This window comes from Sinohyriopsis cumingii, chromosome 6 (genome assembly GCF_028554795.1).
Source record: "Sinohyriopsis cumingii isolate HCF-2022 chromosome 6, ASM2855479v2, whole genome shotgun sequence".
Classification (NCBI taxonomy): domain Eukaryota; kingdom Metazoa; phylum Mollusca; class Bivalvia; order Unionida; family Unionidae; genus Sinohyriopsis; species Sinohyriopsis cumingii.
Window position 1 is genome coordinate 104,196,243 of NC_142966.1, and position 108,780 is coordinate 104,305,022.

The 108,780-nt window shown below is 35.3% G+C and overlaps 1 protein-coding gene across 2 annotated transcripts; it reads right to left on the reverse strand.

The window, feature by feature from the left end:
* Positions 1-6,677: 6,677 nt before the first annotated feature.
* Positions 6,678-96,665, reverse strand: LOC149797615 (protein mono-ADP-ribosyltransferase PARP14-like). Of its 2 annotated transcripts, XM_089962496.1 has the most exons (14): positions 96,541-96,558; positions 91,572-91,631; positions 89,496-89,541; positions 84,477-84,754; positions 82,443-82,667; positions 72,151-72,372; positions 60,015-60,054; positions 56,531-56,634; positions 49,279-49,506; positions 36,936-37,166; positions 27,912-27,963; positions 18,890-19,062; positions 17,809-18,286; positions 6,678-13,718 (listed from the first exon to the last, which is right to left on the reverse strand). In XM_089962496.1, exons 4-14 carry the CDS (start codon positions 84,561-84,563, stop codon positions 13,459-13,461), a joined length of 2,100 nt encoding a protein of 699 aa, XP_089818622.1. In that variant the 5' UTR covers positions 84,564-84,754; positions 89,496-89,541; positions 91,572-91,631; positions 96,541-96,558; the 3' UTR covers positions 6,678-13,458. The 2 variants fall into 2 exon arrangements, with proteins under 2 accessions (XP_089818622.1, XP_089818621.1); XM_089962495.1 differs by lacking the exon at positions 89,496-89,541 and having other exon boundaries at positions 96,541-96,665.
* Positions 96,666-108,780: the final 12,115 nt, after the last annotated feature.

Consider the following 108,780-nt stretch of genomic DNA (forward strand, 5'->3'; position numbering starts at 1 on the left):
AGTGTAAAATGAATTAGGCATTATCAGATGCATTAAATGATGTTGACCAGATAATTTACTGTGTTACAGGTAAGATAACATTTCTGATGATATGGAATGAACTATATTGTCGTGGTGTTGACATGCGACTTATAAATGAAACTCCTGTTAAGGACAGAAATGCATTCATTCAGTTTCTTTAATCTAAAGTATTGTTTGCAACATACTTTTCTCCACTCTATGCAAATGATAAACTATGCATTGATGAGATTCAGTGATTTGCATAGGTTTCAGATAAATTTGGTCTTGTAACAACTATTTCCATCCATGCCTGCATGATGTACCAATAGTAGCAGAAATGCCGGATCATTTGTTGTAAACTTCCTCTGGGATGGACATGAAAAATTCCATTTCGTCAAATTAAATGGGTCCACATGTGACTTTGGACCAAAACTTATGCCTGACATAACAGGGTTATTGATTTAGCAGGGGTCGAGATAAGTGGGGAAAAATCTGCATAACAAAGAAGGATTTTTCTCATGACCAGACCGGACCAAAATGCTCAACATACAATGGTTCCCAAGATAACCGAGGTCAATGTAAATGGGTTTTACTATATATATATATATATATATATATATATATATATATATATATATATATATATATATATATATATATATATACATACACACACACACACACCAACTTTTAACTTTAGCAGTGAAATTTGTTCATAAGTATGCCTAAATATGCTTGCACTGATATTTGTTTTGTACAAATTACAATATATATATATATATATATATATATATATATATATATATATATATATATGTTTTGTAAATATACAAAAACAATATCTCCTTTTCTATTCTCTCTCTTTTTCTAAGCTCTTTTCTTTCATTTTACAGTGAAGCAAAACAATTTTCTAAACAAATACATTTTTTTGGATGTTATTGAATGTGGTTATGATAGTGCTATGATTTTGAATGTATTACATGTACATGTCATCTATCTTTGTCAACTCATCTTTTAAAAATTCTTATAAAATCTGTTAACGTATTAGCATGAAGCCTCTTCAATGATGAATCTGTTCAGGTACCATAAGAATTCATGTATGCTGAGTCTGTTCAGCTAAAGATTCTTCAGTTGCAAAATTGTTCAGGTTTTTGAATAAAGACACTGGAACTGACTCTTTGGAGGTCAGTTTATTATAGCATGAGGAATTGTCAGTGGTCAGTTTGTTTTGGTATAAGAACTCCTGAGTGGTCAAAATCTGTGTAGGTACCAGCATAAAGACTCTTCAGTGACCCATTGGTTCAGGTAGTAGCATAAATATGTTACAATGACAAAACTCTGATTACGTACTGACATAAAACACTCTTGAATGGTCAAAATCTGTTCTTGTACACGCATAAACATTTTTCAGCAGTCAAAATCAGTGCAGTTGCCAGCATAAATATTCATGATTGGTCAAAATCTGTTCTAGTACTAGCATAATGACTTGAATGGTGCAAGTGAAGTTTGTTACATGATCAATAAACAGATAAAAATCTGTGAAACATAATGGATTTTGAATCATACAAGTAAGCTCTCTTAGCTTTTGACAAGGTAGTACCTTTCCCCACTTGTCTCAGTTATTAGTATTCATTCATTGAACTTTGATCATTGGGTGTTACCAACTTCAAATTTATATGAACTCTTTCCCAACTACTTTCCTTCCAATCAGCTACAATTGCTCACCTGGTAGAGCACTGGTATCATAAACCAAAGGACATGGGTTCAATACCCCCATCTGCCCAGGTCAGTTGACAGTGTGTATATCAGAATGGCACTTAAGGTCAATTTTCTTGGCTAAATCTAGTCAATAAAATGCTCAAAGTGTAGTTGCAAACCACCGCTTTTTTTCTCTTATCATTCTAATTTTACACCTTTCTAAATTGTTGTATTCTGTATACAGGTCACATGCAATTTTTGTATTCTGTATATAGGTCACATGCATGTTTTGAAATAACAAATGAACTGATTGTAAATTCTGATACCTGAAATTCTGATGTTCAACCATTGTGAAAACCACTTACTTAGATATAAAAATATACCCATATGTTTGTACACTGCTCCCTCGATAACTCGCGCCCGGATAACTCGCGATCCCGCTTATAACGCAGTGTCCGTCTTGGCTCCCAATTTTTTCCAGATAAAATGTATTTAAAATATCTTTAAAATATGCTGAACATGAAAAAATTACGATAAGAATTGATAAATTAAACCTTGATACATTAATGGTTTTAACATCGAAAATGGTGATTAATGCCTGTAAAAATATAATCCATATTTTGAAATTTGCAAGTTCTAAAGAAGAATTAATTTCAGAGATCTCAAAAACGCTTAATTACGCGTATTTGGACGCCAATTTTTGATCTGGGACGCAGAAAATCACTGAGGTGGGAGACCTCCGTACGCATGTAATAGGTGCGCGTGAAAATTCAAAGATTTGCCGGTCCTGTTTCAGCCACCTGCTTTGTGGCAAAATGTGTTGATCAGTTAACTGTGCTGATATTTACAATGACAGAATTCAGTGACTGAAAGACTCTTTGATGTACTGTTACCATTTTATAAGAGTACATTAAAAAAAAAGAACATGATGCAACAGCTAGGCGGCTAGTTCAAAGACTTTGACTAGCGGCCGAGTGAGAAAATGTACTGATATTTAGTGATTGACTTCAGAGGCAGAAAGACCCAGTTTTAAAATCCTAGCGAGACCTCTGTTTAAAGATATCATATATTATGTAAGTTTTTATGATAAATAGTTGTCATTATACTGTAAATAAACAGTCTGGTGAAATAGCGATCAATGAAAACTTCTGGTAAATGCTAACAGGTGGCAACAGAGAATGAAATAAACACCAATTAAACGTCTTCCTATGTGAAAGTCACGTTCTAATCCTTTAATTCCGTTTCAGTGTAAACATTATAATCACAACATATTCTGTTCATTGAAAACATGAAAAGAGTCAATCGACCATCACATCGAAACCCGTGAGTACTTCTGTGAGAACCTAATTACATGTACATGCCGGCTTTGTTTTGATCAACAACTTGGGGAAGTGTTTGTTGCATTAAAAAAAAATCGATTACAAGAGACCTCGGGTGCTGGATTAAGGGTCTTGGAGCTGCCTTTGACATAAAGCAAAACAGTAACAGAGACAACGACGATGATAGTGACTTCGAATGTTTCAGTGAAACTGATGTCATTAATGCCGAGGCTGTTTGGGAGAAATTCGTACAGACTCATGGTCCTGAGATGGGCGTTTCTCTTGATGATATGGAGGAGTGGATTTGTGCTGACAATGATTGCCCCACAGCTGAATACATGTCAGATGAAACTATAATTATTTCTATAGCGAACAAATTTGCAGCAGAAGACGATTCTAACTGGAGTAAAACAAGTGTTGAAAGTGATGCAGACGCAGATGTTGCACCCCCCACCCCTCTGCACAGGAAGCAATCCAATATTTTGATATTGCCATAAGGTGGCTGGAGACCCAAAATGTTGACTACGTAAAGCTCATGCAGTTGAGAGATCTGAGGGATTTTGCTCGGCGGCAGAGAAAACAAGGAGTAACACACACAAAAAAAATAACTGATTTTTTCAAAAAGTGAATTGATATTTGTCAAGCGTGGCACAAACGGCAAGTATTAACTTGTTCTAATTTATGTTGTTTTAAAATTGTAGACCAATTAAATACGTCTGTACTGATTAACCCTTGTTTTGTTTTTTTTGTTTTCCATTTTACTTCTATCACATTCAGAAATATTTATCTATCTATCGTTCGATCGACACTGTTTCTCGAAAAGAGTCGATCTTTTGTATATAAAAAAAACGTCTAATTTGGATCAAACAATAAAACTACAATGTATCCAATTCAACATAAAAATTAGTGACGTAGTACACAATGTGTGAAGTGGTACACATGTTAAGCGAACGGAAACCACGTGGAATAATGTTTTCGATGATCGCCTCAATATACTGTAATTTATTCTGAAATTAATGTTGTCCTATGACGAAATAATAAAGTACACCGTTACGAAGAGATATTTATTAACATTTAATCTCAGAACGATTATAAAGTGAGTATTCAACAGTATAATCTGCATACCCCCCCCCCCCTTATTTCTCCATTATGTCGTCAATCACTTTATTGGTTTTGGGCTTATTTCATAGGTCCCGCGATAACTAGCGCCTCACTTATAGTGCGCTCCATGTTTCTGGACCCCGATGTGCGCGAGTTATCGAGGGAGTGGTGTAGTTTGATGGTGTATCTAACAATGAAGAACAGTGACTAATGTTGATCACATCACTTAGAATGGTCACGTGATGCTAGGAGACTGCACCAAGCTAACTCCCAAATCAATGAAGAGACCGACTGAAAGGAGAAAGTAAAGCATGTGAAATCTGTACTAAGGGTGATTGGCTATCCAGAGTGGATTTTCAAACTTCCAGAAAAGTGGAGAGAAAAAAAACAACAAACAAAACAGGGGTGGCCCAAACAGAACCAACATTGGTATGCCACATATCTGTGGAACTTCAGAAGTCCTAGCTCAAGTATTCATATATCATAGGATCAATGTATATCACAAACCATACCACTCCTTAAAACAACTTACACATGTGAGGGACAAAATAGTAAATTTGAAAAAATGTAGTTTGGTATATTATATAAATGTATGTTCACAAAAATGACTACATCAGAGAAACAAGTGTTAGAAACAATGATTAAGGAACACATCATTAGAGAGTCATCAGTCATACATGAACGTTGCAGCAATATGGGATATTCCCTCATTCCCAATCAGACAAGGTCATCACATCAGAGGTCAACACATGGAATAGAAAGGTGAAGGAGGCAATCAAATATGACAGCAGAGGCCAACACTAAACAGGGATGAGGGGCTTAAGTTACCACCCATCTACACCAGTCTCACTGTATCATATGACCATTATAGGTCATGCGATCAACAGTAACTCACTGACGAACGCAGTGTGATGTTGCCAAAAGTTTTGAATTCTTAAGATACTTATGCTCTGAGTATGGGAAATTAGTAATGATCAGTCATAACCATTGGTTTTCATTTCATCCTTAATTTCTCATTTGTACCCATTGTAAATGTTCTATTATGTAAGTCAAGCAATACAGTACATGTATGTTGAAACTCTAGTTTGTTATATGTAGTATTTATCTAAACTTGCATTTGGAGGAAATGTGTAAAATTTATAGACACATGCAAACATACATGCACACACTTCAAATGTAGAGGCAATATTGTATTCTCCCCACATTTTCTTCACCTCAAAAATGGATCAGGAAGAATGTTACATTACATGTTATTTACAGTAGTTAAAAGTCATAAACATGCAAAAATAATTAATCAGCTTTCATTTACAACTATGATTGAAATTCACTCCCAAGAGAACTGAGACAATTTACAAAGCTCAAGCATCTGCAACCAATTGTTAAGAAAATTATAGAAACAAGAAATTATGTTACAAATATCAAAACAAGAAGCTGATAATGGCCAGTACATTGAGCCTGTTCCCTTGCATTGACAATGAGGTTAATAAAGGGTGTGGACAGGTGCACCAATTGACAGATGGATGGACACCTATACACAGACTCCTAAGTGAACACAGAGGCCCCAGGTGGCTGAATGGTCTAAAGCACTCACCTTTACTGACCACTATCATGAAACTTTTGTCTGTGTGGGTTTGAATCTTGGGTTTGTCCAATGTGGCTGAGTGAGAAAGCTTGCTGTAGCTTTCCATACATCAGTGGTTCTTAATGGGGTTTTACCCAGGTTCTTTCTTCACCATTTATACTGACTACCATGTATAGCTTATCTTGCACTGAGAAATGGCATTGAACCTCAAAACAACAACAACAACAGAGTAAATGTTAAGTAAAACTTCCACCAAAGCTGACTCTTCAAAATGGATCCTGAATGCCTAAAGTATTCCTATCAGTATTTCTGGTTATTACCAACTGAAAATAACAAAGCTGGTTCAATAAATAGATTACTAGTTGAATGATAAATATAGATCAACTGAGTCAGATATATACATATGTCTGCACACCATTAAAAGAATTATGATGTAAAAACACATACATGAATGCTGGCTGGCATACATGGTACATCAAGGCCGATGGGAGAAAAAGATATAATAAAATCTGGTTGTGTTAGGCATACAAACACAGTATGTGCAATTCAATTAGATTGGGAAAGTTATGGTAGGTAAATAATTTGTCTGCTATAAACAAGTGCATGATCATTATATGCTGGTGACCTATAAAGAAGGTTTGACCATGTTTCACGGGTGGAGGAAATTATGACAAAAATTTGTATATTTAATGTCACTCCTATGATAACTGTGTGTGCCTTACACAGGATTCTGTACTAAGAATACTAATTCTTACCAACAATAAAAACAAAAATAACTAATGCATACTAAAAAGATGGTGATTTCTAAAACCACATTTTCAAAATTTTATATTATTACATCATGGATTAAAACGATTTAATAAAAGTCATATAAATTTAACCAGTATAACTTACAATCAGGCTTAAATGGACACTAGATTAACAAAATTAGTAGATAAAATTTTCAACTGTATTTTAAGATCATAGAGAAAAGCAAATCAATTCAATTCTTTATTGACACATGATCAACTATAGTAGAAATGGCAAGCATTAGTAAAAAAATATATCTAGATCTCATAATAACATTTCTGTAAATAACTGTATGTGAATTATTATAATAGACAGTGGTGGATACATCACCATGGAAACATGTACTCTAAAAAGATAAAAGACAATTATAAAATATATCATACTTAACTGCTGACAATATTAAATCTTCTGATAATAAAGGAAAATTGAATGTGCACATAATACTAGTTACCTTATTTTAAAATGTAAAACCACAGTGTATCGATGCAGTTTAGGACGAATAAAGTGGGGAGATATGGACAACACTGAGACTTCATCTCTTCATGTTGTATGGTTTCATATCATGTAATGTGATGGTCTTATTCAAACATTTCAGCAAGTGTATATCATATCCACAATGAATTTACTCTTGATTTCTACTATGACCATGCTGTAATACTCAAATTCTGTTGAATTAATGATGAATACAATTGTGGCACATCATAGAAAACACACTTCAGATCTTATGTAGACTTCAATTACTTGCACCTATCATTCAAGAAAATAAAAATCATGCACAGATCAACTGTTATACATGTAATTACATTACATCTAATAATGACATCATTTTCATGCCAGACCAACTGTTATAATTGCATTAATCTAATAATGACCTCATTTTCATGCCAGATCAACTATTATAATTACATTACATCTAATAATGACCTCATTTTCATGCCAGACCAACTGTTATAATTACATTACATCTAATAATGACCTCATTTTCATGCCAGACCAACTGTTATAATTACATTACATCTAATAATGACCTCATTTTCATGCCAGATCAACTGTATATGACATTACATCTAATAATGACCTCATTTTCATGCCAGACCAAGTGTTATAATTGCATTAATCTGATAATGACGTCATTTTCATGCCAGATCAAATATATATGACATTACATCTAATAATTTTCATGTCAGATCAACTATTATAACTACATTACATCTAATAATGACCTCATTTTCATGCCAAATCAACTGTATATGACATTACATCTAATAATGACCTCATTTTCATGCCAAATCAAATGTATATGACATTACATCTAATAATGACCTTATTTTCATCCCATGTCAACTGCTATAATGACATCACATCTGAAAACATATTATCTGCCATGTAGGACTACACTATGTTGCCAGATGTGATCTTGAAAGACCAGTTTCATATATCACAGACACTGGTACTGGCACAGTCAAAAGTATTTTCCCAACATTTCTACTCTACATCTGGGAAAGAAACAACTTACAAAATTTTCTTTTAAAAACAGCTTAGAGAAAAATCTAGATCTCTACAACAATAAATCACAGCAGAAGCTTACAGAAAAAAGATTAACCTAAGGACATTTTGCACTGCAGCTGGAATAACAAACAATTATAGTAAAAAGCAAGTAATCAATGGAGGTGAACTCAGTATAATTGTGTGTTGTCTGTATGTAGAGCCAAATTGGTATGAATCAATTCCAGGTGAAATAAAGAAGCAGACAGAACTAAGTATAGTGAAAGACAACAAAGTTCAAGGTAATATCACAGTAAAGTTATACATGGGGAAGTAAAGAAAATGCAGTATTATAATGTTGTAGCATGATACCAATAATGAACAGAAATAAAAACAATAATTTCATGTAAAGAGTCCAGTGGTATGTAAATGTGATTAAAAATGATTGACACAATATCATAGTCATGCAATAAAAATACATCTTTCATGGGAGTAATGTAATAGACAAAAAACAATTCTTTGACACCTTAAACCTTACCCTGCCATAAGAATTTGTTAAGACTTCACCACCTTCTCTGTAACTGCATGATAGCACAAGATAATAATAATAATAATGAGGATTTTGTATAGTGCCTAATCTTTAGGAGCTCTAAGTGCTTTACAACATTAGACAAAACCTATAACATAAAAAAGATATATACTGATACGATTACAAAAAAACAAACACCATGAAAAAATTAGAAAACATAAAAAATATGCTGAAAATATTTAAGGTAGGAAACATTGTTAGGCCTTTAAGATAGCCAGGCAGTTCAAACTCATTAATATGCATAATAAGAATCAACCTGATTAAATCTTCATCACATGACTTTAGCCTATGTTGTCATGGTTACTGATTACCTAAGGTGTTTGCTTTTGTTGTGGTGCAAGGTTCATAATATGTATTTAATACCATATATACTAACAAGCTGAGATCAACTGCAAGCAACACAGACACAGATTTGTCATCATATACTGCGGGGACCCCGAGTGGCCGAGTGGTCTAAAGCACTCTCCATTACGGATCACTGCCATCTCACCTCTGTCTGCGTGGGTTCGAGTCTAGGATTCGGTTAATGTGGGTATGTGAGAAAGCTTGCCAGTAGCTTCTCGTGGGTCGTTGGTTCTTCCCAAGGTTTTTCCCGGGTTCTTCCTCCACCATTAATACTGGCTGCCATGCATAGCCTATCGTGTGCTGAAAAATGGCGTTAAACCCCACAACAACAACAACAACATCATATATTGCTCAGACAGATTAGACTGTGATGGCAAATCAGGGTCAACAAATTACCCTGAGATGGCAGATTAGGGTCTACAAACTGCTGTGATGGCAGAACAGTGTCTACAGAGCAGATCAGGGTCTACAGATTACTCTGTGATGGCAGAGTAGGGTCTACAGATTACTCTGTGATGGTAAATCAGGGTCTACAAAATCCTCTGAGATGGTAGATCAGGGTCTAAAAATTCTTCTGATCAGTGTCTACAGATTAAACTGTGATTGCAGATCAAGGTCTACAAATTACTGTGATGGCAGATCAGTGTCTACAGTTTACACTGTGATTGCAGATCAAGGTCTACAATTTACTGTGATGGCAGATCAGGGTCAACAAATTTCTCTGTGATGGCAGATCAATGTCTATAAATTACTCTGATAGTAGATCAGGGCCTACTAATTACTCTGTGATGGCAGATCAGTATCTACAGTTCAGTGTCTACAGATTAATGTGATGGCAGATCAGGGTCTATAGATTACTCTGTGATGGCAGATCAGGGTCAATAGATTACTCTGATAGCAAATCAGATCTACATACGACTGTGATGGGAGACCAGGGTCTACATACTACTCTGTGATGGCAGATCAGGGTCTACAGATTACTGTGATGACAGATCAGGATCCACATATTACTGTGATAGGAGATCAGGGTTTACAGATGACTGTGATGGCAGATCAGAGTACAGATTACTCTGTAATGGTAGATCAGTCTACAGATTATTGTGATGGCAGATCAAGGTCTACAAATTATTCTGTGATAGATAATCAGGGTCTACAAATTGCACTGTGATGGAAGATCAGGATCTAAATATTACACTGTGATGGCAGATCATAGTCTACATATTACTGTAATGGTAGATCAGGGTTTACATATTACACTGTGATGGCAGATCAGGGTCTACATATTACATTGTGATGGCAGATCATAGTCTACATATTACTGTAATGGCATATCAGGGTTTACATATTACACTGTGATGGCAGAACAGGGTCTACATATTACACTGTGATGGCAGATCATAGTCTACAGATTACTGTAATGGCACATCTGGGTTTACAAATTACTCTATGATGGTAGATCAGGGTCTACAAATTATTATGTGATGGCAGATCAGGGTCTACAGATTACTCCAAACAAAAACCGCATAGTCCTTGATCTGCTGGTGCATTATGGGATGGCAGATGGACTTGAGGTAAAAGCAAGTTCTTGGGGAGCAATGTGAAAACTTTAGCTTCCTTTCAATGGTTATTTTTTTCTCAAAAAAGTAAATATATTGTCATCTATGTATATCATTTCATCTTCAAAACTCATTGATGAAAACGGTCATATAGTGCATGTTCCATTGAGGAATTAAGTAAAATACTGCATCTTATGTGGAAATGAAAGTAAAAGGAAAGGAAATTAGCAGAGAATATTGTCTGGTGATGATGAAATGAAGAACTGATTACCATAAGAAAGAACATATAGAGTGATGGTAATTAAGTTTCCCCACCATGACATTAATTGTATTTTGCCATATTTTAAAGATGTATATGGAAGTCCATATATGCTGAGATCTATTTTAGAACTGGAAAATATACCAGATATGCTCATTTACAAGTCTGGTCCAGCTGCAGACAAGACAGACCATGATCTGACATTGCACAATGCCCCAACAGATCGAGATCTATGTTGTTTGTTCTACTTATTACTCCTAGAAAACTGCATAGACCTAGATTGCAAGGAACATTAGATGACTGCATATCTGGGTCTATGTAGTTTGCAGTTGGAGCCATCTTATAAGTTAGAATATATGGCATAACATTCCATCTCAAACCCCATGATCAATAGTTGCTTATCTTCTTTTGTCAATCTGACAAATCATTCCAAAAATAATGCTATAAGACTGTAATTGTTTTAGAATTAACCAAATTGTTATTTTACAAAACATTCACTATGTTAACTAAAAAAAGAAACAGAAAACACAGTGAACAATTCACAAAGATGTGCATTTAATTCCCCTGGCACTTACAAAAATCTCAGTTTCATACTTTTTAAGGAAATGTTGGAAAGTTAGATTTACCCCCAAAATATTGAAAACTATTAAAGTGAAACAAAACTGCCAATAAAATTGTTTGATTAAACAGTCTCTTTGCAAAATGCAATCTATACATAAATAATTTTACAAAACAATACAACTGGAGAAATATACAAATGTGTATATTTCACCCCACACTGCATAATCTCTATAAAAAATGTCCCTTATTATCGATCAATATATCTGAATATATGATGAGAAATCTCTAGACTGGAATTAACCAACCACATGTGGTCAACTTGATCTGACAAAGAATTTGCCTTATAGTTGCTTATTAACTGACACTTAAATTACTCATGATGGTTTAAAATGTTGAATTTTTTAATACCAGAGCATAAAGTAATTTTACAGCTTATATATATATATATATATATATATATATATATATATATATATATATATATATATATATATATATATATAACAGCCAACCCTAAAACTTTAGTTTTATACTTTTTATCATGTTCAGATAATCAGATGTTGCATTACATGTTTAACTTTTACAGTGTTAATTAATGATATAGAATAGGGCATTTGTATTCATTTGAGACTTGCATACCTGCCAAATTCCCTGGCAGTGTTGGTGAGTTTTTTTCACTCAAAAAGTGTGTTCAAGATCCCAAGGGGTGTCAGTGCATGTGACCTAAAAGCAATGTTGTCCAGTTAAGAACACATCCACATAGATATTACATAAGATATATACCAAGTTTTTGTCTTTAAAATCCATTGGACAGTTGAATATTTTGTTAAGTGTTTTGCAGTATTTGCTGCTCTCAATAGATCAGTGTGGAGAGGGAATTTGAAGGTAATACAGATGTAATTTTTATCAAAGGACATTATGTGGCATCATCCTAGCTAGTCCCAATCAATTAATTAATCTGTGAAATTGTGGTTGTGTATCTCTGACCACTTTACTTTTCATTAATTCCACTATAATCAGCTGTATAAACTTCCTCCGTATAGCTTTATATGGACTTTATGTAGAACTGTTCACTGTTTATACTGTCTACACGCTTCAGATATGTATACTGGTGGCCAAAGGTTGTCCGTCGTTTTCTTTCTTTCTTAAGATAATTGAGAATTCTATTTTTCTGGAGTGGTTGTGAGTAAAAAATCCTGTTTTTCATGTCATGTATTGTGTAATGGCAGGTATGGCCTTGTCAAAGAATCAGCTGTGAAAACATAAGTGCAATTAAATATGGTCAGATGTTACCGAAAGGTCACCGGTATTCAGCAGTCACTTGCTTTTAAAATTGACAGTGAAGCTGAGATGCATTTACTATGACCTATTAAACCAAAATAGAGACGAAAAACAGCTATTTTGGAAATGCTAATCTAATGAGGTACCGTCAGACTCCCTGCTGATACATCTGGCTCCAGATCATACTTACCTCATCCAGCCAGGTACGCTGTAACTGAATTACGGCTGCACCAAAGGGACTGACGAAGTTTGCAGCTCATCCCTCTTACCAATTTAATACCATGTCAGAAAAACTGGCTTATAAATGTTTTCACATTATCACATACATCTTGATTAAATCATCAAGACCACAATACTTGTACTTCAAAGGGTATTAATCCTAGTATGTGATAAACAAGATAGAAAATGATAACATTAAAAGAAAATGGAACATTTTTCATCAAAACAATTTCTGAAATTGTCTGAATAAAATGTGTGTGACAAATACATCTCAAGTTAATTAATGCAGAAAATGTTGATGCTATTAAGATACTGAGACTAATTTCCCTCAAACAATCTGAACTATAAAAAACGAATTGATGTTAGTATTATTTTAAAATGAATAAGAAAATGGCTGAAATAACATCTGCAAGGTTTTCTTGTAGATACAATACAATTTAAAACTGCATTTATGAGTAAATATTCTGATACTGCTGCAGCTTGTTTTTGTTTTCTTTTTGCCCATGGCAAACATCTGGATCTGTAATGTTATAAAATGGCACTTTAGGAACAATCTAGCATCTGAGACAGACATAAGTTAATGTTTATTCTCTAAACGCATTTTGGAAAAAAGAAAACAAAATTATAGAGTCCAACATTAAATGACAGAATCATGTCAAGAAGCCACACTGTTTTCATGCTCTCCTGTACGTGATGAGATATTCTGGGTAAACCTGTGCTTTCTCATAAAATACAAACTCCCGGAAGTTCCAGATCCCCTCTCCAACCACAGAGTCATAAAAACGAACACAATTATTTGTACATATATCCTGCTCACATTTTCTGCATGGGGGCCGTTTGTGAGCTGTACTATTGCTTTCAATGTAAACTTCTCCCAAGCAGGCACGCACCAGAAACATTTTCTTTTCTCCATCTGACCTGCTTTGCTTATCATCTGAAATATTTATAAATATACACATTGTAACCACATTAATCAAAATTTGTATGGGACATCAGCAAGGTTTGGATAATAAGTAGTTCATATGACTAAGTCTTTATTTGTAATTATTACAGACTTTCTATAAGAGGTAATTTTTTATTGGATCACACAACTTCCTCTAATTTATGATAATTCTTAAAACCTGCATGACTGTGAAATAATTAACTTTACATGATGTCATAGTATTCATTTTGTATTGTCGTAAGGCTGAAATGGTATAGTAACTATTGTGACACATCACAAATTCCAAAATGTTGGAACTAAATCATGCAATGCAACAATTGTACACATTTATTTCAGTGAATACAAAATTTGCAGGAATCAGTAAGGTATATTGACCTCCACAGTGCATAAGTCAATAACTGTAAAATATTTAGATACAGACTGAAGTCTTAATGAAACTGTACATAGATATAATACTGACTGAAAGTAAATAATATTCTTTGTAATGATTATCAACTGCAAGTACAGCATGCTGGACACCTGCAGATATATGCATGTGACATGACATAGGTATATGACAGGGACATGAAAATGTCAAAGGAGAAACAATTCTGCAATTCTGTTTCTGAGCAAAGAGCATGCTGAAAAATCCTGGTACTCTTGGGAAACTCTTGGGTTTGTATCAATGCCAACTAGAATAAAATTTACAGATGTATATATCTCTCATATGCTACAATTTTGAGGTGGTTTCATCTTGTTCAAGATGGCCATGAAGCCATGGAAGATGACCCACTTTCTGGAAGACTACTGCCTGTAACTGGTGAGCAGGAAGTGTCTGCTGCCATGCAGGCAAATGATGAATATGTGATACGTAATGGAATATATTTATATTATCACAATCATTAATTCTTCAGCTGCTTTTAAAAAAATAAATATTCATTTCAAACACAGAAAGCTTGATACTAAATGAGTCCCATATTTTTTGACAGCTGATCAAAAATAATTAACTTGGGCTGAGATCACCACATAGCAATTCACCAAATATGAAAAGAGTGAGCCGAGACATTTGTCACTGGTGATGAATCATGGATTTGCTTTTCTTACTCTGACTCAAAACAAACTAATAAAGTTTGGATCAGAAAAATGAATGTAGACCACAAATCCCGTTTGAGTTGGACTGTCCACAAATTCTTATGTGCATCCTTTTTCAAAGCAAAAGACAGAATTGTCATGGTACCTGTGCATGTCTCTTGTAGTGTCACAATTTTATGCCTCCAAAGCTTTTCCAAAATTTGAAGAACACTACTAAGCCAGCTGTCTACACACAATGTGCTGAGCTATCCCTCTACTCCATCACAATGTACCAATGCATAAATCAGCATCTTTACAGACTTGCTTAAGAGCAAACTTTCTACATCCTCTAAACAGCCATGATTTACCTCAAAGAGAATTCTGGCCAAATCTCATTATCAAAGATTCACTGAGGGTATGTCAGTTTGAAAGCTGCCATGTAGTTGAACAGTTTTCCAGTCTATGAACAACATACCAAAAGTTGAAACAAAACAGCATTTAATAATTGGTCTATCTGACTGAGTGCATAGAGATGAAGAGGAGTACTAAGCTGTGATACACTGAGTACTAAGCTGTGATACACTGAGTACTAAGCTGTGATACACTGAGTACTAAGCTGTGATACAGCGAATACTAAGAGGTGATACACTGAGTACTAAGAGGTGATACACTGAGCACTAAGAGGCAATACATCGAGTACTAAGAGGTGAAACACTGAGTACTAAGAGGTGATAAACTGAGCACTAAGAGGCAATAGACTGAGTACTAAGAGGTGATACATTGAGTACTAAGAGGCTTTTACACTGAGTACTAACAGGTATTTACAATGAGTATTAAGAGGTGATACACTGAGTACTATGAAGCGTTTACACTGAATACTAAGAGGCATTTACACTGAGTACTAAGAGGTGATATATTGAGTACTAAGATGTGTTTACAATGAGTACTAAGAGGTGATACACTGAGTACTAAGAGGTGATACACTGAGTACTAAGAGGTGTTTACACTAAGTACTAAGAGGTGATACACTGAGTACTAAGAGGTGATACACTGAATACTAAGAGGTGTTTACACTAAGTACTGCTTAGTAAAGAAGAACTATGTACAGCTCAGGGATATTCAGAACTTTTTAAATACCCCCTGTATCATAATCATTTACAAGGATAATTAGTTACTTATCAGTTATCAGGTCCAGTTTTCCTTGATAAAACTGAAGACCAGCAGACATTTTACTATGCCATTCAGTGATTCATTGATACATAAAGTGAGGACTCAGATATTTTGTCTGACAGATCATATGGTTGGTTCAGTAATGCAACATACATCAAATTATTTGACATCATAATTCCTCAGCCAAGTTATTCAAGATGATATTGGTACAAAAATGAGTTGTTCCGCAGAATTCCAAACATAATAACTCACAAATTAGACTTAATGCAGACTGTGGTGTGAGTTTTCCAAGATTTTCAAAATAATAGAAAAACATGTTGGTGGTACTAGTAAATTAAGATGATCCATATTTTGTACCAGCATAATTCCTAACTTTATTTAATTGAAGAAGCCTGGGTGATCTTCACTTGGTCATAAATCTTTACAACATAAATTGATTTACAAATGTTATTCCAGACTATAAAATACTAAACAAACCAATATTCTCAACAGTCAGAAAATATTACTAAAACAAATACTGTATTCTTATTGGTCAAAAAATATTACTAAAACAAATACACTGTTCTCATTGGTCAAAAAATATGGCTAAAATAAATACAGTATTCTCATTGGTCAGAATATTGTTAAGGATGATTTGGAGTTTATTCAAGTTTTATGACAAAGAGCCAACACAATGTATCACAAGTACATTAGAATACTTGCATTGTTCTAAGTTAAAGAAATCAAATTCATACTAGATCTAATTAATCCGGAGCAAGGAAACAACTAACTTAGCATACACCCTGATCTATCCAAGCACTATGCAATGACAGATCATGTGATTTATAATGTCCCAGTTATGTATCTGTATGCTATCTACTTATAAATACATTACACTGTTTCATTACATAAAAACATCTTATTACCTGTATACTGTGCAACTGAGTGTTACAAACTGATAAATACATACAAAATACTTCTTACTTTTGTACTGTTACAAATTGATAAATACAGTACAATATCTCCTTGCATACAAAAATACTTCTTACCTTTGTACTGTTACAAACTGATAAATACAGTACAATATCTCCTTGCAAACAAAAATACTTACTTACCTGTGTACTGATACAAATTGATAAACACAGTACAATATCTCCTTGCATACAAAAATACAACCTGCGTACTAGTATTCAAGTGTTACAAATTGATAAATACAGTTCAGTATCCCCTTGCATACAAAAATTTCTTACCTGTGTAACCCACACTGGTGGCTCAAGTGGCTAGAGTGTCTGCTTCAGATGTGGCAGGTCACGGGTTCGAACCCCTGCCAAGTCATACCAAAGACTTATAAAACTGGTATTAGCAGGTGCCTTGCTTGGCGCCCAGCATTAAGAGGTCATTGTTAGGACTAGTTGGCCTGGTGTCAGAAGAATGTGACTGGGTGGGACATCATGCCACATGTCTGCAGCATGATGCCCAAGTGCTAGGCATCACTATAAACTGCCACATTGCACACATCGTACAATTTGACTGACAAGTTGTTAAAGCTATGTTAAATATCCAAATCACACACATACTGGTACACACTCTTACCTGTGTACTGTGCAAGTGTGTTAAAAATAGATAAATACAGTACATTATCTCCTTGCATACAAAATACTTCTTACATGTAGTGTTTAAGTGAGTCTTACAGAGTGATAAATACAGTACCCTGACATCTTATATACAGAATTCTTAACTCTGTAATGTGCAAGAGAGTGATACAAACTCATAAGTACAGTACACTGTTCATTACACAGAAAACACTTATTACCTGTCCAAGTGAGTGTTACAAACTGCTATGTACATGACACTATTTCATTACACAGAAAGCACATCTCACCTGCATACTGGTCAGCTTTAGTTGAACTCTCTGCACAATATACACCTTTTCCAAACATGGCATTTTGTGCTAAACGGTCATCTAATCCCTGACTTGCTATGGACTCCACTGCATCTTCCTTCGTCCCATGGAAAAGATAGTGTTCGTTGATCTCAGGATAAATGTCTTTTGCCAACACACTGGTATCTGAGATGTGGGCAGTGGTCATTAGCGGACCCTTCTTCAGACACTTAATATCATTAAATGGAGTTACTTTCCCTTGCTTGGCAGCTGTTTTGAAGAATGTCTGCCGATTTAATGCATATTTCTCAAACACGTCAATATTTTCAATGCGTTCAACTTTGGTGACATCTATTTTTGTGTAGTTCAAATTTTGCAATCCTTTAGCATCCTTCCCATGTCCAACAAATTCCTTCTGCCAAGTCAATTCCACAACTTTCTTAATTTGCCAGAATGTAGCTTGGTCTACAGGAATGAACTGCAATAAAAAAAGATACGAAATAAAAGATTAAAAACAGATACAGTACTATTTCCAACTTTAAAAAATTGCCTTACAAACACTTTAATGTACAATTTATCTATGCTGAATTAAACTAGATATAAATTTCCTCAAAATAATGTAGAGGTTTTCTCATAAAAATTAAGCCAAGACTTATCCCAAGTCAGAAACTATTTTCCATTATAATTTGCAAACAGACAATATTCTTTATAACAATTTATAATATGCAATTATTTGAACATGCTTTCCTTATCAGTACACACATAATCAGTGAAGTATTACTTTAGTCAGACAAACAATCTATTGTTTGATTAATTGGTAACAATTAAATGACCTTTCATCGGTCCAGGCATAAAGCCTTCTCTTGAATGTAACTTCAAAAATTTCAAAACAACCAAGAACTTAACAAAAACAGCCAATTGATTTATGTATCTGGACATGTGGGTAACTTCTATTATATGTATGTAACACTGATATGCAGACTTAACATAATGCAAACAGCTGTAAAACATACACTTTACCATTGGCTTTGTGATACGCAGACTTAACATAATGCAAACAACTGTAAAACATACACTTTACCATTGGCTTTGTAGGTTCTTTAGTATCAGCATTCCACTGCTTAGTGGATTTGTTTTTCTTGTAAAGTGTCCAGTAATGAGGTGGGTAGGTATCAGACTTGTACATATCGGTAAAATATCCTTTACTTCCTCTTGGATGGACAGATGCTGGTTGCTGCTTGGGAACGTTGTGCTCTACAAATATTCCACTTCTGAATATTAGAATGCAAAACAATAAAGCAGGTGATCATTACTAGGAATCAAGCAAATATGATCATCCTCTATACTTTAGCTAAAACCTTTACCTGTGTAAATATTCAGTGTTTAACTCATGTCAACAAACACCATTGCAAGTTAATCAAAAGCCAATGCATCAACTAGTGTCCCTAGGATTAGCAGTATAGCTAAGGTGTGTAGGGATGAGTGTTATAGCTAGGGTATGCAGGATGAGTGGTATAGCTAGAATTACTTGTATAGCTTGGGTATGTAAAATTAGTGGTATAGCTAGGGTATGCAGGGTGAGTGGTATAGCTAGGGTATGTAGTATGAGTGGCATAGCTGGGTTAAGTAGAATTGTATAGCAAGGGTACATAGAATTAGTATTATATCTAGGGTATGTATAATTAGTGGTATAGCTAGGGTATGTATAATTAGTGGTATAGCTAGGGTATGTAGAACTAGTGGTATAGTTAGGGTATGTAAAACTGTATAGCTATGGGATGTATAACTAGTGGTATAGTTAGGGTATGTAGAATTAGTGGTATATCTAGCATAAGTATAATTAGTATTATATCTAGGGTATGTATAATTAGTGGTATAGCTAGGGTATGTAGAACTAGTGGTATAGTTAGGGTATGTAAAACTGTATAGCTATGGGATGTGTAACTAGTGGTGTGGCTAGGGTATGCAGAGTTACTGGTATAGTTAGGGTATGTACAATTAGTGGTATAGCTAGGATATGTAGTATTGTATAGTTATGATATGTAGAACTTGTGATATAGCTAGGGCATGTAGAACTGTATAGCTATGGTATTTAGAACTAGTGGTATAATTAGGGTTTGTGGAACTAGTGGTATAGCTAGGGTATGTAGAATTAGTGGTATAGCTAAGGTTAGGTAGAACTATTGATATAGCTAGGGTATGTAGAATTAGTGGTATAGCTAGGGTATGTAGAACTAATGATATAGCTAGGGTATGTTGAATTAGTGGTATAGCTAGGGTATGGAGAACTAGTGATATAGCTAGGGTATGTAGAATAAGTGGTATAGCTAGGGTATGTAGAATTAGTGGTATAGCTAGGATATGTAGAATTAGTGGTATAGCTAGGATATGTAGAATTAGTGGTATAGCTAGGGTATGGAGAACTAGTGATATAGCTAGGGTATGTAGAATTAGTGGTATAGCTAGGGTATGTAGAATTAGTGGTATAGCTAGGGTATGTAGAATTAGTGGTATAGCTAGGGTGTGTAGAATTAGTGGTATAGCTAGGGTATGGGGAACTAGTGATATAGCTAGGGTATGTAGAATAAGTGGTACAGCTAGGGTGTGTAGAATTAGTGGTATAGCTAGGGTATGTAGTATTGTATAGTTAGGGTATGTAGAATTATTGGTATAGTTAGGGTATGTAGAATGTGTGGTATAGCTAGGGTATGTAGAATTAGTGGTATAGCTAGGGTATGTAAAACTAGTGATATAGCTAGGGTTTGTAGAATTAGTGGTATACCTAGGGTATGTAGAATTAGTGGTATAGCTAGGGTATGTAGAATTAGTATAACTAGGGTATGTAGAACCAGTGGTACAGCTAGGGATTGTAGAATTAGTGTTATAGCTAGGGTGTGTATAATTAGTGGTATAGCTAGGGTATGTAGAATTAGTGGTATACCTAGGGTATGTAGAATCAATGGTACAGCTAGGGTATGTAGAACTAGTGGTATAGCTAGGGTATGTAGAGTTAGTGGTATAGCTAGGGTATGTAGAGTTAGTGGATTAGCTAGGATATGTAGTATTGTATAGTTAGGGTTGTCCACTAGGACAGAGGTGACCAGTGTGCTACTGGTACTCTGCATAAAATCAGAGCAAGAGACAGCATTGCCATCGCCACCTGGAACATTAGAACTCTGGCGCTAATTGGATGACTCCAAGAGTTGACACATGAGCTGGAACACTACAGATAGCACATTCTGGGACTCTGTGAAGTTAGATGGAAAGCCCTAGGAGAACATCAAACTGAAGATAGGCATATATTCTACTATAGTGGAGAGTGTGACAAGTCCATAAATGGAGTAGGCTTCTTTGTAAACAAATCCATAAAGGGATCTGTGCCTGAATGCTGCCCAATATCTAGCAGAATCATTTCATTCGTCTGAAAGCATCTCCCATTAACATCACAATTATCCAAGTCTATGCTCCAACTACCGATCATGATGATGAAGAAATAGAGGAGTTTTACAACAAACTCCAGGGTATTCTAAACATGGTCAGTAAAAAAGACATCCTTGTCATCCAAGGAGACTGGAATGCCAAAGTTGGCAAAGATGCTCTGAAAGACTGGGAAGATCATTGTGGACCTTCTTGCAATGAGCTTACCAATGAAAGAGGGAGACAGATGCTGGAGTTTGCAAGCTACAACAACTTGGTACTAGCCAACACCCTGGGACAACATAAGGCTTCACGATTCTGGACATGGCACGCACCAAACGGAACCAATCACAACCAGATCGACTACATACTGGTCCAAAACCGTTACCAATCTGGCATCAATAAAGCAAAAACAAGGACTGATGTTGGGAGTGATCACAACCTTGTGATTATGAACTTCTGAGTGAGGCTGAAGAAAATTAACAAGCCAAAGAACATCAGGCTCAAATTCAACCTTGAACAACTGAAGGACCCTAACATCTGCAAGTCATTCCAAGCCACAATTGGAGGAAAATTTGCTCCACTTCTTGTGATGGATTGTGATGTTAAGTGATGACAGACACTTTCAACACAGTTATGACAGCAGCTGCCAAGGACATCATTGGCCTCCATCGCCCAAAGAAAAAAAAACCTGGGTTACAGAAGAGATTCTGAAGTTCTGTGATGCCCGAAGAGAACTCAAAACACCAGACACACAACAGGGGCAATGGAGTACTGAGAAATAAACAAGAATATCAGAACAAACTTGAAGAAAGCAAAAGAAGATTGGATTGGACAAAAGTGCACAGAAATAGAGAGCAGCCTGATAAAGAATAACAGCAAAAAGGCATTCCAAATTGTGGAAGACCTCACCAGACAGAAACAACCAAGAGTCAGTACCATTCAAGACAAGCATGGAAAATGCCTCACAGAAGCGAGTGAAACTGCAGAAAGATCGACTGAGTACTGCAAAGAACTCTACAACTATCAGTCCACAGGAGATCCAGAGGTGCTTGAAGTTCCAAACTCCTCAAATGATGATGGTTTCCCAATTCTCAAAGAAGAGGTGGAGTCAGCAATAAGAGCACTGAAGAATGAGAAGGCAGCTGGAGTAGACAACATCCCAGCTGAACTTATCAAGAATGGGGGTGGGGAATCAGTGGTAGAGCTACAGTGTGACCCTGCTATAATGCACTCTGTTATAACATGAATTTGGATATAACGCAGTCATGGTGTGGCTCCCGAAATTTCATATACATGTATTTTTCTTGTGCACAAAATTTTTTCTTCACTCATTCAGCCCCAGACCCGTTATCAGTATCACTGCTGCTATGCCCCAGCAGCGCTAAGCTGTGTCTAGCTGCGTGTGCCCCAGAGTTTTTACCTGTTTCAAAAATTTTGTAAACATCGTGCACATGCATTCACTCTTACCTTAATTTCTCTGCTTATATCCAATTAAAATCTAAGAAAGTTTCACCATTTATTGCAAATGAATTTGTCTACAAAGTGATGTATTTTTTTTCCCTATTTGTCCAAGTCTTTCACGATTTATTTATACAGAATTTACAAAATTATGTGCAACGTTTATCCGCAAGAACTCGATCATCATCGCTGTCAGCATCCTCATCTTCGGACGATTCAATCTCAGAAACTTCTATGTCCGAATCGAAATCTCACAAAATATCCAACTGCCGAACATATCTTTCCTCAGCTTGCTCAGTATTTTCAAGATCAAACCCGAGAAACTCCTCATTTTTGCTCTCATCAAAAATCACTCTTACGTCCGCCATCATTTACGATTTTTCATGACCAGAACACGTGTAGTTAAACCGCTTTCAAAACAGGAGCCCTTAGCTTCTGAACAATTCAAATTTCCGCAAATGAAAGTAAAATCATTTCTGATTGGTTTAATAGTTGTTAGTTCTTGGAATAAACCCATTTCTAACCAATCAGAGACGTTGAATCTAACACACATTCATCACGCTTGGAGACAGGATCGGCCATTGAATGCAGTAAAAAAATCACGACTACAGGCGGGATTGGCCATTGAATGCAGAAACCGGATCACGCCTACAGATGGGATCGGGGCTTAAAGGGTTAAAAAGTACAAAAAAACGTAAAAAGTTGCTTATCATTTTGGGATAGAGATCACGTATGAATAAAAAATGCACGATGATCGTGGCTTGGCTCCTGAAATTTTATATGTATTTTTCTCGTACACGAAAAAGTATTTTCCTCATACTCGAATAAGGACTTTTTCTTTCTTCTTAAAAGTAAGAAGAAGAAAAAAACATATAAAAATTTTATTCTGGGATCGCATAGGTCTTCGCCAATGTCGCAAACTTGGGTTATTTTTCCTTATTGGCTACAAAACATACCATGAGGATTTTTTATTTGTTGGCAACATTGTTGGCTGTTTAAAATTTTATATACAACCATTGGTTTGGAGTGCAGAAATTCAGAGGCCCCATGAAAGGAAGCCGCAAACTGGATATAAAATGCACTGAAATTTGTCTATTGTTACATAAACAAATTCTTTGTCTATACTGACAAACCATCTAAACAGTGTATTGTTATATCATAATCCGCTTATCCTGACATCTAGCATGAGTTCTGTATGTTGTGAAATATCCGCTTTTTTGTTGTTGACATTTCTGGTAACGGAGATCAACTGGACGAGGCATTCTCTCGTAATCTGTCTTTCATTGGATTTTCGGCCGCTCGCTAGTAATTAATATATTTACAAAGACTGGCATTTGTGTGTGGATGGTAAGTAAAATTCCTCTTCTTTTCACTCTGAATTAAATCCTTCAGAACACTCACGTTTTCTGTAATAGTCTATATCATCAGAACACCTGTGTCTCTATCGCCCGTTGACCCTTTGTTAATTTTCAGACGCATGCGTAGAAGCAGCATCATGCTGCTACGGCAAATGTAAAAAAAAAAAATAAGAAAAAAATAAAATCTTATTGGTTTATTCAGCAGGCATGGAGGGACAGTAACTAGAATAGTCTAAACAATGGCCAATTCCTTTTAAAAATGGATCCAGTTAAAACAGTTTGCTGAAATTTCAAAGGAAACAGATTACCTTTGAAGCACTGACTGTTATGAAAACGTACTCAGCAAATGGAAAAAATCCCCATCTCAATCATGCAATACAATTATCTGATGTTGCTGCCACAATAAGAAATGGGCATTCATTTGGTTCTCCAAAGCTGTTCTTTAGCGGCGACTTCAAAAGCGCATGCACCCTTCATCAAAGAAAGCCAACTACAATCTTTCAATAACAGCAAAGAAGTTTTCTTCAAAGGAAGTCAGTACCAAACTTAAATAAAAGTGATGGAATCTGATGGATTTTTGCATTTTGCAACGTGACTGGAACACTTTAACTGTGCTGTGAAAGTTGACTTTTTGTAGGGAAAAAGTTTATGCCAACGGCGGCTTAAAACACAAACTAACTTTTACCGACTTCAAATGTACTTCAAAGTAAATGTGCTTCGTCATTCATTACGTGATTGTGCTATGTTTTTCCACTGAATTCAGACCAATATGACCTGTTACAAAATTAATGAATATTTTAAAGCTGTGTATGCATATTTTCGATGGAATCACTTGTATTGTGGATTCAATGTATATGATGAGGTTCGCAGGTGAGTACACTGCGTTGATACTCTGATGATGCTATAAATCAGACATTTATATATGAACAGTATTCACGTATATGTACCAATTCATGGTTCTCTAAATAAAGTAAACTATCATGTGATGTCTTCTCTCTTTTCACTACAGGTGTATTCTCATTTAATATGCATTAATTCAAGATAGCAAATGTGCCGATGAAGCACGTATTTTACTGCCCGCATTTATTACCCACCCACCCACCCACAATTTTTTTTTTTTGGGGGGGGTGCATTTTCTTCAGCTAACTGACTTGGTTGCATATAACACGGTTCGGTTCATAACATGGTTGGATTCTATGGCTCCCAACTACCGTGTTATAGCGGGGTCCCACTGTACCAACAAAAATCTGCAACAAGATCTGGCAGACAAATGAATGGTCAACACAACAGACCCAGTCACTGATTATAACACTCTCCAAAAAGGCAATCTCCAGCTGTGCCAAAATTACAGAACTATCAGTTTGATCAGCCATGCTAGTAAGGTGATGCTGAAGATCATCTTGATCAGAATGAAACCACAAGCAGATGAAATAATCGCTGAAGAACAGGCCGGGTTCCAGAGTGGAAGAAGCAAAACAGAACAAATATTCAATTTCAGGGTTCTGTGTGAAAAGTACCCGCAACACCAACAAGGCATCTATCATGTGTTCATAGATTCAAAAAGGCCTTTGACAGAGTGTGGCATGAGGCATTGGGGGCCACAATGAAGAAGTACAACAAAAGTCAAAAGTTGACCAATACCATCAAGCAGCTGTACGCCAAGGCTACCAGTGCAGTAATTGCCCAAGGTTCTGTGGGGGACTGGTTCCAGACAACAGTGGGAGTGCGTCAAGGCTGTCTCCTGTCACCCACGCTTTTCAACATCTACTTAGAGCGTATCATAAGCAAAGCCCTGGAAAACCACTATGGAAAAGTCAGCATTGGAGGGCATAACATCACCAACCTCCACTTTGCAGACAACATTGATGGGCTGGCAAGCAGTGAAGACGAGCTTGCCACCTTAGTGAAGTACCTGGATGAAACATCTTCCAGATTTGACATGGAGATAAGCACTGAGAAGACAAAGCTGATGACAAATAGTGGCAAACAAATCTCAGCCAAGATTAAAGTCAGAGGACATGAACTGGAAACAGTGAGCCAGTTCAAATATCTTGGTTCCATAATCACCGAAGAGGGATCAAGAGCAGAAATTTTGTCAAGAGCAGCACAAACAATGGCAGCTATGTGAAAGCTAAGACCCATCTGGAGAGACAAGAATATCTGTCTGAAAATTAAAATCAGACTATTGCGAGCTCTAGTCATCTCAGTCTTTTTGTACTCATGTGAGGCATGGACCCTGACAGCAAAATTACAACAAAGAATCCAGGCACTTGAAATGGGATGCTACAGAACCATCCTTGGCATCTCTTACATGGACCACATCACAAATGAACAAGTATATAACACCATCAGGTGCAAAGTAGGCCAATATGAGGACCTCCTCACCACCGTCAAAAAGAGAAAGCTGAAATGGTATGGCCATGTCACTAGAGCCAACAGTCTATCCACAACAGTCTTGCAGGGTAGTGTCCAGGGTGGCAGAAGGAGAGGTAGACAGAGAAAAAAGTGGACCAACAACATCACAGAATGGACCAGGAAAAGTTTTGCAGAGACACAGGCATTGGCACATGATCGAGACAAGTGGAGGGAACTGGTCAGATGTTCAGCAGCACAGTGCCTTGATGACCACACTAGGTCATGAGACTGATGACAATGATGATGATAGTTAGGGTATGTAGAACAAGTAGTATAGCTAGGGTATGTAGAACTAGTGGTATAGCTAGAGTATGTAGAACTAGTGATATAGCTAGGGTATGTAGAACTAGTGGTATAGCTAGGGTATGTAGAACTAGTGGAATAGCTAGGGTATGTAGAACTAGTGGTTTAGCTAGGATATGCAGAATTATTGGTATAGATATGGTATGTAGAATCAGTGGTATAGCTATTGTATGCAGAACTAGTGGTATAGCTAGGGTATGTAGAACTAGTGGTACAGCTAGGATATGTAGACTAGTGGTATAGCTAGGTTATGCAGAATTAGTGGTATACCTAGAGTATGTAGAACTGTGTAGCTAGGATATGTAGAATTAGAGATATATCTAGAGTATGTAGAATTAGTGGTTGAGCTAGAGTACTGTAGAATTAGTGGTATAGCTAGGGTATATAGAATTAGCACAACATATTAAAAACAAGATGGCACTCAGCATCATGCTTCCCGTGTACATTTTAGCAGCATTGAGCACTCAAATGTTCATCATATATATTCACTTATAAGTCAAGTCCAACTGCAAACAGCATAGATTCTGATCTGCTGTCACATAATGTGCTGGCAGATCAGGGTAAATGTTCTTTGTTCTCTTGACAATTCCTAACAAACAACACTGACCTAGGTCTGCAAGCACAAACTTTTATAGCAGATTCGGATTTTCACAATTTGGAGATGAACCCATCTGATAAGTTGGTATATATGGTACTAAAGCATGTATGCTTATGTCCCTAAGAGCTTAATTACCTAATTAGTGCATCCATGTTGGATGAATTCATAAACATGCATATTCCAGTTTCAACATAGGTGGTTTACATGTTTTTGGTCCCCCATCTACAGGGGCAACTTATGTGATCTCAAGGTAAGCTCTAAACTGCCTGTCAATTATTCCTGCAGTCCATGGGAAAATCACCATCAAGCCCAGTCTTGTTGCAGAATGGAATTATTCAAATTAAGGGTCCAATTATGTTTAAGAGTACTAAAATTGAAGTCCTATACAATTAATTTAAAATATGAAATTACTGTGTTCAACAAAATTAGAAAAAATGCCAGTATAAGTTCATGATGAACATACTAAAACAACATAACAGTGCTGTGCTCCATGTATGTTGAAACCGAGTAACATTTACATTTAAACCATTGAAAATATTCCAGTTACATACCTCTTACTGGATGAGATGATGAAACACTGGATGAAAATTCATCTGTAAAATCCTTGAGGAAATTTTAAAAAATGATATATTCATATATATTATACCAACAGTAATGCTAAGATGAAATTTATCAGCAATACATGTATATCCATTATCATGACAATCAGAAAAAGTTTATACTCTAACAGTTAGAATATATATTATCATGACAATCAGAAAAAGTTTATACTCTAACAGTCAGAATATATATTATCATGACAATCAGAAAAAGTCTGTACTCTAACAGTCAGAACATATTTTATCATGACAATCAGAAAAAGTTTATACTCTAACAGTCAGAATATATATTATCATGGCAATCAGAAAAAGTTTATACTCTAACAGTCAGAATATATATTATCATTACAATCAGAAAAAGTTTATACTCTAACAGTCAGAATATATATTATCATTACAATCAGAAAAAGTTTATACTCTAACAGTCAGAATATATATTATCATTACAATCAGAAAAAGTTTATACTCTAACAGTCAGAATATATATTATCATGACAATCAGAAAAAGTTTATACTCTAACAGTCAGAATATATATTATCATGACAATCAGAAAAAGTTTATACTCTAACAGTTAGAATATATATTATCATGACAATCAGAAAAAGTTTTTACTCTAACAGTCAGAACATATTTTATCATGACAATCAGAAAAAGTTTATACTCTAACAGTCAGAATATATATTATCATGACAATCAGAAAAAGTTTATACTCTGACAGTTAGAATATATATTATCATGACAATCAGAAAAAGTTTATACTCTAACAGTCAGAATATATATTATCATGACAATCAGAAAAAGTTTATACTCTAACAGTCAGAATATATATTATCATGACAATCAGAAAAAGTTTATACTCTAACAGTCAAAATATATATTATCATGACAATCAGAAAAAGTTTATACTCTAACAGTCAGAATATATATTATCATGACAATCAGAAAAAGTTTATACTCTGACAGTTAGAATATATATTATCATGACAGTCAGAAAAAGTTTATACTCTAACAGTCAGAATATATATTATCATGACAATCAGAAAAAGTTTATACTCTAACAGTCAGAACATATTTTATCATGACAATCAGAAAAAGTTTATACTCTAACAGTCAGAATATATATTATCATGACAATCAGAAAAAGTTTATACTCTGACAGTTAGAATATATATTATCATGACAATCAGAAAAAGTTTATACTCTAACAGTCAGAATATATATTATCATGACAATCAGAAAAAGTTTATACTCTAACAGTCAAAATATATATTATCATGACAATCAGAAAAAGTTTATACTCTAACAGTCAGAATATATATTATCATGACAGTCAGAAAAAGTTTATACTCTGACAGTTAGAATATATATTATCATGACAATCAGAAAAAGTTTATACTCTAACAGTCAGAATATATATTATCATGACAATCAGAAAAAGTTTATACTCTAACAGTCAGAATATATATTATCATGACAATCAGAAAAAGTTTATACTCTAACAGTCAGAATATATATTATCATGACAATCAGAAAAAGTTTATACTCTAACAGTCAGAATATATATTATCATGACAATCAGAAAAAGTTTATACTCTAACAGTCAGAATATATATTATCATGACAATCAGAAAAAGTTTATACTCTAACAGTCAGAATATATATTATCATGACAATCAGAAAAAGTTTATACTCTGACAGTTAGAATATATATTATCATGACAGTCAGAAAAAGTTTATACTCTGACAGTTAGAATATATATTATCATGACAGTCAGAAAAAGTTTATACTCTAACAGTCAGAATATATATTATCATGACAATCAGAAAAAGTTTATACTCTAACAGTCAGAACATATTTTATCATGACAATCAGAAAAAGTTTATACTCTAACAGTCAGAACATATATTATCATGACAATCAGAAAAAGTTTATACTCTGACAGTTAGAATATATATTATCATGACAATCAGAAAAAGTTTATACTCTAACAGTCAGAATATATATTATCATGACAATCAGAAAAAGTTTATACTCTAACAGTCAGAACATATTTTATCATGACAATCAGAAAAAGTTTATACTCTAACAGTCAGAACATATATTATCATGACAATCAGAAAAAGTTTATACTCTGACAGTTAGAATATATATTATCATGACAATCAGAAAAAGTTTATACTCTAACAGTCAGAATATATATTATCATGACAATCAGAAAAAGTTTATACTCTAACAGTCAGAATATATATTATCATGACAATCAGAAAAAGTTTATACTCTAACAGTCAGAATATATATTATCATGACAATCAGAAAAAGTTTATACTCTGACAGTTAGAATATATATTATCATGACAGTCAGAAAAAGTTTATACTCTAACAGTCAGAATATATATTATCATGACAATCAGAAAAAGTTTATACTCTAACAGTCAGAATATATATTATCATGACAATCAGAAAAAGTTTATACTCTAACAGTCAGAATATATATTATCATGACAATCAGAAAAAGTTTATACTCTAACAGTCAGAATATATATTATCATGACAATCAGAAAAAGTTTATACTCTAACAGTCAGAATATATATTATCATGACAATCAGAAAAAGTTTATACTCTGACAGTTAGAACATATATTATCATGACAATCAGAAAAAGTTTATACTCTGACAGTTAGAACATAAATTATCATGACAATCAGAAAAAGTTTATACTCTGACAGTTAGAATATATATTATCATGACAATCAGAAAAAGTCTATACTCTAATAGTTAGAATATATATTATCATGACAATTAGAAAAAGTTTATACTCTAACAGTTAGAATATATATTATCATGACAATCAGAAAAAGTCTATACTCTAACAGTTAGAATATATATTATCATGACAATCAGAAAAAGTCCATACTCTAACAGTTAGAAAATATATTATCATGACAATCATACAAAAATTTATACTCTAACAGTCAGAAAATCTATACATACACTTGCAATCAGCTTGATGTATATACTATAACAGTTTGAATAATTCTGTGCTCTATATAATTATACTCTAATAGTCTGTTATATGTCTGCACTCTGACAATCATAATATCTCTATCCTGACAGGCAGAATATGTCTATATTCTAAAAAAAACACTATGTCTATCCTCTGACATCCAGCTGTATTTAATGCTCTGACCATGGTTCCCACACTGTTCTAATGATAAATTTCCAGCTCATTTCCAGGGTTTTTCCAAGATGAAATTAATTTTTTCAAGGTTCACATATGACTATTACTGAATGGAATTAAAGAACATTTTAGATTGTAATAACATGCATTTTCGAAATCTAAACACGTTTCTCTTTCAAGACTCTCCAAAACATCTAAGCCAGAATAGATGATCATGTACAAAACCACAAAATGTATCACACGAAACAAGTTTGATTATATTCCTTTAAACTGGCATGTAAAATCATTTCAATGTACAAAATAAAAATTCTAACTTTATTTTCCTGACCTGCATTATGCTGTTAAGTGGGAACATGACAATAAACATACAGTAATTTTGTTTCCTTTCAAACCTTTAATTCTAAAGAATTCTAGAGAGCAATATATGTATAAATATATATATATATATATATATATATATATATATATATATATATATATATATATATATATATATATATATATATGCATCTTATAGAAAGTAAATATTTCCCATTACAGTATAAAAAAACAATAAAAGCAAATAATTAAAATCTTGTCTTGCAACAAAGAGAGTTTAACTCTGAATTTATCTGTGCCAATAAAATCTCAAGCAAGATTTATCAAACACCCTAATCTCCTTAAGAAAACCTGGTTAAAAATCCATCATTTAAAAAACATTTTCAAAAGGATTGATTTAAATTTTGACAAAAGACCTTCAAAATTATATACTGTTGTATAAACAACTGAATTTTCTGTAAAATCAACTTCTTTTCTTGTAATTTGTTAAACCAGTCCCCAAACCTGTATTGATACAGGGGCTCGAATACTTTTTTAATATATAATACAAGGGATGAAAATTTCTCATTTCAGCTCTGAGATTCAACAATCTGGGCTACAAATTTGGATTAAAACAAATGGCCGTCCATTTTCTATTCCGGGTTTTCTCCGAATATTCTCATCCCATTTTTTCATATTTGGGTCATTTAGGTTGTAGTGTGGGGTCGTTGCAATTGCATATCGAAATTTGGAATTTGCCGGCGTGGTGCAGTAGTGACACATGGTAGTCGCTTACCAGTGGGATAAGAGAATTTAAACTTATGTTATAACGACTTATACCTGCATGAAATCAATAGTAAAATTATTTATTTTCTTGTTATGTCTTTATTCCACTGATTGACTAGACCAAACTACAGCATTGATGAAACCTGACCCAGTACTCACCATTTGCATTACTAGTCACTTCACGAATCTCAAATGACGACATCGGAAGTCCATTAGTCACATCATATAAACAACAAACTCCAGTTTAATGTTGTTGTAGAGAAATTCAATTATATTAAATGAAAGTCAGATACTTTTTGTAAAAAACAGCAATCTGGCCAGTCTAATTTATTAACCCTTTACCTCACAAAGCATAGTTACAAAGTGCAGCATGTTATAAATAGAACACCTGTTACCTATTCGACTCCATAAGCATAGGCCTGCCTGCCTGTTAACTGTTAAGCAATGTAGTGTATGTTACGTTTAAAAGCAGTTTTAACCATTTTACCTTTTTGGTTCACATCTATTATGTGTGGAAAAATTTAAGATTAAAGTCCGATTGTTATAGCTGTGTAATTATTTTTCACAGAGGAATTTTTTATGTGCTTTAAAATCTTGAGAGAACTCGTTCACCGTCATGTCAGTGAAGCCGCGTGACTAACCATAGCTGCCATTTTTCATACTCGAAATTTACAAGTTTTTTGTCTGCATCTACATCACTAAGTCATCTGAATTTGATAATTTATAAAAACTAATTGCTGCCTACATCAATATTAGAGCCTTTACCTAAGTTATTGAATCTTTCATAGTCGTGATTCTAATCATGAAAACTTCATAAGTACTGAATGAAATCTGCAACCGCCATTTTGGAGAGTGGAGATTATGAACCAGTTACTTTAAATAGCAGATATTGACCAGTGCATAAACAGTGACCACGTGATCTGACGTAATTGTCAATTGCAGAAATGAATGTAGTATCTAATAAGGTGGCGCTAAAAAAAACAGCTCCAAATGGCTGATGTTTACAGCAGGCATCAAAAGGCGCTTGCATGTGAATGGAGTGGAGGTGTCAAAAGGCGCTTCCATGCGAATGGAGTAGAGGTGTCCAAAGACGCTTGCATGACGTAATGGGTTAAGCAGAGAGCATGTCAACTTGGTAGTCCATGAAGCAACAAAACTCCAGAAGTTGTTCTCAGAATATATAAATATGAAAAACTTTGTGTTCTTTTGTTTTTGCATTTTGATTACGACCACTATACAACTTTCATTTAATATTTATTTTTATTTTTTCTCTATAACATTTGAAAATGTGGATTGGTAGATTTTGTGTACTCATGTGACTAGCAATGCAAATCGCGAGTACCAGGTCACATTTCATCAACTCCGATTTTAATACTCACAATTTCTGAGACAATAAGTAATTTACAGATCCATTTATTTTAATGCTTGTATCACTTGATTTAACAACATTTAAAGTTTGCTAGGCCATCTGGTAAGTGGCTACGCTTTGCCAACACCATGTTTACCTCTTGTGATGCTAGAGTGGTTTTTATAGCTTCCATGTAAAGAAAGATATGGATATCAAGCTGACTGAAAATTAAAGTCTACTAGATGAATCTAATCCACTGAGTGTTTGGATTGACTCAGGATACATGTTTATTGCAAGCACCCAAATGATGCGTACTGCACCCTCTGAATATTCTGGTTAGAACTCAATAAATTTAACTCATGATCAGTTTAGTTAGGACTCAGTTACGTGATTGTTTCATGCATCAAGTGGTGGCGGAAAATTCCTGGGTTTTTCGAGACCTTCAATAATATTTGCAAAATTCCAGACTTTTCATGGTTGGGAATATTTTTATCATTTCTCCCAACTTTTTCCTGATTTCCCGGTAGCGTGGGAACCCTGTGTGACAATATGGTTATATTTGGACAATCTGATACATCTACACTCTTAGAATTAGAATATTCTATACTCTAACGATCATCTGTATGTCTATAATCCAACAGTCAGTTATATATTTATATACTCTGACAGTCTGAATATGCCTATACTCACCCAATCAGAATATGTCTGCACTCTCTCAGAATATGTATATGTTCAGACAATCAGAATATGTCTATACTCAGACAATCATAACATGTCTATACTCAGATAATCAGTGTCTTCACTCAATAAGAATGTCTATAATCAGACTTTCAGCATATGTCTACACTCTATCAGAGTATGTCTGCATTCTCTCAGAATATGTATGTAGTCAGACAATCAGAACATGTCTGTCCTCTCAGAATATATCTATACTTAATCAGAATATGTATATACTCAATCAGAATGTCTATACTCAGACAATCAGAATATTAATACTCTTACTTTTGGAGTATATCTATACTCAGGGTATGTATACTCAGATAATCAGAATAGGTCTATTCCCATCAAGAGTATGTCTATACTGACTCTGAATATGCCTAAACTCTGTATATCAGAATATAAACTTGCAAAATGAGGTCACAATTAAGACTTCTCTTGTAAGTTTTCACTAAAACTACATTTCATAAATATAGTCATTTCATCCAACTTAGTCTGAGCATGAACTATGCAACAATGTGTTGCATTTTGTATCTCTACAATATTAGGTGTACAGTGTTTGGCATGTCCCCCCAATTATATTTTTGATTGCTAACTCCAAGTTTTCAAGTTTCCTTCACTCAAGTGACAATTTGGTTTCAAAATTAGAGTTTGTTATATGCCATAAGTATGATGCTGTACTGTTAGTATGAAATATATATAATTTAAAATTTAACAGTAAATCTGCTTTCATTAATTAATGGAGCCATGGTGATTCAATGTGCTTTCATTAATTAATTGCGTCATGGTGATTCAATGCACTTTAATTAATTAATGGAGTCATGGTGCCTCAATGCTATTTTGACTAATTATTAAAGACATGGTGGCTCAATGTGCTTTCATTTGTTAATGGAGTCATGGTGACTCAATGCACTTTAATTAATTAATGGAGTCATGCTGATTCAATGCTATTTCATTAATTAATAGAGACGTGGTGACTCAATGATGTTTCATTAATTAATGGAGCCATGGTGATTCAATGATGTTTCATTAATTAATAAAGCCATGGTAACTCAATGTGCTTTCATTAATTAATGTAGCCATGGTGACTCAACATGCTTTCATTAATTAATGGAGCCATGGTGACTCAATGTGCTTTCATTTGTTAATGGAGTCATAGTGATTCAATGCTGTTTCATTATTTAAAAATGCCATGGTGACTCAATGTGCTTTCATTAATTAATGTAGCCATGGTGACTCAACATGCTTTCATTAATTAATGGAGCCATGGTGACTCAATGTGCTTTCATTTGTTAATGGAGTCATGGTGATTCAATGCTGTTTCATTAATTAAAAAAGCCATGGTGACTCAATGTGCTTTCATTAATGTATGGAGCCATGGTGACTCATTGTGCTTTCATTTGCTAATGGAGTCATGGTGATTCAATGTGCTTTCATTAATTAATGGAGTCATGGTGATTTAATGTGCTTTCATTAATTTATGCAGCCATGGTAACTCAATGTGCTTTCATTAATTAACAGAGCCATGGTGATTCAATGTGTTTTCTTGAATTAATGGAGTCATGGTAACTCAATGATTAGTATCATGGTTTGTGAATTAATGGTATCTGGATCTGAATCCTACCACTGGATCAACCTGGGTCATCTAACATGGTGCATACTTGGGCAAGGCACTTTACTCCAAACACCACTGTTCACAATAACCTACTTGTGCTGCTGTGCCATAAAAGACGAAGCCAATTTTTTTATAATTGTACCAAGAATGTGTTTTTTTTAATAAAAAAAAGTCTTAGTTCAAGAAGTGCAAAATAAATCTGATATAAAATAAAACTAGTCACAGAAACTATCATAAATATCCACTCTTTCTATATATTGCTCATAGGGTCAATTTTGGGGCTGTACCTCCCAGTGTCCCTTTTGAGGCTGTACCTCCCAGGGTCTCTTTTGAGGCTCAGAACCTCTTTTAACATCTATTCATCCTCCTGAAACTGCATGCCAATTATGACATCATTTTCTTTACTGTTAAAAATGAAGTTAAAATTACTAGAAAGAGTCCATACTACAAATGAAAATGTAACCCCTAAGCCACAGCCTTCCTCCCATGGGTTTAAACCATCTTTTGCCATCTGCTCAATCTTCCTAAAGCATCAAATTAAATATGATTACTCTTCACATCAAGTAACACAGACTGTGTTAAGGCTACAAGGATAATACAGACAAGCAGCCAGACAAATAGATGGATTGATGGATACCCAGACTCATGGCTGGATGGAAAAATGGGCATGACCTCTCACAATAAATACACAAAAGTGCAGATATAACAACAGTTTAAACTGCCCTGAAATGAACCTTTGTCATATACAAAATGCATGCAAAGATGTCTACCAAATTTAATTTGTCTAACTTATGTGGTCTATTCTAACTAATGTGGTCCATGTGTAAATTACACAATAAGCAGATTCAGAAATCAGAAAAGAGATTAGATGATATACAGATGTGGTGACAGACAGAAGCAAAATATATGCCCCCATCTAATGCTGCAGTGGGGACATAAAAAAGAGTCTACTTTTGTTTTAATAGAGACACAGATTGTACACCCATCTTTTTCACAACTGCATTTCAAATTATTTTTGTGTGTGAAACTTTACCTGTTTTATTCTTTCCCAATTGGTTCCTTCATTATAGATCACAATGTTGATCTGTTTGATACTGGAGGTAGGATTATCTTTGACAAAGGTTTCAATACACCTGTGAAGTGCAATTGCTGAGTGTTTGGCTGGATATTTAAGGGCACCTGTTCCCAAGGCTGGGAAGGCAATGGACTTCACCTCATACCTGTTTGCCAACCTGAGGCATTCACCAATAAATATATCCAACTCCTGAAATTGTTTATAAATATAAAAGTTAACATATACTGGATTTCTCATTATGGCAATATATAAGCTAATCAATACATTAATTAGTCCCTTGCTATAAAGTACCTCAATATAGCATGTTCTCTAATATGTCATTGGTATCATTTACCTTCTCATTACATCAGTAAAACTCTATATTTCCATGTAATGTACCCCAATATAAAGTGACCTTGCATACAATGCAGTACGTTCTCATGGCTCCCCTAAATGGCATTATTGTCAGGGATGAATATACTGAATTACAGGATTGGACCAGTACACTTGTCAATTACAGTACTGGACCAATAGACTTGCCAATTACAGCAATGGACCAATATACTTGCCAATTATAGCAATGGACCAATACACTTGTCAATTACAGCAATGGACCAATACACTTGCCAATTATCGCACTGGACCAATACACTTGTCAATTACAGCAATGGACCACTACACTTGTCAATTACAGTACTGGACCAATATACTTGTCAATTACAGCAACGGACCACTACACTTGTCAATTATAGCATTAGACCAATACACTTGTCAATTATAGTAACGGACCAATGTATTTGTTAAATAAAGCAATTGACCAATACACTTGTCAATTATAGCAATGAACCAATATACGTGTCAATTATAGCATTAGACCAATACACTTGTCAATTATAGCAATGTACTAATGTATTTGTTAAATAAAGCAATTGACCAATACACTTGTCAATTATAGCAATGAACCAATACACTTGTCAGTTATAGCAATGGACTAATGTATTTGTTAATTATAGCAACTGACCAAAGTTCAAGTCAGTGCTAACTGGACCTGTTAATTTCTATACACTTGATTTGAATGCATCACTACACAATTTGAGCCACTCAGCTGTTATTACTGGTACACCCTATTGTATTTCCTAATACAGAATTCATATTTACTCTCAATTTATTCTGGAGATTAGCAAAGCATGTTATTTGCATTCAATAGAAAACAGAATGAAAGCTGAAGGAGAAAATACAATTTTTATCAAGTTCTGAGCTTTTGCATTAGATGGCAAAAAAAACAGGAGTGATCCAGCTGGGAAAAGTCACATGCACTGAATATTCCAGTTATGTCAAATACAACTACTTCAAGAAAAATGAAAATAATCAGAAGCTATGCTGACTTTTTGTCAAAGTTCAAAAACTAGTTTCTTACAAAAGCACTCAAAATAAAGACAGCATTCTATATCATGTGTGTATTAACTTAAAACATGCAATCCACTTAGATTCTCCAGTAATACCAAAGAGAAAGATTTTGGAGAAGAGAAATAAGACATGTGTTGCCTAAACGTATTTTAATTACGTAAAGTTACAGAAATAATCATGTATGAAAAGGGAATTTTTCATCTCTTCAGTGACCTTTACTGGTGTTTATTCTCATTTGCATACATGTCATGATTCAGAACCTGAGTAATTTCATGCAACAAGCTGCCAAACATCCTGTAGTTGCTTTATTTCTCACAAATGGCAACCATTACACCAATTTCCTAGAGTGCTTGTTTCAAAACAGATCTTAGAGAATGACTCTCTTGCAAGATACTCATCTGTTTTGAATTAACTCATTGGGACATGTACCACACCCTTAAATGGATGAAGTAAATCCAATGTACCACATTAACTTCTTCATTAGGGACAGTTTGACAGTCTGAAAAATTAAACATTATGTTTCTGAATGACAATGTTAGAGTCATAAATATCTCTGCAGTTTTATAGCCTGTAGATCTAAAAACTATATATTTTTCAACATCGGTGCACACAGGTTCTGTACATCGTCCCAATGCGTTGTTGAGATTTCATAAATATGTACATTGTCCCAGTGCATTGTTGAGATTTTATAAGTATGTACATTATCCCAGTGCATTGTTGAGATTTCATAAGTATGTACATTGTCCCAATGCATTGTTGAGATTTTATAAGTGTGTACATTATCCCAATGCATTGTTGAGATTTCATCAATATGTGCATTGTCTCAATGCATTGTTGAGATTTCGTAAGTATATACATTGTCTCAATGCACTGTTGAGATTTCATAAGTATGTACATTATCCCAGTGCATTGTTGAGATTTTGTAAGTATGTACATTGTCTCAACGCATTGTTGAGATTTTGTAAGTATGTACATTATCCCAGTGCATTGTTGAGATTTCATAAGAATGTACATTGTCCCAATGCATTGTTGAGATTTTATAAGTATGTACATTATCCCAGTGCATTGTTGAGATTTCAAAAATACATTGTCTCAATGCATTGTTGAGATTTCATAAGTATGTACACTGTCCCAATGCATTGCTGAGATTTCGTAAGTATGTACATTGTCCCAATGCATTGCTGAGATTTCATAAGTATGTACATTGTCCCAATGCATTGTTGAGATTTTGTAAGTATGTACATTATCCCAGTGCATTGTTGAGATTTCATAAATACATTGTCTCAATGCATTGTTGAGATTTCATCAATATGTACATTGTTCCAATGCATTTGTTGAGATTTCATAAGTATGTACACTGTCCCAATGCATTGCTGAGATTTCGTAAGTATGTACATTATCCCAGTGCATTGTTGAGATTTCATAAATACATTGTCTCAAGGCATTGTTGAGATTTCATCAATATGTACATTGTCCCAGTGCATTGTTGAGATTTCATAAATACATTGTCTCAATGCATTGTTGAGATTTCATCAATATGTACATTGTTCCAATGCATTTGTTGAGATTTCATAAGTATGTACACTGTCCCAATGCATTGCTGAGATTTTGTAAGTATGTACATTATCCCAGTGCATTGTTGAGATTTCATAAATACATTGTCTCAATGCATTGTTGAGATTTCATCAATATGTACATTATCCCAGTGCATTGTTGAGATTTCATAAATACATTGTCTCAATGCATTGTTGAGATTTCATCAATATGTACATTATCCCAGTGCATTGTTGAGATTTCATAAATACATTGTCTCAATGCATTGTTGAGATTTCATCAATATGTACATTGTTCCAATGCATTTGTTGAGATTTCATAAGTATGTACACTGTCCCAATGCATTGCTGAGATTTCGTAAGTATGTACATTATCCCAGTGCATTGTTGAGATTTCATAAATACATTGTCTCAATGCATTGTTGAGATTTCATCAATATGTACATTGTCCCAATGCATTTGTTGAGATTTCATAAGTATGTACATTGTCCCAATGCATTGCTGAGATTTCATAAGTATGTCCATTGTCTCAATGCATTGTTGAGATTTTGTAAGTATGTACATTATCCCAGTGCATTGTTGAGATTTCAAAAGTATGTACATTGTCCCAGTGCATTGTTGAGATTTCATAAGCAAATTGTAAACCTTCTTGGCGGGTCACTGTTACTTCCAAAACAACTCTTGTGGAGATTTAGGCCAATTAGAGTGACACTGTATGATTTCTTTTAAAGAATTTAAATATATGAAACATATCTAAATTTATTAAAATTGGTCTTGATAAATGAAACAATGTTTTATAATGCTAATGCACTTTAAGCAGCTCAAACTCACCATTCTTTGATGAATACAGAATGTGAGTCCTTGTTTTTGGACCTTATATTAGTAATCTATGGCATACATAATATCCAACTCATTTCAAATGACTAACTGAATACTGTTATAAATATATTCATGTAGGAAGCATAATTAAAGTATGCAAATATGATCAGAGATAGCATAGGAAGCAAGTGCAAATGTTGTTTCATGAATTAAAAGTACAGGGGTTTTGAAAAAAGAAAATTTTGCTTTTTATGACTCGAAAAATTAACACTCAGATAAATTCACATTCATGTGCAAAAAGCAGTGATATAATACATAATGTTTTCTGAGTTATACATGTTGTGTGCTAAAATATCTTACAGTAAGTTTGGAAGTTGGTAATCTTGAAAATAAGGGTAATTTATTCAGAAAGCAAACAATTATATATAAGAAAAAGAATTTTATTGACAATTATTCCAAATGTGAACAAAAAATGAGTATGAAACAATTAAACAGTTTTCCCATCCCACCCCACTTCCATCCCAGTCTTCTCATTGTCAGTGTCTAGCCACAATAGCATTCCCTTCTTAACGTTTCAGTTGTCCATTAGTAACTTGTGCCTTCACTGTATAATGTTGTCTGGTTTTTTGGAACCTAATGTGTGCAAGTTAATAAGGGAGAGGTGTATAATGAACTTTATTATGGCCATGATACCTTTAAACTAGTGGGCTGACATAAAGTAGCAAATACTTTACAGTTTGATGTTATAAAATAAAGAATGCAGTGAAAAACATTGAGTCTGAACCATTTATTCATCCTTACATGTATCGGCCTTTTCACCAGAGAAAACCAAACCAAACTAATGTATTAATATTAGAGTAAACAAAGTAAATTCTATATACAACCAGCATTATCAACAGAAGGTTCAAATGGGCCTGAGATCACTCACACGTCTGATGTCTGCCTCATATAGTTAAAGGCAAGAGCAGCTAGACAAGAAATTTGGAGCAGTCAGATGCTTTCTGCAGAAATTTCTGCCAAATGCTGTTAACTACACATGTTATGAAACAAGTGTTTCAAGTTTTCTCAGGATTATATATCTTCATTCACATCAGCATCATCTGATCAGTACTGATAGGCCATTAGTACTGAGTTATTTATTGGTGGGTATTTTGTTCACAGTCTGGAGACTGAGTACTGCGAAAACACATCTACCATGGAAGCTTCATTTTCAAACAGTCTAAAGGTGAGTTTGAACAGTTAGTCAAAATATTTTTCATTTCATCAAATATGTGTGCAACAACTGATGTTACAACTCTGGCAATTACTGTAGTAAATAAAGGTCATGGAGTTAACATGTTGGTCAATAAATCAAGATTAAGTTGTGTTATGCCAGCCTGCAGGTCACAGGGTACTTAATTTTGTTGCTGTGCAGCTCTGTCCTCACAATTTATTAATTGAAATGAGATAACCATATAATTTTTTGCCACATAACCATTCAGATGACAATTTTGCAGATCAGTATTTATTTAATACAGCACTGACAATAGGGTGAAATGATTACCAAATTATATACAAACTTGTTATCACATTCATGTTTTTCTTAGGGCTTTTTTCTTCTAACAGAGAGCCGTTTTACAATTTTGTGAAAATTGACTAATTTTCACATTCCGGTTAAGAGTAAAATGCAACACTATTAACTGAACGTATAACATAGTCAACATAAACTTCTGCTGATGACACATTATCGACTATTTGAGTGGGGGGGAGATGAATTGAGATATCCTTCCAGTCAGGATAATATTGTGGTTTCTTATACCTCAAGGTGCATTTTGTTCAACTAGTACAATGGATACGACTGGTACTTTTCTTTATAAATCATGCAGAGCAAGTTTATTGTTTCATGATATTTAAGGGCAAGAAATCCAGCCCTTTACCCCACTAAAATGGTTACATAGTGTACATAGGTTGCTTAATTTTAATCTATTACATTGGATGGTACAGTACCTAGGGCAGCCATACAAGAAGCAGGGGAAGATGCAGGATTTTTTTAGATTTGCTTTGAAGTGGTGGTTCATTGTACTTCAAAAAGTTAATATTTCTGTATTTCATCTAAAATGTACCATTTTAAAAGGGTGGGTGGAGGAGGACGGGGGGCCAAACCATCTGACAACATCCACCACACCACTTATCTGGATTTCCTGATGAAGTGAATAAAAGCAATAAAGAAAAGAAAAATTGACTTTTGTTCATACTGGAGAAACTAGCTATGAGAGATTCCTAATACTGATTTCAGTAGGTCACCCTGAATTTCTGGAATCTTTCTGTATTAATTCAAATTCAGTCACACCCACTAAATCTCATTTATTTGCTTTATGTAAAATAAGTCTGCAAAGAAAGCTGTGTTTCATTAAATAAAAAAGATTATTATATGCTCATTGCTTTCTCCCTTAACTTTACATTGTCCAGGGGCCCAGAGTGGCCGAGTGGTCTAAAGCACTCTCCGTTATGGATCACTGCCATCTCACCTCTGTCTGCATGGGTTTGAGTCTCAGATTCAGCCAATGTGGGTATGTGAGAAAGCTTGCCAGTAGCTTCTCGTGGGTCGGTGGTTCTTTCCGGGGTTTTCCCGGGTTCTTCCTCCACCATTAATACTGGCCACCATGTATAGCCTATCGTGTGCTGAGAAATGGCGTTAAACCCTACAAAAACAACAACAATAACATCATCATCCGATTAAATTTCATTTTTCATGAACAGCCAACAATAACACCAACTACACTGTCCAAATTGTTCAGTATTTTTCCATACTGAACTGCTTCATGCTGCACGACACCTGCCAAACTGAATTATTAGATTTGTCAGTGGATGAACTGAACAAGCTGTTTAGTCCATTTGAAAGTAAAAATTGACAATGTGGATGAGTTCTCTGAGTCAAAAAGGAAACTTTCAATCAAGCAAGCATATGAACATTATATCCACTATGTCCACAACAATCGTGAGACAGACAATACTGATCATTTTAACAGTTACTGAGTAGACATTTTCATTTGCAAATTGCAGAATGATTCAGACTATGACCCATGCTCTCAAAGGTCTGTAAAATTAGAATAGAGAGGCAAATTAAGGCCAAGGGCAATACTGTTTCCCTCAGATATGTCCCATTTTATGTTCAATATCCAGTCTCCTTTAGACATGCCCCATTTTATGTTCAATATCCCATCTACCTTAAATATGTCCCATTTTATGTTCAATAACCCATCTCTCTTAGATATGTCCCATTGTACGTTCAAGGGCTATCCCATCTCCCTTAGAAATGTCCCATTTTACATTCAATATCCTGTCTCCCTTAGATATGTCCCACTTTACGTTTAAGGGCTAACCCATCTCCCTTAGATATGTCCCATTTTATGTTCAAGGGCTAACCCATCTCCCTTAGATATGTCCCATTTTATGTTCAATATCTTGTCTCCTTTAGATATGTCCTATTTTATGTTCAAGAGCTATCCTGTCTCCCTTAGATATGTCCCATTTTACAGTCAATATCCCATCTCCCTTAGATATGTCCCATTTTATGTTTAAGGGCTATCCCGTCTCCCTTATATTTGTACAATGTTATAAGTAATTCTATACAAGACTTTTAAAAAATGCAACTGACAAAAGCAAGTTTTGGTACAAAAAACATGAGCCTCAGACACAATAAGCCAAAACAATGAAAATGTCTTATTTCCACTGGCAACATGGGCTATCGCACTGCAGCTTCATTGCAATTTTCCCCATTTAACTTTCTGTAGATAATGTTTGGATTTATAATAGTGATGGAAATCATATAGATCATGTAAAATAGCTTGGGTCCCTCAAACGATGTTCATGCACATGACAGGACAGAAACATATCATCTTTAGCTGGTAATAACTGACAATGAATATACTTTAATACCATTTTGCATCTTGAATTTCCTCAAAATGTACTTTCTTAGTTATTTCTGCTAATCAGAATTAAGATGGGTTCCAAAAACTGATCCACACTTCAAAATTGTACTTGAATTTCGACTACATTTCCAGCAGTAATTAAACTGTCTGTAATTTGCACTCGAAATGAAATGTCACCATTTCCTAACTGCTGAGGTAGTAGCTTTATCCTGTTTTCATTTACTTATGCATACTTTCTCAAGAACTCATTGGGGACCTCTAAAATATACTCATTTACAAATTCTCAAGTGTGCTCAATAATAAGCACACTGTTTCACTGGGAACCTCTAAAATATACTAATTAATCAACCAATTAAAGTGAAAGGAATGAATACAAATTCATAATCGCTGGAAACTGTTTAGCAAAGTTAAATATTTTTCACATATTTATGCAATACAGTATATTAGTCATTTCTATCGTATTATTTAAACATTTGTTAAAATGAAACCTCAAAATAGAAATCCATGATTTGATCTGCTGTTCAGTTTCACTTAGTATACAAAATATATTTCATTAGCTGCTACATTGATACTGCATTTGTATGGGAAAAAATGAACAAGTCTTTCTGAGCAATACCATACGATTTTTGTAGTGCACTATTACTCAAAAACACAAGTTTATATTTTCCCATACAAATGTATTTACCTTCTTTTTATATACTCATTTTGCTTGTCCACTTAAGGCTGAATAATAATAAAAAACATTCTACAAGAAAAAAAGTTATCTTAATTTTTGCTGGATTTCAAAATAAATACAAAACCATAGGTTAAGAACTTCATAGTAACAGTAGTAATGTGTATATAGTAATTCCCAGCGACCATTGAACTTGGTTATGTATTCGGTCATAATTTCACAAATAAATTTCATACCTGCCATAACACATCAGACTAAAAATAATTATTTTAGAAACAAAATTAAAAAACAGGGAGAGAAATTAAGAGACCTTCCTTTACCACCACAAAATATACCCCTAACCTGAATAAACATTATACAGTCCTGATCATGCTACATTATCCTCTGAGCAGTTCTCACCATTGATTGTCATAGCAACAACTGAAAGGTAACCATGGACAGATATAAGTTTTAACATTGTTCATGTTAATTTATGAAGTTTTCTTTTATCCCAACAACAAGACTAAAATCAAAGAATAAACCACAACAATAAAATTATCAGCAACTAGTTTTAATCCCAAGAATGATCACTATGAATGCCTGTAAATTTCTCTACAAGCAAAATAGCACATCCATTCCCACCAAAGAAACTTACATGAGTTAACACCTGGCATAAATGTACCATATATATATATATATATATATATATATATATATATATATATATATATATATATATATAGCGTCCGCCTCAGATGCGGGAGGTTGTGGGGTCAATCTCCGGCCGAGTCATACCAAAGACTTACAAAAATGGTCCTTAGATAGCTGCCTCGCTTGGTGCTCAGGTTAGTGTTAGGACTGGTTAGCCTGGTGTCAGGATAATATGATTGGGTGGGACATCATGCTACATGTCTGCGGCATGATACCCCAGTGCTAGGCATCACTATAAAGTGCCATACTGCAGACAATGAAGCGATATGACTGAATTTTTTTTAAAGCTACTTTAAAAATCCAAATCACACACATCTGCACAAATTTAAAGAAGGAAAGGAAAATACCATGTGGTATATATTCCCCAAAAAACTAATTCAGAATGAATCTGTTATTCCATGATCAGCGTTAAAAGCCTTATGAACTGACTATAAGGAAATAAGGTGGGATATTAAACTTGGACGAAATAGATGCCACATGTACAGTAGCTTGAGACTGCAGGTTTGAACTGTTAAGATGAATTCACACACTTTAGGCAATGTTATTAACAACAAAATATGGCCTCGTTTATTTGCAATCGATTGCTGGTGCTTACATTTACACACACTGTAGAATAAGGTTTCTTTGAATTATGTTAGAGGGGCAATGAGACAGATTAACTGTTAATTAGTCATATTGGCTTTCTTCCTTGTTAACTTAAGCCTAATCTTTAGCAATTGTGAGGCTTGGCCACATCTGAGCAGAAAATAAGGCACATCATAGGATGAAATTGTGCATCCTTTGAGAATTTCACACACTGAACCCGGAAGATCAGTCAATATTTAGTGAAAATGACACTTAAAAAATGCTGCCAAAACACTCCCAATTTTAGGTCCCAATCTCCCTAAAATTTTTATTCAATCTGATTACTTGGCTTTTGAAAAGTTGACAGGTATGAAGGACCTTATATAATAAGCTTTCTATATAGGCATTCAAGGACATCACATAATTGAATATCTATCTTGTCTTAATGATATGGAATGTAAAATTCTTAAAGAATGTTTGCAAGGTCACATTCTTATTTGAGTATGAGACAGTGTCGTGGCCAAACATTTTCCACATTACAATAAATAACAACTGAAAATTATTCTTTGAGATAAAAATATCTAGCCAATATTTTGACTGGAAAGTATATTTTTTTGGTTGAGTTAAGGCTTCTTCAGCATAATTGTACATTGGAAATGAACTATCAGTGGTATAATATTGTGTATTACTAATTTTAACCATGGGGTCTCAAACAAGCAGCCTGCAGGCATCATGTAGTCTGCCATTAGCAGTATCATGTGGCACGCAAAATGACTGGCATCACAAAGTGTTATGAGAGATATAAAAAAAAGGTGGTGCAGCCCTTTGGGCCATAGAAAATGCCCTCATGTGACCATTAGGGTGGTTTCAGTTTGAGACCCCTGCCTAACTACTCCCAATGGCCAATCCTTATCTGCTCCACAACTTAAGATCCATATACTGGTTCAGCTGAATTAGGGACAAGGGAATAGTCTTGCCTAACTCAGACAGGTTCCTATCTCTAACACCTGTTAGATTTCATCATATTGTTTGAATAAAAATGTGACAATCCATCATAAATAATTAAATCAGTATACATTTTTACATTAAATTAACTGATCTGATCTGGAAACACTTCCACTACCCTCCACATGTATGTAACAATTATTCTACACTGTTTATGATCTGTGTGCCAAATTCATACACAGTTATTTTGCCACACCTGCCAATTAGTTAAAAACGGGAATTAAGATAGACCCATGTCCAATACAACTTTATAATCATTGTTTTAATTATTAGGATCTGTAAACCATATTTTACCTTCCATAATGACGTGTAATGTCAAACTAAAAACACGGTTTTGGACACCCCCATCCCCTCCATGGATATGATCATATTTAGAAAAAATAGTATTCTGGAATCTTAGCCTCAAAGTTTTTTTTTTACAAAAAAGCCCCTATATTTCTTGACCACCACAATATATTCCTATAATTTGTAGTATTTATGAAAGGTAAACAGTCCCGCTCTGAGCTCAGTTTAACCTATCCTCAGGGCATATGGCTCATACAGATGCAATTTAAATGTAAGGCAGTCAGAGACAAATGACAAACATTTAGAGATTACATAATTGCTTGACAATAGCTTGGGTGATGTGTCATGTCAAATTCTGCTGTGGGAGAGCAACTTGGAAAAGAGACCATTGTTACCATGCCAGATGTCTCAGCATTTCTAACAATTCCTAATTTGATAGGCCAAGCACCGGCTCCAAACAAAGTGTGGAACTCCGGAAATGTCCTACTATGACCCAAAGATTCAAACCCAACCCTGCCTCACAGAACCATTGAAAATACAGGACAAAAAACTTGAATCAAGGATCCAACACCAATAATGAAGACAATCAAGAAGAAGACCTAGAAGCTACACATCATGAACCTACCTCAAGAAATCACTTTAGAAGCCTCAGTTAAAAAGACAAGAACAAAAATACAATACAAAAATATATGCAGCAAGACGGGGTATGTATGCTGAATATCAAGTGAAGATATAAGTAAGGATAATGGAAATAGATAACGATCAGGCAAAGAACATGACGACCTTTTTTTATCTGCATGGATTTCTGGCAAACACCTAGTATAAAGGGTGTTTTCCATTTAAAATGTAACATTTGTCATAACACAGGATATGTACCTACCAAATGTGAAACAATGAAGCAGAAAGAGCCCTTGCAGTGCATGGAAAAACACGTCAGAGAACTAACAATCTTTCCCAAAGTTTTTACAAGAGATTACAACAAAATCGATGGTGAGTTGTGGAACAGGCACCATATGAAGAAACAGAATCAAGAGGTACAACACTGACATTAAACCAAAACAACAGGAAATAATTACACAACAAAGGTGCAGTCAGCAGGAAAAAGAATGTGGAAAGAAATAAGAGAAACAGGGAAAGAACAGGAGAAACAGAATCCATAATATAACATTGATACTGCACCATAAAAGGACAAAGAATTATTTAAAACAATATATCATGCTCACAAACAGATGCACTATGAAAAAAAATTGAGCTTGAATTTGACATCAAATGCCAATAACCATGACCAGTATTGTGGTAAAGTGTAAAACAAACTGTTCTATCCCCAGCTACATGTTACTATAGTGAAGACCATGACTGGAAAATACTACCAATACAAAATAAATTATGTATGATGTATCAAGATGATCAAAAACCTTTTTATCTGATGTTTCATCCCAGGATGGCAGAGTTCCATGGTAGACTTTTTTACAATGCAGTTTGTATCCATTAGTTACAGCCACCTCTCCATGTTGGATGCCATTAGGGTACTTCTCATCACACTCATCCTGAAGCTCTGAACCTGCCTTCTCAAGCAGAGAACTGGACAGTCTGCCATTACTCAACTGAAGGTCTGATGGTCCACTACTGACCAATACATTTGCCTAAATTTCATAAGGAAAATATGATGAGTAAGAAAGTATACCTATATAGTGATATTTTGTGATTGTAATATCACTGACATTTCAATAAAAAAATATCAATAAGATATAATAAATTTTTTTTTTGTACAATTTGAATAATTTTCAGCAACATGTATATTTCCTTTTCTGTTATATTTCTTTTTCAAATTTGTGTTGTTGTTAGAGGTGATAGCATATAAAAAATACACTTTTAATTTTGTTTGATGCACCCTCAGCTGTAAATCCTACTAGTTTCTCTTTCCTAATGGTCTTCACACCAAGTATCTTGAAGACCTGACTGCATATTCTAACATGTATGTTTTCTAGGTCATCACTATTGCAGTCAGTTGTACCATCAATTGTCCAAATGCAAAATCTGGATGTCCACCTTTTACTACACTTTGTGTGACAATATTAGCTATGGCAGTGGCTGTTACCTTGTCACTCATGTAGTTTGGACCAACTTCCAGGCTTTTTGCTTTGTCTAAGCGACATGGTTGCATAATGGTATGAAGCTCAGATCACAGTTTTTGCTAGTGTATGTGCAGTTCTATATTTCATAACCAGTTTTTCATATTCTGCTTGTTTTAACATGAATAAGCATTGAGTTGCCACTGGTTTGAATGCAGCTTTTAAAAGAGAAATGCACTGCATTTTAGAATCCTGGTGAGCTTTGACTGCTTTAATTTTAAAGATGTTCATTCCTTTGACAAAATGGTGTGGGTCAATCAATTTTTAAATTTGTTTTTTCATGAAGAACAGTACATGATTTATTTCAACTAATCAAACCTCAGCCATTTCAATTCTTTCAACTGTTTGGAATGAAATGAATGCCATTGCCTAATTTCTTCACAGAATTATTTAGCCTGCTGAGATTGAGTTTAAGTTACAAAGACCAAAACCAGAAACAAAAGAGTAGGATGTCACAATGCACAGACTTCTGGTACTTAGTAACTAGAATAGTTCAACATCCTCCATCCCAGACATGTGAGGCTGAATGCTCCATGCCTAAAAAGTACATCACACACAGTCTGTACTAGACAGCCAATCAGATACATTCAAAACAAGGACAGTACTAATGAGCCATTTCAGTACAAATATCCAGAGCAATATTGAAAATTCAAAATGGAAGACAAGCCTTTACAATGTAAACAATTTACCTGTATATGCTCCATTGTACCTGTTTAAAACATTTATCTAACTCAACCTTATTTTTGTGCAAAAATGAAAGAAAATAATTGATCTAAATAATCCAGTCATTATTTTCCACCTCTCTTCACTGGCTACTAGAGGACACTAAATTATTACAAACAGGAATAATACCCATATTATAATTTCTGGTCTGATGCAGTTTAATTGATTCCACCTTCAGGCATTAAGGTAGGGAACGGAGAGAGGTGGAATATAACAACTGGTTTAGTTGAGTTAGATACTTGGCAGTTCGGATATGATAAGGGGACAAGATTCTGGACACTACTGCTGGCTTCTAACAGATTTTGGACAATATGTTTTGTTTGCATATGCATTTTTATCTGCATTTTTTGATTATTTGCTGACTCAGTGGGCCTGTGAACTTAAAAGTTTGCTTGCTGTGAATAGCTGATGCATTTGTATTACAGTTTATGGTTTGCACTCAAGAGTTTATTCACTGCTAACATAGATTTTAAAAATGTAGTTATGCTAGTTGAACACAGCAGAAGGTAAATCATTCCAGCAAACACTGATATAGTCAGATGGTACAGATTCACGTTGATGATTACTGATGGCCAGACCTGATGCAGTGAAATGGTACAGATTTATATTGATAATTACTGATGGCAAACACTGATACAGACAGATGGTACAGATTAATGTTGATTACTGATATATTCATGTTGATGACTACTGATGGCAAACACTGACACAGACAGATGGTACAGATTCATGTTGATGATTACTAAAAGATTCATGCTGATGATTACTAATAGAATCATGCTGATGATTACTCATATATTCATGTTGATGATTACTGATGGCCAGTACTGATAAGGTCAGATGGTACTGATTCATGTTGATGATTACTAATAGATTCATGCTGATGATTACTCATATATTCATGCTGATGATTGCTGATGGCCAGTACTAATAAGGTCAGATCGTACAGATTCATGTTGATGATCACTAACAGATTCATGTTGATGATTACTCATATATTCATGTTGATGATTACTGATGGCCAGTACTGATAAGGTCAGATGGTACAGATTCAAACTGATGATTACTAACAGATTCATGTTGATGATTACTCATATATTCATGTTGATGATTACTGATGGCCAGTACTAATAAGGTCAGATGGTACAGATTCAAACTGATGATTACTAACAGATTCATGTTGATGATTACTCATATATTCATGTTGATGATTACTGATGGCCAGTACTAATAAGGTCAGATGGTACAGATTCATGTTGATGATTACTAACAGATTCATGCTGATGATTACTCATATATTCAGGTTGATGATTACTAATGGCCAGTACTGATAAGGTCAGATGGTACAGATTCAAACTGATGATAACTAATAGATTCATTTTGATGATTACTGATGACAAAAACTGATACAAATTTCAAATAATGGATAATACTGCATAAACAAATAAATATTATCTACTCACACATGCTGTTGATCTACATGCTGCCAGTTAATTTTATGTTTGCAACATTTTCATTAGAGGTGTGCAGTATTATCAATATAAAGTTGTACTGTGGTATTTTTTCTAGTAGTATGTACCATGGTACTTTTTCACTGTACCAGTACTTTGTTAGTTTTCATGAGCAAAGGATTTAATGATATTAACAGCATAATTTCCTTTATACTGACAAAATAACTAAAACTATTATTATTTATTGTACAAAACAGTTAAATATGTCACGAATTAATTTGGAATATTACAAAAATATTGATGTTCCTTTAAGCTTATGTTTGACATATGTTATATATGTCAATATTGTGGCCAAATGGGATTTTGTGAAAGATATTCAGGCAAAATCTAACTTTTTGAATGAATTTTGGATATATAAAAAATATTTTTAAGTTACTTACTGGTGTACATGTACGTTAATGTGTCAACTACACGTATTCCTTTGTAAGAATGCAAATCATTCAAAGAATTTCAGCAGAGCAGTTGTTTTCTGTTTGAATTTATCAAGTCCAATAAATATTTTCTTGTTTGTTAACACGCTTATTTTATATGGATAGTATAATGGATATAATATATGGATAGTATAATGGATATAATATATGGATAGTATAACAGATATAATATATGGATAGCATAATGGATATAATATGTGGATAGCATAACAGATATAATATATGGATAGCATAACAGATATAATATATTGATAGTATAATGGATGTAATATATGGATAGTATAATGGATGTAATATATGGATAGTATAATGGATATAATATATGGATAGTATAATGGATGTAATATATGGATAGCATAACATATAATATATTGATAGTATAATGGATGTAATATATTGATAGTATAATGGATGTAATATATGGATAGTATAATGGATATAATATATGGATAGTATAATGGATGTAATATATGGATAGTGTAATGGATATAATATATGGATAGTATAATGGATATAATATATGGATAGCATAATGGATATAATATATGGATAGTATAACATATAATATATGGATAGGATAATAGATGTAATATATGGATAGTATAATGGACGTAATATATGGATAGTATAATGGATATAATATATGGATAGTATAATGGATATAATATATGGATAGTATAATGGATATAATATATGGATAGTATAATGAATATACAGATAGTATAATGGATATAATATATGGATAGTATAATGGATGTAATATATGGATAGTATAATGAATATATGGATAGTATAATGGATATAATATATGGATAGTATAATGGATATAATATATGGATAGTATAATGGATATAATATATGGATAGTATAATGAATATATGGATAGTATAATGGATGTAATATATGGATAGTATAATGGATATAATATATGGTAGTATAATGGATATAATATATGGATAGTATAATGAATATATGGATAGTATAATGGATATAATATATGGTTAGTATAATGGATATAATATAGTTTTATTTTGGTGTAAATCAGAGCAAGATATATTTTCATCTATTGACAGACATACATTTTAATAAAATGGTTGGCCTCTGTTCCAGAAGATTAAATTGTTGGTCCTAATATAACTGTAGTATACCATAGTATGTATCATAGTACAGTATTATCAAAATACAAAACATCTCTAATTTTCATTATATTTCAGAACATCATATTAATGCTTCTCAGATTGGCCAAGGCCAGCAAAACTAAGGCAAGGGCAAGTGAAACTAAGGCAAGGGCAAGTGAATATTAGCTAAAACAAATAACAGACTGGACAAAGGATTTTCAGCTGTTACCAATGAAACCTTTAACAAGATTTTTTGAAATTTATTATAATCTGTCAAGGAATTGCTATTTTTGTATGTATGTGCAATATTGATGCATAAATAATCAAGTACATAAGAAATATGCTAATTTTGTGATATCATCAAAATTCACCCATTAACTCATTAACCCCTTAAGATTTTCGTTTTTTTCCTCCACCTGAAATGGGAGTAGGAAATGCATTTTGTGGGTTATTTCTGAATACATCAAAATATATCTGCTTCCAAGAGATTTTTGTTTAGCCAGATGCCTAGATCTGTTAAAATTGAGGTTTTTATTGGTTATTACACTTGGACATGTGCAGAAGGGTAAAAGCTGTAGTTGGTTTTTTTTTTGTTTTGCTTATCAGACCTATCATGTTTTTGTCCTGGCCATATTTAAACTCTGAATCTTATACTATTTTCTGCAAAGGTTCACATGTCTGTGTGCAGTTTATACTGGTCTGCCTTAGATTTCAGACCAAAATGTCACAAAATCCAATTTCAACAATAGGCAAATTTTTGGCCCCCCCAAAAATTGGGTCACAAAAAACATGTTTTTCCCTCTGAACTTTGTTAAGCAAGTAGAAAGTCTAGATTATTTGGTATCATTGTAGAGCTAAATCTGCCTAGTTTTCTGTAATACCACACATGTTGGTGTGTCTTAAATGACCTTGATGATACAGATCATGAAAACAGGGTACAAGCTCATGATACATAAACTTTATGCCAGGGGTTAATGAATTAAGATGATGCGATATGGTAAATTTTCATTCCACACCATTTTGCCCCATACTCTTTGTAATAATTACATAACTTGAGCCAAAATATTCCACTTTTTACTTGAAATGAGGGTCTACTTTATATGCAATCCATTCTATTACTTATGCTAGATACCTTGGTCCATTTTATCGGTCAATCGCACATCAGGCAGCATGTTAGACAGCTGATATCAGCATCAAATATATTGATGACATTGCTGCAATTAACAGGATATTTCAACTAAAATCTGTAATCCAAACTTGCCAATTTTTCACATTATTTTTAGTCTGGTTATTCTCTGACTGAGAAGCATCTAATAACCTTATCTGACAACAGAGAGCAAGAACCAGTTCCAATATGAAGCAGTTAAATGGCAAAGTTCCAATTCAAACCGAGACCATAACTCCATATAATTTTGACCCCAAACAAGAAAAATCAAATATTTACATGTAGGTGTTCTTAACATAAAGCCCAATATGAAACTTGACTTCAATCCATTAAGTCTTTCAAAAATTACTGAGTGGAAATTGAAGAACAAGGTTCCAAGTAGAAAAGTGGGTCATAATTCTGTAAATCTTTATAAAGGTGAAAATTAAACTTGTCCTGAATTTGATTTCAATCAATGGAGCCCTACAAAAGATATGAGTAAAAACAAAATTGAAAGGTCAATTTCACTGTCAATCAGGCATAATAACTCCATTAAATTCGATCTGAAAATGGTGAAAGTTTATTTAGACTTAGATTTTTTTGATCTAAAAGCAAATGCCAAATTTTGATTTTCAGTCCATGAAGTGTTTCAAAAATTCTAAGTCAAAATGGGACCATAACAGTCAAATTTTGCCAAAGATTAGAAAAGTTATTAAGATGAAACAGTTTGTGATGATTATATTGCTATCTCGATAATGTATGCTTTGCTACCATTTTTTAAAAATTTCAACCCAAAATAGATCTGGGCAAGTATTATCAATCAGACTGAGCAAGAAGGATCAATAAGAACATGCCCAGCTGGGCAAGTAATCTAAAAAATTAATGTTGAGGCCCATTTTCAATCTCAAAAGGAAACAAATCAAGAGCTATGATGGGCCTAACTTTCAACTGGAAACAGTTTCTTCAGATTCAAGGGATAAAAGAATGATGGGCCTAACTTTCAATTGGAAACAGTTTCCTCAGATTCAAGGATAAAAAGATGATGGGCCTAATTTTCAACTGGAAACAGTTCCCTAAGATTCAAGGGATAAAAAAACTGATGGGCCTAACTTTCAACTGGAAACAGTTTCCTCAGATTCAATGTATAAAAAGATGATGGGACTAACTTTCAAATGGAAACCATGTCCTCAGATTCAAGGGATAAAAGGATGACAGGCCTAACTTTCAACTGGAAAGAGTTTCCTTAGATTCAAGGGATAAATAGATGATGGGCCTAACTTTCAACTGGAAACAGTTTCCTCAGATTCAAGGGTTAAAAGGTTCTATACAAGTAAAGGCAAAGTACAGTATTATGACTAAATTAGTCCATTTAAAAGCAGCAGCCTTAAACTCTAAATAAATTTCCCAAAATTTAGGTATAATTTTCAAGGATTAAATCCTTGACATTGAAGGAGAACATTAAAGAAGCTAGAAGTTGTCAGCTGACTGAGTAAAAACACCTGGATGAAAACAGGTCAGGCTTTTGCTCTTAGCGTCAGTTTTACATTACAAAAGTTACGAAAGTTCAAGGAACTGAACAACTCTTGTGTTCAATAAATTACAACCTACCTTCCAGTCTGCTAATTTGCCAGAACAGATTTTGATAGTGATATTTCCCTCCTTGTAGGCTGTTGATAGTCTTGTCAATGAACTTGAGGAGGAGGAACAGGTTTCTGTAAATTAATGAAAATAAATTGAAAACATGTACTTTGAAGAATCCTTTCTATCTGATCTAATTTACATCATTTTAAACTATCCTCTAACACATCTTGTCATATAGTATTATTTCATTATATCACATTTTTTAATACTATGAAAACTATCTACAAGATCCAAAATGTTCCATAAACCTAAATCCCATTTAGACTGATTTACCAATGTCTTCCTTCTTGAATTTCAACAAACTTTGGCTGAATAAACAGATAGCCTTCAACTATCAAATGACAGAGATATATCTTCAGTCTCAAATGTAAAATTTACACTAAAATTAGCCTTAAAAAAATCTAAATTAAATCAGAACATATCACTGTGAGCAGCCAATGATGTTTAAATAGCCTAAAGCTGTGAAGAGTAAAACAAAACAAACACAAAAACACATGCCAATTCAATGCATTCCTATACATCCAAAAGCCATCAAAAGTAAAATAAAACTCACACAAAGACATGTGCCAATTCAATGTACTGGTAATCCTAATTATCACAATTCATCACTGTATATACTCACTTGTAAGTCATGTCCAACTGTAATCAACATCTACCCTGATCTACCATCACATAATGTGCCAGCAGATCAGTGCCTACATTGTTTGTCTACTGATTACTTCTAACAACCACACAGACCAAGCCTGTACATTATGAGCTGTCAGAGATGGGTCTATGAAGGCTGCTGACTTATAATCAAGTATCTATATATTTGAAAAAACATCAGCTGTTAATTGTATGCCAAAATGCATCAGACTCTCCTAAGTGAAAGGCTTTCACTATAATATAGTTCATATTATATGACATGTAGCCTTCACTATAACACAGTTCCTGTTACAAGATGTGTGCCCTACACTACAACAGTTCCTACTGAAAGATGAGTGGTCTTCATCATAACAGTTCCTATTACAAAAAAGAGTGGCCTTCACTGTAACACAGTTCCTATCATAAGATCAGTGGCCTTCACTACAACACATTTCCTATTACAAGATGAGTGGCCTAGCTTCACTATAACACATTTCCTATTAGAAGATGTGTGGCCTAACTTCACTATAACACATTTCCTATTAGAAGATGAGTGGCCTAGCTTCACTATAACACATTTCCTATTAAAAGATGAGTGGCCTAGCTTCACTATAACACAGTTCCTATTACAAGATGAGTGGTATATATATATATATATAATAAACAACACCAAAACTTTATTTATTGACAATCTTACCTATATTAGGCAAACTTGGATTATATTCAATAACAAAAGGAACGATATCTTCATTTCTATTTTTGATTTTACATTGTAATGATTCAAGTTGTCTAAGAGAAGATACTTTTCTGAAAGCAGTATTAATGATGTTAATAGAGTAATTTCTATTTAAAAAATGCTGACCTTAAACTCTGTCAAAGATGATTTAAAAATAGTGTCATCTGAAATAATTCTTCTGTATCTTTCTGCTCGACTCTATGGTATCACGTTTTTACATGATTTAGGATGGCATGAAGAATATTCAACACACTGATGTATATTTGTGTCTTTAACATTAACGATGGTAGTGATGTCATCATTTTCATTTTTCACGACCTCTATGTCCAAAAATGATACTTTAGTTTAAGACACATTGAATGTAAATTTTATTTTAGGATGTAATTTGTTTAAACAGTCTATAAAATAATAAATCGCACAACTTGTCTTCCTCGATCCAAGAGACTACCAAGAAGAATAAGAAAAGATATATATATATATATATATATATATATATATATATATATATATTGCACTTGCCTTTATATGGATTACACCTCTTTGGTACATTAAAAAATACAAAAACAAAGCAATAAAAGCCATGTCTGTCATTGTTATTATCATCGTTTTAGTACTACACATTTAGATTTGAGAATATTAAATAAGTATACGGCTGCATAAAAAATAGCATAAGAGTACATTCATCCATCATAGGCAACATGTACTTTCCTTATTTTCTATTTAGCAGCTATATATTGCACATTTCCAAATAATCATTCACTGGAAATAGAAAGTGCTCATCAATAATATTCTTGAACAGAAACATGAATGTGGAATTATAGTGAATTCTGACAAGGACATCTTGAACTATATTATTGTGATACATTAAAAGACTCTTAGTAAATGGTCATAATCCAGGCTAATGGCACCTTACTATATTAATATACTGCATCCACCTGTAAATTGTAAAGGGCAATAACTCATACAAATCTTGTGAGTAAAAAATATGTCAATATTCAACTCATAACACTTATCAAGTTTTACAAAAATCCATGAAAAACTACAAAACATGTTTCGTTTACAAGATTCTATCTTACACTAAATTCAGTTGTATGACAAAATGGCAAATAACTCTAAATTGCAAGAGTACAGTGATTTGATAATGTGTGACTTTTCAGACAGCCATAACATGCACAAATTTTCATGGTGATCTAATGAAAACTGTGACCAAGATGATTTTGCAATATCCTGCCAGGCATTGCATCTGGCCACAAGTCATTAAGGGCAATAACTCTTACAAAAATTGCAAAAGCACAGGAATTTTTCCAAATTTTCATCTTCAGATTATGATCATAACATGTACAAAATTTCACAGGAATATACTGATATTTGTGAGATCATTTACATTCACAAGATTCTGTCATTCAGCAACGAAAAAAAAAGAGCAATAACTCTAACACAACTTGTGGGAGCAAGATGATTTGTCCCAATATGAACATCATCAGATAACAAAAAAAACATTTGCCAAATTTCATAGTGATCAACTGAAATCTATGAGACTAGCTGCATTCACAGGACTGTCATGCATGACATTCTGCTGCAGGTCAAAAGGGGCAATAACTCTTATAAAACTGAGGATGTTGTTGTTGTGGGGTTTAACGCCATTTTTCAGCACGATAGGCTATACATGGCGGCCAGTATTAATGGTGGAGGAAGAACCTGGAAAACCCCAGAAAGAACCACCGACCCACGAGAAGCTACTGGCAAGCTTTCTTACATGCCCACATTGGCTGAATTTTAGACTCGAACCACCACAGACAGAGGTGAGATGGCAGTGATCCGTAACGAAGAGCGCTTTAGACCACTCGGCCACTCGGGGCCCCGATAAAACTGAGGAAGCAATGCAGACAATTATCATAACATTGACCAAATTTCATGGCAATCTATTAAAACCTTCATTACACGCTGTGTTCACAAGATTTTGCAATGGACACAAGGATAGACAGTTTTAAGGACAAAAAAGAAACTGTAATTATATTTGATATTCAACATTACAAAACATTTATGCTTGTTCAAACTTTAAGATTGACAGCAATCATTTTTCAAGTTTACCTGAATTTGAAGCTCTTTTCCTGGCTTCTGATCTGAATGCCTGAAAAGAGACAGATGACAGGCAGATAATACAGAAAATGTCGAGGATAAAAATCAAGCAGATAATGCAGAAACCGAAAATGCCAAGGATAGAAGTCAGGCAAAAAATAGTAATGTCGAGGATAGAAATCAGGCAGATAATACAAAAAATGATAATGTAGAGGATAGAAATCAGGCAGACAATACATAAAATGTTGAAGAGAGAAATCAGGTAGACAATGCAGGAAATGTCAAAGATAGAAATCAGGCAGACATTGCAGAAAATGTTGAAGATAGAAATCAGGCAGATAATGCAGAAATTGTCAAAGACAGAAATCAGGCAGATAATGCAGGAAATATCAAAGATAGAAATCAGGCAGATAATACAGAAAATGATAATGTAGAGGATAGAAATCAGGCAGATAATGCAATAAATGTCAAAGACAGAAATCAGGCAGATAATGCAGGAAATGTCAAAGATAGAAATCAGCCAGATAATACAGAACATGCTGAAGATAGAAATCAGGCAGATAATACAGAAAATGATAATGTAGAGGATAGAAATCGGGCAGATAATGCAGAAATTGTCAAAGACAGAAATCAGGCAGATAATGCAGGAAATATCAAAGATAGAAATCAGGCAGATAATACAGAAAATGATAATGTAGAGGATAGAAATCAGGCAGATAATGCAATAAATGTCAAAGACAGAAATCAGGCAGATAATGCAGGAAATGTCAAAGACAGAAATCAGCCAGATAATGCAGAACATGCTGAAGATAGAAATCAGGCAGATAATACAGAAAATGATAATGTAGAGGATAGAAATCAGGCAGATAATGCAATAAATGTCAAAGACAGAAATCAGGCAGATAATACAGTACATGCTGAAGATAGAAATCAGGCAGATAATACAGAAAATGATAATGTAGAGGATAGAAATCAGGCAGATAATGCAGGAAATGTCAATGACAGAAATCAGGCAGATAATACAGGAAATGTCAATGACAGAAATCAGGCAGATAATACAGGAAATGTCAAAGACAGAAATCAGGCAGATAATGCAGGAAATGTCAAAGATAGAAATCAGCCAGATAATACAGAACATGCTGAAGATAGAAATCAGGCAGATAATACAGAAAATGATAATGTAGAGGATAGAAATCAGGCAGATAATACAGAAAATGTCAAAGACAGAAATCAGGCAGACAATACAGAAAATGTTGAAGACAGAAATCAGGCAGATAATGCAGAAAATATCAAAGATAGAAATCAGGCAGATAATACAGAAATGATACTGTAGAGGATAGAAATCAGGCAGATAATACAGAACATTGGGAGGACAGATGGCAGGCAAATAATGTAGATAATGAGAATAGAATACAAGAAAATAATGAAGAGAATAGGAAGGACAGAAAATAGGTAATAATGAAGAAAATGGGGAGGGCAGAAGAGAGGTAAATAAATTAAAAATGCAGAAAATGTTGTTCATTCATTTATTTTTGTGGGTGTAAACTTTGACGCTCTTGTAAAATGTACTTTCGTTGGCAATTAATTTATGAATTTGACAAATAGTTCTGTTGTTTCCAAAGAAGGATCATATGATCTGTTTGTTAAGTCTCTTTATAGCATAACGGCCAGAAAATCCATGAAAACTGACACCTTGCAAAGCAGAGTGAATTAACATTAATTCCAACATGAACTCATTTAACCTCCATATTAACTTTTCAGGCTTTAACATAATTATAAATTTTTACCAGGACTTATTAAAAAGCATTTAAGTTGGTTGAAATTACATTATTTGACATAGAAAGTATGAGCTATTTGATTGTAACATCAGAAAGTATGAGCTATTTGATTGTAACATCAGAAAGTATGAGCTATTTGATTGTAACATCAGAAAGAAATTATTTATGCATCCATTACACTTTTCTTGCTTGTCCCATTAAAATTTGCAAACAATGACTAAAATATGGTTCTGTTATTTATTTTTGAGATTCAATTTTTTGTTGTAAATATATTATTTTTTTAACTATTTGTAGTAGGGGGGTGCGTGGCCTGGGCCTGACGTCCCGCTTGCCAAAGGAAAGTGAAGCATCTCTCATAGCCTCTCCTTCCCAGGTGTAGTGATCGCCGCAGGACCACTGTCTCGCTCTGCGGGGCAGGAGGTTACATGCATATGGCCTCTCCTACACTATTGTGTCCACAGCAGCACCTTCACACGGTGCCCCCTGTTTTAACAGAGCCTGCTGTGTGGCGCGACCAAGTACCCGGCGGTATAACTGGGTGGGCAGACTGGGCTCATTAGCCTTGGCAGGCAACCAGTCTAAGAGAAGGGAAACTCTGACCCCAAACCTGGGCAGATGAAGCTCGTTAGCCTTGTCAGGCAGTTCATCTAGGAGAAGGAAACTCTGATTCAAAACCAACCAAGTCCCATCCATTGGATTATGGCTCCACTGCCTTGTGGATATCTTCGGGAGAAGGAAAGGCTACGGGAGTAAACCCAGACAGAAAATCAGGAGTGGAGCCCCTAAGGCGGCTGGGGGTCGACTACGACCTCCTTCCGGCAGCTCCTGCATCCAAACTGGTGCCAAATGTCATGCTCAGCATTCCTTTGGACCCCACCAGCAAGGATGAGAGGGGGATCCTGACGTCTGGGCAGCCCAGGATCTCCATATTCCACGCCCAGGCTTGCGCCCTGGAGAGGACACTCCAGTCTCGCTACTGAGTGAGGAAACAACACGGAAGCTGACAGTTTATGGGTTATAAGTCCCACCTGATTGGCGTAGGGAAGGGGCGCCACGGGTCAGCTTTGATGGTGGGAGGGATCATCGTGTCCCACTGGCCAACTATCGCCCGCCTCAAGCCGGGCAGCCCCCGGTCAATAAGGTGTTGACCCGCCATCGTCTGCCTGCTCCAGTGGGTGTCTGGAGCTCAGTGTGTTGTTCAGCATGACAAGCAGACGGTAATTCCACACCAGACAAAAGAAACAAGAAACCAATAAAGAAGACTCCAGCTCTTCGATTTGCAAGCTGGAATGTGCGCACCATGTGTACAGGCATCTCCGACGACCTCAGAGAAGTGGACGACACCAGAAAGACGGCCATCATCGATAGAGAACTCACCAGACTAAATATCAGCATAGCTGCCCTCCAGGAAACCAGGCTCGCCTCTAGTGGCTCCCTCAGAGAGGAAAACTACACCTTCTTCTGGAAGGGTCGAGAACCTGAGGAGCCCCGTCAGCACGGAGTGGGCTTTGCCATCAAAAACAATCTCCTGGCCTCGGTTGAACCTCCAACAGGGGGCACTGAGCGTCTCTTGTCCATCCGCCTCACCACTACTTCAGGTCCTGTCAACATCATCAGTGTCTACGCCCCAACCCTCACGTCATCAGAAGACGTGAAGGATCAGTTCTATGGGCAGCTGGATGAACAGATCAAAGGATGCCCCAAAAATGAACCACTATTCCTCCTCGGCGACTTTAATGCCAGAGTAGGTGCGGACCATGAGTCCTGGCCTACCTGCCTCGGATATCATGGCACTGGAAAGACTAACGAAAACGGCCAGAGACTGCTGGAGCTATGCACCTACCATGGCCTGTGCATCACAAACACCTTCTTCAAGTGTAAGCCACAACACAAAGTGTCATGGAAACACCCCAGATCTCATCACTGGCACCAACTCGACTTGGTCATCACCAGGCGCTCTGCCCTTAACAGCGTCCTCTCCACCAGAACCTACCACAGTGCAGACTGTGACTCCGATCATGCCCTTGTGAGCAGCAGAGTGCGACTACAGCCACACATGCTACACCGCACAAAACCAAAAGGATGTCCTCGCATAAACACTGCACAGATGTCAGTCCCTGCCAAGGTGAAGGAGTATGTGTCTGCCCTGAACAAGGCTCTCCAGGACCTGCCTGAGTATGACGCTACAGCCAAGTGGAACGCCATGAAGGGTGCCATCTACAATACAGCTATGTCAACGTTTGGCAAGAAGGAACGACCCAGCCAGGACTGGTTCAATGCACACCTATCAAGGATGGAACCACAAATCGAGGAGAAACGAAAAGCCTTCATAGCTTACAAAAAATGCCCTAATGAACGGACGCTTGCTGCTCTCAGAAGTGCCCGAAGTAACACCCAACGCATTGCTAGACAGTGTGCGAACGAGTACTGGCAACAACTGTGTGAAGGGATCCAGCGCAGTGCCGAGTCCGGACACATCCAAGGCATGTACAGTGGCATCAAGAAGGCTCTAGGCCCTACAGTGAAAGGGGTCGCTCCCCTGAAATCCCTGACGGGAGAGAAGATCACAGACCGTGGGCAACAGATGGCCAGATGGGTGGAGCACTACTCAGAACTATACTCCAGAGAAACGTCAGTCACTGATGCAGCCCTCAGCAGCATAAAGAATCTGCCCACCATGGAAGAGCTCGACAAAGTGCCAACCTTAGAGGAGCTCAGCAAAGCAATCGACTGCCTTCCAAACGACAAAGCACCAGGTAGTGACAGCATCCTGCCCGAAGCTATCAAACGTGGAAAACCAGCATTGATTAAACCACTGCACGAGCTACTTTGCCGCTGCTGGGAGGAAGGAGTAGTCCCCCAAGACATGCATGATGCCACAATTGTGACCCTTTACAAAAACAAGGGCGACCGCAGTGACTGTAATAATTACAGAGGGATCTCGCTCTTGAGTATTGTTGGTAAAGTGTACGCCCGCATCATACTCAACAGGCTGCAATTGCTGGCAGACCGTGTGTACCCGGAATCACAGTGCGGCTTCAGAGCAGGCAGGTCGACGACAGACATGATCTTCTCCCTACGACAACTCCAAGAGAAGAGCAGAGAGCAAGGTCAACCACTCTACATGATGTTCATCGACCTCACCAAGGCCTTTGACTTGGTCAGCAGGAAGGGCCTTTTTGAACTTCTGAGTAAGATCGGTTGCCCACCAAAACTCCTCAGCATGATAATCTCTTTCCATGCAGATATGAAGGGAACAGTCCTGTATGATGGATCATACTCAACTTCCTTCCCAATTAACAGTGGTGTGAAGCAGGGCTGCGTGCTGGCACCAACACTTTTTGGGATCTTCTTCTCCCTGCTCCTGTCCTACGCCTTCGACACGTCCACGGATGGCATATATCTACACACCAGGTCTGATGGGAGCCTGTTCAACCTGGCACGACTGCGCTCAAAGACCAAAGTGAGAGCTGTGCTCATCAGGGAGATGCTTTTTGCAGATGACACAGCTCTTGTGGCCCAGACCGAGGAAGCCCTCCAGAGACTGGGAGACCGTTTTGCTGTTGCCTGCACGCACTTTGGTCTCACAATCAGCTTGGAAAAAACAAATGTCAGCGTGCAAGATACCACCATTGCCCCTTCAATCAAAATCAACGGTGTCACCCTGGAAGCAGTCAACAACTTTACCTACCTAGGGTCAACCATCAGCAACACTCTCTCGATTGATATGGAGCTGGACAGAAGGCTTGGAAAGGCAAACACCATCATGGCTCGATTAACAAAGAGGGTTTGGGAAAACAACACGCTGACAGAGCACACCAAGGTCCGAGTCTACCAGGCCTGCGTTCTCAGCACCCTTCTATATGGAAGTGAGACGTGGAGTACCTACATGAGGCAAGAACGCCGGCCCAACTCCTTCCATATATGGTGCCTAAAACACATCCTGAAAATCAGCTGGCAAGACCGTGTTCCACACAGCGAGATCCTGCAGCGTGCAAGTACCCCCAGCATGTACTCCCTACTAATTAAACGCCGCCTTCGATGGCTGGGTCACGTCCGACACATGGAGGATGGAAGGCTGCCAAAGGACATCTTATATGGACAGCTGGCCACTGGCATGAGAAGAGTCGGACACCCCTCACTCCGTTTCAAAGATGTGTGCAAGAGGGACATGAAGGCATGCAAGATTTCACCCGATGGCTGGGAAGAGCTGGCTGAGGACCGAGGCACCTGGAGACTGATGGTAAACAATGGCATATCAGTTGCTGATGCGAGGAGAGGCCAGTTGGTGGCAGAGAAACGTAAGAGAAAGAAGAACGCAACAGCAACCACAGTAATGCAGACTTCCCAGTATGTCTGCACCAACTGCAGTAGGGACTGTCACTCACGTATAGGCCTGCACAGCCACAGCAGACGTTGCCAACAGAGACAGGCAACACCCCAAGGGCGCTATTCGCATGGTCTTTCGAGACCGAGTCGCCAATGATGATGATGATGATGATGATTTGTAGTTACTAAAATTAACATTCACATTTTGCAGGACTGACTTTCGTTACATTGCTACTGCCATTGATGCAGTATGTAACTGATTCTAAAGCTTCATGACTTCAAGAACTCTGCAACATGCAAAGTAATTACTATGCAACATGGTCACATTTCTCATTATTCAGAATTGACCCTAGTTGGCATTACATAGACCCAGTGCTGACATGAGTCGTTATTGCTTAAATTTATCAAAATTAATGGAATCTTTTATTTCTCTTGAAATGATACAACAACATTCTTTTTTTCCAACATCATAAATGGGATGTTACAAATAGCTTAGATTTTCAATTACAGGTATGTAGCTTAATTTACCACTTAACTCTTCTTAGCTTCTATATCTTTTGCTTTTGCCTTTTCATTCTGGACAACTAGGTATTATCATCAGCCTTCTGGTGAAAACCCCAGGTCAATGTGACTTTCCATTTAAGATTAGTAGTAGTAACAAGATTTTAACATGGCTGCCAAAGTGGCCATATTGGATGCAGAAAGAAGATAAGCGCCATTTTAATTCAGATCCACCAGTCATGTAAAGTCTTTAAGTGATGAACCATCAGTTCAGAAGGAGTAGCAAATAAGATTTTCTAGACAGCTCGTGTAGCAGTTGTATTGAAAAGCAAAATGCACATCTAAAATAATATTCTAATATATAATATACCAAATGTACATCTACACTAATAGTCTAATAAGTATACTAAATATACAATGATACTAAGAGTCTAATAATTATACCAAATGTATATCTACAGTAATAGTCCAACTGTATACCAAATGTATATCTACAGTAATAGTCTAACTGTATACCAAAAGTATATCTACAGTAATAGTCTAACTGTATACCAAATTCACATCTACACTAAAAGTCTAATAAGTATACCAAATGTACATCTACACTAATAGTCTAATCATATACCAAATGTATATCTACACTAATATACTAATAAGTATACCAAATTCACATCTACACTAAAAGTCTAATAAGTATACCAAATTCACATCTACACTAATAATCAAATAATATACCAAATTCACATCAACACTAAAAGTCTAATAAGTATACCAAATTCATATCTACACTAATAATCAAATAATATACCAAATTCACATCTACACTAATAGTCTAATAAGTATACCAAATGTATATCTACACTAAAAGTCTAATAAGTATGCCAAATTCACATCTACACTAATAGTCAAATAATATACCAAATTCATATCTACACTAAAAGTCTAATAAGTATACTAAATGTATATCTACACTAATAGTCCTATAAGTATATCAAATGTATATCTACACTAAAAGTCTAACTGTATACCACATTCACATCTACACTAAAAGTCTAATAAGTATACCAAATGTATATCTACACTAATAGTCCTATAAGTATATCAAATGTATATCTACACTAAAAGTCTAACTGTATACCACATTCACATCTACACTAAAAGTCTAATAAGTATACCAAATTCACATCTACACTAAAAGTCAAATAATATACCAAATTCACATCTACACTAAAAGTCTAATAAGTATACCAAATGTATATCTACACTAAAAGTCTAATAAGTATACCAAATTCACATCTACACTAAAAGTCAAATAATATACCAAATTCACATCTACACTAAAAGTCAAATAATATACCACATTCACATCTACACTAAAAGTCTAATAAGTATACCAAATTCACATCTACACTAAAAGTCTAATAAGTATACCAAATTCACATCTACACTAATAGTCAAATAATATACCAAATTCACATCTACACTAAAAGTCTAATAAGTATACCAAATGTATATCTACACTAAAAGTCTAATAAGTATACCAAATGTATATCTACACTAATAGTCCTATAAGTATATCAAATGTATATCTACACTAAAAGTCTAACTGTATACCACATTCACATCTACACTAAAAGTCTAATAAGTATACCAAATTCACATCTACACTAATAGTCAAATAATATACCAAATTCACATCTACACTAAAAGTCTAATAAGTATACCAAATGTATATCTACACTAATAGTCCAATAAGTATATCAAATGTATATCTACACTAAAAGTCTAACTGTATACCACATTCACATCTACACTAATAGTCTAATAAGTATACCAAATTCACATCTACACTAAAAGTCTAATAAGTATACCAAATGTACATCTACACTAAAAGTCTAATAAGTATACCAAATTCATATCTTAACAGTTAAATAATATACCAAATTCACATCTACACTAATAGTCTAATAAGTATACCAAATTCATATCTACACTAATAGTCTAATAAGTATACCAAATTCACATCTACACTAAACATCTAATAAGTATACCAAATGTATATCTACACTAAAAGTCTAATAAGTATACCAAATTCATATCTTAACAGTTAAATAATATACCAAATTCACATCTACACTAATAGTCTAATAAGTATACCAAATTTACATCTACACTAAAAGTCTAATAAGTATACCAAATTCACATCTACACTAAAAGTCTAATAAGTATACCAAATTCACATCTACACTAATAGTCTAATAAATATACCAAATTCACATCTACACTAAAAGTCTAATAAGTATACCAAATGTACATCTACACTAATAGTCTAATAGGTATACCAAATTCACATCTACACTAATAGTCAAATAATATACCAAATTCACATCTACACTAAAAGTCTAATAAATATACCAAATTCATATCTACACTAAACGTCTAATAAGTATACCAAATTCACATCAACACTAAAAGTCTAATAAGTATACCAAATTCATATCTACACTAATGATCAAATAATATACCAAATTCACATCTACACTAATAGTCAAATAATATACCAAATTCACATCTACACTAAAAGTCTAATAAGTATACCAAATGTATATCTACACTAAAAGTCTAATAAGTATACCAAATGTATATCTACACTAATAGTCCTATAAGTATATCAAATGTATATCTACACTAAAAGTCTAACTGTATACCACATTCACATCTACACTAAAAGTCTAATAAGTATACCAAATTCACATCTACACTAATAGTCAAATAATATACCAAATTCACATCTACACTAAAAGTCTAATAAGTATACCAAATGTATATCTACACTAATAGTCCAATAAGTATATCAAATGTATATCTACACTAAAAGTCTAACTGTATACCACATTCACATCTACACTAATAGTCTAATAAGTATACCAAATTCACATCTACACTAAAAGTCTAATAAGTATACCAAATGTATATCTACACTAAAAGTCTAATAAGTATACCAAATTCATATCTTAACAGTTAAATAATATACCAAATTCACATCTACACTAATAGTCTAATAAGTATACCAAATTCATATCTACACTAATAGTCTAATAAGTATACCAAATTCACATCTACACTAAACATCTAATAAGTATACCAAATGTATATCTACACTAAAAGTCTAATAAGTATACCAAATTCATATCTTAACAGTTAAATAATATACCAAATTCACATCTACACTAATAGTCTAATAAGTATACCAAATTTACATCTACACTAAAAGTCTAATAAGTATACCAAATTCACATCTACACTAAAAGTCTAATAAGTATACCAAATTCACATCTACACTAATAGTCTAATAAATATACCAAATTCACATCTACACTAAAAGTCTAATAAGTATACCAAATGTACATCTACACTAATAGTCTAATAGGTATACCAAATTCACATCTACACTAATAGTCAAATAATATACCAAATTCACATCTACACTAAAAGTCTAATAAATATACCAAATTCATATCTACACTAAACGTCTAATAAGTATACCAAATTCACATCAACACTAAAAGTCTAATAAGTATACCAAATTCATATCTACACTAATGATCAAATAATATACCAAATTCACATCTACACTAAAAGTCTAATAAGTATACCAAATGTACATCTACACTAAAAGTCTAATAAGTATACCAAATTCACATCTACACTAATAGTCTAATAAATATACCAAATTCACATCTACACTAAAAGTCTAATAAGTATACCAAATGTACATCTACACTAATAGTCTAATAGGTATACCAAATTCACATCTACACTAATAGTCAAATAATATACCAAATTCACATCTACACTAAAAGTCTAATAAATATACCAAATTCATATCTACACTAAACGTCTAATAAGTATACCAAATTCACATCAACACTAAAAGTCTAATAAGTATACCAAATTCATATCTACACTAATGATCAAATAATATACCAAATTCACATCTACACTAATAGTCTAATAAGTATACCAAATTCACATCTACACTAAAAGTCTAATAAATATACCAAATTCATATCTACACTAATAGTCTAATAAGCAAACCAAATTCACATCTACACTAAAAGTCTAATAAATATACCAAATTCATATCTACACTAAAAGTCTAATAAGTATACCAAATTCACATCTACACTAAAAGTCTAATAAGTATACCAAATGTACATGTACACTAATATACTAATAAGTATACCAAATTCACATCTACACTAAAAGTCTAATAATATACCAAATTCACATCTACACTAATAATCAAATAATATACCAAATGTACATCTACACTAAAAGTCTAATAAGTATACCAAATGTACATCTACACTAAAAGTCTAATAAGTATACCAAATTCACATCTACACTAAAAGTCTAATAAGCATACCAAATGTACATCTACACTAAAAGTCTAATAAGTATACCAAAATATAATACATCTACACTAAAAGTCTAATAAATATACCAAATTCACATCTACACTAACAGTCTAATAAGTATACCAAATGTACATCTACACTAAAAGTCTAATAAGTATACCAAATGTACATCTACACTAAAAGTCTAATAAGTATACCAAATGTACATCTACACTAATAGTCAAATAATATACCAAATTCACATCTACACTAAAAGTCTAATAAGTATACCAAATGTACATCTACACAAAAAGTCTAATAAGTATACCAAATTCATATCTACACTAATAATCAAATAATATACCAAATTCACATCTACACTAAAAGTCTAATAAGTATACCAAATTCACATCTACACTAAAAGTCTAATAAGTATACCAAATTTGTATCTACACTAATATATTAATAAGTATACCAAATTCATATCTTAACAGTTAAATAATATACCAAATTCACATCTACACTAATAATCAAATAATATACCAAATTCACATCTACACTAAAAGTCTAATAAGTATACCAAATTCACATCTATACTAAAAGTCTAATAAGTATACCAAATTCATATCTACACTAATAGTCAAATAATATACCAAATTCACATCTACACAAAAAGTCTAATAAGTATACCAAATTCACATCAACACTAAAAGTCTAATAAGTATACCAAATTCATATCTACACTAATAATCAAATAATATACCAAATTCACATCTACACTAAAAGTCTAATAAGTATACCAAATGTACATCTACACTAAAAGTCTAATAAGTATACCAAATTCACATCTACACTAACAGTCTAATAAGTATACCAAATGTACATCTACACTAAAAGTCTAATAAGTATACCAAATGTACATCTACACTAAAAGTCTAATAAGTATACCAAAATATAATACATCTACACTAATAGTCAAATAATATACCAAATTCACATCTACACAAAAAGTCTAATAAGTATACCAAATTCATATCAACACTAAAAGTCTAATAAGTATACCAAATTCACATCTACACTAAAAGTCTAATAAGTATACCAAATGTACAATGATACTAATAGTCTAATAAGACATGTTACCTTCCAAATTTCTTTGTCTGAGGGATGAACAATGATTTTGATGGTTTGTAAACATAAATTTGATGCGTTCTCGCTGAAATTTTCAACGCAGTTAAACATCATTGTGGCAACAGTGTCGGCTGGATATTCAAGGTAGCCTGTTCCAAGGGCTAATATCGCCATGGAGTTGAAACCCAAATGATTGGCTCTTTCAAGGCATTCATTGGTTATCTTGTCAATTTCCTTGAAACAGAGGAAACAATATTAGAAATTAAAATGGTGATGTTTTGATCATTTACAAAATAGAATTAATCAATAAATTTGAGGCTAAAACAAGCTGATTGTGACAAATTGTAAATGAAAAATTGGTAGAAAATTCAGTATTTACATAAGTTTTGCTTTTGTAGCACTTTCCAGTTTAATGACAAGACAGTTGAAAGTGACAGTAAATTTCACGTTGTAAAAAAGTTTGGATTTTAGTTTGACATAATTTGATTTCATTTAAAAAAAAGCTCATGTTAGCAGTTTCTTGGAATATCTTGATAAAATCTGAAATTTACCTAATGAATCCTTTTTATAGTTGTCATGCAACAGTGAAAAGTGGTAGGGTCCCTACATAGGTCATACAAATCTGACAGCCTTGTGAACTGCAACAGTGAAAAGTGGTAGGGTCCCTACATAGGTCATACAAATCTGACAGCCTTGTGAACTGCAACAGTGAAAAGTGGTAGGGTCCCTACATAGGTCATACAAATCTGACAGCCTTGTGAACTGCAACAGTGAAAAGTGGTAGGGTCCCTACATAGGTCATACAAATCTGACAGCCTTGTGAACTGCAACAGTGAAAAGTGGTAGGGTCCCTACATAGGTCATACAAATCTGACAGCCTTGTGAACTGCAACAGTGAAAAGTGGTAGGGTCCCTACATAGGTCATACAAATCTGACAGCCTTGCAAACTGGTGCCTCATAATCCATCTTCATTATCTATAATATAGTTAAACAATGATTTTCTATGCATTAAGTTTCAGAAGCACCTTCATGGCAATAATGAATCTGTAGACCTGAGTGACAGACTGGTTGCAATTTTACGATGTCACACATATATTTATCATGGTAACTTTTGTAATCCAGACCATCAGTGCAAATGTCTGAAATGAAATCAGCATATCTTGAAAACTGCTCATAGGATTTTAAATTCTTTTTGTATATATCTCCAATCATTTAGTATACAATTTCATTTAAAGCAGATAAGAATCTAAGAGGTTTATTTTTTCTGGTAAAAAAATTAAAGTATAGGAAGATGGATGTAAACAAATCTTCATCAAAATACTCTGAAAAGAAATGAAGGTCACAGTGACATATTAGGAAACGTAATACAGGACAAAATGGATGCTAACATTCTGCAGTTATAAAGGAATCAATGCCTAAGAAATGAAAGGGAAAATCCAGGCAAAATTCTATTATTACCCCTTAGAGTAAAATATATTACTTCTAAATTTCTTTACCAGATCAAAAAATTAGAGTTGAACCACCACCTAACAAATTCAGTCCTCCCAGGTTAATATTATTAGCTATGAAAGCTAAAACTCAACTTCCCCCACATGCAGACAGAGTAATCTCCCCTCAAACAGGGACTGGTGCCATGGTGGCAGGAGATAGATTCGTAAATTGGCCCGTCAAATTTCTTAACTTAAGACTAATGTGACTTTTTCTGTTATTTTTTACTAATTAAAGATATGGATACATTTGTAAACTACGTTTTTTTTCCGGTTTGTGTTGTTCTTGAAACTGATGTCAGGCATGTACACCTTCCTTAGCTACTCTGCAGTATGTAGATAGCAAAATACCAATAGCCGGCAAGGAAGATGAGCTAGCCTTCCACTGCAGTAAACACGTGGGTTTGGGGCAAGAAGAATATCTCAAAAACAGCTTGGATGACAACTATTTTCAATTGCATCAGCCTGTTTATTACACACTGTTTTGCAGATCTGTCATTTAGGAAAAAGGGCTTGTGTTTGCACTGTGAGCATCACATCATGTATCAAAAATGACCTTCAGACATGAAAAATGCAGGTATAAATTTGGGGTTGGGGTGCGTAAACTTCTTCTGATATGAACTCACTGCTACTGACTTCTCTGGTCAAGTGGATAGTATTCGTAAGCTTTGTTTTAATATAGCTATCTAAAAATATGGACCTTTTTGACCTCACTATATTTTTTATTTTTTTAAACTTGGCTGGTGAATGCAGCATTAAATTTGTGCATAAAAACTGTCCCCTGCCCCCCCTCGTGTGAGTACTTCCATTAGTACCTGAACTGAACGCATGCTCTCTTGTAACTGGGTAGGCTGGAAGTGGGTAATATTATCAATGAATATTATCAATGAAATATATTTTACCGGTACTCCAAAAACTGTTGTGTTTTTTTGCTTTCAAATACATTAACTGATCATCATACCTTAGGAGAACTGGTAAAACATAAGGGAGTTACAGCCCCTAACCTAGAGTGGTCATCTCCAGTCCCTTAGGGTATGTGAGGCAGCATCAAAAGTAAGAACCCAACTTGAGCAGGGACTTAGCATGCCATCACCATGATGCAGCTTGAAGAAAAGGTAAACTTTTATCTTGGAAATCCAGCAGAAATAATTCCACATCATTCTTAAGAAGCTGCTAAATGACCCAATAAGGTAACCTGTTGCACTATGACAATAGGTCCAATCAGGTCTAATTGTACCTTCTGTGATGTATCATCTCTCGAGGCAGAAGAGCTACAGAAAGTAGACTCTGACATCCATCCCAGAGCTCTATATAATGTTAACTAGGGAACAGGTGTGCTCAAATGCAATATGTCTTGCCCTATATTAAAAAGCAAAACTGCATAGTAAGTTCATGTGATCTTAATTTATTATCCATATGCAGAAAGGATAACTCCATCTCATACATGCCAAAATACCATCCTATCGCTGTTTCCAAGGCAAGAATAGATGGGATCTCCCAATTCACACCAACTCAGTTCTTTTCGGATGCCACTTCAAAACTCTAACTGGGCCCTGTACACAACCTTTAGTTGAAGGGTCCAGGGTAGAAAGAATTGTTTCAACACAAAAGACTGATTGCAAGTGAGTATGATCCAGCAATGAAAGCAGAGTCTGCCATGAGTGATAATGGCCCATCTCTTTGGACCTCTGTTTGTTCTTGAAGGCTTGTTAAATATGACATAATTATGCAGGCTTAACAGATGAAATGCCTGCTACCACAGTTGCTTGAGCAGGTGTGGAAATATCTTTATTTTCCTTGGAATTTATGAGGGCATTTATTCATGCTCACTGATGCCTGAGGGGAGAAGGCATGCAGGATGAGACGACACTGATTCTCTTGCTTTTTGCAGCACTTTTGGAACAGGTGGTGTTGGAGGGTAAGTTATACATCCATGCCATTCCAATGTATGGAATTGCTCAGGTCTTCAGATCCTGGACTGGTGAGACAAAGGTTGGGAGTACAATGGGTACATATGCAACTAAAAACCAAGATGAAGCAACAATTCCATTTATATTACTTGATTTTTTGGGACAAGTTCGCTAATAAATTTGCCTTGCACGCAATATGACAATCTTGTACATGGATTTGTCATTGGTGACACCACCTACGAAATTTCCAAACAAGAATTCAGAATCAGGGGAATCCGATTTAGTTTCCATTTTCCCTCTGAGAAAATTAGTCAATGACAGTGGATTTATTGGATAGACTCTGAGAACCCCCTTCACATGCAACTTTTTCTGACACCGATGAAATGTTTTCAGTACAGGTTTAATCTCTGGGACATTGATATGCAATAGGCAATTCCTAATTGGATCACACACCTATGGCGTCCTAAAATGATTTGCACTCCAGCTCACTATCTACACAAATCTTAAATGGAATTGGAGGTTGTACCTACAGAGTAAAAACCTTGGAAGTTGTACCTACAGGGTAAAAACTGACCTAAGTAAGGTTCTCCCATTTTCTGAGACTGTACCAATACTTCATATGCATGGAGACTGCTAATGTTTGTTTCAAGGGGCAAAGTTTCAGCCTCCATTGGTACAACAGTATCAGTTGTAATGGTCCCATAAATAGGCAACCTAGGACAATAAGGTCTGCTGACACTGTATGTAAACCCAGTACAGGAAGGAATATTTAGGTTGTGAGGTTGTTCTGTGCCAGGACTCCATGCAGCCACCATATAACTGATTTTCAATGTGCATTCCTCAGGGAAACATACTCTGTTTAGATGTGTTTTGAACTCTATGGATAAAATGCTGAGTTGGTATGACATTAAAAGTTTCTTTTGTTGACAAGGAATTCAAGGCTGAGGTCGAGTGCAATAAGGGATTTCATGTCTTGATTCAAAATATAATTCATCTGGTGTTATTAAATAATGCTGTCCAGGTATTCTGATGTCACTAACATGGAGATGGTCCTATAGTGAACTATTACTCTGTCCATAATACGAGTGAAGACATGGAGACTTTTGCCATGTTGGTATCACTGAAAAAGATTCACAGGAACTTCCTGGAAGATCTGTAAAATGGGACATGTTCATCTTAAAGATCTGAGAGCGAAGTCTCCCTCCTGAATGGTAATTAAAACCTCCCTTGGTGTTTCCATTTAGAACCATGGTGCATGTATGAAAGGAGAGCACTTTGTCTATGATTGGTCTAAAGACTGCCATTGGCCTTTGGAACCAGGAACAACACTGAACAAAAGATTGATAATTTTATGTTGCGAACAATCTCTACACCGTTTTCTGGAGAAGGTTGTTAACTTTTCATTACAGGACATCTGCCTTGAATGGGTCATTGGGGATGTCCATCACTAAAGGGACAATAGAAAGGAAGATTAAATATGATACTGAGCTCCTTGGATACCATGTACAAGGACCATTGATCATTATGTGAGGCCCTTGGATATCATATCCAAGGACCAGCGATCATTATGTGAGGCCCTTGGATATCATATCTAAGAACCATTGACTGAGATATCTGATATGGGCAGCATGAGAATCTCATCTCTACATATTATAAGGAGACTGTTGTTGTTCTTGAGAAAAGTTGCCCTCTACATGCATAAGATTGGTGGGGCTGTTTTCCTGTCTGCTATGTCCTAGGAGTGTCCCTTCTATCTCTTTGATTACTTTCCTGAAAATATCTATTTGGCCTTTGAGGTTGTGTCTGTAGGAGATTTGGCCTTTGTAAAGGAGGTAAGAAAAGAATGTCTGCAATCTTAGCTGTTGAAGATCTTGTAAAGTGGCAATTAACCATACTAGCAGATTGTTCCAGTTAGGATATGGTAAGTTCCTGATGATCACTAAGCATGTTTTCCCTTTGAGTGGCATAGGCTTGTGAATGAATTAGTTTCATATCATGTGGGTACTGTGGCACTGAATTGGGCATAGGTTGTACTGAGTGTCCTTACAGCACTAATATTTACTAGGTATGTTGATCCATGAGATTCCTGGTGTTTTGATGTCAGGTAGGCATACTATATAAAGATATTCCTCCCATAAGGATAAGATAAAAGGGTAAGATAATTGTTGTGTTCACCTGTTGTGATCTGATATGTATGGCAGAGTCCAATAGTAGAAGAACACTACCATTTTATCTCAATTGTCTGGTTCCTTATGACTGGACAAGTTATGGGTTATTTGATCCATAGAACCAGTCTTTACTTTTGTGTGAGACAGTATATGAGCTGTCTTTATTTGGTCTCAATTTCATTGATATAATGTAGCCATTAGAGATGGATGGCTGTCGAATCCATGTGGTCTCAGGTTTAAAATCTGTAAGATGAAAAGTAAAGCAGATATTGTTCAGGTGTAACCAGCCATGTGTCTCACTGTATGAAATCGAAGAGTGGACATTGGTGGGATACTACACTATACTGTGTCAAGTAAAAGAGGACCATATGGCACCCTATATACTTCACAGTCACTGAATCATTGCTTTCAAAATCTATGAAGTGGATGCTATGACCATAGATTAAGTATAGGAATCTTACCTATATGTATCCAACCAAAGTGGAAATTATACAGTGATATGCATGCCATGTCGATTAGAAAAAATGCTGCAACCATGACCTTTTTATAGCACAAAATTAATGTCGCAAGGTGATTGAACACACTAGTGATCCATGTATGTATATGAAGGCCCAAAGGATTTCAACATGTACTTTTTTGATGCAATATATAAAAGAGGCTTTATCTTTAAATGAAAGATGCAAGAAAAAGTAAGAAATATAGATGAAGTATACTCCTCTGAGTAGAGAAACTCCACCAACTTACTGTAAAATTGAACATCTTTCCTCAAAATTCTTGAAGATGGTTTGTGAGGATGGAGCATACTACTTGTCACTTAAGTATTCACTGGATTTGGCATCAAGGGGAGATCACTGTCTGACTTCCACTTGTATGGGCAGACAACTTTTAGCTTTTGTAGCTAAATCTTTTATCCTGGGAAGGCTAGATTTGTCAGGTAGTGGTAGTACTCCAAAGGTATTAGTACCAGGCAACTTATTTGAAGAAGAAATGTCAAGGATTGGTCAATAGTCACTCCGACTTTCAGACCTTTGATCAGAGCATGTCGCCAGTTTGATCTGTCTAGAGCGAGCTCTTCCCAGGTGTTGACATCGATGTCAAGGGCTTTCATGTCGTGCTTGCAGACATCCTTGAAGTGGAGATGTGGTCGTCTGATCGACCTTTTGCCAGAGGCGAGTTCCGAATAAAGAATGTCTCTGGGGATCAGTCCGTCATCCATCCGACGCACATGGCCCAGCCATCTGATGCAACGTTGGCGGAGGAGTGTGACCAAGCTGGGAATCTTGGCACACTCAAGCACCTCATTGTTTGTTGCTCGATCACTCCAGGTGATCCCAAGTATGCGTCAGAGGCATCGCATGTGAAAGGCACTCAGTCTTTTCTCTTGTGAGGCGTACAGAGTCCAGGTTTCACTGGCGTACACGAGAGTGCTTAGCACGCAGGCACGGTACATGGTGATCTTAGTGTTCATGGCCAGCATGCTGTTGTTCCACACTCTCTGCGACAACCTGGAGAGAGTTGTTGATGCCTTTCTGATCCGCATGTTGAGTTCAGCATCGAGCGAGAGGTTGTTGGTAATGGTAGAGTCAAGGTACATGAACTGACTAACCACCTCAAGTTCATAGTTGTTGATGATGATGCTTGGGGGGTCTGCGTCCTGAGCCATCACATTTGTTTTCTTTAGGCTTATGGTTAACCCAAACTCTTCGCATGTTTTAGCAAAGCGGTCCATCAGGCGCTGAAGCTCAGCTTCTGTGTGGGCGTCTAGAGCAGCATCGTCTGTGAAAAGCATGTCCCTGATGGTGACTTCACGCACTTTGCTCTTTGCCTTCAGTCATGCCAGGTTGAACAGTCTGCCGTCTGATTGTGTGTGCAGGTAAATCCCTTCTGTGGATGTCCCAAAGGCATGTTGAGCAGGACTGCGAAGAAGATGCCAAAGAGCGTGGGGGCAATGACACAGCCCTGTTTAACTCCACTGCAGATGTCAAAGAGGTCGGATGTTGAGCCATCGTACTGCACTGTGCCTTTCATGTCATCGTGGAAGGACTGAATCATGCTTAGCAGCTTTGGAGGGCAACCAATTTTTGCCAGGATTGTGAAGAGTCCGTCTCTGCTGACCAGATCGAATGCCTTGGTGAGGTCTATAAAGGCCAGGAAAAGGGGTCTGTTGTTCTCTGCATTTTTCCTGCAGCCATGCCTGATGGAGAAGATCATGTCGATTGTGGACCTCTCTGCATGGAACCCACACTGCGCATGAGTGTGGCAGAGTTAGCATCAAACCAGTCATTGTTCTTTGATTGAAGATCCATGTGGCTGTGCTGTACACAGTCTCTCTGAAGTGATCCCATCCTTCATTGGCACTGCCGTTTGGGGGTTCTGAATCAAACGTTTTGGAAACAGCACCTGATCATAGTGTGTAATCAAACAGAGAGAATGCTGGTGTGTACACTAATTGAACTCAACCTGATAATAGTGTGCAACCAAACACAGAGAATGCATGTGTGTATACTAACTGACCTCGATCTGATCATAATGTGTAATCAAACAGAGAATGCAGGTGTATATACTGCTTGAACTCAACCTGATCATATTGTGTAATCAGTCAGAGAGAATGCAGGTGTGTATACTAACTGACCTCAATCTGATCATAATGTGTAATCAAACAGAGAATGCAGGCGTATATACTGCTTGAACTCAACCCGATCATATATAAGCATGAAATCAGAGAGAATGCAGGTGTGTATATTAATATTACAACTGTGTATACTAATTTTGCAACTGCAAGCAAGTGAGCTCAATCCATTTTCAGTCACAAATTACTGAATATAAGATAAGTTGGTGTAACATCACCTAAAGAGATTGGGAGTTAATTCAGTGCACATCAGAGTCCTGCCTGATATGGCATGACACTGTGATAACCAGTGATAATTACTTTTTGTCCTATATCCTAATTATCCGAATAGCAATAACTTTGAAAACTGGTACAATATTTTAGAATTTAATAAGGATTAATGGAGTGCTAATAAGTTTAGTCTGGATTTTCCCTTTAACCTAACATCTATCCTTTTGAAACATTAAATGAACATATGACAAAAATGGAGTTTTGAAGTACAAGGAATGTAAACTGGAATGTGTACTTAAAATACATTTTTAAAAGTAGAAATTGCTAGTAAATTATTGAGTACTCCATTTTGTTTTATTGGGATTACCTCCCTTGTAATATCCTGCAGTCATATAGCAGAATAGAACTCAAAATGGACAAAATCAAGAAAGCAAAATCCAAGTCTGAAAAATTCTAAATTTTTTGTTTATAAAAGTTTATAATAGTCTTCTCAGACACAAAAATAAATTTTTGGTATATATGGAGTCACAATCAAACAGAAACACAAAATGAAGTCAGGAATATAAATAACTGTCATCTATTTGAATATTTTAGACATAGATACCTTGTACAAAGTTGTTTTACAAAATGGTAGCCAAGACAAGTAACCGCTATATGAGCCAACAATGTACACAAAACTGCAACCCTGGTACTAATGATTCTTAAAGTAAAATAGGAAATTAATCTCATTTTTCTTGCGTAAAGTTTCTGAAATGTTAAGAATTCTTGAACTGCTTTTTTCTGGGAAAAAAAAATCAAATTTATGTTTTTAATGGTAAGTTTTGATATTTAATGACAAGTTTTTCTAGGTCCAAGTTCAATTTTTATGGGTTTGACTATCCATAGAATAAGCATTCTGTATCTGTTTTCTGTAATGATCTCTCACTATATGATCCTTCATTATCACATGATTCCTGTCATAATGAGCATGATCACTTCATTAAATGTAGTAAAATTATACAAATCATGTACTTCATTATAAGGTGTATTCACTGATAGATATTATACATTATGGCTTCAATGAACAACACTAGAATGTGGGAGTGCTATGAAATTATTTTTTCAAAAGTAGATGTGGATTCAGATTCGAAGCATGGTCCAATTTCTGTGATGATTCCTAAATTATTACATATGTACAAGATCTGTGTGTAGAAGTATATACAAGGACCTATTTGATCTTAAAAAGATATTTCTGTGTTTATTTTAAGACTGAAGGCAGTATTCAGAAATAAGGAAATCAAAACTTAACTTATCTTTGACCTTTTTATTACCCAATTTTCATGGAGAGGAATTTACCCAAGTACAAAGCCTAGCAATGAGGTCATCCAACTTTTTGTAAAAGCAATTTAAAAACATTTAGTTAGCTAGTTTTAAAACAAACTGATGATATAACTTCATGATACACCTAATTAATATCTTTGGACCCCCTAAAAGAAATACAGAATATAATTCAATGAACATATAGTTTAAGACTTACGCATAAAGAACTTGAACTAATTCTATAGTTTGCCATGGCAGATCCCAATGCTTTTAAATATATTTTTCAAACATCAAACATGAGAAGATAAAGTTAAAGATGGATGTGCAGGGAGGTGGATTGAGGGATAGGTTGATCCCCTGTTCAAGTCTGGAAATACTTAAAAGAAAGCATTTTTAGTCAAATATATATGTCTGAGTACAATTATTGACACTCAAACATCTGAAGTCATCTGGGAAGTCTACAGTTAGAAATGTGATGGAAAGTATCACACAGATGTAAACCAAAAGCAACATAAACTTTTTTCACATGTCCTGAGACATGATATAACACAAAATATGTTAATTAAAAAATATAAATGGTACATTTATTGAGGCCATTACCTGAGCATTGTTAGAGTCCCATCTCGGAAGTGTGATAAAATAGACATTTTTGCAGCTGAGGTTGCCTGGATTGACAACAGCAATTTCCCCATTACTGATCCCATTCGGATATTTACTGCTACATTCTGCCTGAAGACTGTTGCCTGATTTGTTTTCAAGGGATTTTGCAGCACGGCCATGGCTTAAATCCAGGGAGCTTGGCACACTGCACACAATTACATCAGCCTGCATGGAAAACAATCGACTTTTATAACGACTAAAAGCAATTGCAAAATTTTGGCCAATAGCATCATAACAGCTTTTTGTCAGAAAAGCTAACTACAACCAGCTCTACAGTAAAATTAACGTTAAATGTCACCTGCATGTATTAAGTAATCACATGTTTTAATCAGCCATTGCTTACAAATGTAGTTTATAAAAAGATTCATATTCTTTTGAAAGCAATAACTGTCTGTAACCAAAGCTTGCAGGGAAAGGGGAACCTGCACATGACAACACACATGCAAATATTAAAGGTCCTCTATGCAGTTTGTTGGATGGGCAGCAAGACATAATACTTTGCACTCTATATATTTAATCAAGACATGATTTGTTTGATTCTCAGTGTGGGCGATTACCCTATAATGAACAGGTACAAATAATAACGAATGTCACATTCTTACCTACTTCACACCATAGAACATTAAATAAGTCACTTGATGCTAACTTTGTATCAATTAGACTATAACCTTTCATTTCCAATACTCATGTGATGTTAAATTTTGGTTACTTATAAGCTTAATCATTAAAGCATATTTTACAATGTTATAGTCTTAATAATTGTTCTCAAATTCCATGACTGAGGATATTTCCCGAGGGGGGGGGGGCAAATATTTTAAAATAAAATGCATTATTCATCACATGCTATCATTATTAAAATTTGTTTACCCGTATATGCTCATATTTAAGTTAGATCTAACTATAACTGCAGCTGGTCCTAACATATAAGTGAATATATATAGCACTGAAGACTTGTATTCCACAGAATCACATAAAAGAGTTCTTCTCATCGTCTTGAGACTCTACTGCACACAATTTATACTATGAATTACAAAATACAATTATTCCCAATATTCTGACCTGATAAGAAATATTTCAGAAGCTAAATGTTTATCAGAATCAACAGAAATGATAAATAACAAATAGATTGAAACCCAAAGGGTAATACACTACTTTTTACAAGCATATGAATAGTTCCTTAAAATGTCATTACAGCAAGAAGAAATTGTTTCAGGATTACAGCAATTCCCACCTTCATACTCAGACTCAAATTTGACATCAGACTGGTTGACAGCAAATCATTGGCCAGTCAAACAGCAGAAATTTTTGTCGAGTGTGAGTTGAAAATCATCTTTTTCTGTCTGTTTCATACAGACAAATGTTAATATATACCAAATTGCTTTTGTGTTACATTCAACTGTTGACTGCCTAGTCCCAGATCTGCCATCACACAATGTGGAGGCCTAATGAAGTTCTTTAGGCATGACACTCATTCATAATAGATGATTTCCAAATCATTTCTTTTGAACCATACACCAATGATATATGTGCCTTTTCTCATGCAGTAACAACAACTCTACAAAGCATCTGTAGCATTACAATAGGGGAAATTCACATAACACTACTTTTCTATCAGTCCTATTAAATCCAAGTCTCTAACTGGTGCAGATATTATCATAATCTTTATATTGTCACCGCAATTATTTAACATAAGATTATTTATCACCAAATTAGTTGGGAGTTAATAATTATGCCTGATGCTCCAATAAGAATCACAGATGTTTCCTATCTAAGCACAAACCTCATGCCTTGTCAATTTGAGTGAAGAGTTATCTGCACCTAAACTCAAGCATCATGCTTTGCAAAGTAAATAGTATAGTCATCAAAGTATCCACACTATCAATTTGCAATAAAAGCAAACCAATAAGTCAGGTGTGGGCTGTAAATAGTGATATTTAGAAATCATCTGTTCACCCTGTCATTTTTTATCCATACCGTTTCATCTGCAAGATCATTTTTAACAACATAAACTTTAATGTTGCCAAACGTCACAAATTTCCCTTCCAATTCAGCTTCAGCCATTGGTCCTGAGGAGTCAAACTGTAGGTTCTGTTCTGAAATTGACCGCAAGGAAACCTTTGGTCTTGCCCGCTGTGTTGGCCTGGTGCCAAAAAGACGTGTAAATTCTAATCTTGAATTAAAGCTGGAGGTATCACTAGAGTCTCTCAATGCAGGCAATGATGCAGCTCGTGTTGGTACAGAATTTTGGGATTCTAAAAAAATTAAATTATAAAAGTGTAATACATCAATAATGTTATTATTGGCTCAGTTTCATCCACAGGTAAATATTACAGCAGATCAAATACTTTTAACTTTGTCACCTACATGCAGTATTTCCCCAACTACTAATAGCTTACTAAAATTTCCAAAAGAAAGAAGGTCGTCTTATTATTAGACAAATATTTCCTTGTTAAATATCTGCACAATTTCGTTAAAAGAAGGGTAGGCGTATCATCAATAATGGTCTTATCAATGGATAAATACATTTCCTACCATTTTACAAACCTAAAAAGTCATCATCTTCTGCAATATTTGTAATTAAATAAAACAATGTATTATTATTCTCTATTTATAGCATTCCTAGAAGTATCCAATTACTCTGTTTATAGCATTCCTAGAAGTATCCAATTACTCTATTTATAGCATTACTAGAAGTGATTCCAATTACTATTCGGCCTAAATGATTGGCCGGACTAGGTTTGGCATATTGGCCCATTTTTCTTTACTGTGGGTCTTGCACACTGAAATATTCTGTTTACTCATATTCAGTAATTACTTAATCATATTATACATAAAAGTATAATTTCCAACCAGGTCAATGTATACAAAAATAACTGTCATATAACCATTAAAACCTACAGTATGTGTGTGCATGTATCTAATTGGGTCAATTTATGTATACGTATCAGTAAATAGTTCAGACCAAATTATGTCAAGGCTGAAGAAGTTGTTACCTCAGTTCTGTATCAAACGGGTCACCTTTCCTGTTCATGCATAAATCAAGTACAATTCTACACTAACATTTCAAAAAGGACATTAAATGAGAATAACCAGTCGAAACTGGAAATGAGGTCCATATTACATTTCTGGCATTATGATATCATAAGCAGAGCTTAATAAAATCTATAAAAAAAAAGTAATGGATCCAGACCAAATCTATTTACATGATGTACAATTACAATTATTTCCAGACTTAAGAATTAAACCAATATTAGATCTGGGTTCCTTATTATATTCTACAAGACTTCAAAAATGCAAGAACTCAAAAATCTCAACACATGCTGAAAAGAGCAATTTGTAATGTTCCAGATCATGCTAGAGTAAATATCAATTATTGATAGTTTATTGCAGAGCATGCGACATCTTATCATCTATATTCATGTACAAGTCAGGCCCAACTCAAAAGATCCTAATCTGTCACCACATGATGCACCAGCAGATCAAAGTTTTATGATGGTTGTTCCACTGATTACCCATAACAAACTGCATATATCCAGATCATCTACCAGTACATTATGTGACAGCAGATCAATGTCCGTGAATGTTGATTGTACATTATGTGACAGCAGATCAATGTCCGTGAATGTTGATTGTACATTATGTGACAGCAGATCAGTGTCCGTGAATGTTGATTGTACATTATGTGACAGCAGATCAATGTCCGTGAATGTTGATTGTACATTATGTGACAGCAGATCAATGTCCGTGAATGTTGATTGTACATTATGTGACAGCAGATCAGTGTATATGAATCCTGCCAGTACATTATGTGACAGCAGATCAGTGTACATGGATCGTGCCAATACATTTTGCAACGGCATATCAGTATCTGTGAATCTTACCATTACATGTGACAGCAGATGACTGTATATGAATCCTGCCATTATATTATGTGACAGCAGATCAATGTATATGAATCCTGCCAGTACATTATGCAACAGCAGATCAATGTATAAGAATCATGCCAGTACATTATGCGAAAGAATATCAATTTATATATCAATCCTGCCAGTACATTATGCGACAGCAGATCAATGTATATGAATCCTGCCAGTACATTATGCAACAGCAGATCAATGTATATGAATCCTACCAGTACATTATGCGACAGCAGATCAGTGTCTGTGAATCATGCCAGTACATTATGCGACAGCAGATCAGTGTCTGTGAATCATGCCAGTACATTATGTGACAGCAGATCAATGTATATGAATCCTGCCAGTACATTATGCGACAGCAGATCAATGTATATGAATCCTGCAAGTACATTATGCAACAGCAGATCAATGTATATGAATCCTACCAGTACATTATGCGACAGCAGATCAGTGTCTGTGAATCATGCCAGTACATTATGTGACAGCAGATCAATGTATATGAATCCTGCCAGTACATTATGCAACAGCAGATCAATGTATATGAATCCTGTCAGTACATTATGCAACAGCAGATCAATGTATATGAATCCTACCAGTACATTATGCGACAGCAGATCAGTGTCTGTGAATCGTGCCAGTACATTATGTGACAGCAGATCAGTGTCTGTGAATCTTGGGTCTGACTTATATTCAAGCATATAAATTTCAACTATTAATCATGTTCAGAAAATATGGACATACACAGTAATGAATTGTTCAGAGAAAAAAGCTTAGCTTTCCAATGTGTAATAAAATACAGGGAATCAAAAAATCAATTGCTGCAATTTTTTGTCTATATTTATACATGCAATACATATCAAAGATATTATCATCATTACTATTATACCGCTCCTGTGGCCTAGTGGTTAGAGCATCTGCCTTGGATGCAGGAGGTCGTGGGTTCGATTCCCGGCCGAGTCACACCAAAGACTTACAAATATGGTACTAACAGCTGCCTCATTAGGCGCTCAGCATTAAGAGGTTAGTGTTAGGACTAGTCAGCCTGGTGTCAGGATAATGTCACTGGGTGGGACATCATGCTACACGTCTCTGGCATGATGCCCCAGTGCTAGACATCACTATAAACTGCCACTCTGCAGACATCGTAGCGATATGACTGAAATTGTTTTAAGGCTACGTTAAAAATCCAAATCACACACACACACATTATTATTATTATTATTACTACTATTATTATTATTATTATTAAGGATTTTCAGGAAAATTGGGCACTTTGTTTCATGTATTTCCTTTTACATGTACCTTTACTCTTGGTACCTTAACAAAGTAAAAGGTGAAAAGTCTTTACACCAGCAATACAGTAACTTGTGCAATATTTGGTCCCTTATTTCTAAAATATATGGGTCAAGATCATTTCATATATCTTTCTAAATTTTAAAACCCACTTGGAGATAATCAAATATTTTCAGACATTGTTAATTACATGTGCAATGTTTGTAATATTTTCAGTTCTTGGCATGTGCACCTAAAATATTAACCTAAGCTACACTCTACAAAATGTAAACCAAGATAAAAACTTGAATTTATAACATTGATGTGATAATCACACAAGTTAACAGTGTTAAAGATTTAGCACTTCCAGCTTAACTGTTTTAGCAGTGATATAAACCAATTAACATAAAGAACATGAGCATAAATCACCCTAGAGGGGTTGAAATTTTAAGTGGGAAACAGGAACTGTCAAAATGCTGGGTTTAAAGAAAATCCCTTGCTGAGCAGATAAGGTAAATATAAAAATTTAGCTTTACCTGTACTTGTGGTGGTGGTGGTGGAAGAGGGTCTTAATTTACTTGCCTAGAACTGTTTTTAAAACTATGATAGACAAGTTGGAACTTGTGTGCATCGATTTATGAAAAACTATGATGGACAAGTTTGACTTTATGTGCAATTTTTAAAAACAATTGATAGATAAGTTGGAATTTGTGTGCAATTTAATGAAAACTATGATGAACAAGTTGGAATTTTTGTGCAGTTTAATGAAAACTTCAATTCCAAAATGGAGGATACCTCGGCTATTTTTCAGTCCTTCAGCGAGAGGTATCAGAAGGGTTCAGAATTAGACTGCTGGGACATATTGTCTCCTGAAGTTATCTGGATTATAATCGCTATCTCAGTGTTTTCCTCTACCATTTTAGTGTGATGGTGCCACCATGCCTCCCATTCAAGATGGATGCTGGCCTCTATGCCTTTAGCTCGATTTTGCCTTAATATCAGATTTTTTTAAACCATATTATGAAAATTGAATCAAAACTTTAATAATTTTGAAAGATTTTGTAAACTGGAAAGGATGGTTCTTTTAAATTATTCACAAAACTGACATACATCTTGGTCTAAAAATACTTCTAATTCATTCCTGAGAGTGTAATTTTATGTCAGCTATAATCTTTGCAAGAATGATGTATTGGAATTTAATCTAGTTATTCCATTCAGGTCTGGATTTCACCACCAAAAATGAGTCTTTTCTTCAACTAATTGGAGTTTCAAATCAGGCCATCTGTCAAAGTCTACAAGCCAGTTATCTGATTGGTTTAGTTTTATTAGTCTGACTTAAAATTGACCAATCAAATTAAACTAAATTAAACTGTAAGACTATGATGATGAAATCCAAGCAAAATGAGGTATCTGATTGGTTTAGTTTTAAGTCTGACATATAACTGACCAATCAAATTAAACTAAATTAAACTGTAAGACTATGATGATGAAGTCCAAGCATTGGTATCTGATTGGTTTAGTTTTAAGTCTGACATAAAATTTACCAATCAAATTAAACTAAATTAAACTGTAAGACTATGATGATGAAGTCCAAGCAAGGTATCTGATTGGTTGCTATAGATGTTTTCATAGCTACCTCAACTCACATTCCAGCACATCATACAGATGCATACAACAAGTGGTTTACAGCAAACAGTTTAAAGGCTTTTGTTATAGTAAGCTAATGCAAGCAAAAACCAAAACACAATAAAAACATTGCATGCATTTGCAAAAGATGTTACTATTTAAATTCAGAAAATCTTACCATAAAATGCCAAAAATCCATATCAATCAGAAGATTATGATTCTGTCTGGAAAATCCATTATTACCAATTTAGAACTTCAATTTTGGGGGATATGGTTTGGTGTTCATACAAATGAAGATAATCAACATCTGATAATCAATGCCCTACTGTATTATTTGAAACAGAACAGGAAAATTATGCACACTTATTCATGGCTTTCTGACACGCCCATGCAAAATAACATAATTTTAATATTTAGACATAACCTAAAAAGGAAACATTCTAATCTGCTGCTTATACTGACCAAACATTATCATTCTGCATAAAATAACCTTCCTTTAGACAATGGATTCTTTTCTAGTAAGTAAATCAATTGATCCGGATGTTCTTGGATTCTGATCATTAGCTGTAAAACCCAGTAAGTACATCAATTCAAGATGGTAACTGTGCCAATGAAGTATTTATTTTACCGCCCGCATTTCTTCAGCTAACTGACTTGGTTGCATATAACACGGTTCGGTATATAATGCGGTCGGGTTTTATGGCTCCCAACTACCATGTTATAGTGGGGGGTCCACTGTACTGATTAAGCCTAAGGTCTGTATTATCTTAGTATATTACAAAATTTAAAATGAAACAGAAATGACACATCAATCTTACGATCTCTTCCCTATGATACCAATCAACGATAATCATCTCTTCCCTAAAAATGACTTAGACCTTTGAGCAAGGAACTTGACTCTGATATGATAAAGTGTGAACATGAATAACATACCAACACCATCTAAATATGACAAAATAATGGGTTGATGTTTTATTAAATGTCTTCAGTGGTTCAAAATATATGCTCAAAATACTAAATACGTATGTCACAGAATTTCATTTTTAATTATCCGAACCACCAATTACAGAGGTCTCCCAAGATAGAGTACTTCACCATAATCTTTAATTTAGCACAGTCCATTAAATAATGTGTATATGGTCATAGATCACATTTCTGTGATGAATGTATATTTCACATTGAACCTACCTCAGTATGAGACAGTTCCACTTATAGCATGGTACACTTGTATGGCTCCCCTTTGCAGTGCTTTGGTAAGGGACCACTGTATTGGTGATATTTTCGTATCACTGTGTGTAACACATTTGAATAACCTAGCTTTAATTCTAATTAGTAATTAACACAATTAGTTGCTGCTAACATTTGTCCTTTTTAAAGCACATAAGCACTGTAATTGGAGCCATCAAGAGGATACCAAAAAAATAAGTGTTTTTGTTTGTGTTCATCGTACTTTTAAGAAATTATTGGCTAAATCATACTGAGGAAATGGGAGCTAAGAGATTATCCCAAAGACACAATGAAACATGTCAAAGACACTGAAACATCTCAAAGACACACTGAAACATCTCAAAGACACACTGAAACATCTCAAAGGCACACTGAAACATCTCAAAGACACACTGAAACATCTGACACAGGATGGCCTGGGTGGGTACAAAAAAATTTGCTCCTCAAAATATGATGTCAAGCTCTGCAATCACAAGTTTTGATTGTTGACTATTTAACATGTTGTAATATTGACCCATTTAAGTTTCTGTAATACTGACCCATTTAACATACTGTAATACTCACTTATCTAACATTCTGCAATACTGACCTACTGAACATTATGTTATACAGTAGAACCTCTGTTAAAGGGCCACATCTTCTGCCAAAAAAATATGTTCTCTCAAGACAGTTGGTTTCTCATAACAGATTATAAAACCATATAATCAACAAATCTGTGCATCAAGATCCCAGTCTCTCAAGACAGATGGTCATTCCTGGCAGTCATCTTTCAAGGCAGGTTTATTGTATGAACTTATTTCATCTTCGATAATATTTAATTATTAGAATGAAGTTGGTCATATAGCTTTCAGGTATTACATTTTTTACCTTTGATCCCTCCATAAGAATGCTAGATTTCAAAGATGATCATATACTCCAAGTATGGTTCCATTTAGGGTTTCAAGCTTAAACTCTGACATTCGTGTTAGAAAAATTTCAAGAATCTGTGATCTGATCTCAAGTAACAATATTGTATGTGCTATCTTACCTTCTGCACCCATTATTCCAGATTTTTACTCTTCATCATCAAAGTGGCAAGAGACTTAGACTGCAATGAAGTATATGCTTATAAGTTAATTCCTCATCAGTGGTTAGAGACTAAGAGACTAATGGAATAGATGTTAAAGTTAATCCCTCATCATTGGTTAGAGACTCAGAGACTAATAGAATACATGTTAAAGTTAATTCCTCATCAGTGATTAGAGACTCAGAGACTAATGGAATATATGTTAAAGTTAATTCTTTATCAGTGATTAGAGACTCAGAGACTAATGGAATATATGTTAAAGTTAATTCTTTATCACGGCATGGTTAGAGACTCAAAGACTGTTACAGTAATGGAATATAAGCTTAAAGTTAATTTCTCATCACAGTTGCCAGAGACTAAAAGACCTGTAATGGAACATATGTTTAAAGTCAACTCCTCACAAAATCATCTAAAGACTTAGAGACTAACTGAGTATATTTTGGTTCTCAAGGCTAAAATATCCTAAAGACTTCAATAACCATGGACAAGTTAGAAATGGCCATAAAATTGAAACCATTAATTCTTTTTCATTACCTTTATATTTATTTATAAATTATCATCCATTCACTTCAAGAGAAGAGTGCATTTATGAAGTTTAACTTCTATTTTTCTGAGAAGATGGGGAAATCAAACTGAGGTCTCTGGGAGTTTAGAAAGTGGAGACATTTTTATGGCCACGCAAACAGTTTCGTATCATAAAAAGTTTATTTTTATAAACAAAGCACATTTAAACCTATTATGTAACAAGGATCACAAAACTGAGTGCAAATAAGACCTCTGATCCACAACTCTAAAATCATGAGTCAGTTTTGCCAGTCTGGCAGTATCACTTAAATCAGACTGGTATAAAGACCTTTCATTTTCATACTGTTTGCAGCAACTTAAAAATCCATGAAAATTTGTACTACACAAATCAAAAGGAGTGACATTAAACTTAAAAATCTATGAAAATGTACATGATACAAATCCAAAATGGTAATATTTAACTAAAACTCAATGAAATTGTTTGCATAAATCTAAGGTAGGAATCCTAAAATAAAATAATCCTGGAAATTTTGCACCACACAGACCTAAAGTCATAGTATTTACCCAAAAAATCCATGAAAATTAAACCACACATTCAGAGTAGTAAAATCTAACTTAAAAATCCATGAAAACTGCACCACACAAACCCAAAATAGTAACATTTAAGAAAGCAACAGTAATACATGATAATCACATAGAAATTAAATTACATAAATTACTTACTTTTTTGTTCAGGTACTAAAGTTATTATTCAAGTTTACTTTATATATTATGTTTAATATATACACACAACATAATTTGAACATCATTGTCTGTTATATTTTATCTTTTAGTACTTCAGCTTTACATTTATCTGAAAGTGTTATTTTTCCAATCATTGTTTGCCTGTCTTTTTTCACAACTGGGCAACTTTACTTTTAATTAGCACCATGTAGTCATTATTGTACTCATGTGCCATCAAATGCCAATACACACAAACACACACACACACACACAAAAACACACACACAGACAGACACCCACACACCCACACATACAGACACACCCACACAGACACACACACTGAAGATACCTTGATACATGCCACAGTTATAACAGGGGCCAACAGTTTTATGTTCTGGGACAGGGGCATGGCACCTCTTGTTTGGTAAATTCCCATCTGTCAATAGCTGGTCAAAATTTTGTTTTCTCTGATTCCTATCCTTATTGTCAGACATTTTTAATCAGCAGCATGGCGTGTCCAATAATAGAATAAAAACCTGAGCTCAGTTTCATCAATATAATGTTAAATAATGTCCAGACTTACAACATTTGATTGGTCAGTTTTATGTCAGATTTAAATTTCAATAGGATTGCTGAGTTCTAGACTTAAATTCTTGCCCACAACAGAGATAATAAGTCCAGCTAAACAAGATGTGAGGATCAGTCTATTACTGCATGAGCTTCTTGAAAAGCATTTTATTTACTTGTGTTTGGAAATTCCAAACATTAAATAGATCGCTCTTTATATCACTCTAAATCAAGAAAGAATTAAGCCATTAACCAATAACTGCACCACACATCAGTTTTAATATAACAGAATAAAAATCAGAGCTCAATTCTGTTTCAATATATGAGCTCTATAACGTTCTTGTAGATTGGCCCTGAGGAATAAACTTATACCTGGTTACAGTCTGTGGAACAAGTAATGGAACAAAGCAGACAGCTCAGAACCAGTTTACATGATGGCCTGTACAGGTCATTCTAAAATTCTGATTTCATCTGCAGCAAACATTAAAACCTGCACTAAACTTTAAAACTGACCTGCAGATGCTTGTAAATAACATAACTATTGACCTACAAAGCAGCAAGCTTCTACCTTACTCAGAGAACAAGCCATTCAAAAAGTTTCATCCTGGTCAGTGGTGTAAACTAAAGCTATATAACTGAGTGGACACCATTTATCTTTATTCCAGTCATAGTGACCTTGACCTTTGGAACCCAAATCGATATGATTCATCTTTACATTATGCAAAGTTTGTGTCAAGTCTGTGAAAAGAACTACTGTTACTGTGCTGAAACCATCTCTCTTCTTCATCACACTGAACCGACCTTTGACCTCAAATTAAATATCTTTTTTCCTTCCCTGAATAGTTTACTATTGTGGTATGTTGTATAATTATTTGCATGGAAACAAAAGTAGGTAAAAGACACATGGACAAACAATATATATTTTGGTAAGAGTAAAAAAGCATATAGTTTATTCAAACTTTCCTCAGTAATAAACATCAGATGTTGCTCCATACATCAACAGGTTTTGAAATTGCACACTAGCTGTTCAGCAAAATGCTGTCTAGCATTTTAGGAAAGCTAATACTTGTATTTCTCACTAACATATTAGGAAGAATAAATTGATTATACGACAACACACCCACAAAATATTATGTTTGTTTAATCACATATAATTAACTTTTCCTCCAATTTAAGTCATCTTTTCCAGCTATACAGTTCTTCAGGCCAAATGTTGATGAAATATCTAGGGGAAAGAAAAAATAATCTCCAGCCTTATGACATTACAAAGAATGAGTACATGATACTAGTGGAAGTCCTAATCCAATAAAGCAAGATGTCTACCATGATATATATAATGTTTGGATCCATCTAAATATCAATTAGACTTAAATTTGTGAAACAATGTTGCTATGGGTTGCTGGGGCACCCGCAGAATTATTTGGCGGGGGGGAGGGGTGAAACATGTAGTGGTCAGCTATTAAGTTTTACAGATGCAGGCATAAACATGCTTAGAGGTGAATGGGTGGGATGCACTACTTCCCCTTGCCTCTATGTGCAGTTGCCCTTGATGGGCTGCCAAGTGTATGAGATATTCCTGAAAAATTGTCCTCTCGTTTCCATGTCAGCATCTTTGCTAGCCAATGTTCTGATAACATAATCAACAGTTATCAGAACCTTGGCTAGCGAAGATGCCATGTCAGTTGACCAGGGGAAACTCTTTACAACGCCATCGATTTAGGCAGTAAGACATCGACACAAAATATATATCTGGGTAGATGTCTTACATTGTTAGGGGTCGTCCATTAATTAGGTCAACAAAATGGGGGGAGGGGGTTTGAAGAAGTTTGACAATTGTTGACATGGGGAGGGGGGAGTTCAAGATAAATTGACGTCAACAATGTTATTTTTTACAATAAATTTAATAAATCAAAAAATAGGAAATTAGTTGGTGCGTTGGTATGGCACACACTCGCTCGCCCGTCAACAGCCCACCAGTTTAATCCTAAACCGGTTGAGCTCTTGCCAAGGAAGTCATAGTCTTGCATCATCATATTTTGTTTTTATTCAATGTAGATTGTAGACTGTAGACAGGCCTTAAAGCACCAGATGCATCTGAGAGCGACTTGCACAGATTTCCATCTCTTTTCTTCAATCAGTCTTTGAAAGTTGATAACATGCTACCTCGATCGGAAAAGGCATTCAAAATTCTTCCATATGATCTATATTGTCCTTCCATTCAGTTGTCGTTGCTTGAACAGATCTGCAAAATCTGTCACCTCTTTGTTGCTTCACAAGTCATGTTGAAGAAGCATGTTCAACAGCACTGACAACGCGATCTTGGGCCTAGGAAATTACCACATGCTCCTCAACCGCAAAGAATTCGGCCAACACGAGTGGCTGCCAAAAGACAGAGAGAGCTGATGGCAATTACTGCTCATGGAGAGATGTTAAGCGCAGAATGGTTAGATGAAGATGATGTTGACTTGTTGGGTGTATCGGTTCCACAAGAAATTAATGAATCAGCCACTATGCCCATTATAACAATTCAGAAACATTTTGCTTCCCCATGGGAAGATGATAGAAGCTAGAATATAAACTCACGATTTTTTCATGAATTCAAAGTGTTATAGTCAATTTGAAATCTGTTAAACATGTTAAAACAATGTATTACAATTTATTTGTCGACCTTTTAATTTCCATAATTCTATTTTCAGCATAAAAGCCAGCCGTATAAAATATTGTTAGTTTGGGGGGGGGGGGTTAAAATTGTATTAGGAGGGTCACTGAAAGTTTGACAGTTGTTGACAAGGGGGGGGGGGTAAAAAATTGCCTAAAAATTGTTGACATAATTAATGGTCGTCCCCTTAGACTAATGGAAGTCCGTGTGGCCCTAAACCAGTAAGTTGCTCTCCGCCCTTTTGTTGTTGTTTTTTTTGTGTTTTTGTTTTTCGCCACCAGTAATGTCAGAAAACAGACGGCGGAGAAGAACTTGCTGGCCTACTATGACCCTTACTTTAGGAACCGTGAAATTCTACATTCTAACATATCGTTACCGTACTTACCGTCAAGAAAAAAAAAGAACAGACACGATTAGACTAGTGCTTTTTAAAATGAAATATGGAAAATCACTCACCATGCCTAAATAAACAACTGCTTCATGCAATTAGAAATTCTCCGAAATATTACAACTATCCAAATACAGCTTCGTAATTTTCTTCCGGAATCGACAACGAGATTGAGATTACATTGCCGATTAGAACATGCTATGGGCAGATAAATTGTACAGAAAGAGATAATGATTCATAGTTTGAACAACTTTTACATCAATTTACATTTGCTCAGGCGAGTAACAGTTAACAATGAAAACAATAACATATCAAATCTTACAAAGGTTTCTTGAAAACTGCGAAGTTACCTGCGAATAATTTACTTCCCCAGACGTTTACTTTCGATTTAATGAAGCAGTCGACACTTAGTACTTGAGATCAGTCTGCACTGGACAGGTATAACAGAATCGCGTTTTTATTCGTACGGCAAAATACCTTAATGGGTTACAGTGAACTTGTGTTGCAAAAATGTACACGCATAGATGTACACTTACAGTCTTAAAACGTACATATATAAAGAATAAAAATCTTTCAACACGATTGAATCAAATGAAGTAATCACGTGTGACAGGGTTTATACAATATAATCGCACGTGAAACCAATAAGACGCAATATCCACAATTTGAAATAATATCAAATTTAAATCCATATATATGTAACATTTGGTTATTTCAGTGTTTACTTCTGTGTTTATTGTTTGTTACGCTTGTTTTTGTTTTGTAATTTTACCTTTGACAAAGATTTATTAGAGGGGAAAGCGCTTAATCTAGTACAATTTTTGTACTGTGTAAATGGTGGAGGAAGAACCCCGGAAAGAACCACCGACCCACGAGAATCTACTGGCAAGCTTTCTCACATACCCACACTGGCCAAACCCGAGACTAGATTTTCGTTAAAAAATCTACAGTTTTGTTGATCAAGGGCGTTGAAACTTCACCAAATTTAGAACTAATATTGATTTTTTTTAAAAATATGATCTTTTCTTCTAATTTCAATAACCAGTAGGAAAGGATTGACACTGGGGCCATTATTTGATTCTTCGTGGGTCGGTGTTAAGGTTCCAAGTTTCTTCAGAAGTAAAGGAAAAGGAACACAAGAATTTAGGCAGGCGCTCTTGCATTTTTGGCAAAACCCGGTATCATATGAGCTGCCTAATTTGCGGTGTTCATCTCGAGAAACATTAGTGAATGCACGGTGTGCCCACAAGTTACGAGAGTGGATGTCTTGGTAATTTGGTTTAACTAGTTTACTGCATGTTGTACAGGGAATTTTTTTTTTTTTCTATTCGTGGTCCTGATGTCATTAGTGCTTTATCTTCCCATGATGCTTTGGTACCTTGCGGTAGATGTATAACTTTAATCGATGTCACGCTTCCGTACAAGTTTGATCAGAACAAATAGTAATAATCAATGAGGGTTATACTAATGTATAGATAACTATGAATATTACAATGCATTTTCCGAAAGAAGTCAGTCAGTTTGGCTTGATGTCATTTTTCCCTGCTTTAAGGGGGATAGGTGTAGCCGACCATATAATACTTTCGTGTATCTTTGCGTTATATATGCTTAAAGGAGACTAGAAATCAAAATTTTCCTTCTACGTATGTAATTCTCTACAGACTTTAATTCGACTGACGTGTTTATAAATTAAATATCGTAAGCGGGTAGTGATTTTATTGCATGGAAGATACCACGATTCCGTAAATTGCCGAGTTTTTCCGAGTTTTAATGAGACGACAGATCACGTGGTACCGTGACGCAATACTAGCCAGTCCTCGAATACAAACATAAACATTGGCGAGCGAGGCAGACGGAAGGAGACCACATTTGGGTTGCACATTCAAAACTTGAATCTGCAGTCTGATATAATAGTTTATGTACTGTACTGGTCAGTGTTAAAAGAATTTTTTAGGCACAGGCCCCGGGCAGGTGACTTAAATAAACTCAAGCCCTGACTGAAATTCCACAAGCCCGGACAGTTCATACCTGTCAACTCTCAAGCCGGGAGAAAAACCTAATGATTTTGGGGGTATTTCCTCATCTACATCTCGATCTCGTAATATCTCTAAATTTTTCGCAGCGAAGTCCCGATAATTACATTATGTCTGTCAATTTTCATTTGTCAGAAGAAGAAAAAACCAACCCCAAACCGTTTATAAATAGATATAACGTATGCAATCCACAGTCTAAGCTGCCACACTGCAGACATCGTAGTGATATGACTGAAAAATTGTTAAAGCTACGTTAAAAATTCAAATCACACGCACACACGTCTAAATCCGGCACTGGACGAAATAATTAATATCGCACAACATTTTTTCTTTTTTTTTTTCTTCTTCAGTAAATAGAACGTGAAAATTAAACATTATTCAAGTAAATTTCAGATGTTTTTAAACAACTACAACAGTACTATAGTATAACAAAATTAAAAGAATACAATTGTCACCAATTAGCTTAAATGAATGATCACTGTGAAATTTTCTCTGCAAACAAAAATCGCATCTCCATTTCCGCCAAAGAAACTCGGCCAGTTAACACCTGACATTCCTCGACCGTATATGTAAAGTTTAATTACCATAATTAAATTAAAAGGAATAAAACAAAATATACCATGCAGTATATGTGGCCCTAAAGAACTAATTCTGAATAAATATTTTGTTCAGCAAACAGTGTTACATGCATTAAGACTTAAACCTGAAGTCCATGGCATCGTAAGTAACAACAAAATAGGCATCGTTTATTTTGGCAATCAATTGCTGGTGCTTACACACACACACACACACACACACACACACACTGTCGAACAGGGTTTCTTTGAAGTATGTCCGAAGGGCAGTCCTTTTCACAAGATCAGTGCAAGGATGGAATATGTTCATCAGTCACATCGGCTTTATTGTGATGTGATGTGATTTTGATTTTTAACGTAGCTTTAACAATTTTTCAGTCATATCGCTACGATGTCTGCAATGTGGCAGTTTATAGTGATGTCTAGCACTGGGGCATCATGCCGCAGACATGTAGCATGATGTCCCACCCAGTCACATTATCCTGACACCAGGCCGACCAGTCCTAACACTAACCTCTTAATGCTGAACGCCAAGCGAGGCAGCTGTTAGTACCATTTTAAAAGTCTTTCGTATGACTCGGCCGGGGATCGAACCCACGACCTCCCGCATCCGAGGCGGACGCTCTAACCACTAGGCCACCGGAACGGTCACATCGGCTTTATTGTTTGCGTACTTAAATCAAAACTTTAGCTATTTTGCAATTTAGCCAGAGCTGACCAGAATATGCAAAATGGGCTTGTCGTGGGGGAATAATAAGGCGTATCACATGGAGAAAAGGTACGTCCCATGGGCGCTCGCACATTGGGGCAAGGGGTTGGGTCAATAGTCCCCCCCCCCCAGTTTCTATTGTCAGCCATTTAATGTGAAACTTTGACCTCTTTTCTTTTAATCGCTGTTATTTAAACTGCCCAAGGAATAATTTTATATCAGTTCCAATCATTACAGATTACCGTTTATACATACTACATGTATACAATGATTTTTTTTAAAAATTTGTAATTTTTATAAGATTACTGAAAATTGTGTTTTCTCGAAACACGACAGGTTTAGAATATTATTTTTGGCAAAGCCTCCATTTGATTAAAATCAAATCTAAATTTCACCTTGGACAGTATTGATTTGATTTAGATTGTGCCATGTTAAGGCATGCATGTCAACATCTTGAAAATACATTTACTAATTACACCAGCGCGATCAAAGTTTCCTCAGGCAAACAATTTTTGTTTCGACAAGCCTGACGGGCACCTCATTTTGAATACAGGATGGGCCGGAACTAAAACCAGAGGGACCCAGGGTGTCGGGCTATCCGATTTATTTTTAGCACTGCTGGTGTAGATAAAAGATCTGTGAATTGATTGTTGCATTTTGTGGTCACTTACTCGGCCTTCTGCCTATTTTCGTAACTCGCACGTTCAACACTTTTCCCAGGATTTAAAATATTCAACGTTATGTCTGGAACAGAGCCAACTTTTTGTCTAAGCCTAGCATTTGCGTATCCTTGAGCTGCCATTTTTTCAGAATCCCTGTCGTAACAGTTCTTTGAGAAATGTAACGAGCGCATAGGGCTGTATGGTGTTGCTTTGAAATCGACTCGTCTGTAATAATGTATCCATTCTTTCAGTATGCCTTTATCTTTCGGAAAAGAAAAAAAAAGTGTTGTCCACTGGCTTTTCTTAATGTTTTATTACACCCGTAAGCAACGCAAAACGGTATTGTCTTTTACTCTGGCAACTCCCACTTGGGCTGCTGGAGTCGCTACTATGACGTCACATCCCGAAAGTAACCGAATAGGCGCGGAAATTTTGCATACGAGGTCACGGAAATTCAGCTCCTAGAAGATAGGCCAATATTTTAATATTGGCATTTCGGTCGCAGATGATACTTCAGAATAAGGTTTACTGCTATAGTACCTTTATTATTATCCAATATTTCCATTGGTTTCTGGTCTCCTTTAATGTTTTATAACGATGCGAGGTTACGGTCAAATATACTGATATGCTTCTTTATTTTTATGTTACCTTATCTCATGAGTGTGGTCTTAATACTGGAGGAGAAAAACAAACCCAGCAATATTAAATAGTTCCATGTGGAATTTAAAGAGAAAATGCATTGCGTATTTTCATTTTATTTTCGAAGCATAAGTCGCCTTTAAAAAGTCGCATATCAATTAAAGCCTTTTTTATACTGAACTAACAAAATTCATTAACCGTTTTTAGTTTGTAAAGAAGCGAAGTTTTTCAGAGTTTATATGAAACGACTTACTCATTTTCTTTTTCTTTTTTTTTATAGATTTAATTGTTTTGTATTTTTTTGATCCTATTAGAGTTTGTACTAAAACCTGCCACATGATTGTGGAAAAAAATGGGCAAACTGCTTTTTCTGTAATATCTGTATTATTTACTATATTTTTAATTTTGTGTTAGAGCTATAGTCCTTTCGTGATATGCGTGTAGTTATATGTGGTGCTTTGGGGATGGGCGATTAACATTACACCGTAAGCTTACATTGATGTGGGGATAAGGGAAAATCCTATGCTAAAATTGTCCTTAGGTATTTACATGCGGATGACAGTTGGGAAACAACGGGAAATCGTTTTAATTGGATACATAGGTTTAACATGGGGTAGGTTTTATAGGGACAAACATGTTTGCAAGAATATATGTCCGCGACTATGGTACCACATTCACTTCCTTCGCCATCATTACCACTGGTGGACGATTTCAGAAAGAGACAGAAGAAAGAATCAGAGACTTTCTTTTGCAAGGAGAGAAAGGAGCAGAATATTTATGGTTTCAACAACAGCAATGAGAGGAAAGATGAAAAGCAAGCAAGAAGAAGCAGATTGTGAAGAACCAATGGAAGAGAGTGAAAACAAAATATTTGGGTTGAGTCAAAGTATCTGAGCAAATGTACCAGACTTTTGCAAGACCCAAGAGAAAGAGACCATGACGTGTCAAGGTTTAAAAACCTCCCATCACTATATCCACTCTTACCTCCATTGAGATGCCAGCAACAGCAGTTGCTACTACCGCTACCTGAACAAGAACAGCTACAGGAGAATGAGTACTAAATAACCGTAGAAGGTGATTGAGATGGCTAAAAGCGATGATGTTAAGTATGTAAGTTTGTTTTCCAAAAATACATCCAATGATCATTTCAGAGCAACATATATCTCTTAGAAATGGAAAAAGAGTCTGCTAAAAGTAAACTTAAATCGCTTTCCCAAGATTTAATTGGGTGTGTATATATGTATGTGTGTGTGTGTGATATCCATATTATAAATATTCAAGACAACATACACGTTTCTTTGGTATATTTTTTCAATCAGAATAACAATGAAAATTTTGTAACACATCTCAATAATCCATTTTCGGCTTCTTTGTATCTTTCAATGTCTGTCTCTTTCTTAAATTTCTAAATGTGCATTGGTTCTTCCTGTGCTCTGTCTTTTAGTTGTTTTCCCTTAATAATAGGTATCCTTACCCTTGTCTCGCTGTAAGTATTTGGAATTTATCTCTAGAATAGTAATCTGTAGTCTTATCTGAATTATACTTTTGAATGACCCTCAGTAAATATTTTAAGAGAATGGTGATCGGCTTTGACTACTCTTCCATCTTCTTAAGTCTGAAAGCTGATTGAAGTATATACTCCTATACTCTTAGGTCGAATATATATAAAATTATAGTAAAATTAGTAAAATTTGGAATCAAAATGAAACGACACACTATTATAGCGAGAAACCAGAATAAATCAGGACGAGACGACGACTTAGCCCAATTGCATGCCAAAGATTTTGTTGACGACCCATGAGTGGGTTTGAACCAACACCATTAACGTTTGCCACAAGACCAGGTGGGTCCAGATCCACCAAAACGAATGTCGTTCTGTAACTCTTGATGATTATTTTCACGATTTAGAGACGCAAAAGGTGGCTTCCAGAAATTTAGAACCACGGCTTCCACGAATACGGCGAAATTTAAAGAGATCTAGTCTGAAGTACCTCCCGTTAAAGTGAAATGATTTATTAAAGATTGTTGGATTCCTTGTTAGAGTCATTTAAACGATAATACTAAACTAAAGAAGACGATCTCTATCTATCACGACAGTTTGATGTCTCCAGCAGCAGAATATACACCTTCTAAAGTCATCGACAAACTTCAACACGCCCAGCAATCTAACATTGAGTTTCATTTGACCGGTGAAAAAGCCACTCTTCACATGTCCCATGTTTCACCTCTTAAATGTAGCGCAGAAAAGTGTTATTGGTGGAACTCACAAGACCCGATGTGCTCTAGCTGTGCTGACTTCGTGAGCCTAACGTATGCCAAGAAAGAAAAATATGAAACCACAAAATGGAAAAGATCATGGGTTATCATGCGAAAATCGGAGTCAAGTAATAACAGAAGCAGAGCTCCTTTTACAGAAGGCAAATATTTCCAAAGAGATATTGTGTGGCATTCCTGAAATGCAGAGACTTCAAGTCATCTTGACACATCGCTATGCGTTCAAAGTATACCCTCAAGTTGTTTATGGAGCTCTCTTGTTTCGACGACCCGATATACCAGACGGAAAATACATTCAAGTTTTCATACCATTACTGATATCACATGATTTCTCAGATACCAATATTATTATGAGATATATGGTCAAGGATTTACCGATCAAGAATAACACATTCATTGCAGATAAAGATAATATGGATAATTAGCGTCCATACCATGCATTCCCGAAGTAAACGAATTCGTCGCTCTTCTTGAAAGCGAACCTTTGCAGTCTTTCTTGTTACGAACAACATCACATTAAACAAGTTCAAGAAATGAAAAACGCCTACAAATTACTTAGAGTTTGCTCTATTTGTGGACATCTTATTCAAACAATAACTCAAAGGTACAAATTTGTCCAGGAAAGAAAAGATACATAGCATTTTTTGACCATTTCGTGGACTTTGAGCATGAATGTTGCCTTACAAAACATGAGAACAAGCTAAGACTTCAAGGAAGACCATGACATGAACTAAATGAACCACGTAGATTGTATCTTTTATTTTACGTTGAATGAACAAGAGACTGGCATTCAAATCCATAAATTTGGCCTAGCTTATCGTGCTTGTGAGGAGTTTATACAAAAGCTATATTGTATCAGTCCCAATTATACTTAGATTCTAGGAATACGTGACAAAACCTTTTACGGCTCTTGTACATATCCCGATTTCGTGAAATTGAATTTAGACCCACCCACCCCCGAAAGCTATGCTGTGCACTGGGTCCAGATTGATGCCGTACTCTGCGACGTCTGCGATGCATCACGACCTTACCGCTCTACTAGAGAAAGCAACGCAGTATGACCTGCTTTACTGGTAAAAGTGATGATGTGTGTGTACCTATTTACGGATCCAATCCGTCCACTCGTAAACCACACTAGATACCATTAGCTCATCGAGGTGTACATATTAAAGAAGATTAAAAGTTTTCTGAATCCTTGCCTGGCTATTGTGACTTTAAAATTCGACCTAAGAGGCCAACCAATGGCCCTAAGCCCTCAACAGTGTCAAATTGTCAGCTAGAATCATATTTGTCTGCTCGGGACGAGGAGACAAAGGTACAGTGTTTCTGTTCTAGTGTGGAGATCCACGAAAGGGAGTATAAAAATCCAAAAGGATAAAAGAAGAAGATACACGAAACGTATTTCAAACTGCATCTGCTCCGATATATAGTAGGATTGAGGGTTCCTTGTTGACACCCTCGCATACTCCCGAAAGAGAAGAAATTAAAACTTGTGTCAAAAAGATGATGTCGACCCCTTTGTCAGCAGAAGATAAAACGAACAAAGAATAAAAAAGATAAAGAGAAAGGACACCACCCCACAACTGCCTCCTGCTATTGGTGATAGTTCCATCTAATCAAATACAACGCAAATCTAAGAGCGGTATTGAACAGCGGGCGGGGGGGGGGGGGTAATGAGGAGCAACAAAAAGTACAGCTAAATCCATCATGGACACATTTTTAGCAAGCGTTTGCTACAATCTTGCACATGCTTTTTGTTACAGAGAAGTTTAAAACATATATCGTGTTGCAAAAACCAAACTTAAAAGTGGACGTTTACCAGACGTGATACAATGGTTACAAGACCAATCGCCGTACCCGTTACACAAACCCTTTTAGGATGAAAATCTTCCAAAAGTCAAATCAAAGTATCTTGCATATATCATTAATGGCAAGCAGATTTAGTTTATGTCTCTCATTTGGCAGCATACACTCAATGATAAAATATTTATTTTGTGTCATCGACGTGTTTTCAAAATTAGGGTACTTCATTTAACTTCTAAAACAAGTTCAGAGATAGTGCATACTTAACAACTAGTCTTTATACAAAGCAGTCGTTGCCGTCTATGACGGCAAACGGTAGAAGCACCAAATTTCTAAACAATATCATTCCAAAAGAAATGGAATCATGACACATTTTTCACCACTGAAAATCCTGTAACGGAAGCAAGAATCGTACAACGCTTTCAATTTTTTTTAAAGAATGTATGTTGAAATATTTTTACACATCAACACACTTTAAAATACATCCACGTGCTAAAACGCCTCGTTAAAACTTAGTCTAATGCATCATCGTAGAATCGTATGTGAACCCCAAATAGTGACTCCCCAAACCAAACCGATAGTGTTTATCAACTGCTTGGAAATCACTGACCACCCAAAGATGGAGATGTTGTTACAGACTAAAGATCGGGGTTGCATTAGAAAAAAAAAAAAAAACGCACGTTTGACAAAGTTTAGTTACCTAACTGGACAACCCAATAGATTCTTGTTACTGCAGAAGTATATGGAAGTTAGTCTCCTGACTATAAATTGGAAGACAGGAACGAATAAGTGTTAACAGGAACATTTTACTTGCCTGAGCTGCATTCTCGATCGAAGAACACGTAAAGTAGGTAAACGCCGACTTGTAGAAGTGAAATTGGTTGGAAAGGATATCCATCGATGTGTGTTTCTTCGATTGCAGCTTCATAAGTCATCGACTATAAAAAGTACGTAAACATCATGATGTGACATACAGCCGCTACCTCTCCTTCTCAGAGTTCCTGTCCTCAAGAACTTTGAAAACCACCTCTGTTTATACGGTATGGGAAATGTGTTCATAAACCTCAGATTGCCTGTTTCTAACAAATCTTTGTGGCGTGTTCTATCATCGAAGCAGCAATTGCCAATTTAAGTTTGCCAGAATGACAATTGCGGACATTTTTATTTGGCAGTCTTATTGGTTATCCTCTTTCCTGTCCTTCCTTTAAACATATTACGGGCAGTAACAAGGAGAACTGTAGCATTGTGGCCAACGCATGTCATTGTTTTTTTCCAGCCACAACAGCACAGCAGCAGCAATCCTCTTTTAGAACATTTGAGAAAAAAATCATTCGCCTTTCACAACGAGTGGCATCTTCGAAACCATAACCATCAACGAATAACCAACTATATTTAACTTTACCGAGGGACAGTTCTGGGGATGTGTTACCCAACAATAGCTTTTGTTGTTTAGGGGACAAATTACTTCCGGCCATAAAAGTGGATCACTAAGCTCGTTAGGAAGTTTTGGTAGAAATCATTCATCGAACTCAAACCCTGAATAACAAAGAAGGTTAAAAAAAAAATTTTATAGTCGATATTCTGAACGAAAAAGTTTCAAGAAAAGTTATTCTCGAAATGAAATATCACGGTGAAATTACAATTTCGAAAACGATTCTGGATTGAATGTAAAAACAGACTATCTTGTGTAGCAATGAGTCTCTCGACAAACAAGGACATGGTATAATAGATTTGTTAAAGTCAAATTTTCTTACGAAAGATGTTGCCTTGAAGCAAAGGGGAAAAATTACTTCAAACCGTTGACGAATAAAGACCGAAAGAAGCCTTCATGAGAGCAGGAAAATGGTGTTGCTTGAAACTGGGAAAGACTTTTTGCATCGCTAAGATACCTATGTAAATTCGCTTCACATTTCTGGCCAAAGCGTAACTTCTTCTATCCACATCAAGAACAGATACGTAGAAACTCCTTCTTATCGCATAAATAGTTTGGTTGCATTTTTGTTGAGTTATTAAAGCTTCTCACTATTATTAAACATGTTGCTTTTTAGTAAGAATTAATGATGTCTTGTGTTATATTGATTGAAAAACAAAATTGTACGGACATCATCTTTCACATTTCTTTTTACTGATCATGGTCATGTTTCTTTTACGATCGCATACCGAATCGGAGGGATGTTTTCTTTCATGTCCGTGCTTTCTTCCATAATAAGCAGGGCGTTCAACAGTCTGGTCGCCCATCATTTATTCCTCCGCCGCTAAAATTAGCAGAATGGTAAAATTCGTCGAAGCCCTGGTGCCCTTCCACAAGGTCAGACACCATTGCATCCAGAAGAACACGGATAGAAAGGCTCCCATTTTTCTCAATAACTGATCATGATATCTTGGAAATTATGATACTAGTGGAAATTATCGATAATAGAAAAGATTGGAAGAAGAAGAAAACATACTGAAGGGGGTGAATAAAAGGTACTGAAACTTTCTAAGACGCATGCAACAACAACAACATCATCAGCACGAAAGGGACGTGGAGTACAAAATGGGGAAGGTCTCTTTGTTAAAGTGAACCCATAACGAGACCTGGCAGTCCTGCCAAGCGCTAAAAATCACCATAAACAAAACCTTCATCTCTAATTATTTTGCCAAGTATATTATGACTCATGTTTTGTGCTTGTATATTCGTGTTTGTTTTTGTATTCGTCTTTCCCAATAATATTTTAAAACCCTGTTCCTTATAAAATATGTGTTTTATGAGTGCAGTGTGTGCTTGTGTAGGTTTAGAGCTTATCTGTAGACACTTTCTTACACTTGTATTTTGTGTGAGGGATGGTTTCCTTCACATCTATGCTTCAGGTATATAAAGCGAACCGCTTACCAGTCGTGTCATTCATCGTCTACAGTACGCAGAAAAGACCGAGTGGCCGAGTGGTCTAAAGCGCTCTCCGTTACGGATCACTGCCATCTCACCTCTGTCTGCGGCGGTTCAAGTCTAGGATTCAGCCAATGTGGGTATGTGGTTCTTCCGCCACCATTAATACTGGCCGCCATGTATAGCCTATCGTGTGCTGAAAAATGGCGTTAAGCCCCAAAACAACAACAACAACAACGCAGAAAAGAAAATATAATGACAGACCAGTACTGTAAAGTGGGCACGCTAGTGGAGGTCATCAGGATGATAGAACGTGAACTACATTTTTTGTATAATGTATAGGAATTTGAGTGCTACCGCAACACCAAACACCTGAAGAGGGAAATCATCTTTCTGAGAATCGGTAAAAAAAAAAATTATCAGAGAGTGATGCATGAGGAAGGGTAGAAAATGAAGAAGACGTGAGTGGCGGAGACTTTAATCAAGGAACAGGAAAGAAAGGTAGTTTCAGAAGAAGGAGCACCCTCCCCTTGATGTCAACTGGATGAAGATCCTGGAATGTTCCGTTAATTAGCAACCGGATTCGATGCAGGAAGAAAGAGAAGACTGACAAGGAGACCAACAACCTAGTTTTAGGCTCGTGGTCTCCACAGAAACCTCATGGACAAAAAGATGTGCGGTATGTGTTAATGACCGGGGATGTGCAGTGATCGCTAACGGAGCCTTGTGATAGAATACCCCAACGAC

Coding starts and splice junctions, on each gene's coding strand:
- LOC149797615 (XM_089962495.1), bottom strand. Junction 27,964..36,935: donor ATTGGGAAAGAATAAAACAG/GTAAAGTTTCAC, acceptor AATTTCCTCAAG/GATTTTACAGATGAATTTTC. Junction 13,719..17,808: donor TAAAGCTGACCAGTATGCAG/GTGAGATGTGCT, acceptor TAAATATTTCAG/ATGATAAGCAAAGCAGGTCA.